The sequence below is a fragment of the Chanos chanos genome, chromosome 1 (genome assembly GCF_902362185.1).
Source record: "Chanos chanos chromosome 1, fChaCha1.1, whole genome shotgun sequence".
NCBI lineage: Eukaryota > Metazoa > Chordata > Actinopteri > Gonorynchiformes > Chanidae > Chanos > Chanos chanos.
In genome coordinates this window covers 16,343,193-16,487,371 of record NC_044495.1, presented here as the reverse complement: position 1 = coordinate 16,487,371, position 144,179 = coordinate 16,343,193, and the positions used below count along the sequence as shown (strand labels likewise).

The following is a 144,179-nucleotide window of genomic DNA, read 5'->3' as shown; positions in this document are numbered from 1 at the left end:
GAGTAGAAAACCTTCCTTGGTACAATGGACTGTTTAATCTGTGTGTCTGTCTGTTCATACCAAATCACTCTCTTCATGATGTTTCATGATAATAAGGTTTAGTTTGAGAACTGTTTCTAATGCAGTCATACCTGATTGACTTTTTTTGTTTTGGGTTTGAATACCCTTGCCACCCCCCCCCCCCCCCCCCCCCCCCTTGTTACTTGGGTTACCTTAGCAAATATTCTTATTTATAACCTGTGCGTTATTTCCTCTGGTAAGCCTATCCAACGATCAATAGAGCCAAGGAGCAGGCTGACCAACCACCCACCCACCCACCCACCGCTGGCTCAGTCAGACCACCAGTCCCTGGGCAGCACACAGAATCTAATCTCAGCAATGCCGCTCCCCTTATTATAGGATTATACTAATGACAGCACCCCCGTGCATCTTAATTTACCCTACCCCCTCCCCCAACCACCACATCAAACTGTGCAAGGGCCTTCACTGCAGTCTAATCACCTGGCAGAGAATAAGGTGAATATACCTGCAAAACTGTAGAGGAATTCAAGCCAGAAGCTGAAATATGATATTCACCATAGCATGCTGAGTGGCGTCAAAGCACCAGAACTGACTGGATTATTCAAGAAGTCTCCCTACTGGAGGTCCAGCTCAACAGCAACCAGTTGGTCTGATTCTGAAAAAGATGAATTGCCTGAGCTTCAACAGAACTTTAATAGAATTTCAACTGCCAAATCACAAAGCAATATCAGATAGGGGGTGCAGTGGTACTAGGTGATGGTATGTGTCCCATAACTTTGTTAGAACTTTAGTTAAATTTGAATGTGTATGTGAAAAAAAAAATAACACACTTTTGACTCTGCAGATCAACAAGAGCATTTGCCTGATAAGCAGTTTAATCACACAGTGCTGGTTGAACATGACATTACTGTGGTAATGTCCACAACAAAAGCTCTTAAATAAAAAGAATGCCATTAAAACACTCCAATTACATCTTCTGTTCACGTGTCCCACTTACAGATTACTTCAGCAGCATCACGCCTGCGGTGGTTAATTGTTTGAAGGTTAATGAAGAGCTATCTGCTATCACGGATGCATGAAGTCAAACAATCAAATCTGACTCTTTTCTTCATTCATTGAGATTCACATGGATATTATATGAAACACAATAAACAACGGATTCACCAACCTGACAGAGAGGGGAGGACCTGTTTAATAACATCTCTAGTAGAGGAAATGTTTTATTCAGTCCCATTAATTTTCATTAGTGAAGGCAAACAAATATATGTTACTCTCCTGGACCATTAAGCAACTACTGAGAAGAATCTCTTTTGTAATGTGCATTTTAAAAATTATTGGTATCACATGTGGTGTGGTATAAGCATCAGAAAGTCTGTCTTGTGTACAGTGCGCATAATTATAATATCGCTATTCTTAGACCTGTCTCTTAAGAGATGGTTGGTTTAAATGGCTGCAGTGCATTTTAATATCACTCTTTTCAGTCAGTGGAAAATTCCCAATGGAGTGAAACTCTCACTCTTCCGCTGCCGCTATGCATGTCATATGGATCCTGTTAGGGACTAATATGCCTGTTTTAGGGGCGGTAACGAAGGTATGTTTATTCAGATACAAGTACATTAAAAATGTGGATTTCTCTTCCTAGCCTAGTTTGTACAACGTCTTCATGGTGTCCTCAATATGTCAAGACTGTAACCTGCTTGTTGCATCTGTGTGGGTTTCAGTGTCTTTCAAAATGAGATCACATCCCGTGTTCAAATAAATCCTATTCAAATGTGGAAGCTCTAATAAGACACCCTGTTAATGTTTACTCACTACTTCAAGTAATTACATCTAGTATTTCCTGAACTAAGAAGACAGGCATCATCACAGCCACATATGACACTGATAATCAGGACATGGCTATGTTTACTCAAAGATCAGATTCCTATCCATAGTGTGTGTACAAAACCACTCCAGTAAAACACAACCCGATGGCTCTGAAAGCCCAAGTCACACACACACACACACACACACACACACACACACGCACGCACACACACACACACATGCACGCACACATGCGCACACAAACGCATACATGCACACACATGCACACACATGCACATGCACGCACACACACACACACACACATGCGCACACACGCACGCACACACACACACGCGCGCGCGCACACACACACGCTCGCACACACACACACACACACGCATGCACACACACACATGCACACACGCACACACACACACAGGTTGATTGATGGGTATTGTGATTCGGTGAGGCCTACTTTAGCCTCTAAGTTTTCACAAGGTTATGGGCTCAAATCCTACTTCAAGGAAAAAAAGACAAAAAGAGAGAGAGACGTCTTTCTGCTCAGCCTGACTCTTGGTTCAGACCGTTGACTTGTAAGCTGTGCATTAACAGTGGAGGTGGATTATCAGTGGGAAAGGCTAATGCTCTGACAGGGCAGTTTAATTAGCGCTGTCATGAGATGGAGATTTAACCAGAATGAGTTTCCTGGCCTTGCCTGCCTGCATTTGAAGTGTCACCCTGTGCATGTGAAGAGCCCACTTCTCCCATCAAACCCATAAAAGAATAATAACCATTTGATTAAGTCTGAGGTGGGCAGAGCCAGGGTAACCCCACTTGCTGGCAGAGGGACATCCACCACTGTATACAACCTTGGAGCGACCCTCCAACCGCACCCCCAACCCCATCAAGCCATCACAGTAAATTCGAAAGGAGGGGTAAAGCAGCTCACATCTCATGAATAAAATATACAGCAACATGAGCAGTAAAGTCATGCTGACAACATATTAACAGACCATTTACATTCATCCCTGACTTTTGCTTCCCACATGCTTGTCCAGCAATTAAAGCTCAAATAAATTCTTTTGAAGAATAAGCACAACTCTCCATCTGTGCGATGAAAATCCAGTTGAGCTGAGTAGGAATATTCCTCTGATCAATATTTATAATACTGTGCATTATGTGAGAGCTATCAGGTCAAAAGGCTTGGGAATTGACCAGAACTGAGTTTAATAGTGCAAGTCATATGGTAGACTGAGACAGGATATTGTGCTTAACTCATTCAACCTGTTAATGACACAAAAACGTTACATTTCTTTTTTTCTTTTTTCTTTTTTTCTTTTTTTTATCAGTCTGCAAGGGTGCCTCTGAAAGGATCTTAATGAGTTTGGTTGGTTTTAGAAATTTCTGAATCCTCCCAACATATTTGAGGGTACAGTCAGAGGGCCTGGAGGGATGCTGAAGCAGGATATATGGCAGAGTAGTGTTATCCACCACCAGAAATCTTCATCCCCCTATTTATTTCACAGGGGTTAAATTTTCTGCAAGAATTAGCTTCATCTAGCCACAACCCTATTTGACTCGAATAATCAGCTCATGTGGGCTAGAGCAATGAGGGTAGTCAATTTGCACAATTTAGTGTTGATGAGATTCGACTGGAGTAAATATCTGTATAACATTCCACAATTAAGGAATACTGACAGACTAAAGTTTTAGACTAAAGCTTTATGCTGAGGGAAATTCAGCCCTACTGCACATGAGACACCCTTCATCTAATTGCGTTTTGTGCCTATACATTCTCCCTGTATCATCTCACACAAACCCTGTAAGAATGACATGTTGATTAATACAGTCATTAAGTTACTGTTAAACCCATAACTAATGCAATTACACACCATAGTTATCTCTTGTTCAATCTGATATACTCTACAAGTCTGCCCACAGACCAAAGAATAAGCCTTAATGTGATTACAGGCTGTGTAGCCACCTGTTCTTACAATAGGGGACAGCTATTTAAGAGGCATATATGGTTATGCAGTTTGTATGTAGTCTGATGAATAATAATTTTGGCTATGAATATTTCAGCAGAGTGCACATCAATATTGCATTTTCCTCTCTGAAGTGAGTAAATAGATGAAATAGCTCAGATATGATTGAGTATTAACGATTCACAACCTAATATTCTTCATTCATGCTATGATTAGCTTAAAACACATGCATAAACGCACGCAAGTGGTATAGGCAGGCTTATCATTATTTCACATCCTTACTTTAATTATTATTAATGTGGGAATACTAGTGTTAATTCAGGGGCTATTCCATATTAAAGATGGTAGCTGTATTTATTAAATATGAAGTATTAGAGAGGGGTTTTTTGAGACATGATTTTTTTCTCAGCCACTGCATGTCATGTTAAATATATTATAGTCCTACAGTTTTTTCTTCATTTGAAAAAGGCCCATAAATGAGCCTCTCACAGGGACACAGGGGCCGACACGTGAAGCCTAAATCCACAGAAGGAAGCAGGCAGCTGACAAACATGGAGCTCATGTTTCATTAGAGCTGGCCAACAGCTACCACACCACTCCAGAGCGATGGTTAGAAAGCCTCCCGAGTGGCTCCAGTCCCTCCTGCTCTCTCTTACAGCTCTCCACCGAGAGAACACAGATCACACTGAGGAAGGAGTCATCACCTGGTAACTCACATCACACGCACACATACAAACACACACACACACACACACACACACACACATGCACACATACATTCACATGCACGCGCACACTCACACTCACACTCACACTCACACGCACACGCACACGCACACGCACACACACATACATACATACGCACACACACACACACACACACACACACACACACACACACACACACACACACACACACAGCTGTCCAAAACACACACCTCTGCAACCAAGAGATTGCAAGCTCAAGGTGTGCAAAGCATCCTATGCGCTCAGAGGTTTTTTCTCTTCCATTTCGCTCTATCCCTCTGAACAGGAGAGCTCTTGGTTTTAGCTGTTTTTCACACTGTGTGGGAGGGGGAGCATTGGGAGACAGACAGAGAGAGAGAGAGAGAGAGAGAGAGAGAGGGAGAGAGAGGAAGAAAAGAGGAAGAAAAAGAAAAAGAAAAGAGGTGCTGGGGTTTAGAAGTCACAAGCCTTCTATAATGGAGAGACTCATTACTTCTCCACCACACTCACACTGTATTTGCATTGAAAAAATGGACTTAAATGAAAGAATAGGTACTTTCATATTTTGCCAGGTTCATTCTTAACCAACATAATGGGCACTGGTTTGTGAAAATATTTTGTTTGGAGTGTTACATTCTAATACAGGCCAGAGAGAAATATGACTTTCATTTCAGAGAAAAATGACATAATAGAAAGGCAGCAGCAGAAATGAGGGAAGCAATAAGACAGGAAAATATGTGTGTAAACATCCAGCAAGCACCATGACTCTGAATAGCAGTGCATATCTGCGTCAAATATGTACCTGTCAGAAAATGTTACGATAGACTGAAAGTATAAGTGTGTGTGTGTGTGTGCGCGCGCACGCGCGTGTGTACATGTAACAAGTCACAGAACTGGGCATTTCCCATCAAAGCCCTATCTGAAAATGAAGGATATATTGAGTAAAAAAGATATTACTCAATGGAATAAAATGTTCCCTTGAACTGTTTGCTTTCAAAAATGAATATCAATTAAGTGAGGGAATTAGACACAGCAGCCCAAGACAAACATCTCATTTAAAATTGAAATGCCAGATAAGATTCAGCAAGACCGCAAAAGAGGAGAAACAAGGTTCTTGTTTCACAGAAATCCCCCTGTGTTCCAAACCTGTCAATACACATAAATCTCACATAACGCTATAGGAACTAGATACAAGTTCCATATACAGTCACAGACCTTCACAAACAGAGAGCAGTATCTTCCCATTTACACCAACACTGCTGTACACAACACACTGTGGTGTGACATCTATTGACTGCTCTCTGGAGAGGTCAGAATACAAGAGAAAAGCATTGGTGAGGAGCTGACAGAGGGCTGGAGCTGACAGATTCTCATGCAAAATGAAGCGAGAAATCTCTCGCAGACATTGCAACGTTAATCATTAATTGCCCCTGAAATGTAACTGCATATGGAATGTGATGTGTGATGAGTTGTGCTAACACACATGAATGTGTGAATGTATGTGTGAGTGTATTTGACTTGCCAGTGATGCAGAAAAGAGTGTGGGAGAGAAAAGGGGACGTAGGAAGATGGGAGAGAGAGAGAGAGAGAGAGAGAGAGGGAGAGAGAGAGAAATACCAGCGTGGTGTCTGGCTCTGGTTTGCCTGAACCAGGGCAGTGTGAGTTTGTGTATTTGGGGAGACAGAGCACAGGCCAGGTCAGCTGAATTAGTATTCTCTTATAGCGCTGGCTGCACTTTGTCAGGAATGACTCTCTAATGGAGGATAAATGTGCTGGTTTCATGACCCACTCTGCCTATAGCTTACAGGGACACACTGCCACCCTTGGGCTACAGCAGAGAGAGTGAGAGAGAGAAGATTCCTGCTGCTTTTACACACATTCTGAGAGAGAGAGAGAGAGAGAGAGAGAGAGAGAGAGAGAGAGAATGCACTACTGCAAAAAGAAGCCAGATCATACAAACATATGACCAGTTTGATATGTGTCCATAATGGGCACAAGGTCACATGACAAATTTCAAATGAATGTCATGTATCATGTCATACACAAATATATACAACGTAAGAGCGTATATATAACTTACAGTTTATATTTTGATTTACAGAATGAACAGAAATATTACCAGAATCCTATGGCTCAGAACGCAGAGACATATTTCACTCTGCCCTTCTCAAGTCAAGCAAGGAAAGCCACTCTGCTAATCCACACACCACTAATAGCCTTAAGCCTTCAAATCATTTAACCACAAACTCTGCTCCCCACATAACTGTGCTCTCCTGACGGAACTGTCTGTCCCATTCAAAGTCGTAATGTTTTTCTTTTGCCTGACACATTGGATTTGCTGGAAAGACTATAAAGTATCTCATTATAACCAATGTTACTTACAGAGGCAAAAGAATGGATAGAACAGCAAGTCTATTCCAGAGGTAGGTAAGCTGTCAATATCTGAGTCAATGATGAGCATTATTTGATTTTAAAGGGGACAAAAATGGTCTCAGTAAACTTATACAAAGCATGTAATGAATTCGTTCCTGTAATAAATTTTCAGTGGAAATGTGCATGCACCACTTCAGAAGATCAGATCATTTAGATAGTAAAAAGAATACAATATCAGATTTTGTAAATAATCATCATTTTAAAAGTAATTCTAAAACAACACCACTACAATGAACATTTTGTAGTTGTTTAATGGCTGCACATCCCTCTCTCTCTCTTTCTCTCTCTCTCTCTCCCTCTCACACACACGCACACACACACACATAGACGAAAGCTTAATGAACTCTGTTTCATCTACAGAAAGCCCTAGAACAGGTGAGCCAATCAACCTCACTGCCATCCAATTAACCAATCATACACTTCACCACTAATTACTCCAAGAGGCTACAGTTTCATTCTGCTGACATAACAAATGTGTTTATTCTCAATTTCTGTAAAATCCAAATTAAACAGAGAAAATGCAATTATACAAACCATATACATGATATTTCCTGTCTTTTTTTTCTTTTTTTTTGAGAACCGTAACTGGAGCTTTGATGTTAGACATAGAGTCCTCTGTGTTATATGAGTGTCTTTGAGAAACAGGAGTGAGGCTTATGAGAGCTTTTTAACACTATATCTCTGACAAGCTTTATGCCATCCTCATCATCACCATCAACCCAATAAACATCAGCTGTATTTCATTGGAGGAAATCATCAATGTAATGTGGAACAATAATAAAAGAAAATTATGAATATGTGAAATATATCAGAGAGTTGTAATGTCACATCTGTGACATATTTATATGTCGAGGGGAGGGGTGTAATCGATCCACCTATTTTTTTTCCACCCCTTTGTTTGTGAATCTGACAGGCAGCAAGATGAAAACAATTCCTTTCATCACACTGAGATCAGACACCATTAAAGACAACATCTCTCTGCTATACTGGTATGGGTGTGTCATTTCATGTCTGCACGTATGTTTGAATGAAGGTTACACTGTGCTGTATATGGTTATATTTGCCATATGTCTAGGCTCATGCTTTTAAGTTCGTTTTTGTTGCTGTTGTTGTTGTTTGATAATTATTACACAGATGCTAAAATTTTAACAGTCTCAGGTTACCTAACAGATACTTCAAAAACATTCAGCTTTTCAGTATACTGCAGTCAAACTCTGCTGCCTCTTTCAGATACATTTTTAGCTAAGCTAACATAAGGAATTGATAATATCAGGAAGATTCTGGTTTTAACCAAAAACCTTTACTCAAAGCTTAATAATACAATGTTCAAAAGAGCTTTTATAATGGTACTTTTGGCAGGTTTTACCTGTTTGACATTCTCATTAGATTTATAACACGTCTATGAGTGTATATGTTAGTGTCCATTTGTAAGACTGATTTACTGACTGTATTTTGCTCCAACTGATTGAAAAGTGAACTGTACCCTAAATAAGTCAATGCCCCCAACCTCATGTAGGCCAATCAAAAGATACAAAATGGTGGGACGAGCAACAAGGAGATCTAAAGGAAATTGGCTAGTAATGGGCAGCAGACAAAAAAAGAGCCCAGTAATGTATTTTAATGTGTAAAACAAAATAGTCCTACAGAATAAAATAACAGATAGAGACAGTTCAGTAGATGTTCCTGATATCCCTCGTATAATTTACAGCCGTGTAACAGAGTGACTGTCCGGGCGGGGGGGGGGGGGGGGGGGGGGGGGGGGGGGGGGGGGGGGTTATGAAAAAGAAGAAGGGCAGAATATGAAAAAGAAGAAAAGGTGAAACACTGAGTATGGTAAAAAAAAAAACAAAAAAAAACAGTGTAACAGGAAAGGTGAGACGCCACTCAAAGGGATAGGGAACTAATAGATTTATTTATTTATTTTTTTATTTTTTTTATTTTTTTTTAACTGCGCTTGAACATGCCATGCCAACCTGTCAGACGCTGATGTTGTGGTGTGATGTTAATGTACTGGTTCAGTAGATTCATTTGCATTGCATACATAAACATTATGTTCATTCTTCTATACAGGTTTTCAGTAGAAGGCATCTCTTCAACTGAAATATATTACGGTCGCATGTGTGTGTGTGTGTGTGCGTCAGCAGACACAGCTGATTTCCCAGTGATGCTGTGCATGACCCTAGGAAACAGAGTGAGATAGGTAGTGACAGTGTAACTGTCATTTCTCATTTCTTTCCCCCTCAATGGTCAGCCATCACACCATTCAAATATCTCTCCTCTCTTCAACATAACATCCCCAGGACATAGCACAACCTTCACAAATCTGTAGAGAAACACACACATACACACAGAGAAAAGCATCCTCTGCTATAAAACTCTATGATCTCATATTTCACATATTTATTAAGTCTGATCTCAGTCTCAAACAAAGGCATCTAACAAACACACCAGTAACCTGTCAAAAATCCTCCGGGTCAAATTCAGCTGCTTCTAATGGACGTAATGGAAGGACAGATTCATAATCACACTCCTCTTTACACTTTAAAAGAATCCTCTGTATAATCTACCTCACATGCTCTTGCCCTGGTTTAAATTCCATTTTAGCATTATGGAGAGAAACACAATGGTTCTGTTTCTACCATTTATCCACTGTAGCCCTCTGGGATAGTGGAAGACAAATCACCTGCATCTCAGCGGGTGAAACAAGCCAATCAAACAGCCCTACACACACCACTGCACTGTGTGCGCCCAAAGGTCAGGACCCTGTTATTTTTAAATAGGCTGTTCATCTGAAAGCAGTCAAAGTGGTTTTCGCTTTGTAGGCGGCAAACACTTTTCCCATGAGGGCAGAGAGAATGGTCTACCTCTCTCTCCAAGGACTCTAAAAAAACAGTGGAAGATGAAGGCTGGACTGTTTTAGCCACTTTTTCTTTCTTTTCTTCTTCTTCCTTATTTTTAAGCAACCTACTCTCTTCACAACTTTTTAAAACTTTTTTTTTTTTATCAGACTTCACAGAGTAGAAGAGTGTCTGTTGGGGAAGGGCATGAATTTGAATGTAAGAAACTTTTCAGGGTATCACTTCTGTTGATGTGTAAACAGAACGTGAGGCAAACCAATGAATATGAGACATTGATTAAAAAGTGTGTGGAAATGTTTGTAGAACCATCACTGTGCTTTTCAAAAAACAACAACAACAAAAAATGTATTCCAGCACACACAAATACAAAGTTAATCTCATCATGTGGCCCACATTCAACATTGAATAACTCAGAGAGAGAGAGCAAATGAGAGAAAAGATGAGTCTCTCTTCCCTTTTTTCACAACTATCCTCTCTCTGTCTGTCTCTCTCTGAGGATTGACAGAAGCACTGGATTTGACTGTTGTCTGTTCTTTTCCTGTGGATGCACCAGGAGTGTGAGAATTGATCTAAGATGAGAACTATGACAGTTGGTGTATTTTTTGCCTGACTTGCTTTACCCTTTAAATTGAAACACTCTAAACAGGCTGAGTGACACTGACCTGAAGCATAGATTAACTCAGACTTGTGCCTCAGCACGTCACAACAGAGACTGAAAAATAGGAACTTTAAAGAGTAAAAAATCAGACAGAAACTACTCGAGGAACACCCAGAATGTTCAAAGAATTGCTTGAAATAAATCAAATCAATACAAAATGTAAAAATATGACATCTTTAGTGCCCACTGAGGGAAAAAAGTACATTACATGTCTATACACGTTATATGTTTCCAGCATTAGTGAGAGTTTCAATTCAGGTAAAATGACCAATCGCTATTTTTGCATGTTGTGAGAAGAAGAGGAGTAAATGAGCTCATTTCAGGATGTGCTGAAAAGATTTATGTGCTTATTAATCAATATTTTAAGCATATAACTCAAAATGTTACTCTTCAGCAAAAAGTCTGCCCAAATCATTTCTTAAGAAGGAAATCATGTAGGCCAGTTTGTCACTGAAACACACACACACACACACACAGAACGATGCTCACTGCACTCTTAGGATTGGATTATTCAGAAGATTTCTACGTGCCATTGCTCTGCTACAGTCTATAATAGTCTATAATCACTTAATCACTGCTCGCACGAGATCACATCAACATACTCTGTTTTACACATGATTAGAGAAAACCTAAACTTTCCCTCTACAGTGCTGAAAGCTATCTCTCACTCTTCACCGTCTCTCTTACTTTCATTTTTCTCTGGTCATAAACATTCTGAGGCATCCTGCAGCAGGTACGATTTCACCTCCTCCAGATGTCACCGTTCACACTTCACTGATCAGACTTGAAGGGGATTTGCTTCTGTTTTCACATGAAACAGTAGTCTTGATTAAACAGACTGGCAAACCTCGCCATAATAAATAAAGAAAAAAATATTTAGGTGAAGTTTTATATCACAGATGTTAGTGTTCTTTGAGCTAGGACACAGCAGTGAACCTGTTGTTCAAACTGTCATTGTTTTGCAGCATTGTAATTAGTTTCAGACACACCTATGGTCCTCGAAGAACTACACCTGTACTACAACTGGAGCATGCTAAAGTGAAGTGAAATGGTGTCAAAGTTGAAAATATGAGTGAGAAGTTGTAACTTCCCAGCCAACCCTGGTGTCGATGCTAACAGTTGAAGTCGAGCGTGACATGGAGTTTAATGAGCTAAGACTGATTGGTAAGCATATCTCTGTTTTAACAGGGAAAGGAAAAACGCCTCCTCAATAGGGGCAGGAAGAAAGATCCGAAGAGGTGAAATTATGTACTGACACATGAAGAAAAAAAAATCACACCTCAGCGGCGTTGTGCCGAGGGAACAGGAACATTTCAGGTGTGTCTGTTCTTTCACTTGTTGCTTGACACTGGAATGTGGAATGCATACTTTTTAAAGACAGTGCTATTACAAAGGTTGACTCAGTCACTGTTAGTTTGTTAGCTTGAGAAGTAATCTGCCAGATTGTGATGATGGTGTTAATTGGAGAACTCACTTTTGAAAGTGAGGAAAGGCAAATGTTAACTCTGGATGAGAACTATGTAATCTGAATGTCTAATCATTCATCAAGATATATAAAAGCGTCAGATGAATTCTGCTATGGTGTGGTATTTCAATGTGAAATAACTCAACGAATACATGTATCTTTAACAGTGGTACTGTCAAGATTTTCTTATGGTGCATCTTCGACACCATCATCATCATCATCATCATTGTCAGCCACTTATCCAGGACTGGGTCATGGTGGTACCAGGCTGAGGAGGGCAGCCCAGACATTCCTTTCCCCTTCCATATCCACCAGCTCCTCCTGGGGGATCCTACTGCATTCCCAAATAGCAGAGACGCAATCCTGAAGTCACCAGACTGGACACCCTGCATCCCCCCGACTGCGCCTTAAAATCCTATACATGTAAATCATGAGCAGAATTGGAGACAAGGTACAGCCCTGGCAGAGCCCACCACAAACTGGGAATAAGCTTGACTTAGTGCCATGAATACGAACACAGCTCTCACTGTGGTTATACAGGGACCTAATGGCTCATAGCAGTGAACCTGGCGCCCCATGCTCCCACAGCACCCCCCACAGGACACCCAGGGGAACACGATCATAAACCTTCTCTAGATCCACGAAACACATGTAGACTGGATTGGCAAACTCCCATGATCCCTCCAGTATCTGTGCAAGGGTGAAGAACTGGTCCACTGTTTCACGGCCAGGACAGAATCCATATTGTTCCTCCTGGATCCGAGGTTCGACAATCAGCCAGAGTCTCCTTTACAACGCCTTGGAACAAGCTTTCCCAGGGAGGCTGAGTAGTGTGATACGACAATATTTGGAACACCCTCTGCAGTCCCCCTTTTTAAAAATGGGAACCACCACCCCGTGTGCCACTCCACAGGCACTGTCCCTGACCTCCACGCAACATTGAAGAGATGTGTCAGCCATGACAGCCCAACAATGTCCAGAGCTTTCAGCATTTCAGGGCGGATCTCATCCACTCCTGGCGCCTTGCCACCGCAGAGTTTCCTAACTGCCTCACTGACCTCTGCTTGGGAGATGTGTTTCTACCCCCCTGAATCCTCTGGGCCTGCATCTTCCGTGGAGGGAGTGTCAGTCAAGTTTAGGAGCTCCTCAAAGTGTTCCTTCCACTGTCTGACCAGTTGAGGTCAGAGCCTCCCCACCCCTGATGACAACAGCCTGCATGAGGCTCTGCCTGCCCCTCCTGAGTCGTCTGACAGTTTGCCAGAACCTCTTTGAGGCCAACTCAAAGTCCTTCTCCATGGCCTCCCCGAACTCCTCCCATACCCAGGTTTTTGCTTCCACAACCACCATTGCTGCAGCCCTTTTGGCCTGCTGGTACCTCTCTGCCAATTCTGGAGTCCCTAAGCTAGCCAAACCCAGAAGGCCTCCTTTTTCAGCCTGATCACCTCCCTCACTGATGGCATCCACGAACAGGTCCTTGGGTTGCCACCACAACAGGCACCGACGTCTGTCCATTTGGACTCCATGTCCCCAACTTCCCTCAGGATCAGGGAGAAGCTCATCCGAAGATGCGACCCTTCAGGACAGGGTCCTCAGCCAGACGTTCACAGTTCACCCTCACTACGTGCCTGGGTTTACCAGGTCTGTCTGGCAGCCTCCCCTACCATCTGATCCAACTCACCACCAGGTTGTGATCAGCTGACAGCTCTGCCCCTCTCTTCACCCAAGTGTCCAGAACATATGGCCGCATGTCTGATGAGACGAATACGATCGATCACCAACCGTTTGGAGATCTGGTACGAGGTACACTGTGAGCTACCTTATGCTCGAACATGCTATTAAATATGGACAATCTATGACTCACACAGAAGTCCAACAACAAAGTATCACTCAGATAACGTAGGCCTTTCTTACCAGTCACCCCCCTCCAAGTGCCAACATGAGCGTTGAAGTCTCCCAGAAGGATTACAGAGTCCCAAGATGGTACCTTCACTAGGACACTCTCCAGTGCATCTACGAAGGCTGGGTACTCTGAGCTGCCATTCGGCACGTAAGCCGTCACAACAGTCAGAGATTTCCCCCCGCAACCCGAAGTCGCAGTGAGGAGATCTTCTCGTTCACTGGGACAAAGTCTCACACAGTGGCGCTCGGTTGGGGGCTAACCAGTAACCCCACACCTGCCTGCCGCCTCTCACCCAAGACAACTTCGGAGAAGGATTCCAGCGCCCCCCCCCCCCCCCCCCCCCCCCCCCCCCCCCCCGGAGTTCCAGAGCCAAGGCTGTGCATAGAAGTGAGCCCGACTTTATCTAGTCGGTATCGCTTGACCTCCCGCTCAACCCCCAGCCCCTTCCCCCCAAGAGAAGTGACATTCCACGTACCAAAAGTCAGTTTCTGTACCGTAAGTCCAGTCTGCTTGGGCCTTTGCCCCAACCCACCACCCACGTAGCATTACACCCGGCCCCTATTTCTCCCCTTGCAAGTGGTGGGCCCACGAGAGGGCGGCTCCACGTGGCTCATTCTGGCTGAGCCCGGCTGGACCCCATAGCAGGTCCAGCCACCAGGCGCTCGCCTTCGAGCTCTCCTCCCAAACCTGGCTCCAGGAGGGGGCCCTGGTTTCCCTATTCCGGGCAAGGTGCCTGTTTTACTGTGGTCACCTTTCAAAAGGGCTTTACAAATCGCTTTTGGTCTGGCCCTTACCTGAGACCTCTCTGCCTTGGGTGACATGGGGCTACATGCTCCATACAGCACAGCTCCCAGGGTCACAAAAACAGCTCCATCATGATAAAGTTCTGATTCCAAGAGGGGTCTTTACAACCAGTAAACCAAAAATAACAGTTATCACCTAACGACTTTTGCATCAGGTTGAATTAAATCTATCTTTACAATCCAGCGACATTGCCGTTAAAGCATAGAACATAAATTCTGTGTTGGTCTAGTGCATCTAACTCACAATCTGTTTGTCTCTACAAAAAGGGAGAAAGAGGACGGTAGCATGACAGATTTTATCCTCCCTCTTTTTGAATCATTCTTTCTCTCTGTCCCTCTCCCTTTTAATCAAACGCAATTAAAATAAACACGAAGCCTGTGAAATGAGGTCATAGTTTTCTCGTGGTGAGACAGGGATACAGTAAGTAAGACTTAGTCACCAAGCCCCCCATTAGGAAATGAGTACATGCCGTCTGCTCCTGTCTGCCTCTTTCAGTCACACGGTTATTCTGCTATAACACTTAATGAAATCTTACAAAATTGAGAATGATAAAAATGAAACACACCACCGGAAAGTGAAGTAACAGATACTGGACAACATATTTATTATGTCAATGAACCAAATACACAAATGTTACTCTTTTTCTGCCTTTTTGTTTTCAGTTGGCACCTTTGCAATGGGTGGATAGCTTTGGCACAGAGCATGAGGGTGTTAAATGCATAAAAACATATATGAATCAGGATGCAGTAGCACAATGAATAGCTCACATTTCAGCAGCGGTAAAATTAGGAGCAATTATCTCTTTCTAATCCTGACGCAACTCTAAATGATCACTTTCATTCAAGGAGATTTCTTGCACAGTTGCAACACAGCTGGAAAAAGAAAGAAAGAAAAAGTGGAAAGAAATTAACATTGGGATTCATTGCTTGAGCACAGGAAGTGTTTTGTGAGAAATGTTCCGGGAGCTCCATTTCACTGATGTATTCACTGAGTTTATGCAGCAGTTTGATGACACTCAGTGGGTGTGAAACAGAAGAAAGAAACTCCAGGCGATATCACCCAAGTATGGCCAAGGCTATTTTACTCTCTCTCTCTTTCTCTCTCTCTTTTTTCCCTCTCTCTCTGTTGGTATTAAAAAAAACACACACACATTACGGCTCAGTTCTCTTCCTCGGTGGGAAGGGTTGACCCTGGAGTGTTTTAAGACTGAAAACAGTGAGTGACTGTGAGGGAACTCTGGAGCACATGTTGGCAAGATGCATACCTGCTCTCCAAAAAGCCAAAGCAGATGCCTGCACAGACAGCAATGCATCTGCCACAGGCAACACAACCCTCTGGACCCTCTACTAACACACTAGGGCACCTATTTGTTTGGGCAAAAATTGCCAGAAACAGAGAGAGAGAGAGAGACCCAGACAAACACACACACGATATCTCTACTAATAGTATACAGCAGTTTCCAGCAATAAAATGTGTCTCTCACATTCTCTTAGTCATATTCTATAACAGTATGCATGAGCACATACACGCTTGCTAGATGATATTCAGTTCTGCATATTGTCGTGAGAACTTGTCATCGAAGAACACAACATGTATCAGGAAAATAAGTTAAATTAATGTATTATATTTCATAAAAACATATGGAAATGTCCTACTTGAAGCAGCAGTGACTTTGGCACTCCATTTTGCCTGTTCATTTGTCTGTTCAATTGCTGTGCAATTCTGTGGACTATGATTGTAAAATTTCTCATTACATACTGACTTCATATTGCTGGTCATAGTTTTCACATGACTTTGATATCGCTTTGAGAGTCATTAATGAAAGGCCTAGAACTCCTGGAGCCTTGCTGTTTCTCATTCATTCTCTGATTGGATCCACTTATGAGACACATTGAATGAAAGCTTTAATATAGACAGGAAGTAAAATGCGTGCTGGGACTGTCCAACAATTAGCCTTGGATGCATAGGACTGACTGAAAAATAGTTGTTAGATAGCAGTCAAACACACATATGCACACACGCACACGCACACACACGCACACACACACACACGTGCGCACGCACACATGCAGATACACACATGCGCACACCACACACACACACACACAACAGAAGCAGAATTCATGAAGCCTCCTGTCTGAAATGGATATGAGAAGCCAAAGTGCTTGTAGGTGTCTGAAGGCAGTCAGGACAGATATTCAAAGGGCACCACTGTCCCTACAGAGTTTACATCCACTTATCTTCAGCAACAGTATTGCAGGCACACACATACACACAGAACATAGTTTTTTTTAAAAAAAAAAACACTACACAGAAAGCTGTGTGTATGTGCGACTGTGAAAGATCTTATGGATTTTGTTTGGTGTGGTGTATATTCTCCTCTAAGGTTACTTCATATGCTTTCCTCCCTGCTGTCTCTCACAGCATGTCTCTGAAGGTTCCAACTACCCCAGAGCAACCCAAGAGGCTGACAGTAGAGCTGTGAAAAACACATGCACACACACACACACTCTCTATCTCTCCTTTACTGAGTGGATGACAGACAAGCATTGCACATACACAAAAACACACACATAAACACTTCTCTCTCATTCACTGACTGGGAGACAGACAGCCCTAACTACATAAGATTGGATCAGATATCATCAAAAAAGAGAACAAACACATACACAATTTTTACTGAGTCAAATAGACACTGGTGCTTTTACAACACAAAACAGGCCCTGCATCCCCACGCTGTGGGACAAGAGGCAGTCTGCCATCACTACGTCCACAGCCTCTTCTTTTATTAGTGTGCCAGCCCATGTCTCCACATCATCAGTATCTATTGTGTGCTGAGCATCGTATTGTGGAGTTGTTTATTGCTGTGTGACAGCACCACTTGAATGTATTATATTCCCTCTCCACAGATGGACAGAGATGATTGAATATATCATTCCCTAACACTATGTCCTTCTGCATGGCAGTATGCAAGGACATGCAGTCGACATCTTCATTACATTTTTCACATTCAGCACCATAATATATATTGGGCTACCATTTCATAAAATGGATATTTTCCTTTACTATATGAAAGGTGCCAAACAAGGCAGTTTTACTGTCATAAATGGCTTTAAATTTGAATATGACATCCTATGATGTGATTTCCTGTAATGCGTTATAAATATTAATATTCACACAATGGACAGGAAATGAGTACAATTATATGGATTTCAAAGGTCCCCTTTTTAACAAGAAAAATAGATTACTTGGTTGCTATACTGTCCTCATATGCTTCATTTGCTGTGTTGAGATGTGGTATGTTTGTGGAAACCTCTAAGAATGAAATCAATGCAGTGCTTGTCTAATTAACATTTGACAGAGCTGATTTTAATGGAAACCCCTCTGTCCTACATCCCGAATCATTCGACAACCTGTGACCTCAGCCAATAGACACTAAAGGGCAGAGGATTGAGTGGTGGAGTTAATCAGTTGCATGGATATCCATGCTGAAGAGAGGGGGGGAGAACTCTCAGATCAATCCTGTCATTCTGTCTGGTCTCCGATGGCGAGTGCAAATAGACTTTTCTGGAAGGGAGTTTCCTTGTTTTTACATGATACTGTTCCTCCTAGATAGCTAGACAGATAGATAGCTAAACAGACATACAGATGGACATATGAACACATTGACAGACAGATAGATAGATAGATAGATAGATAGATAGATAGATAGATAGATAGATAGATAGATAGATAGATAGATAGATAGATAGAGCAATCTGCAACCGAAAGTAAAAGTCACAAACAGTCCAATATTTGACAAACCACCTCAGCCCCATTTACAAACTCATCAAAGCCTAAAAGGGAAACAGAGAGACTAAGGACAGATGCTATGGCAACCCTCAAAATGGACTCGCAATGACCCACTGAAAGGCTCTGAAAAGAGCTGAGAGCAAAGAGCCAAAAGTACCTTTTGGTCAGGTTGACCGAGGACATGTTTATTCAGGCTCTTAGATAACTAAGAAATTCTGGAATAATCTAAAACCTTTCCATACCACTACAACAAAAAAGGAAAAACAGGTACAATCTCTGAAAAAAGCACTAAAAAGCTTTTAGACGTATTTTTATTTGTAGAGAATATCAGTTGGAGGTAACAGCCTTCCTCTCTAAACACGGGAGAGTCCTGAGAGAGTGAGGAGGGAAGGGAGGTAGTACTCAACCACAGTGGCGACACTCATTTTAACGCACACCCCCAGTAAATATTTCAGAGACCACAGTTGGTGGCAATCAGTGGGAGAGAGGGCAAGCAGCTGGTGCTGGGCAGAACCCTGCTGGCCCAGACACATCCACACACACACTCACACAAACACACACACAAAGACAGATGCAGAGGGTACATGAACCTGTACAAAGCATTGAGAGTCAGGCAATCTGACTGCAGTATAGCCCTGCTTCTACAAAAACCTTAACACACTCATATAGCCCTGCTTCTACAAAACCTTAACACATACATTCATTAGATTAGATTCAACTTTATTGTCATAAAGCAGAGTACAGGTACATAGCCAATGAAATGCAGTTAACATCTAACCAGAAGCACAAAAGAATAATATTATTTACAGATAAGTGCAGGTATAAGTGAGTACTACAGCATACTGATGCTCTATCTTACAGTATGCACAGTGTTACTGACAGTGGAGAGCAATATATATATTGATTAATATATATGTTTAATATATTAAATATGCTGCACATACAGGTGTATAGAATTGGGACTGTCCAGGTGGGTCAGGGCAGAGCGGAGTGCCGTGAAGATGGCATCTTCTGTTGACCTGTTAGTATTGTAGGCTGATGGGGGTCCAGGGTAGTGGACAGACAGGATTTAAGATGAGATGGAACCAGTCTCTCAAAGCACTTTGCAATGATGGGGGTGAATGCAGTTGGGTTCAAGGCTGTAGCAGTGGAGTGCTTCGGCACTGGCATGATGGTGGCGGTCTTGAGGCTTGTGGGGACAACCGCCTGGGCCAGGGACAGACTGAAAATGTCCGTAAGGACCCCAGCCAGCTGTCCCATGCAGACTCTGAGCACATGGCCAAGTACTCCATCTGGGCCAGCTGTCTTCCCTACATTCACCCTGCTCAGGTAGGGGTGTAAGAAAATATCAATAATATCGAGTATTGCGATATTATGTTCTGTGATACTGTATCAATTCTCAAAAACACAGTTTCGATTTTTAATTTATAGTGTACAAATATCATACCGTACGTATCGTATCACCAGATGCTTGCCAATACGATATGCTCATTGTGGCACAAACATCTGAGGTGGAGAGTGAGAGAGGCAGTTTATCAGGTGGGAGGTCCACTTTTAGGGTGACCTCGTTTCCCTGGTCAAAGCGAGTGTAGAAGTTGTTGAGCTCGTCAGGGAGGGAAGCAGAGCTGGATGGGGGCACAGTACTGGGTGGTTTGAAGTCGGTGATGATCTGTATGCCTTGCCACATGCGCCAGGGGTCCGAGGAGTCGAAGTGCTCTTTGATCCTTTGTTTGTATGTGTTTAGCCAGGGAGACGCCCCTCCTCAGCTTGGTCCTGGCTGACCTGTAAGCATCCTGGTCTCCAGACCTGAAGGCTGCATCTCTGACTTTGAGCAGGAGGCGAACCTCGCTGTTCATCCAGAGTTTCTGATCGGGGAAAGCTTTTATCTGTTTGTGTGTTTTCACGCTGTCCACACACTTGTTGATGTGATCCAGGACAGAGTTGGTATATGAGTCAATGTTAATCTTAGAATCTTTGGTGGCATGGCAGCAAACACACTCCAGTCTGTGCACTGGAAGTGGTGCTGAAGAGCAGAGTCAGCACCCTCCAACCAGATCTTGATGGTCCTCATTGTGGGTTTCACACATTTAATGACCAGGCTGTACTTAGGAAGCAGGGACAATGAAAAATGGTCAGACTGTCCCATTTGGGGGAGGGGACAGTTTGTAGGCATCAGCCGCATTTGTATAGACGTGATCGAAGGTTTTATGTCCCATTTTGGTAAAATCTTGGAAGCACGGTGCGTAGTTTGCAATGGTTGAAGTCCCCAGCAACAACAGAGGCCCCGTTTGTATGCAATGTCTGCAGCTGACTAATAGCGGCACTGAGGTCATTCATAGCTACTTTAGTTACTTTGCATCCGGTGGTACATAAACTGCAGCAGCAATAGTGCATGTAAACTCTTGTGGTAGATAAAAGGGTTGGCACTTAAAAATCAGATATTCCAGATCAGCAGAGCAATAACTGTCAGAAATGGTAGAGTCAGTGCACCATGATTTATTCACATAGATGCACAAACCACCGCTCCTGCTTTTACCTGTTGCTGCTTCAGCCCTGAAAACCGTGCACCCCTCCAGTTCCATAACGTTGTTTGGGACGTCATTGTTTAGCTATGTTTCCGTAAAAAACATGAAGTTGCAGTCTATAAACCTTCTCTGTGCGACGGTCCAAGTTCGTGGTTCGTCCAGCTTGTTCGCCAGAGACTGCACATTATAGGAAGATGCTACGTAGCGCTGGCCGGTGTGGATTTAGCCATAGCTTAGCACGCAGACCTCCACGCTTCCCCCGTCTTTGATTATGGTCACGATGCCAGCACTGGACACTTCCGGTTGGTATGCGGTGTACTTTCTAACGGTGTACTTTCTAACTCCAGTGCTAGTTCGTTGAAGTTGAATGGATAGTCCAAAACTATGTTGGTGCACCAATAGCCAGTGTCCAAAAGTGTCTGTTTGCTGTATGTGAAGTTCACATGGCTGAACTGGGCGAACACTCAGGAAACAACCAGATAAATTAACACTATTTTGCAAAATCTGAGACACTGATAGCTCTGCTTCTACAAAACCTTAACACATACATTCATACAGCCCTACTTATACAACCCCTTACCACAAACATTCGTATAGCCCTGCTTCCACAAAACCTTAACACATACATTCATAGAGCCCTGCTTCTACAAAACCTTCACACATACATTTATATGGCCCTCCTTCCAGGAACTGTCAACACATACATTCATACAGCCATACTTCTACAAAGCATACAAATATAATCTCAGTTCATGCAAAACCCCACTGTCCATCCACACTGTCCTCACACATATTCAGTTACTGAGCAACTGCAGCTGTTTTCTCCAAGAAACACCAACTTTCATTTTTAATATTGTTTCACAGGTCATGCAGCATTTGTAATATATTCTGGGGGAAAATTTTCTACAGCTTGTTAATTACAATCAATAACAGCATTTCCTGGGCATCAGGTCAAGACTCACTATTTTCCACAGGACTATAGTGAAGATCATGTACATGTGTGAACAGCCCTCCAGGTAATACCCAACTGCATATGGTTAAGACCTATAAATGACAGGACAAAGGCCAGCTGAGCAGAAGTAAGGTTAGTATTAAAAAGAAAAAAAAAGCTAGCAGACACTTTTGGTCAGAAACTGTATATGAGTATTGTAAACAGGTCCTCCTCAGAAAGCACTGGTCTAAAATAACAATCATCTCAGAGCCTAGTTAAGGACATGTTTTTAAGGCCCATCTCAATGACAAGAACACTGCCTGGTTTCCTCTTGAGGTACTCAAGGTAAATTACCACTACAGCGATCATCCTCTTTCTCTCTGTCCATTTGCTGGTGTGAAAAGAGGTGCCACAGTACGGGAAAAACATCCAATATGATAAGAGTCGGGGAAAGAGCACTCTTATGTCTGCCGAGACAACGCGGTTTATCTCTGGAGCATGGTTTCCCAATTGGCTGAGAATCAAAGCCATTAAAAAAGATACACCTTTACACACAGAAGAATTCTGTGAAATGGTGACACAAGGTCAAACATGGAGGAGGTAAAGACGACCCCACTAAAAATATAATTCCTCTGTGAGAAAGGACAGATCAAGAGAAATTGAGAAATGTAACAAGAAAAGGAAAACTTCCTTGGAGGTGTCTCTTCCTCCGCGCCCTTGGGTGTATGACCTCATATATAAGGCAGACACGGAGTCAAGAGCCTGATTCTGCCTTCCCGATGACCATTTCCCAATCAATCCCTCTTCCCTGTCCACCATTTAAGTGAGCACATAAAGGCCGGATTCTCTCTTGATCCTCATGATTGGCTGTTCACTGAGGCATTTAAAATAGCTCAGTCAGCCAGAGAAGCAGGCATGTCTGTTCGCTTCTTTTTCTCTCTCTGAGAGAGAGAGAGAAAGAGAGAGAGACAACATGCTCAACATAGCATAGAATTGCCAAAGCGTGTGTTCATCAAAGGCAATCAGCAACTGATGCAACTCAATTTTGACTCAAGTCAGGAAATGAAATTCACCACATGAATTTTAAAATATTTCATGCATAACAGTACCAAAATAGGGAATAAATGAATTGGATTGGTGTCTGTCCCTCTGAAACTAACAGAGCTGAAAGTGATAAGGCTTTGAAAGGAGTTGCTGTTTTTTTTTTTTCAGTTTTCATAGGCCATTCTTCTTGATATTGATCTTTACTTGGCACAACGTTGGATTGTTTAAGGACGGTAGATGGATATCCAGCTTTAGCTACTTTAGCATTTAAACCTTGCACAGGGAAGAGAATTCTTTTGAAGTTTCAGCAGAATTCCCAAACAATACCTGCACATGTCCTCTGTCAAGGTCAACACATAGACTGACATTACATTTCATCCATTCTGACGAGGAAAAAAAAAAAAGAGAGATGGAGAAAAACAGACCAAAAAAAAAAACAACAAAAAACGCACCCAAGTGAGGTTGAGCCGCTGACAGGCAAATCCCCTCTAAGCCTGAAGCACAACAGCCTTGATAGAGAAAATAAGAAAAGGATGAAAAGGTAGATCAATTATCCCCAGGTTTTCTTTGAAATTTTGTTCTCTGCTGCGGACTGGCCATCCCTGTGGAACTCCACAATCTAAGGCCGCACCTCAGGGATTTACACCGTCAGAAAGAACAACTTCAGCACGGGGGATCTAAGGCCGCACCTCAGGGATTTACACCACCAGAAAGAACACCTTCAGCACGGGGGATGCAGCAGCAACCTCCACACAGGGTCAGACAAGGCAGATTTGGGCTTTACCTGACACCCAATCAGCATCCGTAGATCACACTCAAGCTTATCTAGAGTAAAGCAGGTGATTATGTTTTATATCTAAAGCTGACTTGTGTTGTGCAAACATGACAATGCTTTAAAGGTCCAATCTTTAGGTCTGGTATTGTGTTAGGATTTTGAGATGACATGATCAAAAAAAAAAAAAAGTATGTTTGGAACAACACTTGGTTCAGTTTCTTTTTTCTTTGTTTCCTTCTTTTTTTTTTTTTTTTTTTTGGAGGAAAGTTCAAGTAAAAAAGCAAGTCATAAAAGTGCAAATGTAATTTGGTTAATTTGTTTCAGCAGAAGTGTAATAGCTTGGTTTCTGCAATGAGTTTGTGTGTCGTGACATGTTTTGTCACACAGCAGCATGGAGCCACTCTGAGTAAAAATGCTGGATTAGCTGGAATTTTCCCAACGTGATTAGTGCTGTCACATTATTGCAACATGCATAATTATGCATTTATCTGCAAAGCACTCGCTCAAAAAAAAAAAAAAATCCACCTACTTCTAGAATTCACAATAAACAACAAACTTGCCATCCCAGTGTAGCAGCTTCAGAAGTCGGAGAAGGCAAGAAATGAAGAGACATAACCTGCAAAAATCCAGGTTTTACTTTAAATAATGCAACCACGTGCTCTGCGAACTAAGACTGAATGAATTCCATACTCTCCCTGTACCTGTGATCTCTCTTTACCTATCATCATTTTATTTCAAGAACTGTCCTTAGATACAAACAGGAGACACCATCTATTACAGATTTCAATTCCATAATGTCATTTTTACTGAATTCTTCTGCATTACAGGCTAATCATCTGATATAAAACTGTTTGGCACGAAAACAGATGTATCACCAAAGATTCATCATTATGCCTGCCACAGGGTATCATCCCATCAGTTATACATAAGACAGAGAAAGTATTCCACATTAATATCATATCAGTGGGAAAAACCTACAAGCACATGCAATAACATGTTTAATATCTACTGTCATGTTTAACGTCAACATTCAATGTCTTGGTCACGCAATGAGTTTCTGTGACAAGGAGAGCTTGTTCAAAACATTTTATTACACAGGGAATCATTAAAATGTAAATTTGTTAGATGTTCTTCTGATTTCTCTACACTCACAAAAAACATAAATATTTGACATTTATAATCATAATATGCCATTTCAACATTCAAAGCAATAAATTTGTTATAGCTACATTTTGTTAAAAACACAGTATTTACAACAATGGCAATAGACAAGGTATTGTATTTGGCATACTTACAACAATATCATTATATAATTTACATTTTCTCAAGTACTGATTCATGTGAACATATTAAATCAAAAGTCCAAGCCTGGAAAAAAGTAATCATACAAAAGAAACACAGAGACAACACTGAATTTAATTTCCTCTTTAAAAAAAAGAAAAGAAAAAAATGAAATCAGAATGTAGCACTGCATTAGTTAGGATCAATATCTTGCTCTGAATGTTTAGAGAAAACCAACAGGTCATTAATTCTTACTGCTGAATAAGTGGAAGTGGGAGGGGCTAAAGGGATCATAAAAATGCACAGCTGTGTATCGCCTGGGGAAAAAAAAAAGTATATATATATATATATATATATATATATATATATATATATATCATATGCAGAGTGGAGAGATTTTGTGGCAGACCTCTTTCAGTAAGGGCCCTGGCAATCTGGCAGTTTCGGAACATTTAAATATTTCTCTCTTATTTCCCTCCCCCCCCCTCTCTCTCTCTCTCTCTCTCACACACACACACACATACACACGCACACACACATGCACACACACATGCACACACACACAGTACACACACACAATACATTTCATATAGGCCCTGCAGTTCACATTGGCTGAGTGTGAGAGAGGAGAAATGCTTTCACAGGAGACCCTCATAGCCTAGCACTGTTTTCTACATATCATTTAGACTTTTTACATCTGCTGCTCATATTAAAACCAAAAACCTCCCTCCCGAGCTTGAGTTTTAATAAAACATACAGGCCCACCGGCTAAAATACAACAACTCGCTCTCTCTGTCATTCTTAGCCCGACAGATCTACAACACTGTGAATATTAAACGTTCAGAATAAAAACCTCCTTGTAAACTGCCTTTGTATTGAGAAGTTTAAACTCCGTACAGTACATGTATATTCCTTTGGCACGATACTTGACAAACTCCTACAGGATTCATCGATGTGAGCATGTAGTATACACGGCGCGAGAGGCTTAATGTGCACGTGACCAACCCAATGACTGTCCTGCTCTGTTTTCAAGGCTTAGGGGACAGAAATGTATGGTTAAGGAGAGGCAGTTAGGATCCTGGTCTTTAAGCAATCTGAGAAACTGAAGAAACATCTGTGAGAGCTGCTGTTTGCTTTTTGTTTATTTTTAACTTCCACATACAGAAGGCTTGGAGGGAACGCTCAGAAACAATAGTATTAGAGGGTAGATTTTTGTTGACGTGTGAAACAGGCAAACAGACGAGCAGGTAGCCCACCCTTCTTTCAAGGCATGAGTGCTTATGACAGCTGTAAGGAACTTAAATAATTAATCGTGAGTATCTCCTTCTCTGCTGAGTGATTTGGCAGGAATGCGTCAGGATCGCTGGCTTTCCTGCACATGAACAATTTTATCACAAGCAGCTACCTTCAATCCTTCGGCATCTCCACAGAGTAATACCTGTGTGTGTGCGTGTGTGTGTGTGTTTGTGGAACACAGCTCTACAGACTGTCCTGTGTTATTAGAGAGCTCTAGCACCTTTTGTCACTAAATATAAATGTTCAGTATACTTTAAAAACGTGCATTTCACGCAGATAAAAAGACTGTGTCGAATTACTTAAGGCAAAAACATCTGTTGTATTTTAACCAATATATACAACTGGAATTATTACAGCCATCAAAAAAAGTCCATATTTTCTTCTCTGCTCTGTCACAGAGTTGGCAAAAGGAATATCATTTTTTGACATGAGGACCAACAGTGCTAACTCTAAAAGTGCGGAATGATACAGGCATTTTTGACACAACTCCTTCACATACCAACACTGCAACCTCTTATCTTTTTCTTGTGGTTGTCAAAGTGCAAAAATAGCATTGCTCCTGTTAGCAGCAGGACTAGAGCTGGGACACTTTACGGGGAAGGGGCCTGGGTCGAGGCACCTGGTCCGGCCTGCGGAGCTGGTGTGGTTTGGGAGGCAGAGCAGGTGGGTCCACGTTAACTGGAATAGACAGGGTCGGCGGTTGCGGTATGGGGCGCCGCAGATGGTTGCGCTCGTGCATGCTGTAAGGGGGCGGGGTTTTGTTCTCCCGGCGAGTGAGCTCGTCTGAGCCGCTGGAGGTGGAGTTGGGCAGGGCGTGTTCGGCGAGCTGGGCTTCGGTGACCGAGGCCTCTGACACGCTGCAGCGGCTTAAAGAGGAGATGCCACTGCTGTAGCTGCCAGACAGGGCAGGAGAGTTCGACACCAGCCCAGCAGAATTGCACTCAGTGGGTGATGGCGTGAAGGGCAAATTGGTAGTCTGTACAGACACACAGAACACAAAGAGTGGACAATAAGTTGTACAGCTACAGATAACAACCCACTCACAAACCGGATATTTTTTCCTATTTATCTTACGTACTCATGTAAAGCAATTAAAACTATATGGTGTCTTACATCACCCTAGGAAAAGATTACATTTTTGTAACATAAAAAGAAATACTGAAATACTTATGAAAACGTATATTTCATAAGTATTTAATGTTTTTTAAATGTCAAAGACATAGAAGCCAAAGACACAGAGGTATAGACATACATTTGAGCTGATGTAGTGTATATATTCACTTAAGTCGTGGATATGGTTTACACATAAAACAGAGGCAGACACATGAACTTGAGCCACAGTCAGTTTGATTTACTATAAATGTAAGCAACAGCAAAACATGTAGACTGTGGTCCATGGTTACCACATTCACCCAGTGAGATAAATATAAACACACCAATACTCAAACGAGTTATAGCCACAATTATCATTACAAGCCACTGACAGAGATATTTAGAGGAGACTGAGTCATACACATTCAGTAGCAGCAGTACTAATGCCTACAAGCCTAACACACAGGTATATAAAAGACTGGAATGACAATAGTTCTGTATTCACAAAACTAAATTCATTCTCAACATGTTTAAGTAAAACTTTTACAGATATGGTTGTTTGAAGAGATGTGCAATGTTTCTCTCTCTCTCTCTTACACTGAGACACTGAGTGTTTCTTTTATTTTTCAGTCTAGAAGTGGCATCTCAGCAGGACCTGTCAATCAACATCACTGCATGGGTTCCTCGAGTGTATATGTGTAGATATGCTTGTGAGTGTACTCAGGTATGTGTATGTGACCTGTCTATGTGTGTGTGAGATGGACATGTCTTGCTTCAGCTGGTAAGAGCACAGGTCGGCCAACGGTGAATCAGAAAGTTGCCAATCAAAGCTACCTCTGTATGGGAGGACAGGACGTGGGCATGATGTACATTGCACTTTAACGCTGCTGTCAGAACTGTCTCTCATTCTGTTTGATCTTGGCTTCACTATTAACTGCACATCCTGTGCTTGGATCCATTTGTACTTTTTGTGGGTGAAGAGAATGTGTGATAATTTGGTGTTTTCAGACAGTTTAGACACAGATCAATGAAATGGCTGGATCGGAACATGAGAGACCAGCAGAGACCATAATTATCACATCTTAATGAAAGAGATGGATTCTGACATGAAGAGGACAAACATTCTGGAATGTGTTTGAGGTAGGGTTTTTTTTTTGTTTTTTTTTTTCTTAAATCCCTCACAAATCTCTCTCAAATTTTGAATCTCTAATTATTCATGAACTTTGGTATTCATGGACTTTCTCATCATATGGCAGTCTAGCACAGTGTTCAAAATATCACACCTGGGGAAGTTTCACCACATTGTTTGATGCTGCGTTGTGATTGGCTGCTCTATGTTGGGAGATGCTCATGGGATTTAAGTGAAACAGAGCGACAAACACAGACAGACCTATTGGATTTTGGCTCACTAAAGTAAAGCCCAGTTCTCCTTTTTTAGTCTGACCTTGCAGGCATTTCAAACAACCAGAAACCATGAGACGCACACAACGCACAAAATAAATGTTATTACTAAAATCACATGATAACGTGAAAAATACTCCACCAAGAATAAAACAATAACATAAAATACATACACTAACACTAAAGGAACCAACAAGGCCAAGCCTAAGAAAACACAGCACAAAACACCAGTATGAGAGGACCCGAACCTTCTGTGGAGATCGGGATGCCGGCACAGGGGACTGAGACCTCATATTCTTGGCAGGAGAACCTGTGGAGAAAGACATTACACACCAAAATGTCACACACACCACCTTCTTTACACAATAATGTAGTCAGAAACTGTAAAAGTAGCAAGCGACTACACTAGCAGAGGCCTCTATGAAGGCCAGGAACACCGTGACTGTAGTCAATAACATTTTGTAGCTCCAAATAAAGTATCCACTTGACTGGCAGCAGAAGCTGCTATTGACTCCAATGAACCAGAATGTTCTACTGTCTAAAACATTACAGTTCCACTGCTTCCACTATGACATCACGGTCCTCTCCTTAACTCTCCTAATATAACTGCAAAAAATGCCAAAGGACTGAGGACAGTGTTAAAACAGCCTTGTTATCACTAAGTCAAGTCTTTAAATAAGCAGCAACAACAGATATTGACATGAAACACCCCCTCTCTCTGCTTGGACCAGAGTGCAGAGAAAGAGAGAGACAGACAGAGAGAGAGGGAGACAGAGATGGACAGCAAGAGCTAAGCTGAGCCAAGAAGCTAAGAGCTTAAGAGCAGTTGGCTGTTTCGAGGGAAAGGAAATGTAGTTGATGTGTTACAGGTTAGAGAGGAGAAGTGCTTTGAGAGTGTTTAGAAAACTTAAAAATAAGGTTTAGAAGACGAGAAAGAAGAAAGATTAAAACATCTCCATAAGCCCAGTGGAGTTTCTTTTTGTTGATTAGGTCTAGTTCAGTTCAACAGTATGGTTAAGACATCCTCTCTGAGCATGAGGAGAGTAACCAGAGTGGTTAACCTAAGAGGTAAACGTGGTAATAAAAGATCTCGAGATCTACGTCCTCGAGTTGACGTCTTAATAAAAGGAGCTATGACTCCAATGGACAGTAGCAATCTGAAGCCAGAAGTTGAGAAGCGCCACACCACAGAGCAGAGAGAAATCCAGGCAGTTAGTAGGTGACATTAACTTCAGTTTGATAGAGACGTAGTCACTCAGTTTCTTTTTTTTTTTTCCATCTTTTACCTGGATACTGTGGCCTGGGAGGGACAGGGGGGCATAACCACTTTCCAACAGTCTCGGACAGCTGTGTGTTGACCTCTTTCACACAGTCAAGACTCCAGCTACTCGCCGCAGCCTTGACCACTTTACATAAAAACACGCATCAGAGCTCAGGTCAGTTTATTTCTTTTGTGTGGTGGATGCGTGGGCATAGGCTGCACGTTAAGCGCCTCTTATTACGACGAGTCCAACCTCTACTGGACTAAATTAGTCCCACGTTCAAATGTTCAAACCATACCTTCCTCCTCGTTTTTTCTTCCCTTTTTTTTAAAATTCAAATTAAGTATTTTCATCCCCTTAGCTCAATTTTACAAACCCTCTCCAACCTTCGTCATATGTTCAAAAGAAGCAATCAGAGTCTTGGGCTTTTTTTAATTACATAAGGGGGATTTTTTAACTAGATTTGGGATGTCTCAGTGGAGTATGCAAAACTGCAAAAAAAGAACACCCTCTTCAAAACTGCAGAAATATAACACATGCACTGATAAATAAATATTTGACTGAAGTTATTCCCTCTGTAGAATCAAGGAGCAAAAATCCTTTGCTCTCGGGAAACTTATGCAGGCCTTTTGTAACTCCAAAGCAATAATGCAACTTTAAAAAGTAAGAACAGATGATTGGAAAAAAAATAGAACAGACTGAAAAAAAAAAAAAATGTTTCCCCATATATTTTAATTCTAATGAGAGGGAGTGAAAACCGCAAAATAGTTCACTGCAATTTTACAGCAGCAAACAAACAAGTTACTCGCTCCAAAGAAAGAAAAACACCGTCTTTTATAATAACTGTGATCAAATCCATCCATAATATTTAAATCTTTTCTGAAAACAAGCAGGACCACAACACCAGAGCACTCACCTTTGTCTGGAGTGGAGATGTTCGGTTCACTCCGGGGCAGGGTGGCATCTCCTGGGGCATTTGGAACAGTCCGCTGGAGAATGAAGCATTAAGAAGACACATCAGCACTCACATTATGCAGTTTTCATTACAGTTCAGCAGGTGAATGAGTTTAAAATTGTCATGTTTTAGGTTAAACTAACAGGGACTAGAGTATATACACTTAAACTCGTGTAAATTGTAATGTGTTGCTGATGAGATGGCCTGGTCCTGGGGATGATGTTGTAGAGTTGTGGTTGTGCTGTGCTACCTGCAAGATGCTGTGACTGCAGCTATTCCCCAATCCTCTGTGAATAGTACATGTGGCCATTGTAATAAATGGTCACGGCAATCTGCAAATGAAACCGATTGCTGGTTTCCTTGTTATGTAAATGAGCTGGCTTTTGTCGTTCTGCAGCTGTGCTGTTTATAAGGTTGGGGGTACTCTCAGTTAGCTGAGACTGATGAGTGATGAAACATTTCTCCCACTAAATGCTGTGTCCAGATGAACAGATTCAACTCTCTGAGATTTCCTTACCTGGATTATTGTGCATGCATCAGGGCGCTCTGGGTTGTGTTGTGTTATGTGTTTGTTAGAGCAGTGGTCTGGGTTGTGTTGTGTTATGTGTTTGTTAGAGCGGTGGTCTGGGTTGTGTTGTGTTATGTGTTTGTTAGAGCGGTGGTCTGGGTTGTGTTGTGTTATGTGCAGGTTAGAGCAGTGGTCTGGGTTGTGCTGTGTTACCTGAGTGTGGTCCAGTGGACTTGGGTAGACGGCACTGCAGGGCCGGTCTCGTGGTGACAGGCAGGTGTTCTCCCTGGAATGTCTGTGCTTGTCTGTCATTTGTGGAGAACCTGAAACAGACACAAGTGTGGATAAGATTTGTGTTCTGTTTTCAAAGCACACAAACACACACAGACACAGACCCTTTCTCTCTCTCTCCCCCTATCTTTCTCTCATCCATAAGCTCTTTCCATGCATCTTCTCCTGCTTCACTAGCCTGTCTACACATGAAAGATGCCCCTCCCCTCCCCAGATCTTCCCTCCACTTCCCTTCCTCCCCCATTCTTTCCCATTCCCCCTGCTGGGGTGAGAATTGTGTTACTGAAGTGACAGACGGCTATTTCACGGAGAGAAGAATTTCCATACAGAGGAACAAGCCCAGATCTGTTTACTACTTCTCTCCTCTGGACATCCATCCATTCCCACACAAGGCACCAGCCCCTGGGCCTGATATCAGTCTAGGAGGGTGTGATAGCCATCACTACACCCATTCAGGTAGTAGGGAGCTGCCTCTGGATTTCAACTCGTCGCAGCACGACAGGGTTTGATACAGGGTCTCCATGGTAACACAGGTAGCAGACTACAGTCCTCGATAAATGTCTGCACCCCTTCCTCCTTATTAGAAAGTAGTCTCACTAGAGAGAGACTACAGATAAAGTCTCTGGAGAGTGCTCCGATACCCAGAGGTAAGGGGAGAAGTCCTAAAGCACATTACTGGCCGACACACCTGGTGGTGCTCTTTTAAAAGGCCAGTAAAGAGCAGTCTATGGAGTGTAAACAGGAAGCGCAGTCTGAGCAGGGGCTGCACGCTGCTCTTACCTCTGGTACTGGAGGGAGCTGAGCTGGTCACGTTAGGAGAGGCAGAATGGTTGGAGCTGAGGCTTGAGGTAGATGGACTTGGCTGGAGAGAGAGAGAGAGAGAGACAGAGAGAGAGAGAGAGAGAATGAAAACAGCTCATTAACAAATGAGGGACAGAAACAGAGAGGGGAGGGGGGGGTTGCAGAAAGAGATGGAACCAAAGGAGATGGAGTAAGAGAGACTGTATGGAGCCATACAGAATAGAAGGATATGTGTATGCTGTGTTTGTCATCGGGTGTGAACATAAAAGACTAAAAGGCCCTGAAGAGCAGGGGTGATACAGGCAACGGTACTGCTTTGGATTCACACCCAGACATGAAAACACACATACACACACGTACACGTACACACACACACACAAACACACGAAAATATACCAGAATGTTGAAGACTTCGTCTGAACTCTCTGACTGGCCTGTGATGTCATTGGACGCTTGGGATGACAGCGAAGAAGATGAGGATCGGTTGGCCACTGGGTAACTGAGGGGACTGATCACAAACACACGCACACACACAAATATAATCAAACACCCTCGGCATGTCAAAAACAGAGCTCATCAGAATATTTATTTATCTGACATATGGTGTTTCTTTTTTTTTCTCTTTTTTTTTGCAAGCAAAGCTGTGAAGATGCAAAATATTTGCCCAAGAGCAGAAAATTATATCTAAGTGATTGCTAAAAAAAAAAAAAACCCCACACACAGACATGTTACTGTTCACACTTTCACAGCTTCCGAAGTGTTAAAAATTTGTGGCAGAAAATGTTTTGCTCATATCAACACCTGCCCTAACAGTGTCTCTCTACAGCGCCGGGCACTGATGGGCTGGTAGTGGCAGTGTAGAGGGATTGCCCAGGGTGACCTGTTTTGTCTCCTCACACTGTGCCAGTCTACCTTCCCAGCCATGGCCTCACCTGCGTCTGGCCACAACGCGCACACCCTCCGCATTAATAAAGGGGGCGGAGTTTCCTCTGGTCCGTGGACTCCCATTGGTGAAAGGAATTGGACTCGCTCGCACGTAGGCTGGAATCTCCTGTGGCACAAAAGACAGGGAAAAGAAAGAAAGAGAATTACCTCCTTCCTTTCTCACCATCCACATGATCATGTATAATCTTTTTGTCCATGTACATCTGGATGTTGTTGTTCTATGAAGATCTAGTTCTATGTGTAACCTGCTGAAAGAGGTGAAAGGCTGTCTTAGGGCACAGTGTTTAAAGAGAAAGCGCTGGTAGAAAAGCTTTGTGAAGAAAACTATGTGAGAGCCTTTGCTTTTGAGCTGATCTTTTGAACTGAATCATGTTGCGACGACCTACCTGAATACCCAGACTAGACTTCATTAGATGAAACTGTTCCACTAGTTTCTTGTGCAGTGGTCGCATGTCCTGTGGGACAAACTTATCATGCACTTCAAGGCCAAAGCCTAGAATATGAGCCTGAGAGAGAGAGAGAGAGAGAGAGAGAGGGAGAGAATGAGTGAGAGAGAATCTTACCCTAAATAACAGAGATTATAGTCTACTTGACATGCAACCAAGAACTAAACATTGACGTAAATCTTGCATAATAGCCCAAAATGCTTCATTAACACCACAGAGAGGTAGAATCGTACGGCATTTCTTACAATTGTGCCTCATCTACTCGAAAGACCTTCACTTTTATCTGCTGTATGAATAGTTAACATATTGACAGAGCATGCTGAAGACAAAATGATATGGTAGTGGAGTGGAGTGGAGTGGCAAATGCAGCTTGTTCTTTGTTTTGTGGTTTTTGATAAGGTTTGTTAAGTTTATCTATTTCCAAGCTGTGACTGCACTAAAGGTGTGTTTCCTGTGGAAGTGAAACGAAACAGTAATGAAATAAGCCAATTAAGTTCTGAATTGAGTATATTTGTGGTTGGGTGAAGAATCAGACGTCAGTTAAGAGTGAACTACGTTCAAGCACATCTTTAATATGTATCTACATACGCGCATGTGTGTGTGTGTGTGCGCGCGTGTGTGTGTGTGCACGTGTTGAACTCACCTGTTCAAACATAAGTTCTCTCAGCCGCCCAATCTTATCGCTGTCCTCTGGGTGGTTAACTGTGTACTCCTTCACAAAGAATGCCTGCAGGAACAGTCAGAACATTACAATCTCACATGCTAACTACAGCAGGTCAAATGAACTGGCAAATTAACTAAGAGGCTAAGTAACAGCCTGACAGTTAGGCAGTCTTAATCCTTAAACCTTCATACAAAAAGTCTTAAGGTTATGTCAGAGAAAGTTGAAAACTACAGCACAGTCATTACTAATATGTCTTTAGTGCCATAAAAATCAAATAAATAAGCAGTACATATATTTATGACGTAGTCAGGTGAGGGAGTTTCAAACTGTTTTGTAAGGTCTTGGAGGAAGATGGACAGAGTTACCAAAAGAAATATAAAATAAAAAAGATGATACTCTCTGGACATTTAAAGAATATTGAAGGGTAAAAGTTACTTAAGGTGAAGGATAAAACTCCTGAGACAGAAAAAAAAAATATGACAAAGACTGGTATAACTTACAAGTAAATAAGAAGGTTTCTGTCATTCGAAGACTATTTTTGTGTTTTACTATTATTTTGCAAATCATTGTACAACCCATCTGCAACACAAATTAACAGTGTTGCGAGAGATAAGCAGTAGTAAACAAGAACTAGCTGTGAAATGTGATTTGAGCTCTCGATTATACAATTTATCTCCCATTCCCTGATGTCACTCTGCCATCAAAGCCTTTTAGTACAGTTTAAAAGAAGTGCAAAAAGGCATTCGCTTTGGGAACACACTGTCATTCATGGAAATGCCATCGAGGACGGGGGCTCAAAAACATCTTTTCAAATTTTCCAAACAGAGATAGGGGGAAAGGGAGCGGAGAAGGGACGAGGGGAGGGGAGGGGGGGTGTGCAGGCAAAGGCAAAAGAACAGAGAGTAGATCAGTCTGGAATCTATGCCAAGGACGCCGGCGCGTGTATCTCTAAAGAGCCAGTGAAAAGGAGCCGCTACAGGAGGGAACTCTTCTCTCTTGCTTCAAAGAACTGAACGCTCAGTGTGTCTGTGCCCTGTATCTGATACAGCACACAGTCTGCTATAACACCACAACATGCCTGCCAACTTCACTCTGCATCTCCACCCTTCAACGCCGTGACTTCACATGCCTCATCGCCAGTTCAAAGGCAAAAAAAAAGGCAAAAAAAAATTAGTAAACTGAGACTTGGCGTGTGTGTGGAAAATACGGAAAAGATTTGGTTTGTTTCAGAAATCTCATTATAAAGAAATGTTTCTTTTTTTCTTTTCTTTCTTTCTTTTTTTTTTAATATACCGTGTTTGTTTTTGAAAGGCTTTGATGGATATAGGAGGAATGTATCTTGTTAGGATGGCATTTTGTATTCCTCGCTGAACTTGGGGAGAAAGCCTGGCTGACAGGCAAGGCTGAAAATCATTAGAAAGAGCCAATTAAAAATGAGAGGCTTGCAAATGAGAGAGAAATCAGCCAGGATTTTTTTCTTTAAGGCCAAACCAAAATGGAGGCAATAAATCTAAATATTAATGTCAATAGCTGGCTCATTCAATAAAGTACAAATTGGCAAAATTTACGTTCCAAATATATTAACTGATTTACATTTGAGATCCTAGAATCAGACAATCAACATGTCACATCCTAAAAGAACTGCACTGCAAATGTACAAAGCATTATACACACAAGCATGCACACACACACATGCACACACATACACGCACACACACACACACGTACACATGAACATATGAACACACATGCACGCACAGACATACACACACACAAACACACGCACACTCACACACACACACACACACACACATAAAATACAGGAACAAAGGCAGAGTCTCAGGAGAGAGTCCTGCAAAATGTGTTGCTCTTGGCGACGCGTTTCCTAAGATTCTCTAAAGGTAAGTATAGAGTCTGCATTTAACGGAGGTTGCTATGCAACAGTTTAATACTTCAGCTCACATGGCTTTGAGCTCTTGGGGTCTTAGAGACCTTCTAGATTTTTTCTCAGCAGGGACAGACTCGCTGGCTTTAATGTCACACTTGGTATTATTTCACCAGCAGGCAGGACTAAGTCACCTAAGAGCAGCCACTCTGCAGATGTCCTGCTGTTTCCTTGGTGACGTTGTTAATAATAATATAGGGTGGATTGGTAGGTACAGATACATTCCAAACTCTTGTTTTTGATTAGCAACCAGTCTCAACTACATTAAAACAGCACTGACGGAGTACAGACAAAAGAGGATAAAAATGTCGTTTTTGCCCTTCACAGCAACGCTGCCGTGAAATAACTTGTTCGGCGGACATCTGGTGGAAAGTACTAGAGCTTTCTGTCTGTAACTACACTGTAACAGCATGTTTCAATAAACACACGTATCAGACTCTTGTACGTAGAGACACATGCCTTGGACTGTGAACATGTTAATTGTTATATCAATGCTGGTAGTAATGGCACACAGCCCGGTCTAATCATAATGCCATAGACGTTAACAAAACAGGAACTGTTACTGTGTGCTAGTGTGAAACCTTTGAGATTATTTTACACCATAAGATGTTTTCACTCATCAAATGGTTCATCAAAGGCTTTGAACTGTTGCGGTCATAAAAATGCCGACCTGACCTTTTGTGTTCTGTCCCGTGGCCTATGATATGAAGGAATGAGACAATCACCTCTTGGTAGCGTGCGAGTCCTCCATTAACGGCAGCGTCGATGACTCCATTCAGGCACATGGTTAGTGGGTTAATGTTCTGCATCTGTTTAGTCTGGCACTGTGTGATCAGTGTTCTCAACTGCAGGTTCTTATTCTCTATCACTTCAATGGCGTTCTCCAGTGGACTCACCTCCACCTGACACACACGCGCGCACACACACACACACACCACACCACAAACACAAACGTGAGATATAGAGGGACAGAAACAAACATCTTGTCAGTCACTGTTACCATAACAATCATCATCACTAACATCAGCAGCATAAGGAAACCTGCTTAATTTATTCAAAATACCATCACTATTCACATCATCAAAACTATTACAATCATCCATCATTTTTAAAAACACCATCAGTATTCAAATACTCATCACAATTAATTATCAACTATACTAAAACCTTTCTTCTTCACTATATAAAACCCTCGCCATTAAAAGTGCCCTCAATGTTAACTAACAGCAGCGCTAACTGAAATCACTGTTAAAATCATCATCAGAATCAGGGAGACTACCACTATTTAAGTCACTATCATACCCACTATCCAAATCTCTTCACATCATAATATCAAGCAATATTAGAATCACCAATACAATCATTAAAACCTTGAACTAGGCAATGATTAGTAGAATGACACAAGCATCAAAAGGCTAATTTCAATCACAATCACAGGTCTGCTGCTCTAGGAGCTTTGTGGATAGCTTAGCCTCTTAATTACTTACCTGAACATTTTAATAAATAAATGACTACATTTCTTTTATCAACTTTCTTTCTACTCAGAATATTCATTTCCAGAACATTCCTTAAGGCATTTCAGCTGTAAAAGAAAAAGTGCCCTGTTGCTAAGAATCTCCATGCCAACACATTTATGTTACATCAGACTGACACTTTTATAAAACATGGCTCTTCAGACCACTGCTGGCAGAAAACCTGAGGACTGCCTCCATCTTCATAACTACAGAAAAAGAACAGGTCTGTGTGTGTATGTGTGTGTGTGTGTGTGTGAGAGAGAGAGAGAGAGGGAGAGGGAGAGAGACAGAGAGAGAGAGAGAGAGACCGAAAGAGAGAGAAGGAGAGAGCACTCTCAGGTAGAATAAAAGTCTCACCAGTTCTCTTTTCTCCACTTCAAACCAGCGGGAGATGCCTGGCAGACTCTGCACCAGGGTCAGTGTAGTCCTCTCCACCCAAAGACTCTATTTACAGACACACACACACACACACACAGACACACAGGAGAAGGTAAAGAGTGAAAGAGTGCACTTGAATAACCTCCACAAATCACTTCTCAGCTGAGTTCAAACTAGTCATGCGTAACCCAAATCACCATTAAAGGCACAGCTGCCGTGAAATAAAAAACCTTTTTTTTGGGATCTCTCTCACTGAGGCTAGGACGTACATAAATATAAGTTTTTGGCTTTAATCTTTTAAGTAAAGCACAGGCATGCCACACATCTAGTCTGAATGCCAAGTGTTACTGGATATTGTACCGCATGTCGTATTGAAATTAATTTCTCTGAGCACTTCAACAACATCCCTTAGCACTGCTATGACAGGCAGTTTCAATAGAGAGAGATAGAGAAGAGCCGTCTTCAGAGACAGTGAAGACGAGATGCAAAAAGCCCTCCATCTAGATATAATCTCATCTTCTAAATAGCATCTGAGATGAAGTTAGCCTGGAAAATGAGATTTTTGGACATTATTAGAGAGTGATAAGTGAGCCAAGGTGAGGCAGTGTTTCTCTATCTGTAATATCTGTCAGGCTAAACAGTTTACTACAGACACACTCGCTTCCCAAACCCTCAGGGGATTCCAGCCCTGTGCTAGATATGATCCCCATTCTGGATATTATTTTCAGCGCTGGATATTGAGTGAGCGTAGTGAGAAATGATTTTTGGAATGAGGTGGTCTCCTGGCCCCCTAAAACTTTAATTAGCCATCACTGGGCATAGTGTGAATAATGTAATACATACGGGCACACCTCCACGTGCACACGCACATGCATATACACATTTAGGGTCAAGGAGTAAAAGATGTAGCTATGGTAGAAGGGCTGTAGCGATGGTAAGGAAAAAGAATAAAGGAAAGAGAAAGACATCCGGAGAAGAAAGAGATAAAGAGAGACTGTATTGTTGAGAAACAGAGAGAAAGGAGGATGATGGGTATTTGTGTGTGTAGGTGGGCACTGCTGAACCTTAAACTCATTCTCCTTGTCCTTGGTGCCTTTGTGGAATGGCCGATCGTAGCGGAAGCGTGAGATGTGGTTGACTTTGTAGAAACTCTTAATGTTGTCGGGGACACCGTCCCTCTGTAGGACATCCTGACTGTCTGGAATAGGGCTCACTGCATAAATCTGCAGGTCTGAAACACTGCCAGTCAAGGAGCATAGAGAGCAACACACACACACACACACACACACACACAAAAGTAACAACCTGAAATACATACACTCACAGAGAAATAAAGTGGTGCACATAACTAAATTAATAATGATGCAGTGAAAAGGGTTCCTTTTTCCACTCCAATCTTTGAAAATGCCATTAACTCTTCAGTTGTCTTAAACTGATGTCTCACAGTGTGATAAATTTGTATTTAAAGCTTAAATGCCAAATTTTAGCATTTAATGTCAAAAAGCAAAAATGTTGCCCCCACATGACTTTTCCTAAGCAGGTGTGTTTTAGATGCCTACCTATTTTGTAATTCAAAAAACTGTACTGCAAGAATTGATTTTCACACCAACTACACACTGTTACCACAGACAATAGCAACACTGGTACCCGAATATGAATGGCTGCCTCCCTCTCATCCAGACCAGCTGGAACCTTCCACTCATGCTCGAATTCTCTCTTTTCTTGTTCCACATATTCTGTGCATCATTAATGTTATTTACGTGAATAAAACATTTGTGGGCATGAGTACAAATTTATCAGGTAGAGATGGAAATGATATATAGCTCACCATAATGAACATGCGTTTCCTAATCTCTTTATAATGTGATGCCGTATAATTCCCAGCAAGACACACCAAGACTCAAGACATGCATAGATGAATCTGGCATACGAGCTACATGCAAAAAACCCTAGGATTGCCAGGGGGACCACATTCATCCATCACATCTCAATAGAAGATGCAGTGCCACATGGGCTGATGGAGACAGAATATAGCCTGTGAAAACTGTGGCCTATGCTACGCATTTGTTTGTGGATCTTGCACACACATGAACCTCTGAAGATGTCTGCTGACTATGCAACTATATCTAGGGCATGAGAAAAAGAGGAGACTCACAAGATACTGATGCGTAAAAGTTAACAGTAAATGTACTGTTTGTACGCCTTAGCGTGCCCAGGCGGTTATATAACATGGTTTTACATGCTGTAAGTCTAAAAATAAAACAGCTACAATGCACTCAAATGTAGTGTTTTTTACTCCAAGAGCGTGCGTTTACTGCTGTAAACAAGACCCGAGTCCAGCCGACGACTCTTCACATCTACAGGTATGGTGAAAGGCTGGGCAAATCTAGAGCTAAATAGTAACAAACACACACACACACACACACGTACATACACACACCATGCAGTCCCCTACACAGTTTGAATGAACTCTTAACCCTGTAATATGATAAAGCAGTCTCTTCTCTGTTTTCATATTAACTGTATGTATAAATATCAAGATGGTTGTGTATTATAAACTATGAGGGGTCATCAGTGCAGAAATATGAATTGACCGGGGCAGCGGTCCAGGAGAAACATTGATTCACAATGTGAGAGGACAACAAAGTGAAACAGTAATGCAGTATGACTGGAGCCTGTCTGCTGTAATTGCACTCAAGGAAAACTCTTCAATTCTCCCCCGAGCTTAAGCTATTCCAAACAGATGTCTTATCAGCCACTCAGACCTGCCGCAATTCTGAGAAGAGATGATTTTCCACATGCATGCAGCTTAGGTACTTCCTACAGGTTTCTGGCTCTATGCTATCTTAAACACACTATTCCATTGTCTGTGCAGGGGCAGGGACCTAGCTAAGCAAACGACATTTTCTCTCTCTCTGTGACACACACACACACAGATCTGACAAAGACTTGAGAGAGTACAGAACTAGACATTACTGTTGAAATGAGCAAGCTAAACATGGACACAGGATATTCCTGTATGAATCAATATTAAAATACATTCTAAAAACACGAGTTTGTGTGCATATGCGTGTGTGTGTGTGTGTGCGCGGGTATGTGTGCGTACAGGCAGGTGTTTAGTGTATGTGTATGAGTGAGTGGTAGATCTGTGTTGTGTAAGGGTGTACTGTGTACTTGAGTAAGGGCATGTGTATGTAAGGATACACTGTGCATCAGCCTGGTAGATGGTCTGATCAGGCTGGTTAACATGTTGCATGGCGATGGCGTGAGGGAACTCATTCAGCATGCGCTGCTGGAATGCCTCCAAACGCTCGTAGTCATGACCACGGCACACAAATTCCTTATTCTGAAACACAAGCACACACACACACACACACAATCTGTGGATTAGACTGACACCTAGTGGCCAATGGAGGAACTAACATGCACCAAGTGACCAAAACTCTTATAAAAAGAATGTTATAAGTATACATTTACATCAGTAAGCATAGTAAAGATAAGAAAAAAGGGAAGAGCACTCACTCTTAAAAAGAAGGGAAATTTCTTTCCATAAAATCCCACTCTGAAGAACTCTGGTTCTAATCTTTGCTGATCCATGATTTTGTCATACAAAGAAGCCTCCATCATCTACAAATACAACAACAAAAAACAAAATTCTTAAGTACGTCTGTCTCATGTAAATATGAGCATTACTACATAACACACATGATCACCAAAGAGCTAAAAGGAGGTTAAAGTTATCACATCATTTATAAACAGAAAGAGAAAACATTTCTACACAAACTGGAGACAAAATGATCTTACCCTCATTTTGCTCAAGTTTCTGTAGTCGTAGTAGGCCTCGTATTGATCAGCGAGTTCTCTACAAAGATGGATCCCGTTCTCCCAACACTAAGGAAAACAAATCACAAAATCACTTCACAGCATGGCTCAATGCAGTTCCATTTCTGTCAGCCGGGGGGCAGCAAAACATCATTAGTTTAAGCATAAACTGACAGGGCTCCACATCATGCGCACATTTTTACATTTTCAATCATTTTCTAGCCAGTCACCGATTAAGCACGTATTTCTTTATAATATTTTTAGCTATCGGCGTCTTAACGCTGAGCATTTTTCATATACATTTCATGCATCCCAACTGGGCTGTCAGCTTTAATCACACAGAGTACAACTCGTTTTCTTATTGCTACCTGTGGCCCTGAATCCCTAAATATCACAGCAGGGTCAACTGTGCAGAAAGCATCAGTCAGCACAAAGCTGGCCGGACTTACCGCATCTGCTGCCAGTGGCTTGTGGTGCTAAACTGCTGGGGGTATGGCAAAATCAACGGTATTATGAAGCTTTCTGTGTTTACTGCAGCTAGCATGACCTGACTTATAAACAGCCCTGGTAGCGAGTAGTTTATGGCTTTTAAAATGCTCTGGTGTCCTGAGTGAGAGTATTATAAGTCTCATAGAAGATGGAAAATGATTTGCTTATCATTTCAAACTGCTGAGTAATCGTAACGTTGAGACACTTAATTACCCAATATTGAAGCAGTGTGCTGAAGTCGTGAAAACATAATACCATGTTGCAGCACTGAACGAAGTCAGTTCATTATCTGGAGAAAGTATAGTAATTTCACAGCATAATGAAATGTTATTTTTAAGATATCATGGCCTCTAGCACTTTTTAGTTTTATTTTGGTGCCACTCCATATTGTTAGACTTCACAAAGTTATACTCTTTGTCCTAAAGGGAGAAAAAGTGGCGCCGGTGGTACCACTTGAACAGGTTGGTATGGAGTGGGGAGCCCGATAAGGTCCATTTGACTCTGAGCATACTTCTTTGCCATGTTGCTAATTAAATGGGAGCTTGGCTGCCCGCTGTTTCATAGAGCCCCAACTGCTAAACTCACAGATGGCTCTAGTCATCAATTCACTGGCAAATTGGGCACCAAACACTTATTTTTATTCTTCCTATCGCAAAGCCGAAGCACTGATTACTTAAGTGAAGGTCCTGATTTCTTAAATATCATTTGTTTTGGACAATAACTACTTTAAGGTCTACCTTTGTCTGATTGTTCAATCAAGTTCAAGAAATGACATAAAGACATACTGTAAAAGCACGATACTGAAAAGACAGAGGAAGAGAGGGAAAGGAAGAAAGAAAGAGAGTCAAGAGGAGGTTCACAGACAGAGGATGACAAAGACAGCTCATGTGTGATTTAACGTTTGATTTTATCTTTAATTACCTAAATGACTACATGCATAAGACTAAAATATAGCTAAGTCATATAAAGCTGACGGTGAGTGTATGGGTCACAAATTTAAGAAAAAAAAAAACAAACTGAGGATCAGACCTTGCCACGGTCGAAGTTTTGGATAATGGTGAGATGGAGGTATTCTTTTCTCTGCCACTCCGTCTGCATAGGATAACTCAGGAATTCCCCTAGGGGGCGCTCTGACCACTCCAACAGCTCGTCATACAACAGCAGGGTGTATGCAGCCTCTAAGGAAGTCAGGGAGGGCGGGTGAGTATACAAAAGAGACACACATCGTCCTGACAACATGCCCAAAGCAATCACGTAACACCTCTCCTTTCCCAGAGTGAAGCGGTGTTTTGGCTATAACATGCTTTACCTGTGTAGTTCTGTGCTTTCAAGTGGAGGTCATACAGCTTATGAATGTAACGGATGTACATCTCCTCCTTATTCAACTCTGTTTTATAGAAGTTCTACAGAGAGACATAAAACAGAGACAGTCGGTGAAAGAGAAGGAGAAGTAGAGATAGGGAGAGAGGGAAAGAGAGAGAGAGAGAGAGAGAGAGAAACGCACTTTTCAGCTTGGTTAAATCAGTGAGTTTGTAATGATGCAGTCAACTCATGGGCAGATGCTTTAGTACAAACTGGTTTTGTTGCATAAGGTTAACCTAGGAGATGCTTCTAGGTGGCACAGAATGCAGAAAAACACTTCAACGCTGGCACATCAACAAAAGACCCATTTCAGAGGAAACACTTTCAGTACCAGTGGTTAGAGCCAACTGCTAAATAAAGACATTCAAACATTTACCCTCCATCTGAAAGTGGGTCTGAGAACCAAACTGGACTTCTGGAAACCTTCTCTCTAATTTAGAATGTGCTGAGTCAAAGTGACCTGCCTGCTAATCAGAGCTTAGGACAAAAACAGACTTCAGACTTCAGTCTTGTTAAAACTAAATTTAAAATGTTGGGAGGTTTTTTGCTTTTTATTTATTTTTTTTAGACATCAGCGATCGTTCTCCAGACTGTTCTAGGGCAGGAATGACTGAATGGGGACATAGTTGCATTAGTTATGCTCAAAAAATGAACATATTGCCTATGACTATAACATTAAAAACAGAAGGAACTGTGCATTGTTTCACTTTGATTTAGTCTTTGATAGAGTCTGAGACAGGTAGTCCTCCTGCAGTTTATACAGTTTTTTTTTTTGCTCCAGCCCACACAATTATACTTCATTTAGCCAATACAAGTCCCACAGCAGTCTCAGGATGGAGGGCACTGTGGACTTACAATCAGTACATTAGATCTGAAGTGGAATAAAATCCTACAGGAGTGTGGTACCTCAGGAGGAGAAGTGCCCAGTCAGGTTCTAGAGAGATGGCAGTATTTTCTGTCCATTCCACCTCAGTCACAGGATATCAGCTGAATCTAATGCTATAAAGATGAGTCTGTGTGTGTGTGTGTGTGTGTGTGTGTGTGTAGAATTGTAAGAGTAGAGAGAGACTGACCAGGAGACTAACAGTGCATCCAATCTTCTTCCCATCCACCTCCCCCTGCTTCATACAGTCCCTGTGAGAGGCAGTGAACCACCAATCAGGTTACAGCATGGTAATGACATGGACAGTTTCTGTGTGTGTGAGGAGGGGGGTGAGTGGGTTCGTGTCTCTGTCAATCTGTGTCAATGTGTCATGTGTTGTTACCTAGGGCAAGTACACTGACAATTCTGGGGATCCACTTTACAACACATGTTCGTTCTACTCAAGTCCAATTGACCCAAGGACTTGACAAACAGCCATTCCTCTGTGAGTTATCAGTGCTGTGCTTTTACCCTACACTACATGTTGGTGATGAATTTGAACACTACACTGTAATATGAGACAAAGGTTTGAGGTATAGGGCCATTAGTCGATAGTGTGTGTGTGTGTGTGTGTGTGTGTGTGTGCATGCGTGCGTGCAAAAGTATGCCAACATACAGTGGATGATGTGTGTGATTGTGTGTGCATGTGTTTGTGTAATACCTGTAATCCAGCAGTCTCTCCATCAGCCGTGTTACTGTGGCAATGAGTGAGACACCACTTTCTCTCCAAGTTTCTCTCTCAATCTTCTTCAGCAGACTGAATGAATACACACACACACACACACACACACACACACACACATACAGAAACATTCATGTACGTACACACAAACACACACACATATGTTAGTCTTGCAGTTGCCTCTGACATTCTACAGGTGCCTTGGTCAGGTCAGCACTGTCAATCACTCCTGTCCACACAACTACCCAATAGCAGAGAAGAACTGAGCCTTACCTAGGGTATGGCCCAAACAGGGGAATACTAATCCAGGCAGCATTGACAGAACAAATTCAGATTAATAGATTAATGTTGGCACACAATCACACATGTTAGTACAGAGTTAGTACTGTTAGTACAACAAAAAAACGAGGTACAGAGTAATCAAAACATCTTTTACAAATATATATATAATTATCTAATTATATTATTTCCAGTTATATCTAATCATACAAAATAAAACTAAAACCAGCACCCATATTAAAAGCCATTATATATATTTCCTGAATCAACTTTCGAAACAAACATATTGAAACATTTCACGTAAAAAAAAAAAGTTATGGCAATAGCTTTTTGGGACTGAAGACAGTTTTACCAAACTATGGATGGAGAACATAATGTTGAAGGTATGACCTATGAATGCGGTTGATCAAACATACACACAATGCCTGTTTCAAACACTAAAAGACACACATGCACATACACTCATACTCGCACACACACACAAGAAAAAAAAACAGACAACAGCCAGCATGCACAGGGGGAGCTCAAAAGACAAAGAGGAGCAATGACTCCACGTACCCTTACCTTATTCCTACACCTCTGAAGTCCCAGTGCTATCCATGTACCTACCCCGCACTCTATCCCTCCCCCCTCCCTTCATTCATTCATTCATTCATTCACCCTTTCCATTGTCCCAAAACTTTCAGCGCAGCAAATACATTCAAAAGCTCGACAAAGTGTCGACATATGAACTGAAGAGCAGATCTGAAGGCATAATATCAAGGTACCTCTACCAACAGAATGAATCAAACAGACTTTTAAAGAGACTGCATCAAAGTACAACCTGCAACATCACCTCCTACAGGCACTAACCACAAATAGTTCTCTTTTTCTTGCCCCTTTAAACTGAGGAGTCTAGCAAAATAAATAAGAGACACGATTAAGACGTGTTAAAGGAACACCCACCCTCAACGCTACACAAAGGCTTTAGCGCAAAATCTGTAGCCAACGAGTAAGGGACTACGATACAGTACTGGAAATAAGTGCCTTTAAAAAAGTTTACAGCGGATAAAGATGTACTCTTACACCAGCATACACTTAACAGACCCAACATGCACACTGAAAAGCTAAGATGAAGCTTATGGCATTATTGACACAAGCTCACTTGTGTATGTCTTACATGTGGGGAAAAAAACCCGACCATAGTAAGAGTGGGAGCGTTGATGATGGGAGGGTTTGTGTGTGTTTGTGCACTCACACGCTGTTGAAGCGGTGATGATGGGAGGGTTTGTGTGTGTTTGTGCACTCACACGCTGTTGAAGCGGTGATGATGGGAGGGTTTGTGTGTGTTTGTGCACTCACACGCTGTTGAAGCGTTGATGATGGGAGGGTTTGTGTGTGTTTGTGCACTCACACGCTGTTGAAGCGGTGATGATGGGAGGGTTTGTGTGTGTTTGTGCACTCACATGCTGTTGAAGAGTTCTCTGTATGTTTCATCCCCTTTTCCCTCTGACATAAGACTGTCCAGCTTGTCTATGAGTTTGGCCTCCACCTAAAACGCATCATCATGATCATCATCATCGTCATCATCACATCTACTGACACCTCAGGACACCTTCATCCTGTATGAGAGTGAATACTGTGCTGTGTGACATTCAGGAGGGATAATGAGGTATAATGAAGTTAAATGAGGTTAAATGAGGCTTTGCAGTAGTGTGTGTTAGGTAAGTATTACAGTGATCAGTGCTGGGCTTTACCTGTTTAAAATTTCCACTCCTACGTTGTTCCCAATCCATCATGTCATGGAAAATGGGAATCATCACGCTCCGTAGGTCTGGCTGGGGCACAAGCGTTACCTCCAGGAACGGACCAATCAGAGCAGGGATGAAGTTTAGCTTGTGCTCCCCTATGTAGAAGAGGACACACAGACAGAAATTAGGTCATTCTTACACATAGACAAAAGAAAGAAAGACAGAAAAGATACAGAGCGTTACTGCACCTACCCAAATTTTGCCACATGCTGAAAATCTCACAGCCCATCATCACCCTCATGTCTCCATACCTACACACAGAGAGAGAGAGAGAGAAAGAGAGAGAGAGAGAAAGAGAGAGAGGTGTGTGTGAATTACAGCTGTGTGTGTGAGACAGAGAGAGACTGTTCTATAGTAATTGTTCTATGTTGAGACATAGCTCTACAGCAAATAAATCATCAATGAAAAGATCCACAGTAAAATTTGAAGGATATTAAAGACATAATTTCACACTCGAGTTTGACTGACAAGCATCTCCATCTGCCACATGTCTGTTCTCTGTACCCTCTCATTTTTAAAATCACCAGCTGCCAATCAAACAGCTGTCAGTCATCACAGTCTTGAAAAAAAAAACTGTTTATATCTGTATGAAAAGTGAATCTTATCAAATTGTTTGATACATTTTAACACTGTGTAGATGTGTGTGTGTGCGTGTGTGTATAGTGTGTGTGTTTGCAGAGAGCAGATTCTCACTTTTCCAGAACTTTCTTCCTCTTTGATGGTGAGAAAGTCTCTAGTTGCAGACAGGGCTGGTTGATGAAGATGACAGACAGGTAGAAGTACGACTCCCACACCTACAAAAGAACAAACACACATGTGCATGCATACGGAATAAATAAACAGGCAATGTTAGCAGCACATTTCGCTAACTTTTCACTGTGTGTGTTTCCACAGCATCATAACATACACATATGCAACTGCCTACTGTATGCAGAATACACTACATGACATCAAAGACAGGAGGACAGGCTGACTCTAAGAATTAGCTTGCATACAGACACACATACAGACATATATAAACACAGTCAGGTATGTACATACTCACACACACTGACACACACATGTGCAGACAGTGAGTCTTACCATGAAGTCAAACTTGTCATTGAGGAAGTTTTTCCTCAAAGCGTCTGATAAATACAGAACTGTGGTGATGATCACACTGAAATGGAAACCACATCCAAGTGTCAATCAAGGCACTACTATGTACATGGAGACCAAATCACATTGTCAGTCACAGCACTCCTGCATCCATGGAAACCAAATCACACTGTCAATCACAGTTCTCCTGTGTCCATGGAGACCAATTCACACTGTCAATCACAGAATTCTCGTGTCTATGGAGACAACATCACACTGTGAATCGCAGGGAATGGAAAGGAGTCTTTGAATTTAATGCTCGCATCATCATGAGGTTCACAGTCATCTTTTATATTTAACTGTTAATGAAGTGCTTTAAAAAAGAAAAAGTACAGAAGAGCTGATCAGCTGTTCTTATGCAAAGGAAACTCTTACTTGTTGGTGACCAGTCTCATAACAGTCCAGTCTTTCGGGAACATCTCTGGTCGTATTAGGATACGAAACACATTAAAGATCTGCAGCAGAAACTCCTGAAAGAGACAGAGGGAGAAGTCACCTCTCTTTTTCCTATAGCCATACTGTTCAGTAGAGAAATGATTCAGTTACTCCAATGAACAATTCAATTAGTCCATTACGCAATGACTCACAAGCCTTCAGCTATTCTGAAAACTTTGTGATATCATTAAGAGTAACTTTATGATTGGAAGTTAAATGATGTTGATGAGTTTGATGACACTGATTGGTGGGATAATGGTGATGGGTTAAATGAAGTTGATGAGTTTGATGACACTGATTGGTGGGATAATGGTGAAGGGTTAAATGATGTTGATGAGTTTGATGACACTGATTGGTGGGATAATGGTGAAGGGTTAAATGATGTTGATGAGTTTGATGACACTGATTGGTGGGATAATGGCGATGGGTTAAATGATGTTGATGAGTTTGATGACACTGATTGGTGGGATAATGGTGATGGGTTAAATGATGTTGATGAGTTTGATGACACTGATTGGTGGGATAATGGTGAAGGGTTAAATGATATTGAGTTAGACTGTGATAATGGACTGAGATGGATGAATTTAGCTGACACAGAAATGTATTAGTGCATTAGGTTCTCTCACTCTCAGATCATCTTTGCTGGAGAAGCGACGCAGCAGCTGCTGGTAGTGCCGATCCTTCATCTGCTTCAATAAAGCCAAGAGACACGCCACAAACTCCCCCTGAAAAAAAACCCCAACATAATACACACCCTCTCAGCACAGCCAACGCACCACCAACATGACAAAAACAACACCCCTCCTTTCACCTGGGAGACTCAGATTCACATTTTAATACGCTAGAAGCTAGAACTGATGGAACAGTTATACATTTTGAACCGTAAATGATTGTAAGCAATACATAGGCAAAAAAGGGGGGGGGGGATCTGAGGGGGGGAAGCTTAGAGAGAATTTCCCTGCTGCTTCTGGCGGAGAGCTTTGAAGTGTAAAAGGCATTGACTTGTGAGCAGTAATTACAGCGCCCTCAGGGGCCATACCTCTCTCTGTATCTCTCTCTCCCCCTTTACATCCTTCCCTTTAGCTTTCTCTCTCAGGAAGCACACTTCCCATGCAATTACTCTCTCCACCTCTCAACTGTCACTCCATCCCTCCCTACCATCACAGACAACTGTCGCCATTCCTTTGTCTACTTAATCCTCCTATTGCTCTTTCCCCTGCGCTGCCACTCCCTGCCACCTAGTTCTCTCTCTCTCTCTCTCTCTCTCATTCTCTCTCTCTTTCTCTCTCTCTCTCTCTCTCTCTCTCTCTCTCTCACTCTCTCTCTCTCTCTCTCTCTCACCATGACCTCCTGAAACTGCAGGTTAAGTGTGGGTGCAGCAGGCTGGGGTCGGTTGGCGAGCTCCCGAATGATCTTCAGTAAAACGCCCAACAGACTCTCCACGATCAGATCCACCTCCTCTGATGTGCCCTGCAAATACAGACATACACACGTGCATTGACATACACAAACACAAACACACACCACACACACACACACACACACACACACACACGTATGTGTGTGTATATATATATATATAGAGAGAGAGAGAGAGAGAGAGAGAGAGAGAGAGAGAGAGAGAGAGAGACAGCTGAAATGAAGGAGTGAAGGCTCAGATTGATTCTGACAGAGCGATAATGAGAGAAACTGTGAGATGGACAGCGTGGCCTTTCCCCCTGTCAGCTCCTCTTAGTGGAGTCTGTTGTGGGCTGTCATAGTGTACCTGTCTCCGCCTGTGTGAGGCCTACTGAATGTGTGACAGCCATTTCAAGCTCCTCTCATGCACACTCTCCCTTCCCTGTCTGACACTCCCAAACTCAGGGGGCTCTCCCCTCACTACATTACAGACCTACACATGTACAGAGTTTAGGTCCTGTCTGAGTAAACTGTTTAGATTAAGGATCTGAAAAGACAGAAGAATTGAATAATTAAGCAAATTTTTGTAAATTACTTTAACTCAGTCAAGAATGAATCTAACATTTCTTTTATTTATTTATTTAATTGATGGTAAGGCTTATTTTACGTTTCATTGGTAACATTATGCATACCATAATGCTCCACTGGCTAAAGACATTAGTCAATGTAGTGAGCGTCTAAAAACAGAGCAATTACTGTCTGTTCCTCATTAGATATCATTTTTCATAGCATCCGACTCACACTCTCTCACTCTTTCCCAAACAATTTCAGATCAATCTCCCTTTGATGAATGTCTCGTTGTTTTCTCCATGTGTCTCACCTTGTCGTCTTTCTTCATTAGAGACAACACGCTGGTGAGGATGCGAGCACACATCATCTGCTCCTTCTGCTCCAGCATGTGAGCCTGCAGCAAACGTAACACCACTGGGAGCAGGATACACCTCGACTCTGAGAGACAAACACGCCGAGAGTTACACACATTAACATACACACGCGCGCGCGTGCGCACGCACACATACACACACACACACACATTTTTATCTGGTGTAAACCGAACTGAACTGAAGCTGTTTACGACAGCCTGTTCTAGTGAGTGAACACATACCAGGGTTGGTGTACAGCTGACTCTCTACAGTCTTAGCGAGGCACTGCAGTTTGATGGCCTCCAGGGGGCAGTCTGGGTGAACAGTCACAGGGAGACTGCCCAGCGTGTCCCGTACAAACGTAGCCACTTCCTTCACCGAGAACAGTTTCAGCAGCTCCCCATACATGGCCGGGAACGTTCGCAAGAACACGGCCTGTGCGTCCACAAGCGTCCAAAAAAATCACAAATAAACAATGTCAGCAACACCTCCACGACTGACAACGTGCACATATGAAAAAGACAACCGGTTTTAGATACTTAAAACAGATGTGGCCACAAACATTTTACTACAACTAGATCAATATCATAGTTCCACATTGAGCCATCAAAATCAAACCCCAAAAAGAACCCTTCTCTGTGCTTCAGAACCTTTTTTTTTCATAACATTCACACCACTTTCTGTAGGACCTCAAAGTTACCCCCAAACTCTGCTTTAACACACAGCGGCCTCATCATAGATAAGTAACCATATGAATTCTACGCTGAGGACAAGTCAGGAGACCTCAATGGGTTTTTCCTATATTTTGTTGTTTGACCGTCTGTACTAATTTATGTGGATTTTGGAGAGTAAATTTAGTGAAATAATGTAAAGACATGGACATAGTGTAGACACATCAGTGGTGACGAACAAAAGGATCTAACTACATCCCCTCATGTCAGTTCAGTTCAAACCACAGAGAGGAGAGTATATACACAGAGCCACGTGGCCAGTCCAATCTAATCCAGCGGTGCAAACAGCAGTCTGGTTCCCAGCAGGGCGGACGGAGGGGGATGAGGGATTATCTGGGATTAGGACTAGCCTGACCTGCATTCTCTCACAGCTATTGTTCTGCTGTCTATGAAGATTAAACGCAAACAGGGATCAGACCCTTCAGACAGAGAGACAGAAACATGAAGTGTAGAGTCAGTCAAATGCAGCTCCACTCTGTTTATGCATAAGGCCAGGATGTTAAATGGATTTACATGTTTCATTTACTCCATCCCCTTTTACAGTCACTTTTACTTTCAACTTATGTGGTTGTTTCCCAACTATTTTACCCTGTGATCTGTCAGTCGCTTTACGTCCACCTTGACTGATCTTTCCCGTCCTTCTGTCTTTCTCTGTTTCCTTCGTTCATTCTTTCCTTTCCTTCTCTTTCTCTCTTGCTATCTCTCCTACCTTCTTTTTTCTTTCTTTCTTCTTTTGCTTTTTCTTTCTTTAAAAAGGTTAAATCTGACAATTTCGGACACTTTTGGGACTCATTCTGGAAAACAGAAGCATCTTAACACACCCACAGTAAAGAAATCAAATCAAAGATGCAGTGACAGGCAGGAGAGAAAGGAGTTAAGGATTATTCTCATATTGAGAAATACAATCTCTACTTGCTCCAAGCATATTCTAGACTGCTGTTACATTTTGCAGAAATGCCACGAAATATACATGATCCCGCTCATACTTCTCTCATATCTGGAGAGGTTAAATTAGGAGTGTTATTCTAAAAAATAAATGATAAAAGAGGAGATTTTCTCACACACATGAAACAAACGGTTCAGACATGGACCTCCTGCACCTCACTAAATTAATTTTTTTATAATAGAACAGACATCTGTCATCTCTAATAGGCAGATGATAGACCTTTGTGATTCTCCTCTAAGGGCAGGTTAATATTAGAACATCTGATGTCATTTACTTGTGAAGTTTCACTATATGATACAGGGAAGTCTCCTGCTCTTGGGAATTCTAGAGAGGAGGTGGATGTGGGGGTGAGGTGTATAGGTTTCATTCTAAAGGAGAACTAGAACCCACAACTATTACTAAGATCTAGCAGCATTAGAAACTGAAAGAAAAGACATTCTCAGATTACTAAAATAGCATTCGTCATATCAATGGTCACAGCTTATTCCTGGCAGAAAAAAGGACTGCACTGCTTCCCTTATGACATCATTGTTCTTTCCTTAAGATCAGTTATGAGAGAGCAGCGTTTTGAATATGTTTATGAGCATATGTGGAATCTGTTTGCCATTTACAGAATGTTGTTAATTCAGTGATATCTTTGCTCTGCTTTCTCTTGTATGTACCAGGTTCTCTCTGACCTGTGTTTGTGCCACAGGGCTCGAACCCTTGCTCTCCTGAGACAGAAAGAAGCGTATTGACATGAAGAGCTCATTCACACAGCAACGAAACTCCTCTTCATTCTGTCCTCCAGTGGCCAGTGAGAACAACCGACGTGATTGGACTATGTACTTAAAGATGTATTCCGTTGCCTAGGCGATAAACACATTTATTCAGTGATTACTATTTGTGACAATGACCCAATTTACATACTACATTCCCTATTAAATATGCACAAAGCATCAAATATAGCGTGTTATGATAAATTAGAAAAGTTATTAAAAATAATATATTTATGGAAATCCCTAAGGCCTAAGGCAAATGTTTCTCCTTATAAATCATATGGAAGGCAGTGAAAACAGAAACAAGCATACATCATGCAGAAAATGTGTGATAGTTGGGCACTGGTACACTTTAAATGAAATACCAGTTTGTGAACTCTTGAGAGCTACACAACTTACTCCTAAAAGTGTGTGTGTGAGTGTGTGTGTGTGTGTGTGTGTGTTTATACCTTAAGGACCTGTTGGATATGATCCTGATGCTCTGCCTCTATGATGCGATCCATGTACCATTTTAACACCTTAATCAGATCCCTGAAAAACAAAGTCATCAAAATAAGCACATATTCATAAGCACTCTGCTAATCACACAGAATCATCTTAAAATAAGACCAGAATAACCTCTGTGATTAGTAAATCATTTCAAAATAAGCCTAAATTCATATGCACTCCATTAGCTGAAGTCATATCTGACACATAGATCACACAATGTACATTTGAATCGTCATTTTAGTCACCCATGCAACTCCTCATGACCAACCCCCCCCCCCCACCAAATGAATAGTTTCACTTCAGTTTAGTTCTCCCACAATGCCTGTGCAAATGAAAACAGCTCTCTGGAGGTATACATTAGCATTTAAACTATAATCTAATGACACATTTAGAGATAACTGAATACAAACAAAAGAAACAAATAACAACATCTAACAAGCACCAACAAAGCCAAAGTGTTTTCCTTGTATTGTGTACAGAGGAAATGGAGGCACTATCAGCCAAATGAATATGGAAAATGCCTTTTTTTTTTTTCTCGCAAAGAGTGTTTGCTGCATGTCTGGGTTTATTTGCTTTCTAATGGATGCAGAGACGGACATTGTAGGCGGATGTCAACAGCGATAACAAAACCTGAATATATTTTCTAAGAGTTTACCGAGGTTACAATGAACCTCTTATTCCTAATACGATTTTTTTCTAACCCACATTGTTTCTCTCTCCTCTGAGCCTGGCGGTATTTCAGACAGTTACACGGGGGAAAATGTGGAAGGTGTGGAAGGCAAGAAGGTGTTCAAAGGGAAATACTAGCAAGCAGTGAATGTAACTGCAGAGAGGTCTGTATGTGTGCGAGTGAGTGTGTCTGTGTGAGAAAGAGAGATAAAGAGAGAGAGAGAGAGAGAGAGAGAGAGAGAGGGAGAGAGAAGTGAGAGGTAGGCTGCAGCATTTGTTTTGTGTGTGTGTGTGTGTGTGTGTGTGTGTGTGTGTGTGCATGTGTACACATGCTGATGAGCTTGGGAACAAACTGTCAGAGCACACAGTCCTCCTATAAGCAGGGGGCACTGTGAAGCAGGTGACAAATTCACACTTCATTTAACTCCACCCTATTTAAATGCCAGGACACCTGTTACTGCCCACCCGTCAAGACCACATCGCTCACCTCTCAGGCCCTGTTCCACAGTTTTAAACTAGCTTCATCTCTTTGCCTATTCTCCTCTGTAAGATGTTACAAAGATTACAGTTAATGCAGGAAAGGAGACACGGAGAGGAAGCATCTTCAGATGACTGGGAGCAGAATCACTGGTACCAAACTGTGAGTCAGGTTTAAAAACCAGCAGGGATTTAGACAGCTTCTCTAGATTGAGCACTAGAGAAAAATAATAGTCAAATGATTGTACCTGTACGACAGGGCCCCGGCAAAGTGGCTCTCTATATAAGTGTCCATGACTGGTTTAAAGTGCTCAAACTTGCTGTCTTGAAGCAAATTTATTATGTGCACCTGAGGAGAGAAGAAAAGATTTCAATGAAACTAAATAAGAGGTGGCAGGAGCATTAACGCACTCATGGGTGATTTGGCCTGAAGGTAACATTCTGTCAGCCTTTCAGCACAGTTCATTACGAGTCAATGACACAGAAGCTGTAATGACCTAAAGGCATTTCACATCTAAAAGCAAAACCTCTCAGGTTTGTTTTAACTTTAACTCCTTTCCTGAAACAATGCACACTTCTCTCCATATAGGTCCACTATCAGACTATGGATGTGATGAAGACCAAAATATAACAGGGTTTGTTCTGTAGCTTTGGTATGAATGATTGAAGAAACTGTTTACTGTACATCTGAGTATGCTTCCGGTGCTTATGTATATACAATTTATTTATTTAAGCAAATGCCCTGCATATATTTTTACACAACCACACATTCCAATTTCAATTATAGAGTTAATATGTTAGATACCTCCTTACAAAGTAAAGAGCCGTACAGTTAAAAAAATTACACAGTGAAAATGTATAGAATGTCTGTGACATGTTTACAGCAGATAAACGGTCCTGGAATAAACAACAGTGTGTACACCGCACTTACACATATATGTAGCATTTTCTTTGAGTATAAAATGCATTTGGATATTATATTTTAGAACTTACCAGACAATCAAACACCTTCAGGCTATATCTCTGAGAATTTTCATCCAGGATCCCAAAGAGTGTATCCAACGTATCCTGTAGAAACTGAAACAACAGAACACTTGACTGTCACTGATCAACAAGTCTGAGTCAGAATGACCTACACTCTGAGTGGCATGCTCATCAGCCAATGAGAGGGTATGTATGCTTACCTTGACTATTTCAGAGCCATCTATCTCCTTCAGTTTGGACAGGCTGTCACTGATTCTTTCTGGGTGAGCTCTCCACTTCAGCAGGTCCAGCATGTCACCTAGAGAGAAAATCCCGAACAATATCACATATGCAAACAAGGTCATATTTATACAAAAAAACTTATGCAATACAGTTTTTTCAAACATTCCCACATACAGTAGCTATTCTGAAAACCCCAGGTGGTTCTGAAGAGCACAACAGAAGTTCTCAGATAGTAGGTTTCAGATTTAGTCCTCCTGTTCAATCCAACAGTGTCAGTGATAAACATGAGTAGACTATTGCCTTAATGGTCTTATTGGCATAAAAAAGAACTGGCATATGTTTGGCCATTAATTATGACATTTGACCCTTGTGAGTATTTTAGTCTTGTATTGAATTCTGTTTAACTCAGTGCTTAGGTTAAACTACAGCATACGGTGGTGCGCGCACACACACACACACACACACACACTCTCACAGACGGACAAAGAGGGACACAACAGTACCATTCTGGGTGAGTTTGGTGGAACAGAGGAAGGAAGTGATCCAGAGAGACTCTTTGCTGGTTTTCACACTGTGGTTGTTCCCTGACAGGTAGGCTTTAGAGAAGGGCAGTTTCAGGTAACGAGAACAGTCCTGGAGATAAGAACTGTCTTCACACTATAAGAGAGTAAGAGTCAGAAAAGAGGGATAGAAAAGAGAGATATCTGAAATGTTCCAGATGTTTTTGAGATGCGTTTACAGCAGATATGAAAAGCAGTTTTGTCATGTATGAGAGTACTGCTTTATTTTTAGTCCTTATCAACGTACAGCAGTCTGACAAGGTACTGGTCAGCAGTTTTTAACAAACTGAACCATCTGTACCCGCACTTCACTTTCTTCACTGACAGCTAAAACAATTCTACACGTAAGCAGAGAGTGTGGTGCATCAGAGGCATTGTCTACTCTGTATTTAGCTACACTTTGTGGTGTTTCAGAATGAATCTGTTACTGTGCATAACTTCACAAGCACTGGGGTTCACAAGTGGTTAGACTGAACAAACCATCCTATTTTAAGCATTTTAAGTAGGCTGTTGAATTTCAGTAAGTTCTCTTCTGTTAAAAGCCAAAAATCATTGAAGTGAGGATTTTCAAATGACAATATTTGCAAAATATAGAGGTATACAGACAGGCTTATGATTCACTAGAATATCCTCACTAGTAGGAGTTAAATGCTCAGACCGAAAAAGAAAAAAAAAACGCAGTTTTCTTGCTGAGCCCTGAGGATTCAAGACTTTTTTTCATTTTTAGAAGGCAGTTCTCTTTTAATCCATTTGTCTGCTGCTGGGCATCTGTCTCTGAGGCAAACATATTACTGTTTTATTATGCAAAGTGGCACTGTCAGCTTTGCATTATCAAAGCTGTGTTGACTATAAATTCATACAAATTTGAATGACTGGCACAATTCACATATTCTTACATGGTTCCTTTCCTGGTTCTCATTTTCTCACTTAAGTAAAACATAGTAAAACAAGAAAAACACAAATGCAAATGATTCCTTTTTATGCAGACAATCTAGACTTACAGTCAAAGGAGCGGAAACACAAGGAAAAAGAGCATTTACGAGAAGCAGGAACTGGGCCCATTAGTGATACACCCATAAGGCTGTAATCTGGTGATTAATTATATGTGCTATATCTGTGCAGGTGAGTGTCTTTCATAGGGACCTGTGACGGTGTAAACTGCAGGTACTTCTAATGAGGACAGCGTGGCAGCTATCTTTGGGATACAGTGGGAAAAGGCTTTAGCGGCAGCCTAGTGACAACAGCTAGCGTGTTAGAGTGTGTGTAACGCTTAAGCCTTTCAAAGAAACGTCCCACATTTTGGACATACTGGCTGCTCAGCCCAGGCAAGCGCTACGTATCTGTCTAATTGGACTTGCCTCAGGGACTGTAGAGTCAAGTATATTCTCCTTTTTGTGCCCTAACAAGAGCAGAGGAGGTTACAACCACTGACCATTAACACTGCATGGTTCTCAGGGCAAATTTACAAAAAGACTCAGGGCAACAAAAAGACTACATACAACAAGACTACTACACCACATCTGTACATGAAAATGGATCATTTATATGGAAATGTACTTAACACACTTCAGACTACCATTCATAGCATGTCAGATTACTGTGAGGGTAAATGCACTGGGGTAAATGCGCCAAAGTTTACACAGGCAGTTGCATTTCCAAACCAAAGGCAACATCCTCAAGGCTAAGTACGTTTGTTTCCACTGAAGACAGTGTTTTTCTTCCAAAAGTGCCCAAAGTTTATTCAAAACGAGGCTTTAAAAAAACTGGCCAACAAAATTGTCACATGGGTTAAACACACTTCTCAACAGAGCCCAGCTTCCCACATGCTTTTCTATAACCTGAGCAAATCTCTTCACATCTGAAAAGTAGCCATATTTGAACAATGCTAAGCCTGCTAAGACACACAGTGTTAATCAGAACAGTGTTTGTGTTGCTCTAATACCACTACAGAATGTTAATGGTGAGTTTCATCCAACACAAAGTCTTAATGTAGCTTAATCTGGCTGACTGGTGGTACCTTGTGGACAATGAGCTCGTGTGTGCCGTCGGGCAGGGTCCTCCCATCCTCCTGCATTAGAGGGACGAAGGAAAAGCCAAACAACTTCTTCTCCCCTTTGTCTTTAGCTGAGGGGAATAAAAAATCACAGCAGACAAATCACAAAATACACTCAGTGTCTCCACATACTTACAATTTACAAATACGAAAATGTATAGCGACAGCACTTACATATCTAATACTTTAATGCTAGTTCTTGAAATCCATCATATTTTTAATTTAAAATAAACGCTACAGAACTTATATTCAATTTCTTAAAACATTGCAAAAAAAAAATGAAGCAGAAGGGATGCAATGTTCTGAGGGCACTGAGTTGTGAGCCGTGTTTCATAGGTCTGAGTTGAGAGACAGAGAGAATGTCAGACATGCCTCTCTTTGCTTTGAGGCAACACTATTAAATACAAAAAGGTTTTCCTATACTTGAGGCTCAAAACAATGAGTCAGGCAAAGATCACGGCCCTTTTAATCTCTACTGTTCACCCTTTAACCCTAAATCCAATCTGTAGCTATATAACCTAAAAACAATGTTGCATTACCACTGAGCCCCTGGTCATCATATACAGTGACTGGCTGCCTCTGTTTTTGGATGCTGATATAGTCAGATTAAGGCTCCATTAGTGGAGTACTCCCCTTGGGATATAGGGGAACTTTCCCTCTGTCATCAGTGATAAAACAACGCATAAAATCTGCAACCCAGCTTTTTAATACCACACCATAGGGGAGGGATGTGAAGTCAAAAGAAATGAGACATAACAGTTTTACAGCAAAGGATCCCAAAAATGTCAGATCAAAAAAGAGATGTGTAACAAATCAAAATCTTTTTTTTTTTTTTAATTCTTCCCTCAGTAAGAGTGTTTGAACACTCTAAAACCTTAAGTGCAGGACTACCCTATGCAAATGCAAATCAAGTGTAACCAATAGAGACAGGAGTGGGGTCTTACTGGAGCAGTGTCTGAATTCGAAACGGACGTGTGAACCTCTGAACATGTCCACGGGGATGGGCAGTTTGATCTGTTCTGCCCACCGTGGGCTGTTGTTGTGGTAAAGAACAAAAGAGCGGTACTCATCTGCCCCTGGCTCTCCAGAGCCCACTGCCACATAGCCCTGTATGTCCACAGGAGAGAGACACAAACAGAGTCAGTTTCTCTTTTTCCTCTCAAAGTCTATTACTAAGGTTAATCACTTTACGACAACAGGTGTAGAGTTAGTTCAGTTTTATGACATATGGAGTTGTTTACATTGTTTAAACATTTTTTCTAGTTTTCAGGTTATATTCAGACAGACCAATAAGGGCACTTAAAAGGACATGCTAATTTTAAGTAGGGTTGGTTACCTAAACCCGGTTCCTATACGATCGGTATCTATCGAACCAAATCACAACAGAGATTTTGCCTGAGCTGTCAATTGAAATATTTGCCTTCTGGTGCTCCGAAATGGATGTTACAGGCAACAGAAACATCATTGCATGTCACATGCCATCGCTAGTAAACGCTACACTTGTTCTGATGGCAGCAGATGCCTACCATTAGCTAGTAGCTACCTTAAACACGGTTAAAATGTCTAAAGCTAAATGGTCTAAAGTATTTGCATGCAAAGGGGGGAACACTTCAAATTTAATGAAGCATTTGGCAATTAGTCAGGAGAGGTGTCGTATTTTGCCGGAGAAAGCATATGTGATAATATGTCTGCAAAAGAATTTCTGAAGTTTGAAGCTGGAGTTTGTAGAATATGAATAATTCCAACACAAAATTCATTTTGTTGTTATTATTACTGTAACTGTTATTTAGTGTTTAATTACTGTAGTTGGGTTAGGTTTTATTTATTATGTGAATTTGTAACGTACATTTGTTAAGTGCTTTGCATTTATTTATATTTATATATTTAAGGTGTTAAGTTGATATATTGTTCAATTTGAAGTTCAAATTTGCCTTAGAGATAAAAAAAAAAAGCCGTTATTTAAAGTTGTCGACTTTCATTTTGTTCTTTTTTTTTTAAGTACCGGTTCAGCCACCGGCACTGTTTTAAAAGTATCGTTTCAGCACCAGTATCAGAAAAAACCCAAACGATTCCCACCCTAATTTTAAGGTAGCAGGAAAAAAGAACAGAGAGCTTCTCTATCGCTGAGTGCCTATGGCAAAGAGAACGGATGTATTTAGTGCAGGCTATTCTGAGTGACAGGTTAATGTTGGTGGTATCTGTGGACATGCATGCTCAAGTCTTTTCTGTGCATAAAAACCACAAACCAGACAGCAACATCATCTCAATAGCAGTATATTACTGAGTCACAAACCAAACACATATGTATGTGTGTACACATACATGCACACACAAACACAAACACATACACAGACAAACTGACTGCTGTTACGCTGACACAATGCAACTCTAGACACAGAGGGCGGAAAAAGAGGCGTCAGTTAGGTTAAACATACTGTGGTTTACCAGAACTCTTTCACAGATAACAAACCTTTAAAATCTGCCCATCCACACCCAGAGCATACACCGTGATCTCCACATTCCTGGCCACACTCTTCCCTCCTTTCTCAAATTCTCCTCTCTCAAGCGTCATGTACAGATCATTCCGCATCTCTCCTAGGAAACATTAGGCAAAATGGCTTAAAAACATCCTAATCCACAGTGGAACTCTTTTTTCTCAAAATAAAGTCTAGCCAGAACTAAGTAAGAAATGTAAAGGTTTACAGCAAGCCTCAGATTTCTCACCATTCATTTTGAATACAGAGTGAGTTAATTCTGGGTCAGACAGCGTAAGGAGAGCGTAAGCGTAAGGAGAGAACTGTCCAATAGAGAATAAGTGTAAGGAGTTTTGACACTAATGAATGAACTGACTAGTGCGTGGGCCCTATAAGCGCCATGGTGAGGATGTATGAGTGTGAGTGTGAACTCTGTAATCAGTCATCTACGGCCATAACATAAACTTCACAGGTATAAGCCATACAGAAGTAAGGCTTATCTAACGCTACAGCCACCAGCATCCCAGACACTACAGTGCACAAGCGGAGGAAGTGAAGAACGGACCTTACACACACACATGCATAGCTCAGCTCCCTTCAAATGTGCCAGCAGGTGCATCCTGTGACTCAATGCACAGACTGCTGACACACACGCACACACACACACAAACTCACACACAAGAGTAGTGCCTCAGTTCTCACACATTTTAAGATGTCATCACTCATTCCCACCTTTGTGCTTTGCACGCCTGTTCTCTGCACATATTTAGATCCAGAGAGCGGAATGCGGTCAGACAGAGACCGTCTCACTTTAACACCCTGTCGCTTAGACGGCCTTAAGAAATATACCCTGTCAGCTTCACGTGCAAAGGCTGTCGCACAATCAGTCGTTAGTCAGTATGTTTCCTCTGTTCTAATCTTTGTTTGCTCACCACATTAAGAAAAAACAGAAAGTAAGTAAGTAAGGTCCAATCAATTTTCCACAGCAGAGATGGCAACCATAAGAGCCAATACTGCAACAGTGAGAGGGACACTGCAAATAAAGCAAATGAACAAGAACATACCGTAAAAGTCTCAGGAAAACATCCACTATTTATTTCAATGAAACTGCAAATTGCAATGGAACCCACAATGTGGTTCCATTATTGCACATATATCATCTTTATCCTCTCTTTGATTTTATGCTCTCTCCTGTGGTAATCACAGGCTTTGCTAATTTGAAAGCACAGTTAAGTAACACATCTCATTTGAGTGTAAAAAAAAAGCAGGAGGTGGTGGTTCAAACTACACTGAGGGTCAAAGAGGCACGTGGCTGGCTGCATTAGCAGGGTTATATAAATAGTTTTTTTTTGCAGAAACAGAAGACAGACAGAGTGTCTGTGCTGCAGAGGAGGAGGAGCAGGAGAGGTTGGAGGTTGGGTGAGTGAGTTCCTAACATAGTTGTGGACTGGTTATCCACTCAGGAGAGGAAGTGACCCTTAGCAGCTCTCGTGTGGGCTAATTCAGGTCAGCCTGTGGTTACAGGCCTCTCAGAATTACAGCAGTATAAACAGGGCTGTTATTGAAACAGAGGTAAACACACAAAAAATTCATTTGTTTTATCAAGTTTTCTTTATAAAGAAACAGGATGGAGATGCACACATATACAGAGACTCAAACTCCCACAAAGACATGTGCTCGCGTGCGCACACGCACACACACATACAAACAAACACGCACGCACACACACACATACAAACACACACACACACACACACAGATAAAGGAGAAACAGAGAAACAATGAAAGAGAAAGACCAGCACAATCTGACAACATCCCCTGTAGCAATACACAATAAAAATATATGCACTAGCCAGAGGGCACACTTAATACTAAATGAAAAACAAGACAGAGAGAAAGAAAGCTCACTTCACACAAACACACAAGCACAACAAAATATATAATACAGCAGCATACCGAGAGAGAGAGAGAGAGAGAGAGAGAGAGAGAGAGAGTGGAAGAGAGTTTTATCACTATTCTAACCTTCTAATTCATCTATCCAGAAGCATGGAATATCCAATTACACTTCTACACAACCACACAAAGAAATCCTTTCTCATTAAAGATTAGTACAAGACTGGAAATGTCATCAAGACAATGAGTAGCACAGATTTGTGTGTGTGTGTGTGTGTGTGTGTGTGTATTTTTACCTGGCATGATGACATCAGAGAAGCCCAGTTTCTTGGTGATGGATACTCCTCTGGAGAACAATACCATATGCTCTCTCCTCAACTGCTCTATGTCCCCATGTAACAGCTGCATCCCCACTGCCAAGCCTGCAGAAACACACAGTCTCTCCCATTTCAAAAAAACCCTTCACAATTCACTCAACCAAGCATGGCAAACGCATTCATACTGTTCAAAGTAAGAGGACTTCTCAGTCATTTCTGTTTTATGGTTTATTTATTTTTATGTTAAGTACATTATCATTGGTCTGTAAAACAATTATATGTGATTTTCATGTCAGGAATTTCAGAATGAAACATATTAATAGGAAGGGAATGTACTGATACATTAGAGCGTTCAATACCATCACACATAATCTCTAACATTATGGTTAAGCATTAAAAAACAAGGATTTCCTCAAGCAAATGTAAACTCTCACGAATAATAATGAGTGGCTCACATATGTCTGCATACGCATGCACAAACACACATCCACACAGCAGACTGTATGTTTACGAAGAAGTTATGAACATCTTTATGTGCGAAATAGACGTTCTGTTATTTCTGAATGTTTTACAGCTCTGCTTAGCAGATTTAATCAGTTCGACTGTACTAATGAATTATTAATACAAGGATTAGTCACTGTAGATTTGATATCAACAATATGCAGCAACCACATATTAGACAACTATATATTAAAAATATGTATCAAACATTACACAAACAGGCCTGTTTTATTTCACAGACGACAGGTGAACAGAGACGTCATGGGTGATGCTCTGAGAGATCAACGGTACAGCCTGACAGGTACTCAATGCCTAATGCTAATACTGTCTGATAAAGCCTATTTATCAGCTCTAAATGGAAAGGCCTGTTTTAGAGTAATTCAATTACAATGCTGGCAAAACCTCACCATTAATCACACAGACAGATTCAGAGCAGACACAAAGTCTCAGCGCAGCCATACTCGACTCAGAACACAGCATGGCGGTTTTACAACACACTCGTGCACACAGGTGCACACACACATGCGCCACACATAGAGATACACACACACACTCAGATATACACACCTGAACCACCAACACAGACATACGTTGATATGTACAAAAACAGATATACACACACAAACATACACACATCGGCAGACAAACACGGACACACACGCGCACACACATCACTTAACTGTAACCTTTTACAATGACTGTAATAATAATCCTCCACTTTAATCAGTACATATTATGCTTTTGACCACGTTATCCATTCTTATTAACCCATGACAGGTTTAATAAACTCAATAAATCCATTTAAACTTCTCACAACAAAGCCATTCTGTAAAGCTTTGTTTAGGGATTAATGCAACGGCAGTGAACAGCAGACAAATGTTCTCACGAGATCTCATTGAGGGGAAAAAAAGATTTTCCCACATTGGGCTCTACAGTGTGCCTTTAATGAGCTCTCCGTGTGTAAGACCTTGGCCCTCACTTCAGTCTGATCCCATCATGTCTGGCTTTAACTCAGAGGGATTTTCAAGGGAAAATTACACGTGCGAGTGTTTACTGTCCTGGACTAGGAACGAGCCAGTGCAAGAAACGACTTTGTGTCAGTCATTGTAATTAATGTGTTCCTTACTCAATATCTGCCGAATGAAACACAGGTGCATACAATTACAGAGAGGGAGAGAGAGCAAGTGCGAGACAGAGAAAGAGGGAACGAGAGAGAGAGAGAGTAAGAGTGGGAGAGAGAGAGAGGGAGAGAGGGAGATAGCAGAACCCATCTGTATCCTGCTATCTTTATTTTATTGATACACTGAATATAACCTTTCCATTTTTCTGTTTTTTTTTCCTTGATTGGTAAACATCTAGAACTGTATTAAAACTGAAGGGATGGCCGGGAGCGGCTGTCATGCGGTTTCATCAGATGTGCAGTTTCAGATAGCATGAAATAATATGTCCAGCCATGGGAGGCTCTTCAGTGATGCTTTAACAATTATTTCTCCTTCTTCACTGTGAGCCAACAGCCCACTATATGAGCTTTTAGATTACCTTTTCTCTGCTGAGTTTTTAGGCTACTTTTCTCTGTCAAGCTTTTTTATATATATGTATATATATATATATATATATATATATATATATACACACATACACATACACACATATATATACACATACACACACACACACACATATATATATATATACACACACACACACATATATATATATAAATGTATGTATGTATATGCATACGTATGTGTGTGTGCATATGTGTGTGTATACATATATATATCAGGCCTTACCTGTGTTTGACCCTGATAGATTGTATCTGGAGTTGACTTTTTTGATGATGTTGTCATGAATTTGATACCAGTCACTCTCCGTATTACACCTGCAACATAAAAAAGAAAACAAATAAATCGCATAGCCGCATTAACAAATAATTCTTTAGTAAAAGAAGAGCAGCATTCGGGTGGCTAACGCAGTATGACTGGGTCCAGATCATTACAGTGTACAAACACTGAGGGTCAGGGAGGAAAAACATTGAGTGTGGTGAATGAGTTTGTCTGCTCATTACGGCAGTGATCTAGGTCAAACAATTTACGCCTCAATGGCAATTTTATGCCTGGAGGCAATGACTCTGTATGGTGTGTTTCCACATCTACAGCTCCATGTGGGACCACATACCAGAACAAAAAAATCATGAAGAGACACAGATACCTTTAATATCTGCACAATAACACTTTGGTTTCTGTTCACTGTGGTAGAGTGGAACAATAAAGAAAATTGCCTGGGCACTGGCCTTACGAATGGAAGATTGTATGGGAAGGTGGTTCTGATGAGAGAGTGTGTGTGTGTGTGTGTGTGTGTGTGTGTGTGTGTGTGTGTGTGAGAGACACAGAAAGATGGCATCAGCACAGACATATACAGGAGTTGCTCCTAATATGATCAGAAAATTTGATATTTGCAGAGGCTCACAACATCATAAACACTCTTTTTATTGTTTCATTGAAGAATAAGCAATATCAGTGGTCTTTGTGCAGTCCGCCTACGGCAAAATCCTGGATTATGACAGCATTATAGAATTCTACGCATCTCAGTTGTCTTTGCGTGTAGATAATAACAACTGGGGATACCATTGACAAATGACAGTGCTTAAAGTGTTCTGTAACTCAGTGTCAGTCATTCTAGAATGAGCTGTATGTGATTGACAGGTGTCACTCACGCGTAGACCTTGAGTAGATGGTCGTCTTTAGAGTCAGCAGTGAGAAGATCAGCGATACTGACGACAGCACAGCCAAACGGCCTTCTGTACTGGACACTGCACGTGTTCTTCTTTTCTCCTGCACCCATCCGGCCTACACACACACACACACACACACACACACACATCTTAATATCATCTGATGAGATATAACTTTATAGCTGCACAAATATATAACTTTATATATAATTTTATTTAAGGTTAGATATTGATTGTGATGACCAGGTAACAATTAATACTAAAAGCACAGTCAGTCCAACACGCATACAGACACAAACAGACTTTGGCTAAGAAAGAGGCAGTATGATTCTTACCTATTCTTATAATGTGAACAACTACATACACATCCTTCCTCAAGTCACTACTCCCCAAGTCCTGCAAAAAAAACACCCACACACAAATTTGATGAGCAGCACAGACGGAAGGAGACATCAGATAGAGAATACAATCATTTCTCCCAAAACCTAATTGTTATCACAGCATCTCTGAAGCACAGTAGAGCATGATATTCACCACAAAAAGGGTGCATTGTCTTTCCGTTTTCTCTGGACACTTGGGCACTCCATTTTTATTCAGCTTCACAAAGAACCTTTCACTGTAAAGAGAGAAAAAAAAGCAATGGTTAAGGAAAGGACAAAGAAACTGTAGAACACGAGAGAGACAAAGAGAAACACTGAAAAAGAGAGCGAGAGAGACATCAATCCATTCAGAGGTCTTCAATTATTTATGACACAGCATTTAAATGAAAGTTTACACAATGTCTGACAGGGCAGAAAATTACAGTTTCATTTGCAGATTGTGATAATGTTCGGGTATAAAATGTGGAGAAAGGCTTTTCATCATGTTACTGAAATTCCAACTTGCTCCACAGAGCGTGTGAGAAAAAAGGAAGAAGAGAAAAAACAAGCACACACGCACACGGACGCACACTGACACGCATGCACGCACACAGATACAGACACAGACAGTGTGCTGCTTTCCCCCAGTGTCCAGTTACCCAGAGGGTGCCTAATCCACTTACATGACTTTCACAGCACTCTGATAAGCAGGACAGACAGGCCTGTAATATATCAGACCAGGAACAGTGACTGCCTGTTTGCAACCACAGCAGTCTTCATTGCACTAAGGTCTAATGCAGCCAGCCAAACAGTCCTGAGCCCTGATACAAAAGCCCCACAGTACTGTTACAGCACTGTTATGTCCCAATTAGTCAAGGCAGTGGTGCAGGGAACTTAGCCTCTGGTAACATTATCATCCACTCTGTTCTTCCCTCCCACACAACACCCTCAGAAAACACGGATCAACCTTGGGCACAAATATACAGATATTTTAGCTGTTATTTCAGAAGTACAGGTGTCTTCCCATTAGTCTAAATCCCCAATATCATCTCCTTAACAGAATCCAGGCTCACTGCTGAACATTCCTAAAGGTGTGTGATATTACCTCAGCTAATGCCATTGTCTGTAAGGTGGCATGGCCAACAGCAGCCAGAAGAGCCCCCAGTAAACAAGATCTGTACAAACGAACCGTGCCACAAAGTGACTCCTCTGCACACGGCCAGATATATTAACCAAACCACAAAATGCTCCCGCGGGAGGAGACATGGGAAACTGTTACCCAGAAGGCTGTCAGTCAGCAGTCTTAACTCGTAAACACACACACACACATACACACGTGCGCGCGCGCACACACACACGTGCTTACACACACACACACACACACACACACACACACACAAGCTCTTTATTCTTTCTCCACCTGTGACAGAGCCAGGGCACAAGCTGTCTGGAGACCGGGGGGAGGCAAATGAATTCCTACTCTGTCTGTGCCAGTTATTACTGAGTGTGCTAGTTTACAGGCTAGATAAGAAGGAACAGGAGTGGTCTGGCACTCTAGCCAAAGCATTGGAGATTTTCACTTCAGCTATTCAAAATGCTGAAAGATGCTGATCATTTTTCAGGCCGCTCGGACACTTCACGTTGAAATCCGAGAGAGGCCAGCGAGACGCGAACATCTAGTTGGTTTTCCACTGGTTTGCACTGAGATTTTGTGTAATTCTTACCAGTTTTCCCCTGGTCTGCTCTAGGATTTGAGTTTGTTTGGCTGAGTCTCTACTAATTTGGACTGGGCTAAGGAGCCGGTTGGTGATTGAACCGAATGTGCAGTAGCTGCTGGGTTTGAACCCTGCTGGCCTATTCTGAAAAAGACTGGAAGAGACTACCCATCTGGTCTGGGTCAGAACTGGAGTGTTAATGTTATGCTAAGCTAATAATGAGTTGGAGGTTAGCCAGAGAGTAAGAATCAGTGCTGGAAAGCTGCCATTTAAAGCATCCTCTTCCTACCAACAGAAATAAAGAGAGAGAAAAAAAATCCAGTACTCTCACAGAGGCAAACACACAGACAATGGACGGGGAGCTGTGCATCACTGCAAAGCCAGCTGGAACTGGTAATTAACCAGAGAGATGAGATAACATACAAGTACACACAGGCACATGGCGGCATGCTCAAACACACACACACACACACACACACACACACACACACACACACACACACGTACGCACGCATATGCACACACACACTCACACGATTGGACGCTGAAGCCTGATTACATGCAGTGCTATCAGCAATCTCACTGTTAGGGGGTACAAAGCAACAACACTCGATACAGGCGATAATAAAATTTTAAAAATAAAAATCTTTCTCTGTACCAGCTGTTACCCCGAGTTTAATCAATCCAGTAAAAGCATGAGAGAGACATGGATTCTCATTTACTCCAGAAAAATCATAAATACACTCTCATCATTTCATGTGGTTACAGGCCATCTCTGAGAGCGCAGCTTCATGAATAGGAGGCCAATTATATGGAAAACCAATGAATGCCATTCTTCAGAAGAAGGGCAGCAAAGTAAATGTGGAAACAAATAGCCCATGGTTTTTTGGCTAAAAAAAAAAAAAAAAAAAAACTAGTGAAGACTCCAATTAGCCACTTTAAATACAGGTAGCCACAGATGGGAGAGCTGCAGTAGGCATCATTAAAACTGTTCTTTGAGGCATAAAGCAGAGGAAAGCCAAGGCGTCTCTTATGTTCTAATTATAACAGCATACAATAATATACATCCTTTTCACCAACATCAAACAACCAATGGTCACTGTACTCTTGTCCTTTAAGATGTCTCTATGTGTATAATCATCACAATATTCAGCCCATCTCACATATCTATACTGAGGAGCAAGACACACTGGTTAAATACAGCAGCACAGAGTCACTGCTGTGCACTGCACAGAACAGAACTGACAGAGATGACAAGAATGAGTCTGACATGAAGTCGATCCAATTTTAAAAAGTTAAAGACACCCATTGTTCATCTATTTAACCGGTTATTGACACGCTAAATAGATTTTACCTCACTCTTGACTCAAGACGTGACTTTTATCAGTGAAGAACCAACGGTTCGAAAGTGACAATCACAAAACTGCTGGACCCGCAGCTCATGATCCGTCATCGTGAAATAGTTACAAAAGAAGTTAACCAACGTGCACTGATGCATTAGTCCATCAGAACTCACTGATGCTGTGTTAAAGGAGTACATCTCAATGCTCTATTGACAGCTTTACATATGGGCTGGCATTTAAACACTTCTCTACACCACACTTTTATCTCCTTGGTACTGCATCAGTCATTGGACTGAGTGAAGCTAAATCTAATCAAACGTACTGACCTCAGGAGGCATTAATCAGAACATTCACACTTAGTTGTTGCTGCAGAAATTTCTACTTTGTTGATGTACAGGAACCCTATCAGAATATTTTTAGAGTGCTTGTGCGTTGAAAACTTCACACGGATGCAGATGACAAAAGCTATGATTAAAGAGTGGAGAAAAGGAAACTTCACTTCTCCTATTCTCTGTCTGTTTTCCAGATGATGAAGTTCTTTTCTCCACTGAAGAGGGAAATGAGAGCAGCCTGTCTTACACCACTGCCAGGCTGCATGTCTAGCCTCACTCTTCTGGAACAAGACAAAAACGACACCCTGAACAAGAACACTCTCCTCTAAATGTCTCTGAGAGGCTGCGCTAGGGCGCAAAGGGTATGGAGGGGAAATGTACAAGATAACCAATGAAAACAATTAAATGAAAGAAAAACATGGATTCGAACTCTGTGTGTGTGTGTGTGTGTGTGTGTGTGTGTGTGTGTGTGTGTGTGTGTGTGTGTAAAAGCAGCAGTGGCTGGCAAAGAAAACATCCATCCAAGAACACAGTGCCCTCCTCCTCCATCTGCTGTCAGAGATCAGTGAAGTGGACCTCATTTGAAAAACAAGGAGAAATTGAAACAAGGTAAAAAAAACACCCTGTACAGAAAGGGCTAAGAAGCAAAAGTATTACGGTATGTCTCATGACATTAATCTATAATCTCGTACACACAAGCCAGGAACAAAGCTCTTGTATCTAAGTTTTGATTGTTCAATTTATCTTAGCTGAATGTAAATTAATAGCTTCATCCAGTGTAGCTGTAATGGCCAAGTGGCCCACCTGTCTTAATTCTGACCAGTTGGCGATTAAACAGACTAAACAGTGATTGGCTTACAAATCGCCTGTCTTGATTGTGACCAGTTGGTGATTAAACAGACTAAACAGTGATTGGTTTGCAAATCGGCTGTCTTGATTCTGAATGGTTGGTAATGAAACAGACTAAACCGTGATTGGTATGTAACTCACCTCAGGGGTCGACCCTCTCGTCCGTCGTAGATGGAAAAGAAAACTTCCAGTTCTTCTCCCAGGTTGGAACTCATGAGACTTTTAACATGCACAAAGAGGTGATGTGTGCTGGCCGGAACAGGGGTGTCTTTTTTACGATGCCGATGCTCCATCTGTACATACACACACACACACACACGCACACAAGATTTAACTAAAGGCTCCAAGCTTTTCATTTTCTTTTGCCCTGTTGGTGGCCAAATAACCACAGCCTGTCTCTAATTTCAGCCTAGTGCCAGCAGGCAATCCAAGGAATAGGCCATAGAGGTAAAAAATGAAAAATATGCTAACACATTCAGACTTTTTTTTCTCTGCAATAAGCAGACACCAAAGAGCGAAAGAGTGCATATTTTATCAGAATATTCCTTTTCATTTCAGCAACACCAAGTTGAAAGCAATGTTTTAATTATTGCTAGGCGAATGGAATTCGTTTCACTTAATGTGCTATTGTGTTTGTATCAACACATGAGGATTACAAGTCAAATGTGTAAAAGGACACAGACACACACACACAAACAAAGACAAAAGCTGCGTACACACATGCTCAATTGTACACATGTATCTCCAGAAGCACACACACACACACACACACACACACACTGCCCACACACACAACATGAACCATATGTTAAACTGTTCCTTGTGTGAACAACTGAAGTTAGACATGGAACATTTAAAAAACCCTTCCCCCTTCTCTCCCTCCTTCTCTCTCCTTCCTTCTCTTCCTCTCTCCCTCCCTCCTCCCTTTCTCCCTCTCCCTCTCTCTCTCTCTCTTCTCTGTTTGTTTGTGTGTGTGTGCGTGTAGATGCAGCAGTGACTAGCAATAGAAAAATCCTTCCACAAACACAGTGTCTTCTTCCTCCAACTGTCAGTGGAGAGCCAGGATTCAGCTGTGTATCCCTCTCTTCAGGGAGAGAGACAGGGATGAGCCTGGTCAAGAGGAGGAGAGGTGTATCAAACAGGAAAGATGTGTTTTCTGTGACAGGTATGACAGGGTTAAGTTCTCAGTCCCATCTGGAACGAAAAGACTTAGGCCTGATAAGTGATGGAATTTTATTAGCAGATTTTCTTTCCTTTAATAACAAGAGCCAGGCACCACAGAACTAGAGCACCTTCAAACTAGAACACCATAAAAGTAGAACCAGTGTCTGAAGTCTGGCTGTGCTTTATTTTACAATCCTACCAACAGAGTGACACTACTCTACAATTACTGTTTAGACAAATATTTCTTTTCATGCTTGATACTCTACATACTAATTAATTTCTCAATAAATAGCAATATTTTTAAAAGCTACATTTTACAAGAAATGTAATGAGATGTGTCATTTTCTTAAAGACATTTTCAAAGTATGTGTCAACCATGCCTAATGCCTAATCCCTACTGCACTAAGCAACTCACTTTTCTTCTCCAACCAAGGGCAAAGTGCATCTTTTTCTCTGTAATGTAGCTCAGTAAAGGAGAATTTGAGAGGACAGACAGAGAGGAGCAGATCAGGGGGGGAGCTGTTCTGACGCTGAGTAGTAAGACGTTACCAGCAGAGGAGAAACCATGCGCTGATATTTAATAGGATTATTATGAGTGATTTCATCTACATTTCATATACTCCCACACACACCCACACACACACAGAGTAACACCTCTGAGTTTTCTGCGGCTAATTAAAGGGTATTTGCTGAGACTGTGTGACCTGTTTTAGCTGTGTGTTTGTCATCTTATGACATGCCATGTGTGAGACAGAGTTAATGAACACACTGCAGCACTTAGACTGAGCCGTCAATAGCGCACACACAAATACACGAGCCCACACACACGCACACACACGCACACACACAGAGGCAGCCACGTTCAAACTGACAACCATACACCATCAATACAACACAGAGCAATGAACAAGTGTAATTATCCATTGCCAAATCATCCCGAGTTGTTTTATTAGCAGATAAATTGATTAATTAGGACCATTAGCTTGCTTAGCTGGTAAATCATATTCAGTCTTCCGTGTCTATCACTTAAGATTTGATTGAAGAGTGTTTTCTGATAACTATTCAATAAGGTATTTTAAATGCCAAATACCTGATGAGTCTGCTTCAAATGTAGCACTTACTGGCAGCTTACCTACAGTCAAGTTAACACACAACTACAGTAGAAATATTAGAAATGAAGCTTTGGCATCTCATACTCTGTGTGTCAGTGAGTGAAGAATGCTACAGTGAGTGTTTGTAGAGGACCGTTTGTAGAAGACCGAGAACACCTCAGGTCAGATTGGGCACAGATAAAGTCAGACTACAACAAGCTTCTATCAACACAATTCAGCAGAGGCTCTGTGCATGGTGACACATGTGACCCCCCCCCCCTCCCCCATCTCTGCTGTCAACACACATCCCGCTGTTACCGTGCTTGCATCCATGACAACGGTAATTGTCTTGGGTTTAGCTTGTCAGAAAGTCCCTGAATTACTGTCATTTTCCCAGATCTGCTCCATAATGGAGGTAAATTAGGCTTTCATCCCCCTTCCGCTTTTGTTTAGTAAAAACAGGATTAAGTGCTTCAATTACGCTGGAGAGAGAGATGCCCTCAGATGCTGCTCCCCATAAGGATGCAGTTGCCAAGGCAACACTAAAGATGCTCCAGTACCTACCAGTCTGTATAGCTCTGTAACACTGATTTCATCAGGATCCACCATGCTGAACTCCTTTCTAGGCACCAGGTCCAACCCCAGCTGCCTGTTAGAGCACAAGCGTACACACACACACACACACACACACACACACACACACACACACAAACAATTTTGGCTGTGTTAACATGTGTAGAAATGGTATAAGGTATAAGATTCATGCATATGTAAATTCATGCATATGTGACTCTATAAGACTATAAATATGTTAACTCACTCGTTGCCCCAGTCTAGACGAGCTGTGATGTGTTGTTTGACATCCCGCATTCGGTCGTGGGTCAGGTGACCCACCAGAACCTGCCTCCGCAGATCCAAAATCTCATTCATTACATGCCACAGCCTGTGGAACAAGTCCCCCTCATTCTTCTGAGGAGCGAAGGGGAACACATGGAAATACAAGTACACACTCACTACACCGTCAAACCATGGTCAGTCCAGCCAAACAATACACATTTTCATCTCTCTGAAACCACACTACCTTTGACTTTCTCTCAAGTAGAATAATAAGATGTTTAACTGAAGCAGTTTAGCAGCAGGTGAGAATGGTCTTGTATCAGATGTAACTGTGACTGTGCTGTGAGTGCTGGGCGTTTGAGGGGTAGACACACTGCTGTGTTTGGACACTGAGGGTCTTGTATCAGATGTGACTGTGACTGTGCTATGAGTGTTGGGTGTTTGAGGAGCAGAGACACTGTGCTGTGTTTGACCAGCGATATGTACCACATAAAGCTGCTTCCACAGAGCACCCCAGTCTCTCAGGGTGGAGGTCATCTCTGTGATCACCGAGTCCTCCGTTGGCACCACTGTTTCAAACTGCCTGCAAAGGCAACACACACACACACACCCCCCGATACAAGTCATATACAGAACTTACAGATTCCTCCACAGAAACAGTGTTTGAAAGGGTCCCTCACACACTCAGAGGCTGCCTTCACAACACAGACTCATGTGTTTTTTCCACAGCTGTTTGTCCTGGACTATCATTAACCAGAGTACACCTTAAGGCCATGGTCCTGTTTTACATGCTCTGTTCTGGGCTTATGTCCAAAATGTGGCTAAAGTAATGTATGTAGTATGATACAGTTACAGTTACACATACAGTTATACCTACACTTCCAACCCCGTTCATTCTGGATTAATAAGACAGTTGTGTTTAAGATCTACATCTCTGAGTTCTACAAGTGCAAATAACACATCGTTTACTCTGTGCTCATTTTTAGATATTTTTTTTAACTCTCAGTGTATCACTTGTTCGTTAGGCAGCAGAGAGAATAGGAACATTACAGGAGATAAAGCAGAATGTCAGTGTTTCTCTGTCCTACTTTCTCTCTTACATTCAACTAATGTTTATCTAACATTTATCTGTTGTTTTTCACACAGAAAGATTCATCTGAGCCTCTCATATGTGCATTGTCAGTAGAAAGTCAGTAATGGCAGATTTAATAGAGTAACTTCCTTCCTGTGTGAAGTGTTGTGCTTTACTGCTCACCCTTTGTTCTTGATTTGTGCGTTTTTCAGATGAATGTAACTGCATGGGAAGATCCCCTGAAGTAAAGACAGAGCAGACAGAAATGTCAAATTTAGATCGAGCGGAATACTACATCAATATATTATGAAGTAAAAGGCATATTGTTATTATTCAGAACATAAAAATCAACTATACAATCAACAGTGCGTATGTGATAAATGCGGTGGGCTTGTCATGTGTGTGTGTGGGTTTTGCTTTTTTTTTTTTTTTGGTGTACGCTCTACATAAACATACAGCACATGATGAAAGGATTAAAAAAAACATGATTACAGTGTAGGTTAGCAATGTTTGAGAGGAGGGTATGAGAGATTTATTGAGAATGTGAGTGAATGTGGTGTGAGTGTGACAGTGTGTCTATGTGTGTGTGAGACACACACACACACACACAAAACCCTGTGGTTGCTCACTTAAATCTGAGAAAATGTCTCTATTCCTTGATATTTCAGATTCTGAAAATAGCACAAACACAGATACAGACAGACTAGATGAAAGACAAAAGACTCTTCCCCACCTTGGCATTTGGGTTCTTAAGGACAAATCCTCTGTACCAACCTGCAGAGACAAAAAACATATTTTCAACTCAGAAAAAGTTTCATTCGAACTAGCATCCAAATGAACACGTTTCGCTGTATTTTCAGCCATAAACTATTCATACACAGTGTGATACCTCATAATTTGGGAATATGGATAGTGTGTATGTGTGTGTGTGTGTGTGTTACAGAGAGAGCGTGTGTGTGTGTGTGTGTGTGTGTGTGTCCTGGTTGGGGATTTAGTGGTTTTTGTGAGAACATATCTGAAACAGGTGTGTACAACAATGTTGGTTTGTGCAAGGGTGTGTATGAGTACATGACAGAAGGTGTGGACAGGATGTGTGGAGGTAATAGCATGTGACCTTATTTTCGATTAAATTGTTCATGTATGAGTCTACTGGTAAGTGTCAATGGTAAATGGAAAAAGGCATTAAGGTCCAGGCTGTGTAAATGAACAGTTTTTCTCAGTACGAGCTCTGTAACCCACAAAGTATTAATCTGTGTGTGTGTGTGTGTGAGTGTGTGTGTGTGTGTGTTTATCTGCATGTGTCTGAATGAATATACAGTGACAAATAAGTCCTACAATCAGGGGTTGGGACTGGTTGACACACTCACTGTAGCTTACAGCAACGTTTCAATGACATATTATTAATGAAATTGTACCTTGGTCTGCAACTGCACAAACACAAGAGTTATGGTAATAGAATCATACACTCTCTTTTAGCTAAAGGGTAAACATTTTGGTGCAACACACATGTGTTGCCCATACCATGTTTTTTTTCCCTCTGGATCTAAGAAATCGCTTCTCTTCCACTGACAAACAGGTTTTTTGGGTTTTTTTTGCTTGAAAACAGGAAGCAAGATGATGCGTGCCCAGAGAATGAAGGAGTGTGTTCTCAGTTATGCAGAATGGAAACAGGAAACACATATTGAACTAAAACCAAGGACAAAAACATCACCCACACAACTCTCAGTCCTCAACCTCACATAGTACTCACCCTAAAACTGTGTGTGTGTGTGTGTGTGTGTGTGTGTGTGTGTGTGTGTGTGTGTGTGTGTGCACCTCAGAAGAATGTGTCATCAGAAACCATTTCTATCATACTACCAAACCCTGCATGCCTCACACACAAATAGCCTCCTGAGAGCATGAAGTAGCTGAACTATTCTGTGATTACCGCCAACTGTAAACAGCACACACTTTCTGTTTCCTACTCCCCCCATTCATGCCTTTCATATGAAAACAAGAGGAAACATGAGTTAAGCAAAGGGAGCCGGTACGTTTCAGTGACAATTAACTGAAGAAGAGGACAGCGATGTCACTGAGGGAGTTTGGAAATCCGCTGTTGAGTTTCCATTTATTTCAGTGGATGCAGCAGATGCATCAGCTCTCTGTCGACAGAGCATTTCTTTAAGACTCTCAGTAGGTTGTTGTAAAAGAGTTTGCATTACCTTCACATTTCTCCAAGATCTGCACCGTATCTCCAATCTCCAGTGGCAAGCCATGCTGCACTGTTCCCCGGAAACTGGCCAGCACTGCAACACAAACACACACACATAGGTCTTTTACATTAGGTGCTATTAGTGCATCAGTCTAATTTTTTTTTACTCAGCAGTGAACAAGGTTTCCAATCACATTTCTCTTAAGTTATACGAAGCCTTTCTGCCATGTCAAGGCACCAGTGAAAGCATCAGTACACTGACACACTGTGACACTTGGCATCTGTCAATCAAAAAGCAAAAAGCACATTCTTATGGCCTTTCTCCAAAAGGCTGTGCACAGCCACGGACATCCTGGGGGAGCTTAATTTATTGTACTGATCAGTAGTTTCATGACATAACAGAGTAATTGGCTGTGATGGTGTGCGTTTCTTTGACGGTAAGTAGTGACTGTCTACGTTAGAGTGGATTAGAGTTATTAGAGTTAGAGATATTAGAGTTATTGGCTCTGTTGGTGGGTATGTAGACAACAGCTGAGCGCTATTGGCTGTGTTTCTGCTGTGGGGCAGGGCTGCTTTATGGAGAAGCCTGAGGGATGTATGTTTAAGTGAAAGAAGGATAAAAGCTAGGGATCTGTCCTGAGCTTTCGTAAAAAAAAAAAACACCAAATAAGTTTAACAAGGCTCTCTGGCACGCTGAAATGTGTTTGCACACACACACACACGTGTGCACACATGCACGCCCGCACACACACACACACACAATCTGAAGAGGAAGCAGCGGAGAGCAGGGAAAACCTCGCTATATTAAAGCCCTGCACTCTAAGCTCAATTACGAGAGAACTTATCTGCAACTTAACTCTAGAGCTTAACTCCATGGATGTCTTAGCCCTCCTTTTCGCACCCTTAAAAAGTTCTGCAGGGGAATGATGGCTAACTGGCACTGTTGACCTGCACCTCATGGATTTATGTGTTCCCTGCACGACTGGGTTTAAACAAGGTATGGCACACAGTATATCTGAGCACTTGATTTGACCTCTTGATTTGAGAATCCCATCTCTGGGCTGTTGTTAAAAGGACTATGGGTGTGTTAAGCTGGGCTGAGCTGGCTGGTGAATTCACAAGAGACAAAGACCTTGCTCATCATTCTAACTGCAGACTCAATCATATTGTCTCATTCATCCGTCATTCTCTGGTCACTGAAACTGTCCCTGCCCTCTTAAGCTTTCATTTCTATCTTTCTCTTTCTTTCTCTGATTCTCTCCTTTTGTTCTGTATCTCTTGTTCCCTCTCTCCCTTTCACATCATTCATGAATTTGAAATTGAAATTTGAAACCAAAATAACAAAGTAGGTCCAAGTTATGAATAATAAAAGTCAGTTTACAGCTGCAATATGCTGAATTATTCAAGTTGAAGTTCATTTTTTACAGTGCTTGAATCCTGCACAGCAATCCATAGGCCAGCTGTTGTTTGGCTGCTAGCTGAGTGGCACTCAGCCAAAGACATTGGGACATGAAAGGTGTTCGCTCAACAGGGAACTGCGTCTTTTTTTTAAACCTCCCAAGGGAGGGAAGTAGGAGTATGACTGACAAAAAAGGACAAACGCAGACACATAAAAAAAGAGGGAGTGAGAGAGAGAGAGAGAGAGAGAGACAGACAGACAGACATCGACCTTACTCTCGACAGATTGGGACCACTAAAAACAAGCTCAGTTGCACAGACACACACACACACACACACACACACACACACAAAACAGAGAGAGAGAAAGAGAGAGAGAGAGAGACGTCTGTCAGGTCCAGTGTGGACTCATTTGCTCATTGCTGAACCTGTCACACATGGCTGAGACCCCAGTTAGAACGTCATTTCCCCTCAACAGTACCCCTTCACTGGCCAGAACTGACACAGTGTGACACTTGTCTACTGGTGGGCACTTGCCAATAAATCCTGACCAGGTCATTCAGACAGAGAGAGACAGATAGAGAAGAGAGAGGGGAGAGGGAGAGAGAGAGAGAGAGAGAGGGAGAGAGAGAGACAGAGAGAGAGCGAGAGAGAGGGGGGGGGGACAATGAGGACAGAAGAGAGGCATAGCAGTGTGTTCTGAAAAACAGAGACACTGAGACAACAGTAACCTGAGTGTAACTGCTGTCTCTATTCACAGGCATCAGACTGGAGAGAGGACCACACATAGACGCAGACACATACAAACACACAGAGAATTAGCACAGTCGACCATACTTACTGCGCAACCTAAAATTACTCTGATAAAGCACCTTTGAATGCTCAAAAATTGTCAAGATTGGGTGCCTACTAAGACATAAAATACATCATTTGCATCATCCTCATTTCCATGATCCAACTAATCAGAGGGTTAGAACCAACTGAAAATTTATCAGTGGCCTGTTTCAAACACACAGCATGCTGGTTACTTAAAATTTGACAGAATCTCCGAATCAACATTCTCTGAGGTTCAGAGGGGGTTTAACCAGCTTCTTAATCCCAGTCAGCTTTTAATCAGTAATCAATAAACAAACCTTTATTCCTGCTTAAGAAGCAAGATGCAGAGCAGAACATCAGCAGGTGACGGCAGGGTTTACTGCACACTGGAGCAATACATTCTCACACTCTCACCTTCAGATAATCCCTCACAGACACACGCACACGCACACGCACACACGCACACACACACGCACACACGCACACGCACACACACACGCACACACACACGCACACACGCACACACGCACGCACACACACATGCACACGCACAGAAAAAGAGAAAGTATGTATGGATTAGCTCCAGATTTGGTTTAGGCTGCCACTTGGACTGCAGACTCTGTCAAGTGAGGCTACTTGGTTTGTGTAAGCGGCTTAGGGAGAAGCACAGAGTGTTTTTTGATGGGCCCATAGGTGCTGGGCTTTGAGGCTCAGTCTCACTGACATGTATATCACACTACGCCTCTCCACGTTTGTGCAAGTCATCCAAAAAGAAACCTCCAAGAATGCTCACAAAGCACAACACGCCACAATGAGTAAAAGAATGAGTCTCTCAACTGGCTGAAAAAAAAAAAAAACAATAATAATGAGTGCTATTTTCTACACCGTTAAAGCACTGAAATCCCAGTCTTTAAAATCTGACACTGTGAAATTAAGACAATGGGTTCCACAGAACTGCTTAAGGAACTGCCTTCATTGCGTCTAAAAAAAGAAATGCTAAAAATGAAAGAGAAAAGTTGCTTGGACTCTCTCTGCAGACTGCTCTCTCTGTCTGTCGACTCACATTTAAAAACTGTATGTACAGACACGCGCGCCTGCAAATAGAGTTCATAAGGGCACTTAAACGTGCTTTTAACCTCATTAAAGGCACTAGTCAACCCTTCATGCTGATGTGTGATCTGACAACAAGATACACAAGTAATCCACCCGCAAATACATTAATTATTCATCAACACATTAATGCGTAAATGTGTAGTGGGTAATGCTTGGTCTACTGGTCTCTCCACTAAAAAAAAAAAAAAAAAAAAGAGTCATGAATTATTAATGCCTGTTTGAAGTTCCACTCAACACATTCTAGGATATACAGAATCTCATAAATGATGTAGCAGGAAGGGGAATACGTAGTGGTTGGGACACAAAAGCTGCTATGTAGTCAATCAGTGGTAAGTGATACTGAGCGTGCAGTTTGTTGGCCCCGCCTCCTCTTTGCATACTGGAGCCCGGGGAATTATCCTCATTCTTCTCTCATTGAATTTAAACCCTCATATTTTCCTCAACAGCTCATGGAATTTAGAATCCAACCCACAAAAATTTCTACATTCACTTTCCGTCTTGACCACAGTGACGTCATAATGCAAACTTTGTCATGTCACAATTGTATCCATCGCTCCTTTCACAGACCATTGACTCTTGTGTGGCTTCATGGTTGGAGCTTGTGGTTCTGTACCAGGGCTCTTGGTACGAATGTGTCAATGGTGCACTCACTGAAGACACCATTCATTAGGCCTACACAAAGACAGAGTATGTCCTCAGCTATGTATACAAATTAACCAAAGCTTTTGTTTACTTACACACACACACAGATGTGTTTAGCAGTGGCTTAAAATATGATTAGACTTTGTCCTGTGACATTCTTTAGTTTAAAACATTGCTACCCGCAAGCAAGGTCATAAGAATGTTCACATTCCACCGTGTTTACACTGCAATTCACTGAATCCAATAAGCAGGGAAGCTGGGCACCACCTCAAACATTGGAAACGGATGCATAATTCTACCGCTTGAAGAATTTTTTTTTTCTCTGAAATGTTACAGATCCAGAGACTTGACTCAGCAATTTCACTAAAGTGCTGGGCACATCATATGTGTCCACAGTACTCATAAGAACTGACAGGACATGGCACAAGACAGCATGCCCTTTCAGTCTCGTACAAATCAGAGGTTTGAGAAGCCTCAGCATGCTTCAGCGAGCTTCGCCTTAACAATGCTGATACCAAGGGATGAACAGCCTCCTTTAATGCTACAGTCACGCATTTCAAATCACAAGAGCCTTTTTTTCTTTTTTTTATCAGGTAGAGGCTTTCTCGACTGTCAACGCCCCTCCACCCGTCCACATGATAGAGCAGACAATGAAGACCTCCGTGGTGTCTCCACACACTCTCAGCTGGACAAAAACAGGGAAAAGTCAGTTTCTCCCCAGAGAGCCAGAGAACGCTTTCATTGTACCTTTTCCCATCTCCTGGCCTTTCAGGGCTTTTGTATGTGGACTGAACAACCTCACGGCCTTATTTTCAATGCCAAAAAATAAACTGAAAACCTCTAGATACGCCACATATAACGTTTTTTGTGTGATGCGGGGACTGTCGGGATTCAGCAGAGATGAGCAAAGACAAATTTAGCGACTGCTCCAAACGCAGCCTTATCATTAACCAACTCAGAGATCTGGGGCCTCAGAGAAAGAGAAGAAAGAGCAAGATTCATCATTTCTCAGTCAGGTCTCCAGAGGAGAAGTGTGTGTGCGTGTGTCCTTCTATTGAACACTGGAGGACCTCTTGTGAGAGGGCTCAATACTTAACCACTTGTTTTCTTCTCTCCCTCCATAACTTCTGCATTATTTTCTCTCCCTCACCATCTATCTCCCTCTCCCCACCCCCATCTCTGTTATGGATCAGAGCACCCTGTAGCAGCATAACATATACATATATATATATATATATATATATATATATATATACGTTCAGGGCATCTCTCTCACTCTCTCTCTCTCTCTCTGTTCATTTCACAAAGGGAAAGGAAAACCGATTCATATTAAAACATGAGCATCAACTACAATGGTAACGATGGTGACGTAACCCTTTAAATCTTTGAAGAAGAACCAAACACTGAGAACTGAAAGGCTTATAACAGACGTCGTCTTAGTCAGAAGCACACACGAAAGAAAACACACAGAAAACAGAGAGATGGCAATACACTACTGGTCAAAGAAGAGGAGAGCATACAAGACTCATATTATATGTGAATATAGGTCAGATTTGCCAATCTACCCACTTCCCTTCATTCTGTGGCATAATCTCTCTCTCCCTGATCTGATTGTGTGTGTGTGTGTGTGTGTTCGAGTGTGTGAGAGTCCAGATGTGTGACTGTGTGAGTATGCATGCATGTCCCTGGAACAAAGGAAATTTTCCATGATAATAATGTCATTTTACATCAGTCACAAATCTGTCCTTGAATAATCTGAACAAATATAAATAATTTCTGACAGCTTCTGGGAGATCTAACCTGACTCACACCTACAGACTCATACATACTTTCCCGATTCCTGAGCTTCACATAAGGCTCTAAGGCAGATGGGCCAGATCATTCATGGCCATGTGACAGATCTGCGTACAGTGGACGTGAAGATTCAGTCTGGCAGGCTGTTGGCTCTTTGGATGACACCCTTTGTGTAGCCACAAGTACTGCAGCAACAGAGTAGTATTAAATAATCTTCAAAACTGTTTACAGAATACACACTTGTAAGTTTAGTTCATATAAATATAATCAGAATTAATATAAACCAATACTTGAAGACAGCTTGTTCACCCAAGTAAATTTAACAATTAAACTGACATGTTATCATTCTGTAATTAACTCTGTGCAACTCAATACTTTTCAGCTTTGAGGTCCATAAGGAACTAATTTGTGTAATACACATATCAGCTTGTACTGCTACACTGGTATACAGGCACATGCATGCATGCGCATGTGCGCGCACACGCACACACACACACACACACACACACACACACACATATATATGTCTGTGTGTGTGTATTAATTGCTCGTCAGCATGAATGGATGGTTGGATGTTTAGTTTCACTTTTCAACACTTCAGACGGACAACATGTGAGATCAATTCTGGTTTCATTTTTGCCCCTCATGCACCTGCCCATTTCACTGGCTTTTTGTCTGTTTACTACTGGAGAGACTAAACACTAGAGAACACAAACACCACTACTAGTTCTACAGCAGTTAGTCTGGTATTTCTAACCTGGAGTTACTATACCAACCTCGAAAAGAGTTAAGTCATGGAAGATAGAGAAAGAATGAAAGAGAGAGAGAGAGAGAGAGAGAGAGAGAGAGACTACTCTGCACCCTCCAGTATGGAACAAGATAGCAAGTATCAGTTTATTACAAGGACAGACAGCAGTAGCTGACTTCACATTGGAAGCACTCCCATCTGACAGCAATGCCACCTCACAGAAAAGAGGACAACCAGGTGAACAATGTCTCTCTCATCACTTTGTCTCCTTCTGCCTTGAGTGATGGTGAAACACAGAAACAAGGTCTCCCTTCAGAGCAAATTCATATCAGTGTTGAATGCTGACAATCTGCGGGGGAGACAGAAATTCTGTTTTCTGAGGCATTATTTACTGACTGCTACAGACAACCGAGGCACTTTTTATCTGTGGGGTTTTTTTCCCTTTTCTTTAAAATGAAGTTAATCTAATGTCAACAATAATTATAGAATATTATCTAACTACTGATGCAATAAACTGTGTATAAGATGAAATTAAGCAATCAGAAATTCAACTGATGAAAATTTATATGTTATATCTTCACATTTCTTTTTGAACACCAAGTCCCCATCACAGCTCTGGCAAATCAATATTTCAGAACAATAAAAAAAAGGAACAGCATCAATAATGTCAACAGCAAAAACTGAGAGGGTTCACTACAGTTCCGTGTCTTTTAATATGGAGCACACAACAGTGATCACTGCTAAATCACTGTCGCTATTAACTAACCATCATTCACTGAAATTACATTTATGTATAATCCCAGTGTATGCTGAGATTGGGATTAAAGACCAAATATATTCAAAACACAAAGTAATACCCTATATGGTCACTATGAGCGGTGCACTGGAATTTGCAGTAATGTTAAATTGGCATCCTTAATGTTCAGGCAGTGTGTGTTCAGAAGCACTAAACTCCTGCCAGCCCAGACACACAAGCCATTGTCCCCCAGGGCATTGTCAAAGCATCACCGCGTAATATGATTAGTGCCATTGCTTCCAGGCCCAAAGACACAGAAAAGACTGAGACAGCCAAAAACAGACCAGGGACAGTGACAGACAATATGTATTCTACCAAAAAAAAAATGGTGTGAAAATAAAACTTTATTGAGAAGATTTACTGTCAAATGTTTTATAGACAGCGATGATAAATGTGGTACAATTTAAAATAAGTACCAAACTGGTGTTGAAATACACTGCTGCTTACAAAGCCACAAAATGATTTGCAGTTCTACACTATTGTTTATAGATATGTTCCGCCTTGGCTTGTGAGTTACATATGATGGACTTTATTTCTACGGTAAGTGGTTTTAATCTATCTTTTCTGAAATCAGTGTCATGTCTGCTGATAGCTAGTAACACACCCACATTTCACATTCTGTGGCAGAAACCAGTCCCTTTGTGCTAACATCATGAGTAGTTCCATATTTTGACCTTGTGTAAATTGCCATGTATCAGTCTTTGGGGAAGTGCTAACAGCGAGACCAAATAGTGATGTAATGGTTGAGACAGCCAATGTCAGTGTAAGAGGAACTGACCAGTCAGAACTCTGTGCCCTGTCTCATGACACCCCCATGCCCTTCCTCTGTCATCACCCAGGGCTACGGGAGGAGAGCAGGATATATATCACCACAATCATCCTCATGATCCTTACGATCCTAGATGTGAAAAAGTATTTTTTCCATGTATAAATCCCCATATACAAAGCAGAAACAGAGTCTGTGATTTTTTTTAATATATTCTGAGTACCAGATAGTCAATAATGTTGCTATTCATTTTTTTTTAATATTGGATGCTGACCACGCTGCTCTCTCATGCAGTCAGTAAGGGGAGGGTCTCGGTTTCTCTTTAGGATTCATGTCAGTACAGGTTCGGTGCACAAGACAGACAGTCTCGCTCACACCCACACACTCACACGCACACACACACACACACCCACACCCATACACACAAAAATGCAGCATGAGTCCAGTGAGTCCAACTTGCCTCGCTTCATTGAACCGCAAAAAAGAATAGGTAAAATGTTGTAACACAGACAGGCACAACAACTAAGCAGAGCACACACACAGACGCACACACAGACACAGACGCGTGCACACACACACACACACATACACGCACACACACACGCACACACATCCCAATACACATACACACACACACACACACACACACACACACCTATTGTATAAAGCCCCAGATGGCTGAATACTACACTAACCCTACACTGTAGCAGCCTTGAGATTCACTGGAGCATACTTTATGTTACAATTTCAGTCAAACCTCACAATTTACAATGTGTAAAATTATAATTCACAAGTGCTACCTCCAAGACACACATGAACACACGTGCATGCACACACACACGCACACACACACACACACACACACACAGGAGAGATACAACAAACAGCAAACCAGAAAAACATCTAAGAGAGTTCTTTCAGGCTGGCTGTGTCATACAATATCTCATCCATACAAATGAAGCCTGAGGCCAACTTGAGCTAGACAAATAAACCACATCAAGACTCACTCTGTGGGGGACTGCACAAAATGGAGGCCACTGATGTGGAACTGGACTGTAACAGGTGAATGAATTAGTCATGTGAACTGGTCAGTCAGCCATATGGTACACAACAGACTGGGAAGGCACTGGTGATCTGGAAGATGTCAGCAGCATGTGCTGGGGTGAATGTAAAACAGTATGGCTGGTTGAGTGAATGGGTCTCCTTTACTGGTCACAAATCGCTTGTCAAACCATAGAACTAGCTACACTTGAGGAAATCTGACACTGGGAACTTACATGAAATTAAGAACCTACATGAAATTTCCACCAAATTATTTCTGGACTCTGATATGCCATGACTAGAACGGCAGAAAATTTCAGAGGAGCACACAGACAGCCTTATTTAGGTTTGGTAGCAATCCATAAATTAGTGACATATTGGCTCTGTGATTTGAAATGAGAGGTGAACCGTGCAGGTCAAGCTTGGCAGAGAGACAACTTTAAGGTGCATTAGCTGTGCAGTGGGGCTCTAGAAAGTTCCAGAATCACAGTGTGCCAGACCCCTGCTGCTATTTACCCATCAATGCATCAGTGAGCAGCAAGTAAGTGAGAGAAAGAGAGGGAGGGGAGAGGGAAAGAGAGAGAGAGAGAGAGAGAAATCATCTGCCACGCTCCAGCTAACCCTGCTAGCTTAATCCGATAGCCTTGCTTATGAAGCTGCCAGCAGCAGTATTTGTTTGTTTTGGCATTAGGTATTCATTCTACCGAGAAGACGAGAACAGCGACGGCACACAAAAGTGGCACTAATGGAACTCACTCTTGCCACAATCCACAGGCCAATTTAATCTCACAGAGAAAACAGAGCTAAGCTTAGCTATCAATAACACAACAAAATTAACTAATGATGATGAACTTTTGGTGGTGTCAACCAAGATGACTCTAGCTGATATACCTGGATGACAGTTGGTAACGTAGACTCTGAAACAGTGCTGCAACAATGTAAGCGTGGTATAAAATTTCATCAAACTGAAAATAAATACCACAGCAATCCGTTCAGACAGTCCAAGAGCAGCTCGTGCTGAAAAAATATTCATTTTTCAGGCAGCCAAAACAAAAAAAAAGTGCAGAAAAAAAAAAGAGTAGGGACCACAGCAGTATGTCTGCTATTTCTCTTATATTTTCCTTGTGGGGAATGTGTTAGCCTTTGCCATGCTGGGGTAAGGCCACTGGCATGTCAAATCTCCACATCTGCTTTGGTTTAGAAGAATCAATACACTACACACCCCCTCTCTAACTTCCATTCATCTGCTAGACAACTTTCTGATATCAAATAGCACTCACAGGTGTAGAAACACAATGACAGATAATATAGAAAAATATAAGTCTGGGCAGTCACACTAAACACAGCCTGTCAATGCAAGCCCAACAGATGAAAAGGCGTTCGTGTTTGTTTGATATTTATTATTTGCTTGATGCTCATTAAATATTGTTTTCAAGCGATTTTGAGAAGAAATAAGTTGAATGTGAGATCAGTTCAGCCCTGTGAAACTCTGTTGGGTTTTATTGGAATGGAGTTGGAGTGTTAGAGTCTGGGATCCCACTCATGGTTTAACATTCCGCACAGGCTGAGGGATTCAGATGCCTGTGCTGTTGATCTGCACTCCACATGCCATGCAAGGATCATGACGGATTATTCCCAGGGTCGAGGAACGGCTTCACCCACACACCCACACACCCACACACACACACACACACACACACACACACACACAAGTACAAAAGCTCAAGGAGTTCAAAAACTCTGTTATAATGAGGATGAGTGGGAAAAACATCTGCTTTATCGGGGGCTAGCTCAACCTGATGAGGCTGTTAGTGATATGAGTCCATCTCTATCTACCAACAACTCCCTCAGAATAGCAAACTGACCTGTAGTGGCAGTGTACCCAACTCCCAAGGCGCCTTCAGTTGATGAGCTAGAACAATAGCACTTTCACATAATATGTTCCTAAGAGGGGCTTTTCCATTAACACTGTGTAATGAAAGTGTTATCTGTATTCCTTCACAAGACTTGAGTGACTTGGGTATTTCAGTTGGTTGAATGAACACAGCTCTCTCTTGGATAATTTGGAGACTGCTACTGAAGCTACTAAAGCCAAACTGGCTAATCTGAGCTAATTTATTCATGCTGGGTTCCATACGTGCAAAATCGATTGAGTGGAGCAAGTGAGGTCGGAAAGAAAAAAAAAAGAAAAAGAAAAAGAAAAAGAAAAAACACGTCCCAGTTTCCACCCTGAATTAGGTCAACAGCGACCATTTACACCCTCTAAAAGTGTCTGTAATTAAATAAAGTCTAGAATAACATGTTCAGCATCAGAGCGAGGTAGGAAGGGAGAGAGAGAGTGACAGAGAGAGAGACAGAAAGACGAGAGATGAGAGACAGAGACAGAGAGAGCAAGAGAGAGAAGAGAAAGCAGGAGAGGAGAAGAGATGAGGAGAGGAAAGAGGAGAAGAGAAGAGAAAAATAAAAATCCCTGTTTTCACACACTCTTTGTCTTGAGTGAGCAGAGAGTACAAAATGCTGAAGCGGTGTCATTTGTGGAAATGGTGTTCCATTCTTAGAGGAGCCCGCTGAGATATTTGGGGGATGGGGCAGATTCAAACATACTAATGGGCTTCAGTGTTTCAGAGAATGTTACTGTGAACTAAACTCTCTCTTCTTCATCCTTAACAAATAAATAAATAAATACCATAGCACTCACGGTCAGAGTGAATGTTGTGCTGTTCAACAAAATCTCTCATTGGCCATCATCCTTTCTTTCTGAGATGGAAGTGCCTCCATATATCTGAAATCCAACTCTGTTCTCCAGAGGATGATAAAACCCTCTTTCCTTTTGTGTAAGTCTGTTCTTTAACGGTGGGGGGGGTGGGGTATAGGTAGAGAGGAGGGACTGTCTATGCATTGGCAGGGTCTATTAAAGCTGTGCATTATTGAAGATGTTCCTTAGTGGCAAATATGATGAAAGCCCTGTGCTGAATTTGACCAACATGTTCAAAGAGGATTATGGCCAAAATCCAAAACAGAGTTTTCACTGCTATCTGCAAACAGTCCTGTACCACTAAGAAAAACGAGTGCTGATTTCAATATCATTTGCTTCACATTCATCATTAATAATCCTGATAAATGAAAGGAATGCCCCAGTCTGTGTTTAAGGGTGGATATAGCGTGTAATAGCATTTGTTATAATTTTTTACACTGTCACCCTGGAAACAACAAAACCTATAAGGCTATTAGTAGACTGTGCTTTATGGTACACGTGTGCATTGCAAAGTACGCCCCAACAGAGTCTCAGTATTTTTAGCATCTGCGTTCATTTTGTGAACCTCTCTGGGCAAGAAACTACGGTGACAAAAGGGTTCAAACCACTGAGGCATGAACACAAAACGTGGCTGGCTTGTTGTCTTTTCCTTAGTCAGATTTTTCTCTCTGACTCCCTCACTCTCTCTCTCATTTAAACACGATCATCCCTCGAAACAGTGATGACGAGTAGGTCAAGGGCTATAACTGTGGATTGACTTCTATTACATAGCTGGGAATCGATTGACAGTTCGGTAAGGATTTCATTTAAACGTCACTGACTTCCCATTAATGGAACAGGATTTTATCAAATCACAGCTAACTTCACCATCTTTGTCTTTGAAAAATGACAACCTTTATCCTGCCACCTGACATGTACATGCTATCAGTCTGATACACACTGTACTTCACACTTCACCAAAGCAGTGGGTAAGTCAGACTTAAGTCACTCTCTGTGTATATATATATATATATATATATATATGTATGTATATATATATATATGTATGTATATATATATGAAGATTATCTGTGTGTGTGTGTGTGTGTGTGTGTGTGTGTGTGAGTGTGTGGTGGGGGTTGCATGCATGCACACATCATGCTTCCTGTTGCTGTAAGAGTAGCATTAGTTTACAGTGCTGAAGGCTGACCTCGGTGCATTCAAACCACTCAGCCAGACAAAGGAGATATATTTCAGTCTTTTCTGCTGAAGCATTTGCCACTTCGAATTGAATGTAGACCCTAGGGGGGGAAGCCATATAAAGAGCCCAGGCAGAAATTGGCAGAGGGAGTTGAATACATGCACACAAGCAATATACACTCACAAACAAACACACACACACACACACACACACACACACACACAAATACCAAAGGGTGGCAGCAGTTTCAGACTGTCCTGCCACTAACACAGTGAGCTCCCTCAGTACAAATATGTGTATGACCTAAGAATAGTGTTTAACACCAATTTCCAACCTGTTTAACTAATGGTTAATTTGATATTGTATTACTGACGCATAACTACAAATATGTTCCCATGATAAAGAGAAAACTGCTAACATTAAAGAAAGAACTTAAGATGGGGTCAGAGTCGGCCGCAAGAGCCAGAAGATGGTTCCTCTTAAACAGAAGAGAGTGGAGCTTTTATGAGAATGCTAAGCATGCGTCATTCACAATCTAATGTAAGCGTGAGAACTCTTCTCCATTCACAAAATCACCTGAAGTCAAGAAATCCTATAAAAAATGCATCTGCAGTTCAGCTTTTCAGTGGCTTACTTTCACCTGAATCAAAATCATCCCTCGTGTGCATTAGATCAAAGTTACATTCAGGAAACAGTGTACGTGATCTGACACATGACAATCTAGAATTTCGAAAAATTCTCTCATGCAAGGAAGCCGCAACATAAAGTTTTAGGACTGAGGAAATGACCCCCATCCCGTTCGAGGGAGGGCTGCGCTTGTCCTTAACGACGCAGAGCTGCGGTAACTGACAGCGCAACTGTCAGGGTTCTGTAGTTCGTGTTGCTGCTTCTGTGGACTTTTAACAAGCCGTTGGACGAAGGAAGTTTCTGCCAGTGTGAATTAGAACAAACAAGGCAGATAAATGTGTTGCTAGGAAACCAACCACTTCTCCAATTAATCCAGCTACATCGGCAAGTAAGTGGCAGACAGAAATGTACATAAAATCCTAGTGGGGAAACGGTCACATGGAACAGATGCTCTGAGCGTACAGAAAGATCAGGTACGAGAGTAAGCAGCCTCATGGGATCCTCCAACTGGGTCCTGTCCAGTGGCAGCGCATACAAACAGATAAGATACACTGTCATGAGAGCAATTTAAGACAGACAGTAACATTCAGGCTGGAGACCTGCCTGTTCCCTTCTCCTGACTGTCAAAATTTTCTCTTGGACCAATTTTGGGTAGAATCAATTTGGCTTTACTTTTGACATTGACTTGCTGTCTGATAGACCAGAATTCACAGCACTGATCATTTCTAACCAGCCTTCACCCTTGTGCTGTGATTTCCTCATTTTTTTTACTGCCTTGCTTTGAAGGGAAATTCAGGGCACCAGCTAACGCTCACGCTTACACTTGCAATTACGATCCCCAGCCATGCACATTAAGTATAAAAACATTTTTAAAACCTTTTTTGATCAGTAGACTCGAATGGACACGTACACTCTAAGGTGCCTCACAACATGTCAGAAATCCTGCATCAGTTTTTAAAAATGAAAAAAAAAAAGGCTTAAAAATTGACATCATACATATGCATAAATTCTGGGACTATTCCTCAAAGACAAACGCTCCCCGTCAGACGAAGGGTAAGGAGAGACCCTGACGAGCTAAGCATACACTCAGACTGAGAGAACACTTACACGGGATTAAACATGGAATGTTGAGCAGTAGAGACAACATCAGTCCACAGTGTCGAGGGACCTGTCACTCACCCGACGGCTACGGTGTCAGCACTGGTTGACGTGCGTGCGTAAACAGATAAAGATGGAGAGATCTCTAGTCTGTTCTACCGTCTCCTCGATGCTGGGGCAATGGCTGTTTCCACTGCTGCTGAGTTAGTGAGTATATCTGAGAGAGTGGGACACAAGGTTGATATCCAATGCAGTGTTGTCACTCCTGGGAGGCCAGTTTTGTATGCAGATTTTCGAGTACAGTTAACTTTGACTTTTCAATCACTTACTAATTAAGGCCATGAAAACCAGATGAGAGAATTCAGTACCATTCTAACTCCAGCAAGGTGATTCTTTTCATGATTCAAGTTATGATGGAGGCTGATGTAGACACTGGCATCCCCTGAACAACTCTGGACTGCCCTGTTTTATTTACTTTTGTATTCATTAAACAGTCAACAAAGCTAGCAAAATCATCACTACTCAACACAGAAGTCCATGACCAACACAGAACAGCCATTAAAATGATAATGTAATAACATCACTCTGTTTCTCTAAAAGCCAGCTCTTACACAGCATGCTTGATAACTTGAGATCCAACACCAAAAATATAGATGTCATCTAGGTGACAACAGTGTACTTTGGCAAACCAAACGGAACCAATATGAAGATGGTTATGGCTCATCCACTGCAAAGAAACCATGCTTATATGGCACCTGGAGCCAAATAGAAAGGCGTAAAGACACTGCTGGATTGGCTAGGAATCTGGCAAGTGTGTGTGTGTGTGTGTGTGTGTGTGTGTGTGTGTGTGTGTGTGCCTTTTCTTATGATGGGTTTGTATGAATAAGCCTCAGTTCTGAGGTGGTAACCCTGTGTCTGTGTCTGTGTGCGTGTCTGTGTCTGTATCTGTGTCTGTATCTGTGTCTGTCTGTCTGTCTGTCTGTCTGTGAGAGAGAACTGAAAGAGAGAGACGGAGATCGAGACAGAGAGAGAGAAAGAGAGGTGGGCATGAAGGTGGGTGAGATAGTAAGGAAAGATAAGTAAAAAAAAAAAAAGACAGACAGACAGAGAGAGGGCCAGAGGAAAAGGGGAGAGAGAGACAGAGAGAGAGACAGAGAGAGAGAGAGAAATTCAGATTACTACCAGTCAGGCTGAGGAGAACAACAGTAAAGAGGGGTAGGCAATCTGTGATGTGTAGGAGCTGGTTCTTTGGCTGTCTGTGGTTCTCTCTCCAAACACACATCATCACCCATACCTATACACACACCTACATACACATAAACACACTCCCACAAATACACAAAGCTCAAACATACATACCTTGCATTGATATGCACAAACATATGCTAGATTTCAATATTTAACTTGCACAATTCAAATCACACATGTGCACAAACACACATAATATACCTATAGATCACACATGTAGATGAAAACAGAATAGCTACCACACATGCATGCACAAGAACGCATACATACACTGACTCCCCTCACAGCATGTGTAGTGGCATATTCCCCAACATCAATTATGCACTATTACAGCATCACGCTGCGTTTCATTACAGCGGGACTCAACTTACAGCGCAATGAAAATGAAATGTCATTACAGGCAGATTGACGAGCCTGGTGGCAAAGGTCATGCAGGCAGAGGGTCACCCTCCGGGTCAGGGTGTGGACTGACTGTGATCAATAAAGAAAGATCCCGACTGCAGCTGGCTGTGGAATTTTCACTCCACAGAAATGATGACTTCCATCTAAGGCAAGTCATACACTCTGAACGAGTACAGGCTATAGGTCCTTATCTATACACTTTTGCATGTGTGTGTGTGTGTGTGTGTGTGTGTGTGTGTGTGCGCGCGCGCATGTGTGATAAAAGCATAGAGATAAATAATTGTATATTTGTATGTATAATATAAAAATGACATAATATACAAAAATTGCCCAAAGTTCATCTGTATCTAATTCATAAGACTGAAGCACTTTCGATTCTTCATTATGTCTCAGTTCATGTCCTTAAGTCTTTAAATACAGCAGTATGGTTATATCACTATAGTTACAGTAACATGTGGCGACAACTGACCAATGACTCTCCCCTCCCTGTCTGCTAGTCGACATCACGCCTCAGATGTTACTTTGTCTTTGGATAAAAAATGTTTCAGCGCAATTAAGCTGTGCAAGCGTGAACTCCAATCACAGTTACACTTTAACTCAAACCAATAAACCCCAAATTCAGTCACGTTGGAGATGCACAATGTCCTCAATTGCCAGAAAACACAAAAGATCTCTTATTTTCCCTGCAAGGATGTGAGCTCTTCTGAACCGGATCCCTCCAACTCAAAAGCTACATTCAAGAATAAAATGAATAAGAATAATTCATTTCAAAACAACAACACAACATGTTTAATTATTAACATATCTATTTGTGCGTAAATTAAACTATTTGAAGATTTTGTGTCTGTGAGCCAAAAAATATGTCACTATAACAATTTGACATGTCTAGACTACATAAAAACATAAAGTCAGACATGGAGAATGACACTGTCCTATTTGTGCTCCTCTTCAGGATTTGTATGTTTTGTGCTACAGTGTACTTTCAGTGGGGATAGAGATTGATTGTGTGTCTGTGTCTTGCTTGTATTATGTACAGAGATGCAGAGATATGCGAGAATTGCCAGGGATGTCAATATGGGATAGGTGTGTGTGTGTGTGTGTGTGTGTGTGTGCGCGCGTCTGTTCCTTTTTCTCCCTGAGCAGTAATCTCTCACCCAGGGGGATCGGGGCTATTGACTCTTTATCTTCCATCCACACACAATCATCTCCAAATAATTCCATCAGATGTACTGAGGGAGGAGGGGCTATCTGATAATCCACCAATTACCCACAAGTAGGTGTTTTCAGCTCCGCCTCCATGGGCTCTTGGGATACAGTCATCGTAGAGGAACGGTCTGAAATACAGCCAAACAACCTGCTTATCCCACATGACACTAAACAGGGGTGGCCAGTCACTTATTTATTCAGTATTCAGTGCTGCCTGCCCTTCCTCCACACAATGAGACCTCTGAAGCCTAGTCCACAGCCCAAAGCAGACAGGGGAGCATACACAGACCTCTGCACACAACAGAGCAGACGCTATCTCCATCACCTGTCAGCACACCACTATTGCATTGTACTATGTGATGGCATTGTGGGAAATGGGCATATGCACTAAAGTTTATGATGAAATACAGCCCAACTCTAAATATCAACAGCAGTCGAAAGAGGGGGTTTCACTTTTAATGACCATATGGAAACCCTCGCAATCCATGTCTCCATTCAAAGAAATTACATTTTATCAATTCTCATTTCAGCTGTGCATTTTTGGACTTGCTACAGCATCTTGTGGACGTGAAGAGTCTGAATGACTGAGTGAGTGAGTGAGTGAGTGAGCGAGCGAGCCAGAGAATATCTGTCTCAATATCTGCCGATTGAGATGCAGCTGCATACAATTACAGACAAGGGGAGAGGGTAAGTGCAGGACAGAGAGAGAGGGAGAGAGCCAGAGAGAAAGAGAGAGAGAGAGAGAGAGAGAGAGACAGAGAGAGAGAGGGAGAGAGAGAGACAACCCTCCCACAAGGATGTGGGTATTTTCACACCTTCATTGATAAGTGTTTCCACAGCTCACTGTTTCCCTCTACACTACTCCTCCTGTGACATAAGGTAGTTCCTTCTACATAGGAGAGTAATCCACTGACTGCACTGCATAGCTCAAATATCAATTGCAAGTCCAGTATCTGCTTCAAAAGCATTAATTAATTCAATTGCGCTGTAATGGCTAAGTTAATGCTCTCTCTGCTGGAGTCAATTCATATTTCATCAGTGCCAAAGGTTTCTCCTTCTGACTCTAGTATTCCATAGACAGTACTAACATCAAATGAAAATACCTCCAATTAAACAGCAAAGAGCAAATCTTTGGCAATGAGATCAAATGCAGCATATGGACCCAAAAGATCTGATCCTTTTCAGGTGCCCATCCCATTTAAAAGAGATTAAAATACTGTGAGAGAGAGGTTTAGGGAAACTGCACAGAGGGGAATTGTTTTTACACCAAGCTCTACTCTCTAGCAAAGGCACTGCACGGTTAAACACCTCAGTGTTTTTACCCAAAGACTTCTAGACCCAGAGGCTCAAACCAGAGTCTATCTGTTATTTTACAAGTGAATAGGCATTATCCCATTAAAATATGAAGAGTTCCCCCGAATAACGGTTTCATCATCTAAAATAAAGCGGAGAAATTACCCTAACCAAAATTACGCTGGGCTGGTCATTTGGACTCTGTGATACAGATGGTGAATCAGAGATAGGTATTTTCAATGTTGTAAAATATTCCCTGCCCTTAGGTACCACACACAAGTACACAAACTGTTTTTGCACAAACAGGGATGTTGGCAGCTGGCGAAAAATATAACAAGATCATGTCAACAGGTCAGCGCTGACAAGAAAACCGAGCTCTTCGGTGATGATACGCTATGACACAAGGTATGAGGAAAGAGCGTCAAAAGAGTTTTTATCTGCTCTAAAGAAGTGAAACTGTTCCACCAAATTGTACGCTGAACTTCAACTTCTAATTTTGGAAAATGCCTTTACCAACCAAAACAGGAAAATAAATAAGTGAAATTTACTCAGGGAAGAGCAGAGTATGTCTTAATACGCTACATAAGTGTGCATTACACAACAACTATCAAGTGAAAATACAACTCCATTTTTCAGACATTGGCCACACACCTCCTTTCACCTGACTCAAACCTGTCAGCCTTGTCCTCAGTCCCTTTTCTCTTACAGAGAAAAAAGGACAAATGGGTCTAAAACCCATGTAAACGTTTACTGCATATTGTAACAACGAAAGCCTTACGCAAACTGACCAATATAAATTCTCCACTCAATAAACACAAACAAAACAAACAAAAAAATCTAATTGAATCAAACACGTGTGCATAGGGAGACATCTTTATTCGCTATATGAACAATAAAAACAAAAGTGAAGCATAACTGAAAACAGTTGACCGAATAACTGATTTTTTAATGAAACTGATACTGAAACCTTTTGAACTACACCGCTATCCCATTTTTCAGTTCTTTACAGCACGCAGTCATCTCAACCTCTGCATTGTCAACAATACCCTAATATCGTCTGAAACAATGTCCAGAGCATGACCCCTAATATGATCAACCAACGAGTGCTGAGTGTTAATCGGGGTCGAAACACTAACACATTGGGACTCAGTACCTGTTTTCATTATTTGAGCGCATATGTTAAACTCATTAACGGAAAAGAATCGTAATTGTTAAATGTAAATGCCAGACATTTGCAGTTTGTGACATGGTTTGCTTGTTTGTGCTGAAGGTTCATTTAAAAGAAAGACGTCTCGAGCAATGCAATCGTAAGACTGTACTACAAAACAACGACACAAGCATCCATACGAATAAAGCGGCGTCGGGATATTTAACTGTAGCAAAAAAATATGAGGGGAAACTTCATAAAGAGAAAAATACTATAAATATGACCGATATATTTCCGATACGTATACTGGGAGATTGAATGAAATAGCTGTGCATATTACTATAGCTTGCTACTGTAATCAAAGTCGTCCCCCAAGTCTAGGTGCTCTTAGAGCTGAGGGGATAGACCAGCAAAATCACTTATATTGAATGAACCAAGAAGCTTACCGACGCCGTATTTTTCGTGTTCAGTAGGTATCCACATGTTTAAAGTATATGCATTGGAAAAACACGCAGGAAGAGCAGTACGGCGTTAAAATTTCGTGCCGTCTAACGCTTTCTACTGGATTCTTGCCCTCCGCTGAGCAGTCATTGTTCAGATTGAGAGAGCGACGCGCTACCGTGCATGAGAGCAATCACACCAGTGCCTGCGCTACAACCGCGCTGCACTGTGGGGAGTGTAGTGCAAAGAAATGACGTAAGCAAAAAGGGAACATGCTCCAAGTATTTGCAGAACTTCCAAGGAAAAAAGCACAGTTCGTCGTATGTGAAAAGTCCTAATGTCTCTGTTTCTATCGCTGTTAGAGAAAAACACATGCTTGAACTTTTATTATCATAGTAATGGTAATCTGTAAGCAATGGGACCATATTCAGAGTATTCTTGCCATGATAACTGATGAAAAGCAATCACAAAGAGAGCATCAATGTACCGTTAAATCTGCTGTCTAATTACTGGGCATGCATCACCCTGCAGCTTGTGTAATACACACCTATTTAAAATTTGGTCTGAATCTGGTACACCTGTGCAGCTGTGCTATTCATCAGAAAAAGTATACTAATAAGTGATTCTTTCCCCAAGTCGGTTAAGGCGATTTAGTAATAGGGTGAGTCCAGGTGATGATGTATGTGGTCTGAACGGAAGTTACACAGTTACAGAGTAATACTGTCCCAGCCAAACAAAAGGACAAAAGGAATGAAAACCCTTCCATACTTGGCATTTATAAGGATCAATGCTTAAAGAACCTTGGAGGTTGAAAATTTCATACCCCAATCACAAACATATCACATGTACTTCACACACACTCACATTCCCTGCATGCTGACAGGAAGAAAGATGGAGCTTTGAATGACTTTGATCGCTTTGTTTGAATGATGTCATTTCTCAGTGGAACATTAAATGGAATTCTTAGCTGCTATTCTACATACCGCTTAAAATCCACAAAACCGTGCATCTCCAAGTGTTTATGTGCATCTGTGTATGTGGGCCTGTGGCTGCCTAAAGATGATGAATATGAGATAGCACAGAGTTGACTCTCTAGTGCATCTCCCATCTCATCTTATCTATCTCTGGAGACGGATGTGGGGCAGTCATGTGGGTGCAAAGTATGCCTCTATCAATTAATCATAAATTGAGTGCTGAAGTAGACCTCCAGTAAAGAAATCAGATTTAGCATGAACCACAGCATTCAACCTTAGTCGCCTACTCTAGATCATCATTACATTATCTTTTATGGTAAATAAAACTGAACACTGGCCTCAATATTCATGATCCATACTAAACTATAGTGTGCCAGCTGCTGAATCCTCACTGCAGGCATTAGTATTTAGGTCATGGGTGAATTAAGACTCTGTATTGATTAATGCTTACTGGATTTCTCTTATTGGTTTTATGAGGCTATTGTGGGTAAAAAAAAAAAAAAAAAGGTTTCAATCAGTATGTCATGGATGTGAACTGACATGATTCTACATTATGTCCTCTTTGCAGAGTTCTGTTTACTGACCCCATAGAGAGAGAAGGAGAGGAAAAGAGAGAGTGAGAGAGACAGAGAGAAAGAAACAGAGAGATGAAAGGAGGGGTCAATGTGCTCACGGTGTGTGTCTTAATAACCTCCACCAGATGCCCTCTATGCATGAGTGGACACATACTCTCTGTGCCTAGGGAGCTATAACCTTAAACAGCACCAAGGAAGGAGAAGGAGAGAGTTTGACAGAATAGAGCAGAGTGGAGGGATGGTTGACATCTCACACACACACACACACACACACACACTTTTTTTTTTTGGCTCTGACAAGAGAGGGTGTGTGTAGTCTCTGTATCTCAGTTCAGACTACAGAGTAAGAGCATTACACTGAGCTGTGTGTATTCAAAGAGACGGAGAAGGACCAGCCATGCATACTAAACACACACAGGGCTTTCAGTTCTGCTCCACATCTCAGCGGGACCTCACCGGTCACAAATATTCACTTGATTAAGTTTTGAAATTGTCATCCTTAGCACCTTCTCCTTCAGCTGAAACAGAGAAATAGCAATATCTGCCGCGTTAAAGAAATTTTGTTCTCCTCTCCGGATTGAACAAAGATATGAAATAGTGAAATGGAAAAGTACATGAGAAATAATGAAAAGATATGTTGTAGGTGACTTGTACGCCGACTCGTCTGAACTGGCTGTTGCTTGAAGAAAAACACGAAAGCTTGAGAAAAACTGAACACAGTTGTTGGACTGATGGATAAGGATTTGGGATTGTAACGGTGCAGAAGTAAAGCCCTCTTAAATCTTAATCCTTTCAGAAAAAAAACAGGCATTGCATATTTTAAAGTAAATGTGGTGGTCACATGATGAGAGGATAAAGCGATCATGGTGGACTGATGGTGACCCTCTGTTAAAATGGCCAGAATGATCCTGGAGACAACAAACATGGGACATCATGGCAACCCATGATATTCCAAATGTAGATTTTTTTGTGCTCTTTTAAGTGCAACAACTTCAGTTACTAAAATGGAAGAAGGTATTTCTAGCACATTTAAACTTGATAAATATACATTGAGTTTACTCTCTTTTTGGGTGTGTATATGGGTGGGTGAATTGATGACCTTTCTACATGTGGTAAACAGGCCCACATGCCTGAACGCATCAAAGAAGAGTCTCTTTGAGGGACAGAAATGTGTCAACCATACATCTCTCTCCTTAGAAGACAGACGGAAAGGAATTTTACACAGAAGTAAAAATAACCCTTTTATATTGCCCTGTCTGTGAAAAAAAACTCATGTTCAAAAAGCTTTGGAATTTCAATCACTGTTTTTTGTGTTTGTTGTGCCAAACAAAAAAAGACAGAAAAAAGAGGAGATGGGTTTTGTAGACAGGAGATGAATCATGAGAACGCATTTAGCGGGTATGAAATGACATGCCACATACACAAAAGGGTCTCTCTTTACGGGTTCACAATTTTTTTTTTTTTTAAAGTGAACATTTACTATCAAAGCATCTCTGTAGTCAGCTTGGGAGATCCAGCTCTTTGTTTTGTACTCTGTGGTATGTTCGTAGATGATATGGCTGCCAGAGGAGAAAGGCTTTCTCAGATGAAAACTAATACGGCTATGGGCTACTATGTACACACAGAGGGAGGTCCTTTCCCATTACACAGCAGTGAAGACTCACTGAGATGAGGTTAGACTTGAGCCCACTGCTAAAAACAAACCCAAACAGAGGTGGGCAGCCCTGCCATAGGAGGGCTTTAGTTTTGAGGAAAAGGAAAGTCTTTGAAATGTCTTTGGAGCACTAAAAAGACAAGCCAAGAAACACTGATCAGAGAAGATGCAAAAGAGATAGTATCTAAATTTCAAAATTTGCAATATTAGAAAAAGGAAAAGAAAAAATACCCCCCCACCCCAACAATACACTTTGTTTGAATATTCCTAAATGTAGTCATTGGCGTTGTGAAAGGCTATTTTGAACACATCTGCATACACAGGGACTGTTTGGCATCACTAAAGCTGTGAAGCTGAGGGTAGATAGAGTGAACAACATGTCTCCTCCCACTTGTCTGTCGGAGTGACATTAGCTCTCAAAGAGCAAACCCACACGGCATGTTGTGCCCACCTGCAGTCTTAACCCCCAACCCCCAGAGCAGATGACGCTCATGAAACCACATAGTCTTTTCACACTGTAGAAAACCATTTTAATCTCTCATTTCACATGTGCATGTGTCTGTGTGCATGCGCGGGCACCAGACTTTACCAAAATCCTGGTTTCTGAGAAACACGGCCCTCCTGTGACCAGCACATGCACCGAAAGCTTACAGCCGGAATGGCACAGTCGTGGTTTTGGCCCCATGTAGGGTATATTTAGCGTTTCAGTGACTTAATACCCTGAATACATATCCCATTTTAACCACACTCTCTGACCCTGTATGGTCATGTGCTATTCAGAGGTGCTGTGTTTTAGCAAGATTACCACTATATGGCATGAAACTTCCCTCAGGCCTCATCTCTGACAATGCTGTGTTTTGAAGAGTCAGACAAGCGGAAACATTTCACCAGCAGCTGAAATGAATGCTCACATCATTCATCTGCTGAGTAAACAGAAGTAAGCTGAATGCAGATCAATGCAGCAAGTTGAATGCACAACACATGAGATACATGAAACAATGACAACAGGACAGAATCAGCCATAATAAATAACAGGTATGATAATCCCTCAGTCTGCAAAGCAAGGCTTTGTAATGCCAAGCTGAATGCATAATGCATAATGCAGGTGCATAAGATGTAATTAATTATATTGAGATTTGTTATCTATAGTTACCCAATAGCAATGGCTGGATAAATCTATCCATACTGAGTGTGTGTACCGAAGCACTGGGATAAACGACAGTGTTATGTTCATATAATAAATGCAACCCTCAGCAAAATGTCAGAAATAGTATGTGTATATTAAAGAAGTGCCAGTGGAATGAAGCTGGCAGTAAAGCACAGATCAAAGTCAGAGCAGTCTATGTGTGTCTTATCTACTGAGCTCCTTTACATTATGCGAAAAGCAAGTAGCCTATGTTCTGATCAGTAGAGTGGAAGAGATCTGTCCTCCCCTTCCAGTCTCTGTGCAGCCTCACTCCCATAGCTCCTCACTGTATACCCCATGCTCTTCAAATGTCAGCCATCAAATACACTCTGTGACCTAACCAGCTGTCATAAAACATGACCTGAAAATTGCTCTCCTGACAGGCTGGATTTTCTTAATGTACTCTTACAAAAGAAGTTCCTTGCTCTTTATATTTGTGTGTGTGTGTGTGATGATGAATTACAGCTGTTTAGGACATTTAAGCAAGAACCACGCTTTAAGGCTAAATTATGATACATGTCACACTTCATGCATCACCAACCTGGAGCGTTCTGTTACGGTTTAAGAGAGGGCATTGTACACTTCATCTGTGAAAGATGAAAATGTTGTGCTCAACAGCCTTAAAAAGACAGAACTAAGTGAGTGAGTGATCCAAGCTTAATTTGTTTTCTCCTCCTTACATAATAACAGTTGCATGTTTATGAGAGCGATGCTCCATCTGCTTTCTCAACTGGAAAACTGCAGGTCTTGTCAGCATAAAGAGACGTGACAAAGAATTCAGGTTTTAAATAAGGTGGCTTTTCAAGCCATGCTGCTATAGACCATCAGACAAATCTCGGAGCGTAATAAGTGAAGGGAAGGATGACTGAAAGTTCTCCAACAGTGACCAGAGTCTTCCACAGGCTCTCGGTGAAGCAGAACATTCTGTTGGCTCCCATGAACATTGTCATTTCTGTTTCTATGACATCACTCTCCTCTCTGTTACAGAGCTACTGTGTCATGCTATCAGATAAGATGTGCTAGCAGTCAAGTAGAATTTATTGCTCCTACATGAATGTTCCTAACCATGTCACAGCAATTATTTAACCTTAAAAAGCCACATTGGAACACTATAACGGACACTACGTTTATTTTTGCTAATTATTTGGGCATGACTGTTAGATATTCAATAAGTTTTGCCAGAGGCTGAATTAGTGCCTGATTTCATCATAGCTTTGATTGTTTTATTCATATGGTAAAAAGTTTTGCTTTTCAGAGGTGAGTTAGAGTTATGAATGTGCAGTGCCTAGTATTATACTTCAAAAGTCTGTCCAAACAAGGTCACTTACCAGTGGTTCACTATTTTACTTTGTGCTGTTGTGTTATTCTTGGTCTTCCTGATGTTTTTGTTGTATGAAACACTTTTTCTCCATCCTGAAATTTCTTTCTCTGATTTCTGTTTGTGTGTATTGTAAGAACATTCATAGTGCACCTTAAGAACACACTGACTACTCCATTCACATAAGTCAAATGTTCACATACATCCCAGAATTCATAAGTGCGCATGTATGATCAGATATTTGGTAGATTTGAAGGCAAGTTCTTACAGGCTCTGATAGTATGTCATCTGTTATGACCACAGCCGATATTCGGCGTCTCGGCATTACGATTTTATCATACATCACTCTGCGCTTTGAAGTTAGCCGACTGCTGCTTCAACTGTGTAGACAAGATACACACAACAGGGACACACAAAAGGTCTGCTTTAGCACTGTGCGTATGTCAAAGGGAAAATTATTGTGAACAGGAAGAAAAATATCCTTTTGAGTGTTTACAGGGAAACCCTGCAGACATTGTGCCAATTCTGCCGAAAAAACAGGAGCGGTCATGGTACGGAAGACGGCTCACATCGAAACACAAGACTGCTGCATAACAGCAGCAATAGAGGTGCAGGTGCGTTGCTTAAAACACACAATCAGTTCTGTTTTCACTCTATTTATAGACCATTTCTTTTCTTCCACACAAATCAGCTGAACTGACTGTATTTCCTAAACCTGAATTCCAGATCCAGTCTTTGTATGGAAGTTTCATTGTTAATGTTGTGTTTTTCTGGAGGGGGGTATTTTGTCTTTTGTATTTGCAATGGTGGCTTCCTTTTGGGTATACAGGTAAACACAAACTACATACCTAAGTAAAAGCATATATGGCACTACATAATAATCAGAGAACACTAGTGTAATCTGGTTTGCACTGTTGGACGCCAGTTACATTCTACTTCTAAATAAATACACTGAACAAGAAAATGTCAAACTTAATGATAGACATCCCTATTCATTCACAAGTTTTGGAACAAGGCACAATAACTTACATGCCTTATTCAGCCCACTGGAGGGAAAAACCTTATTGTCAATATTTAATGAACAGACATTAGAGGAATTGAGATGGACATATCTCTGTTATAAGCTGCCTGCATTTGCTAGGATAATGGAATCACCTAATCTCTGGCCATATATCATAGGGCCATGGTAGGAGGTATAAGAGAGAGAGAGAGAGAGAGAGAGAGAGCACAGAAGTGCAACGCAGAGACCTGTATGCATGTACACACACATACACAAACAAATATTTTAATGAGCACAAATACACACACAGACACACACATGCACACATGCACGCACACACGCACGCACGCTCACACACACACACACACACACACACACACACACACACACACACACACACATACGCGCGCACACACTAGCCCTGCTGTCCTGATGTGCTACCAGGATAAGGAGCCAGGTATAGTGCTGCAGAGGCCCTCAACCCAAACATAAATGTGCTGAAGCTCTATCTCCCTCTATCTCCCTCTGTCTCAGTGAGTCAGGATAAGAAGCAAAGAGAGACACAGAGACGGACAAAGATTTGAAGCGCTATCCTCATCGTGGCTATTTCATGAACGTCTCTTCCAGTGTCTTTTGGACTGAAACAGAGACCAGTGTACAGCCTGAGATCAGAGGGCAGTGTCAAACACTGCTTTTCACTCTGTGTGAGTGCACTCCCAATTTCAGAGAAAAGGAAGGAAGGAAAGGGGAAGGGAGGAGAGAGGTTAGGTAATGGAGACACGAGGAGTAGTGTAGGGCGTGAGGTAGCTGAGGGCATTATGTACATGCCTATTGCACTAACATGACCGACTGAATTGATTTGTATGTTTGCCCAGCTCTATTATAAAACTCTGGCCAACAGAGATGTGTCTCATAGCATTACCAAGGGGGAATGAGAAATATCATATTTGATAAAACTCTTATTCTGTTTGCATTTGCGTCTGTTTATAAATCATGTGTCTGTAGTCTCGAATTTTTGGGGAAGTTTAAGTATTTCACAATTTTCCTGTTTAATCAAATGGTCATTTGGCTGCAAAAGACATCAGCACACGCATCAAAAACCTAGTCTCTCACACACTGAAGGCAAACAGAGGTTGGTTGCCAGGCAACTCACTAAGCCCCCTACCCCCTTCCCTGTTATTGCCTGAGGGGTTAACATAACTAAATCAGTAAAAACTCATGGACTAACATTGCTAAATCCCTCTGAATCTCTTCATAATACAATAACCAGCAAGTCCATTGAAAAGTTGGTGGTTTATTCCTCGTATTTTCTCTAAATCCATAAAAAAGGAGAAAGAGAAGTCTTCTCAGAAACTTCTCAGAAGACCATATTAAGATGTGGACTTCCCCTCACTTCAAAAAAGCAGTGGTCAAAGTCCCACTTTCAGTGTAAATCTACACATATGAATTGTGCTATGGTCAAAATGAGTCAGAGAACAGCAAGAATATAATCTTGTTCAAATAGGAACTGAGAATGTTCCTCCCCCAATAAGCAGCAGATTGTCATTTTTGAGTAAATCTGGACAGCAACAGAATTAGCACAAATAAAGAGTGTATTTTTGCTTTTTGTCAGGGCGTAGTACAAACAGTGAAAAATATTCAGTAACATTAAAATCAGATGTAAACTGATTTAAAACTATTTGTTCTCTGCCTTTATTTTACCTGTGTGACAAACAACATCTTCATTCCAGGCTGTTCAGAATGGAAGTGTGTGTGTGCGGTGGTAGGTCTGACAGAGGTCACATCTCAGACTGTAGATGAGTTAGTGAGATGACTAAAAAGTTAAAGTGTTAGGACTTAAAGAGAGCAGACAAGGGCACTGATGGTGGTTTGTTTTCTGGCAAAGTCTCTGATTTTTATCTCACCCCACCAACTCCTTCACAGTGACAGATATGCCAGTTATGATTTCCTGCAACTATTCATAGACTGAGACAAGTGAAAAATAGTTTAAGGTGCTAAAGCAGTGCAGAGGTCACGTTGGACGCAGTACGCAGTGATACTTTAATACAACTCTTCGTCTGTAAAAAATGACTGTATATGACACTTGTGTAAATCTACCGGTGTGTCTCAGCTATATTACATACACAGTGTGTAATATGACTTCTGTTTGTCCATGGGAGCCTTTTCTGTGATTATTAGATTGGGTGTCCCAGAATTTCACAATGTTACAAGGAGCAAAAAAATGCCATCCCAAATCCATTATAATCAAATATTTAAAGATGTCTTTGTAAGCTCTTGTGAAATAGATAGTGAGTACTCGGTCATGCAGCGCAGAAAGGTAAATACATTAATATGACTATAATATACAGAGACAGTGCTGCGGGAGGTCATAACACAAAGTGTGTTACAAGACATTGGATGCATTCTCAAAGCCAAGTAAAACGCATGAGATAGAAGTTAAAAAAGGCAAAAAAAAAAAAAAAAAAAGGGAAATTCAGCAGGACTGGGGAGCGTCTCATTTATTACCACTAGTTCCTAAAAAGAAACCTAGATTTATGTGTGTGTACGTGTGAGTGCAGTAATTTTAGTCATGTGGCACAGTTCATACAGCTTTCCCAGGCAGGTGAAGGTCTACAGGCCTTATCATGTGTGAAAATGTCAACATTATGGATTCGTGAGTGGACAAATAAAGCCCTTAAGACCAATAAACCTAATTCTCTCTGCTCACCTACTGTGCAGTGGGATCTATAAGTCAAATGTTGTACTACAGTGACAGGGGAGAGAGAGAGAGGGAGAGAAGCAGAGAGAGAAAGACAAACAGAGAGAGAGAGTGGGAGAGGGAGAACGAGAGAGACAGACAGACTGAGAGAGGAAGTACATCATGAAATGACAGTACATGATGTACAGCCTCAGATCCAGTCACGCAATCCAAACAGATCAATGCTGAAAAAAAGGGGAAAAAAAGTCCTTGTTTGCAAGCCAAGGGCAAAGTTAAAGTCTATCGCCTGAGATACTGCTCCTGTCATGAATGAGGACAACATTTACAAAGACAATCAACAGCTGCAAAGTTACTTTATTTGGAATAACCCTGTGGCACATCATTTTAAACTGACAGATTTTGTTCACATAATGAGCATATACTGTGTATTTAAAGAAATAGTATTAAAAATGAAATCCAATAAATTTGAAATCCCAGAAACATCCTTGAAAAAAACTGACTTGACCAGTCCTGTTCTGATTCAGGCATTTTTTGGATGTCGCAGTCCATGACAGGTGATTGTGATCTGAGTTAAAAGATTTCCACATAAAACCACACCATTTGCTGCCAGTTTTCACAAAGACTGCGCATCAAAAAACAACAAAAAATCAATCCATTTCATAAGCCAAGACTCTTGGCTGAACTGTATTAGCTAAGCTTCAAACCTGGCTCTTAGATACATCCTTTCATCCAAAAAAAGAAAAGAAAAGAAAAAAAGAGTCTCTCGATCAGTCATATTTCAGACATTTTTTTAAGTGTAAAGAATCAACTTGGCACAACAGATGTTTCAGATTTGACTTTACTGTCTAAAGGAACTGTTTAGCAGACGTCTGAACTCACTTCAGAGTGCGAGCTTGCCAACATTTTCCATCTTCCTCCCCGACTAAAATGAGAAAAAGAAGAAGACATTCCAGCGGAAGGAGGTCTTTAATAGGAAATGGAATCCAATTCAGCTGTTTGTCCTCAGGAGCCTCTGCCCACTGATTCAGGGCCCAGGAAAAATAGCGTGTGGCAACCTGGAAAACGGCTATAAGTGCGCGGCTGAAATCCCCACTGCCAAATGGAGACTTGGTGTTTTGACTAACAAACTGAACCAAGGCAACAACAGAGCTGTGTCACACAGAGACAAGCTTCTCTCTTATTTGACAAATGACCTTGGGCTTATTTTATGTGAGGGTACTTGTCCAGGAAAATGTGTTATTGTATGTACCTGTGTATGCCAAAGTACTACTGCAGCTGTACCAACATTAGTAGCCTGAGGTGAAAACCTCCAAAATGCCGTAGACATAAAGGTTAATGAGACACCTGCCAAACATGTTCTAAAACATCAGATGTGTCCCATCTGACCCTTAATGAGCTGCTAAACCTGTTTTTAATCTCCACAGCCAGGCAGCCAGATTTGAGACTGACACGGGACATACCCAGGGACTGAACATGTGGTTGACTTGGTCCCTGGGTCAAGCAGAGAGATGGACAGATAATGGAACTCTTGCCGGTATTGTTGCGAGGAGAAAAACAACAAGATTTGAAGGATCACATATGAGGAGCTGCACAAAACTTATTCAGTCCTTGAATCATGAATGAAACACAAACTCAGTCGACAGGCATATATTCACCATATAGATGACACCAACTTCAGAGGTCAAAGACTGATATGAAAGTTTGATTTGTTTTCAACTATTGTAGGTTCCAGTGTTTGACCACAAATGACATCATCCTCTAACACAGCACACTAACAGTCACCAGCCAAAAACTTTAGCAATATGTTAGTCATTTTCATACGACAAATATGACCCCTAATTTTAGGAATTTGTGGGTTTCTGGCTCATGAGTAGACCTGTATTGAATGGCTAACCAGATTAAACATTAGAATCCAGGTCTGTTCAGTGTAGATTATAGGCTATAGAGAACTTGTCTGGATGAAAACTGATTGGGGAATGGACAAAACACGACAGTATTGTCATCCACAGCACATATCAAAAGATAAAAACATTGTTACAGTACCAACATCACAATAAGGGGGATATCTCGTAATATATAAACAGTAAAGCCAACCTCTGAGTACAGCAAAAGTTTTGTTGTGCGACTAGAGATAAAGATATTGTATATACCACAAAGAAAGGATTCTATTGTAGAATACTGAGATTTTAGAAATTATGTATAGATTCAATTGCAGAAATTACATTCATAAAATTAAATGAAAACATTCACAAAACTCTCTCAGGAGGCATTATACAATTTATGGATTTACTGTCTTCAATTATTGTCTTCCAGTGAATAGCAATTAAGGCTTGACATATGAATGGGTACATCCAGACACATACAAATATGAAATAAGAAATGAATATTCTTTGGATGCTTTAGATTCTTGATTAGGTTAGAATACAAGGGCTAGACTGGAACATACATGTACCCAACCACTGCTCTGCTGCCCCAGGCCAACTTACATGAATTATTGAACACAGAAGCAGTTTGCATATGGAATGAATATTCAGACTCTATGTGCCATCACAACGAGTGTTTCTCTTTTTTTTATCATCTGTATTCATGTGGCATGAGACTGGGGAGAGCGGCTCACTGCTACAGAAACGTGCCTGGCACACAGAAAGATGGCCACACAGAGGAACTCTTCACTTTACTCAGGCGGATCCTGTAGCACAGTTTTACACACACACACACACACACACGCACACGCACATGCACACGCACACGCACACACACACACACACACACACACACACACACACACACACACACACACAACCACTTCATAACTTTGGCTGGGCAGACAGGAAGCCTAATTCTTTAAATTTTTTTAGCGTGGGTAAGCACCGGGAAGTGTATCTGGGTAAATGTTTCCAGTTTGGGTAAATATTATAATAAATGATTGACAGGAAAATTATATTGCTAACTGATCTTTTTTGCATACTCTGTAAAAATCCTGATTGTGCAAAAGATTTTCTTTATTTTCTACAAGCTGTGCAAACATTGGGTTATAAATAATACTGAGTCTATGCCGCTGCTTTACAACTCAGTTGATTTAACTTATTAACTCAAACCTGACTTGAATGACCTCAAATGATCACAAATCTGTTAAATGTGTAAAGAGCAATAACACCGAGCACAGTTCACCATCTTCATAAATTAAACATCAGGCACATCGCTATGAGTATCAGAAGCAGGTGTCAAGGTCTGTGAGCTTGGTTTTTAAAGAAACACTCCCTCTAGTGGTCACTGTTCCTTGAAGCTCCCTTTGTGAGTACATTATCACTCTCTCAGTATCCAAGCGTGACTGAAAGCTGAAAAGGTCATTTTGGTGAAAAAAAACATATTCTAAACTGATGTCTGCCTATGAAATAATTTAAGCCAGTTTCTGGAGCAGTCACAATAGCAATCAGGGATTTCAAAGGAAGCTGCCCTACCGATTTCCACAGACCCCTCTCCTGCTGACTTTCAAGGAAAAGTGAACCCACTGATTTCAAGAGAAGGTGTTCTCAATGGTTTCATAAGAACATGTTGAAGTCAAATTAATCATATCTCAGACCAGTGTTTGGATGACAATAAACCACTTATGGTCTACACAATTGAAATAACAAGTAATAATAACAGGGCTGTTTCAGATTGAACTATAAAAAAGTGAAAGAGGCTGAATTATACATCACTTATTTGGTCATTAAATATAAATTCCCCAAATACTCATAAAAATGTTATCAGTTACATGTCAAGTTTTGTCCATCAACTGAGCTGCCTCTGGAACAGTAATTACTTTTCATTTGAACCCTTGTGATCCCATACGTAACCATATTTTTTTAATTGATTGCATGTTCCACTGATACACAGGGACAGTTTCCCAGAAATTCAGTACAATCTCAGACTAGATGATATTGTTTTATGTAGCAGCCAATAATGTAATAACTACCGTTAAAATAATAACTGCTAATAACATAATAATCTTCCCGTTCTCAACGTGATAAAAGTCAATAACGTAATAACTTACCGATTATGTAATAACATTTCTGAACCAATAACGAAATAACTTTTTGTGCATAATGTAATAAGTTATATCATTAGCGGATTATTACATTATTAGCTGGGTTAAAAAAAATCATAAAAACATAATAATAATGTAATAATATACTTATATCACTATGTTTAAGTTTTCTTTATTATCAAGTGTCAGACTTCCATAACACTTACCCTTACTATTGCTTCTTTTAAACAGCTGCTCAAAAACCTGACCACACACACAAACACACACACACACACCCCTACTCTATCTCTCTCTAGGAATTATGATTATTTATTTGTTTGTGCAACTTGATGCTCAGACTTATCTCCTGCCTTCTACTGCCCAGCCTTGCCTTCCACTCCTTAGCCATTTGAGTACCAAATGAAGTGTGAGCAAACACATTTGCAAACACAGACAATCACTCTTATGTTGTATATTATGAAATCTATACCTCTTTGAAGATGCTGTAAAAAATCTTAACTGTAAAATATAGTGTATAACATGAACTACAAAGATTACTTTGGTAACACATCTTACAGTTTTATAATGATAATAAAGGATGGATCACGGTCCCTTTTTTTAAAGAACTAAACATTTTCTTTAAACCGTACTGTACATTTGACAAAATGGAGGTAATGTGCTGGAGGTAAAGTTCATTCTCAAATGAAAAGTAACTTCCACTCATTTACAAATATAGAAAAGAACTTGAGAGAATCAAAATGAAATTATCTACTGACTGAAACCAAAAACAAAACACCAACAAAAAAACGGTCGCTAATTCTTCCAGCAGATGTCCTTAACTTTGTACTGTCTGAAGGCTATGTGACTGAGCAGAATCCAGGCTTTCATCCATTGTTTGTCCTTACTAAATAACTCCTTTATATGTGTGCTCAGACCACTGCTGCATCCAACAGCCTTGTATAGCTTCATAACTCTAATGGAACAGCCATTCTCTTTGAGTGAAACGAACAACAATATTTCTAACACTTGGCTCTTACACAATGGTTTACAAAACACATAATTGTGTTAATTGGGATTTTCATTAATCGATGGTGAGAACTAAGTCTTCCACACAAGCTCCGAAGGACCAGGGTTGAGGTCTGCACTGTACATGACGTCACTGGTATTATCAAATTATCATCCTGGATAGCAGATAATTAACCTACAGTTAGCTATAGTCAGTTAACTTTAATTAGAATGATCTCACCAATTTGTATGTCCTCTTGCACTAAATGTACGAGAAATGTTAATCTACGTGCATGAATCTTAACTAAATAAACTGTATTTAGTAAATTAAATTAAATCACTAATTACCTTTCAACACGTGATAAGGAAGACAGAAGTTTGCAGACGAAGGAAGAAAGCATAATGTCAGAGTCACATGACTGGATAACTTGTCAGTCAACGGCAATCTAGTGGTTAATTGTCAGGACTGCCAAAGAAAGTACACTTCTTCAAGAATGATATATAGATATCTTTTGCTTCGGTTTTAGACTCTTTGGCGAGCATGTCATGACTATTCAAATAGACAAGGATGTAAACAGGGTAAGGATTCTGATTTGGTAATACATTTTCATGTAACCTTTCAGGAGTCAGATCTGGTACATATACATACAGAGAGAGTGCTGAGTAGCTATAATAGTGTGGTTGAGACAGTTTGCTTGGAAAAATTATTTAAATACATTTAATTAAAGATGACATTTTTCATGAAAAGAAATGGTGGTCTTTGTATTCGAGGACAAAGCATCTTCAAAGAGGTACAGATTTCATGTTATATGACATAAGAGTGACTGTCCCTGTTTGCAAACATGTCTGCTCGCACTTCATTTGGTATTCAAATAGTTAAGGAGTAGAAGGCAGGGGTGGAGATAAGTCTGACTATCAAGCACCACAAGCAAATAAATGATCATAATTCTTAGAGAGAGAGTAGGGGTGTGTGTGTGTGTGTGTGTGTGTGTGTGTGTTTGTGTGTGGCTTTGTGGTCAGGTTTTTGAGCAGCTATTTGAAAGAGGGAACAGTAAGTGTCATGTCAAGGGTAAGTGTCATGGAAGTGTGACACTTTACAGCCAATGATTTTTTTAACCCAGCTAATAATGTAATAACATTCTGCAAAAAAAAAAGTTACAATGGTATTGGTTCTGAAATTTCATTACATAACTGGTAAGTTATAACATTATTGACTTTTATTACATTAAGAACAGAAAAACTATTATGCTATTGGCAGTTATTACATTAACGGCAGTTATTACATTATTGGCTGCTACATTTCAATTAAGTCCAAGAGTGCTCCTGAAACTTGAGAGGCGAACAGGTCTATAATAAAAGTTCAGGAAGGGATTTAGCCTTCCCATATCAATGAAAGGGAAAGCATTTCATTTTGTGGATCAGTCATTTTTTCTCTTATAATGGGATCTGAAACAGCATTTTATGATGCAGAACTTGGCTATCTTATAAGCGATGAAGAGTGCTAGTGCCCCAGTGGCCAGCAGGAAAGCAAACACGTCCAGGCTGTGGTACTGGTACCAGGTCAGGTTATAGGCCACTGCCCTAAGATGTCTGGCTCCCTTATGGCGCATCACAAATTCTATCCAGAACACTGCTTCATCCCGTGGGCTTACAGGCCTGTCATGGTAGATTCTGGACAACCTCATTGCATTTTCTTTATACCTACAAAACATAAATACACACAGATCCAGTCTAAATGCAGCAAGATGTAATTGAAATGTCCATAATATTTATCATTTTGCTTTCGATGCCACAGAACACTTGGTGAACACAAAAACCTAAGAAATCAACATATAATTATATCAAAAGTATGTCAAAATTAAAATCGTTATCAAAGTTACTCAACTAAAACTTTACGGTGCAGACCTTTCCTAAATTTCATCCCTAACTTAATTTCAAACTAACCATTTATGATATAAACTTCAAAGACAAAACTTTTGTAATGTTGTTGCTATATGTTGCTCAGTAGGAGATAATCACACAGAATCACTCACGACGGATCATTGATCACTGCTTTGAGTCCTTCTACCAGGTCTTCAGTCTGCATACTGTTAAAGTCCATTATTACGGCAGCTCCCTTAGCCTTCATATGAACCATATTGTCTGACTGGTCACCAAACAGGGGGATTCCCACCATAGGAACTCCATGGTATATCGCCTCATAGATTCCATTGGTCCCACCATGAGTGATGAAGGCTTTAGTCTTTGCGTGGCCTAAATGTGTAAAAAATTAATATAAAATTAAAATACATTATACAAAATTAGAACAAAAGCTAGCAGTTTCCTAGTTTTCTCAAGAACATTAATAACACGGTTATTCTAAACTGTTACAAAAAGTTATTTGAGGAAAGAAGGACCAGGAAAGTTATCTCAATGTAAACGGACAACAAATGTGCTTGTCGTGCTTATGTACACATTTCATGCAGCAAAGTATAACAGTTTAACCTGAGTGCATATCACCACATTAATACAACAGGAAGTAATGCATCTGGTGACACTCTGAAATCTGAAAACCAAATGCTGTTGTTTCCCATTGAAGTAAAACATGATGAAACTTCCTCTGACACTAACCCAATAGGTCATTCTGGGGAAGCCAGTCACACAGTCTGGTGTTTGGAGCCAGAGTGTCTGGTCTCTCACCACTGTATCTCCACAGCACCTATCAGTTAAAATGAACACACATAAACATGCACAGCCTCACACACAGCCACACACACACACACACACACACACACACACATACACACACACAGTGTTTTCAAGTCAGCATCGCACTTTACAACGTCATGATAACAGTGAATTACGGTAGGAAAAAATGAATTGCTGAATCATTAGGCAATGACTGACTAAGTAAAATGTGACAGGTCACACAAATGTACTGAGGTTAAATGATATCTCTATACCATTTATTTTTAATCATTGATTTCTCAGCAGGAACACTGCACAAAGTGTACAAGGTGGTACATTCACAAAAAGCGATATATTTAGCAAAACAACTGGATCACACAGCACAAATGTTCAAGCTTTGTGTTTGCATATTTATATCAATATTTATATCAAGTGTTTATATCAAGTCTATAAAAAGTGTTTATAGTTCAAAGTACACAACTATGAAAACCCACATCAAATACAAATGCAGAGATTACTGGGCAACTTTAACAGTGTGAACATCTGATAAGAGAGTCAGCTATAAAAATTGACAATAATCTGCTACTAGCATCAAGCTTTTACAGCAGACCTCTGTTCTACTGTACAGTGCCTCTATCACAGTACTAAATGACTTACCTTTAAGCCATTCCAGAACTATATGAAGCAAAATGTATACAGATTCAAAACTAATGCAATCTCATTTAGTGGATAAATAAGCAGACTGGATGTAGTATGATAGATGAATGGATGTGCAGGTGTTGCAGGAAGGATACATATATAGAGCTTGGATGTTGTAGAATGGGTGAAAGAATAGACTAGTGTGGGAAAAATCTCGCTTTGCTTCATGGCTGTAACTCTTAGAAGGAAAATATGCCTCATGACTATTGTCAGGATGAAGTATTAATAATATAGAGACCTGTGCTTACTTAATTGCTATATGCTGCAAAAATGTATTTGTGTGTTGGAACAATGAGCATTTATTATGTAGACGACAAGGCCTCTATGTGTCTGCAACACCTGGGAGCGAACACCAAGTATCCTGTGCTCCATGAGAAAAATGATCTTGTATACACCCACACATGTCCTTGGACGTTTGCCTAACTGTATGAAAAGCTCTGCACTCCTTTATTTCAGTGAGAACTGTACTTCATCACTGAGGTGTACTTCTCCCAAGATCATGTGATAAAGGTAAATGATTCATCACATCTGAATTTTGCTGTCTCTGAGACTTAGCAACTCGCCATACAGGAGACTCCAAATTTCTCTAACACTAGATGCTCTAAGATGACTAAATGGATTAACTGGATGTTGACGGTACCTTTTGTGGTATCTGTCCCAAAGCAGCAGCAATGATATTGCTTTTCTCTTTGGTGATTTTGTCAACCATGGAGCCCAGAGTGAACACCACAACACCATCATCGCCTGAGCTCTGAACAAAATCCTCCAGATCCTGTAGAGAGAGATGCACATACAAACATTAACAGATTCTACATTTCATTAAATTCATCTTGGAAACAGTCAACACCACCAAAACACCCTCTCTAATCATAATTTTCCTTCATATCAGAAAAAAAGCAGTTTGGATGGATACAATAGCCAGCCACTGCAAACTCCACCACACATTGGCCATATTAAGAGACCATATAGTTTGAGCAAAAACATCTTATTCTTTCATCCATTTTCTAAGCTGCTATTCCAGCGCTCACTGGGCAAAAGGTGGGGAAACATCCTGGACAGCTCACCAGTCTCTAATTCTTTCATATAAGTCTAAAACATTGATGACCTTATCTATGGCCAGGTAACCATACCTTCGGTAATTGTTTGGCAGGACTACAGTGAATACCCCCAACATATTTAAAGTTAGGCAAGAGTGGGCGGGGATACTCAAAGTCCCAGTATGTTCGGATCAACCAGAGATCAGCTTTTCCCATCATCTCACAATATGTTGTGGACCTTCCTGCAAAAAAATCATTAAAATACAGTCAGAAATGAATCAGTAGTTGGTTGAAACTATCTTAAAGAGGATGTTCAGAGCTTGGATGAATACTGCAGAAGATAGACCTAGACCTTACCTAAGTAATCACTGTAATATTTATCATATTTTGTCCACAGAGTCACTGTCGAAACGTCCATGACTGCGTAGAACAAAAAATTCTGAACTCTTTCTGAAAAGGTCATCTTGTCTGTAAATTTACTCAAAGCTCCAGGCACGTAAGAAGGTGGAACCGGCACCTTCCCACAAAGTCCCTCTAAAATGTGGGCCGCAGAGTACCGGAGGGTATACACAAGGGGAACATCCAGGGTCTCAGCAACTAAGTCGCTGCACAGATGAATAGGATCTGCGAAAATCATATCGTACTTTCCCTTCAGCAGTCTATCCATGACTAGTTCTGATTGAAGTATTCCGTCACAATATGCGAGACGAAATACCATATCTCTCGACAAGAGTTGGTAAAACTTAATGTAAATTTGTAATAAATTCATCTGATCCATCTCGTAGAACGAAAAATTGAAATAGTCTTCAAGCCACTCGTTTCTATCAGTCAGTGAGAGCGAAACGTTGAACATCTCATAGTGATAGCGGGAAGGTTCGTCGGTGTCCATGAAAAAACTCATATTTGGAGCCAAAACCGTGACGCTGTGGCCTCGGTCTACTAACGTGTCCAAGACTGGTTTCAGATTTATCCAGTGACTTCCTTCTGTGTGCCAAACTAAGATATTGCCACAGCTGATTTTCCTAAACACACAGAATCCCAAAAACACACAAGAGAAGATATGCAACTGTAGTTTCATTGTTACTTTCAGGTGGAAATGACAATGAAATCTCACGAGTCAAACACCACCGCAAATGTAATCATTAACTTATCTCAGAATTAGACTCGCCCACATGTACGTTTATATTAACTTCCCGTACAGTGGCTGACGACGAATCGAACGTCTGCAGCGTATTCTCACGTGTCTCACTGAGAATCGCCGTTCATTTTAATTATAGTGCACGTATTGTTAAAACAGTTCTTACACATGGAAGTGTTATCGATGTGAGGCATTTTGATGAAAAAAATATTGCATGTGATCTTCGTGAGGTAATGTAGTACTGCAGTTAAAGGTTGTCACTGTGGAACTGCCCACTCAGATGCTCCATACACGCATGACCTCATATTTTATAACTCAGCGGGGCAGTATTCACCATATCGAATACTAGGGAACTTAAATTCTGCCACTTTGCGCGTTAACCAACCACTATTGTTACTGACAGGCTGGATGTACTAATCAGAATCCCAAATCTCTCACAGTTAAAAATTACACAAGACCAAGCCCTGCAGTACACTATCGCTGTCACTTCGTTTTATGCCCCATCCCCCGGTTTGACTTAAGCAACAGGGCAAAGTTTCCTCATTTGAACTTCTTCAAAACAGTCTTTGAACGACAATTTGGAAATGCATGCATGTAGAAGTAAGAAACAAATAAATAAGACTGGTTCCTGGTCAGATTATTTTGTTTGTAAAACTGAGTTTTGGAATGATCAAAAGTATGGTTATTTATCCGAGAGGATAGCGATTAATGTTTGGTTTATAGTGACTAAAGGAAGGATTTCTAATTCCCTGAAATTGAGATGTTCAATTCACCCTTTTCTTAATTTCACCTTGGAATTCTGGAACATAATCAGTTACACACATTATATGTTGCAAAGACTTGGTACTACTATTTTCAGTTTTAACTGACACTAACCTCTATAAAGAAGACATTACATTTTAATCAGAAAAACATATGACACCAAAAGAAAAGAACCTGCTCTGTCATGCTCTATGTTGATACATTGACATGAATGAGTGAAATTTGTGCTGGTATTGCTTGTTATAGATGGTGAGACCAACAATGTTTCCATAAACATCACACTGTTGACGTGTACCGTCACACTGATCAAGAAAAGGAAACAGTAGACTCAGTACAGGTGGTATGAATAATGGTACAATTGGGCCCACTGTCATAAATAACCGTGAGAAGAAAACATAGCTTCTAAGAAATTCGAACTTAAAGAGTGGGTTCCTTGGTCCGGACTTGGATTTTTTTCACATAATAATTTTGGTTTTAAGAACTCTACCAAGGTCTAACTGCAGAGTGTGCCTATGTAGAGGTTCTGTGGTCTAGCACTTCAGTATCACAGTGATCTACTGCAATGCCTCGCAGTGTCAATGGGACATTATTTGTCTGCTTGTAATAGTTATTTAAAGATTGTTCATAACTGATCCATAGTGCGTTTTCTCTCTGTTTCTCAAATTTATGTCATTCTTTGCCATTTTGTGGACAAGACGCTGCTCGATCCTGAATTCATAAATCGTTCGAAATCAAGTTAACGCGTGTGGTACACTGGAAAAATTCAAAGTATAAACTAGATTACTGCCTGCAAGAGGACGTGACTCTAACCTCGGCATGCGGATAAACGCATTCCTGTCACATTGGATGAGACACGAACACGGATGCGTCACAACATTTGTATAACCGGATTGGTCAGACAGTATCCAAAGCCGTTGCGTCGCCACCCATGTGCACATGTGACATGTCTGCCGTATAAAAGCTTTTCGCGGCTCACAGTACACGAAGCCCTAGTTTTAGAGGGAAAATGTATCGCTTTCGTCTGCAGTCTTTCACCGGAATCGCTTACAATTCTTTTCTGTCCTCTACGCCATTGGAAGAAATTCATCTTAAGAGACATCACAGTAAAAACTGGCCGTGTATTGGCTGATTTTGGGTATATTTTTCCTACATTTATACGAAAATGCCAAGGTCCAAGAGGAAGGGCGGCAGAGGTAAGCCAATTCGCAGTTCTAGATCATGAGCGGTTATTTAGGCCTCATGTGATGCGTTCTTGGAATTGTAGTTCATTGTGTGACCAATTCGACATCGCAGAACGCGACCAGGATTATTTTAAAGGACTACAATGCCCATGCACTGATGGCTTGTTTTTTTTTTGTGAACAGATGTTAACCTCTTTGCTAACCGCCCAGTCGCAAACAATAGAAATATTTTAACACTATAATTTTTGAATGCACACGTGTCATTTCGTTGAATCCGCTTTGGAGTTGTCATTAGCATGCGATTTCAGCGATAACTACACTAACTTTATTACTTCATTTCTACCGATCTAACAACGTTTACGTTTAACTGTCACGTTGGCTTTCAGTCCTCTCGATCACAGATATTTGTGTATATGAGTATATCTTCATACATGTGTGACGGCAGTTTCTGCTTTTAAGAATAACGATGCTATGTTGAAAGTTTCTTACCAAATGGCACAGTGTAACATCGTTAATTCCGAGACCATGGGTTGTCCGTGTAATAACCTGCGAACGATTCGTTATTAAAATAAACATCTTAACGTAATCATGATGTGTTTAATACATTACTAATTCGGCAGAAAGTATTAAACCTGGAAGGTTATTTGAGGGCATGACTAAGCTCATTGGAGGTAACGTGGGGATAAATGATGCCAAACAATGGTTATATAAGCTAGGCCTGCGCTGCATGTGAAAGGGCGCAGCTTTCGCCAAATACGGTAAACAGTTCGGACCAGGAAACATAAAATGACGGATTACGGAGGGACAGCAAAACCTTAGCGTCCGTTTTCGGTCGTCATGCCAACCATGAACCTATGTCATGCTTTCTATAATATTCACGTATACTGTAGACTGCCACGTGTACGCTGTCATGTTTACTGCATGCTGTCTGCAGGAAAGCTCGGGCAGGCACAGAACCATGTAAAAACAAACTGGGTGCTCGACTGAATTGCCTTGTTTACGTTTTATCATGAGCATGCTTTAAAAAGGTGACCGGGTTTGTTTGCATAATATGAAAATAACAGTGTCTAAGCCCTAAGCTTGTGGTGAGAGGCAGAACGCCAAGTACATTTCCCAAACGATAATTTTCGATAATTATAATCTCGGTGGGAAAGCGACACAACAACGCTGGTCATGTAACAGCGTTAACTTTCCTTTCTGTCATTATCGTGCCCGTTGCGGAACATAACTTGTTCATGCCGCACATATGGGCTTTTAGTCACCTGCCACGGCGACAGAGTCAGAGTCCTCTTCAGAAGTAGAAATGTTCAAACTGTTCTCTGTGAACGTCTTGCAGGGGGGCAGCACAGTGTTGTGCAACCATTCAGTGATGAGGATGCCTCCATAGAGACTCTCAGCCACTGCAGTAGCCTCAGCGACTCAACCAGCACAGCAGAAGAAGGTTTGTCTGGTCACATTAATATCTCTGTGTGTCAGTGATGCTTGAGTTTTTCCGCGTGGATTTTAAAGGCTAAACCAAAACATACATGCCTGCAAAAGACAATTTCCCAAAAATGAGTCACACAAGAAATATGCCAAAAAACCCAAATATTGCCTAATGTGCATAATAATGTGCCAATATGACCTCTGTGACCTGTGCCAGGTGAGACAGAGGATGTGGCTCAAGAGGATTTTCAGTACAGGCTGAAGGCTTTCATTGACAGCACTGTGGATAAAAGGCAAGTCTGACCTACTTATGTTTGATTGTTGACAATTTGTTGAAATGTCTTAAACTATTGTTACCATGAATGTTTGGCCTTTTGTCATTGTCCAGAAATCAAACATTTTGTAGTTTCCTTGAATCTGAGCTTATATCAAGTTTCCTGTAACAAAGCTCCACACAACAACTGCCTGCAATGTTAGAATGGCTTCTGTATTTGTTGTTTTCCTGCATTACCTCAGATGAACTGTGAATCTGTTTTCATCGCTCTTACAGCACGCTGTGTTCTGCTCGTTTTTTTTTATCCAGTGCTAAAACCAGACAGGGTGCCCTAGATGGACTGAAAACTGCCATGGCAACCAAGATCTTACATGAGTTTATCCTTGAGAGAAGGATGACCATTTCAGATAGCATTGAACGCTGCTTGAAAAAAGGTTTGGAATTTCAGTTCCTGAAGTTTCCACTGGTGTAAAGGCAAAGTTGTTCATTTTCTGTTTTTTTGTTTTGTTTTGTTTTTGTTTCTGGTGTGTGTGTGTCTGATTAAGGTAAAGGGGAAGAGCAGTGTGCAGCAGCCTCTCTGGCTTGTCTCCTGTGTATTCAACTGGGCTCTGGGATTGAGAGTGAAGAAGTGTTCAAGACATTAAAACCCATTTTCAAAACCATTCTGGCTGACGGGGCAGCAAACATCCAAGCCAGACAGGCTGTGGGTACCCACTAATTTTCACTACTCTCTCTGCTTGTATTCTGCTTTTAGAATTACCTGCTCTAAAGTCAACATTCTTGCATGTCTGAACTGTTTTTTTCATGGTGCTCACAAAGAACTCCTTATCTCACCTTCATTTCAGTGTGCAACAAGTCTGGGCCTCTGCACACTGGTGGCAGAAGATGATATCCTGGTAAGCGGTGTAATTTGATTCCTCAGTGTTTTTACTTTAGGATTTTTCCACTCAAGTGGAATCCTTGCCTTGGAAGTTTTCCTCTGAAGATCCGTCTGTCTGACTTTAAGTTTTAGCCTCACGTAAGCAGGAACCCTAATCAGTAATGTTAGCGGCATAGTCAGTCAGTGCAGCCATTTACGTCCTGTATAGACCTTTAAAAGCCGGCATCTGGTTTGCAGCAGTCAGATCCATCAGCGATGCTCTTGCATTGACAAAAAGAGCTTTAATTGTTGATCAGTAAAATGTCTATAAGGTGTAAGATCATGTCAGAGTAATTTACAGAATAAAATTATTTCAGGGAAAACAGTTACTCGGTGAATTACCCAAGAGAACTTGCTTTTTTTGAGAGTGTACATCTATGTTCCAGGATGTCTATGCTACCATGGAGTGCTTTGAGAGCCTCTTCACCAGGTCCTACATTAGAGATGATGGAAGTCGGCCAACTGTCAACCCTCAGACTACTCAGCTCCATACCAATGCCTTGCTTTCCTGGGCTCTTCTCCTCACCATCTGCTCAGCAAGTCAGATCAAAACCATCCTCCATAAGTACGCTATTTAAAAACACCTCAGCCACGCTACATTCTGGAAAATTCCTATAGTCAGACGCTATATTGTCGAATACCGAAGTTTAATGTAGATCATTTTAAATACATTTAGAATAGCGAGTGCTTTGATGGCAGCCATTACAACAACATTAACTCTATGAAATTAGAGCCATATTCCACAAGTTACAAGCCCTTTTTGTTGTGGTACAAGTCATAAACACACTCCCGTCTGCGGCTCTTCTCAGGCATCTTCCCAGACTGCCACGGCTGCTTGAGAGCGATGACGTTAATTTGAGGATCGCCGCCGGCGAGACCATCGCCTTGCTTTTTGAGCTGGCCAGAGACATCGATCCAGTAAGCGCTACCAATTTCAGTTCTATCAGTTCATCTGCTCAGGTTTTGCCTTGGGCAGTTTCATAAAGTAGAAATAGAAATAGCTTGATATCCTCATCAGCAAAGCTAAAGTAACAATGATTGAGTGGAGAGCTCCTTGAATAGATGAGAGTAGAAATGAGTTCTGTGATTTTTCTCTCTCTTGTTTTTTTTTTTTTTTGTATCAGGAGTTTGACTTTGATAACTGGGAGCCACTGTGTGACAAGCTGAATGCTTTGGCCACTGACTGCAACAAACACCGCGCCAAGACCGACAAGAGGAAGCAGCGCTCTGTCTTCAGAGATGTCCTTAAGGCTGTCGAGGTGAGGACAGCAGTCAGTTGTCATGGAAATGAAAAAAAAAAAAAAAGTGAGCCGAGGTCTGACAAACAGACATGGGAATTTTGCCATATGGGTATATAATGATGTGCTCATAACAGTGTTGGAAGGTGCTGATGACTCACTGATTTTTAATTATTAGAATGATTAATATTAGTATTATGAGTGTGTGGGCTGCACCATTTGTTTAACCATCTTAAAGGCAAAAAGTGTTAAAATAAATAATATGGTAAGATGATATCTGTTGTGAAACAGTACTGAAAGAATTCACATGTTTTTTTGTTTTTTTTCTTTTTGGGTAAATCGTGTTACTAAATACGCTGCATCATAGTGTATCACTTTGATCTAAATTTACTGAAATCAACAAGCTGTTATATCACAACCTATATATCACATAGGACATTGTATCATTGACATTGACACCTTAGTTACGTAGCTGAAAAATTGACATTAAACTTGGCTGTGCAGCTGTAGTTCTAATGCTTGACTTTCCTCTTTGCCTTGTCAGGAGGGAGAGTTCCAAAACGAGACGATTCGGTTTGGTACTGAGCGCATGGTGATTGACAGCTGGGTGAGGAAGAGGACGTACGACGCGTTCAGAGAGTTTGTAGGTGCTGGAATGAACTACCATCTCCAGGTACATGATGCAGACCTGACAGAAGCCATGAGACAAAGTAGAAAGATGATTTCATCTGGTTCTGATTCAGTACTAAGCCATTGCATGTGCTCATATGGTTTTAGGCAAACGAGTTCATCCGAGATGTTTTTGAACTGGGGCCACCGATCCTGATCGATTCCACTGCCCTCAAGGCTATGAAAAGCTCTAGACTGGAGAGGGTAAGCTACCTTGGATTTATATCTAAGAATATGGATTGTACATTGTGGAAAATACGAAAAGCATTACAACAAGCTTTGTCACGCTTATTTATATAAATATATTTGAAATTTGTTTTTTAGCATCTGTACAACGCTGCTGCATTCAAGGCTCGCACCAAGGCCAGGAGCAAGTTTCGGGACAAGAGGGTGGACGTCGGGGAGTTTTAGCTGTCTTTGATGCTTTGCTATACTTTTTCACCAACCTCGGATTGTTTGGGGTCCAACCAGCTTTTTTTTAAACCTGTTTATAAAATGTGTAGTTGCTAATTGTAGTAGAATTATTTATCAAAATATTTAAGTGTTTGAATTTGTCTGTATAAAGTAATGGTGTTTCCTGTTTGTTTTTCTATCTTAAAAGTACTTGAGCAACCATATATCCTTGATACCGTCATAATTATATTAAGATGCACTAAGTTGCTGGCTTAGGATCTGAACCTGTGTATAACTAGACATTCTGTTGTGCTGTAATAGTTGATTAGTGTTAGTGAAGAGAAATGAATAAAACTGGTCCTGAAGGAATTTGTGTGTTGGAGTTATATGCATCCATGTGAAAATCAGCCGTGCTTTGTTTACCTTAATGAGAAGCAGTGAAACTGAACCAAAATAATGACTGTTGGTGCAACTACCATTTCAGTTTCTTCTTTTTTGTGTGTGTGTGTTTCCTGGTATATGAGCCTTTTTTCAGCACAACGAGACAGTTTCCTTGGAGATGAGTTTTACTTAACATGGTCACATTTTCTCTAAAGGGTTTCATTTTTCAATGGGTGTTTTCAAAGTGGTATTCAGTGAAATTAGAAAGGATGTGGATGGTGACTGCTGTACAGACATGTGAATGCACAGGCAAAACTAACTTCCAAAGTCCTGGTAGGTGTTCCAGAAAGTGGGTTTAGTGAAAACTAGTGTTAGAAGGTTTACTACCTGTAATTGGTTACAGAAGAGTCCTGTGGCTTCATTCTCCTAGCAAAACAAAGCCATAGGGCTCTTCTGTTAGGAGGTTTACTGGTTTCTGATTACCTGCTTTCTGGAATACCTCCCCTGTAGGATTAAGTAGGTACTGGATACTTCCACTTGTATATCCTCTGTGCTTTCCCACGGGTGTGATGTAATTCATGCCTTTTAATAGATAAGTAAAAATAGTTTACAGCTATCATACCACATGATCAATGTAAATTTCCAAAACCAAAATCCAAAATAGCACGTACATACGATATTACAGTATTACAGTATGAAAAAGAAGTTAAAGACAAATTCTGCAACTGAGTTCAAACTAAAATTTCAGGGGAAATGTGTGTGCATCTTGTATTCAGGAATACAATTACAGTTTGAATAAGTGTTTTAAGAGCACACAGCTCAGATTGTTGTCACCTAACATTTTGTGTGTCAGGATTTGGAAAGACATCTGATACTCTGCAGTCTTGGGACAAATTTAGGAGTATCAGATAGATCACCATCCAAGCAACAACACTCAGTGGCATACAATGCAGTAACAGACTTGATACTAACAGCATTTTAACTTTCGCCTGCCGTAAACCTGAGGGATTATCTGCCTGTTTGCAGAATATTATACTGGAAGTACAAAACTGGAATTAGGATTTGCATGTCAATTCAGGTAAGGACAGCTATAAACACAGTTTAATTAAAACATGCAAATGGATGTCATTTGTGCACCTGAAGATATATGCACCCTTTTTTTTTTTTTTAAATCTGTGGATTTCTCCCCCACATTATGTCCTTTACTGTCCTTTCTATGAACCATTTAATGTGGTAAAAGTGCTGTGAGAGTTTGCTAATGGACAAAGCATTTAAGCTGTGAAATCCAACACCATTCCTTTCCAATCTGGTAAAAGTAACTGTGAAAAGCTCAAGGCTGCTATTAAAGATATGAGAAAAATGTGTGTGTGTGTGTGTGTGTGTGTGTGAACACAATAACATTTGAGAGCAAGTACACTGTCCATGTGTATATGAGGCACAGTGAGTTCCAGGTCTGTATATGTGTACATGTCTGTTTCTGTGGGTGTCTGTTGGACAGACAAACAAAGAAAGAGAGAGAGAGAGAGAGAGAGAGAGAGAGAGAGCAGAGTCAGAAGGGCACAGCTGCCTGTCAGAGAAATGGAGAGAGACAGACCCAGCTACCGCCTTCCTCTCAGCACACACAGGGCCAGCTGAGGGCTCAGAGTGCTACTAAACCAACAGGGCTAGACAACACACACACACACACACACACACACACACACACCTCTTCACAGTGAGGCCAGGTATTTTTCATGTTTCAGTAAAAGAGTACTCATGAGAATAACTATGTCTGCTCTGGATGCTCCACTGAAATATAAGGAAGTAGAGTGAAACAGTATGGGTAAAAGAGCAGGCCTCCACACAGCATCAATGCCAAACACCTGATCTCAGACATAACAACATGAACACTGACCAGGAAAACTAAAGATGATATTTTCCACCTCTCAAGATGGCTTTAATGGCAAGAAGAATCCGGGATTTCTCCGTAGACTTGGACCTCTTTATTGAGGAGCGGAAGTTATACGCTGCAGACTCACTGAACAATCTTCACAGGATGAACGTGTGCACTGACCCCGATGCCCTCCCAGGTCAGACTATTCACTCACTTCAACGCGAGTGAACAGTCAGGGCAAAATATAAAAGATAACAAAAAAAGTAGTTAAAATATAGAGCGTGTTGTGTGATAGCCAGGAATACTATCAGACTGAGCTTTACTTTCACTCAGATTGGAGTCCATACATACATCTTCACTTTACATTACACTATAAAGTTACTTAATAGAAGGTCATGTGTGCATATAATTATATGACATTACAGATATTAAGGACCCTTTGCTGCATGCAGTATTTTACTTTTTTTTAATGCTGAAGCATTTCTGCATATGTTAAATCCGTGGTCTATCTGTTTCAGAGATGTATTTTTCCACTTTGTAATTTACAATGTAAAGGTCATAGTTATATATGCAATGCTTAAAAGAGTAAAAAGAATTATATATTCAATTATTACATCATCTCTGTGGACTGCATACATTTGCCTTTGGCCTGATGACAGAGGCCATGACAGCTGTTACCATTGTGATAAAAGTAATTTAGAAAATGAGTCATGAATATAAAATTATAAGTCATGAATATAAAGATCAACATGTTTGAAACTGCAGACAACTGTAGGTTTTAACAATGTTGGCCTGGGATCTAGTGAAATTTGTGACTGGGGAAGGACCCCATAGTTTGGGGGAGGAAAGCTGGTTGATTTAATTTGCGCTCTGTTTCTCTGGTCACACTTAATTTTTGCCCCCGGTTTCCTCTCCATGTGCCCTGAGTCTAAGGCATATCAGTTTGAGACCTGTTTGAAGTGGAGATCAGCAGATATTTGTCTTTATCTCCACTCGCTTATTCATGGTTACAAGTGCAAACAAACCAAAGGCATAATGTACATGGAGGGGGTGTTCTTCTGCTTAGCCTTTTCTCAGTAACAGTGTCCATGCTCCAGGCCATCAGTGGCTGTCTTAATCAGAGCTGTGATCCAGCGCTTCACCCAATCAGCTTCTGTATGTAAAGCAGATGCAATGAAACCTAAAACTGCACTAACACATGTTTCACTGTCTGTTAGTCATTATGTTCCCCTGAGGGTTTGCCTATGATTGACCACCTGTTTGTGTGTCACACTGGCTGTCATATAATGAACTGCCTTTGGCTTTAACACTGTGTGTGTGTATGTGTGTGTGTGTGTGTGTGTGTGTGTGAGAGAGAATTGACTTAGGTCTAAGAACAGTGTCAGCTCTCTGATTCCTAATGCAGAGCATTTCCTGAATGGCTTTATTGATCTGACAGACCTCTGAAATGGATGACTTCAACCTTTTGCCTCTTTCTGACCGGGCTACTGATTGAGTTGCTCTGTTGCTATACTCTTAAATGCTCTGTTTCCTTGTGTCCTGGCTCTATTGTCCATGGCCAAATCTGAATTCTCTCTCAGAGAAATATCACGTTTAACGGTGTAATGCATTGGCTAAATGCGTAAATATACATGGGATATAAATTCCAAAATATTCAAATAAATTTAAAAAGACATTTCTGCATTACTTTGGATGGTCTGAGTTCCAAACTAATCCAACTGAGTCAAATACAAGGTATTACAATAGGGGGACTTATAATATTATACTTGTGCACTGAATAGTTTAGTCTAATGCAGACTCCATGATTTGAAACAGTATCCCAAGAACAGAGCCCAGAGAGCACTCCCAAATCCCATCCAGAAGTAGTGATGAGTGAGAAACAGGACAGCCAAAACACAGGTAAGCCCCGCCTACACCTAACACATGACCATTACTCCACAACATGCATAAACCTAACACATGACCATTAATCAGCAACATGCCAAAGCAGCACAAAACCACACTTTACCTGCTGTCAATCTAACTCCAGATTGATAACCATCACCAGCACTAGATTCAGCACTGATACTACATGTACACTCAAATAGCAGAAGTTCCTTTTGTGTAAGAAAAGTCTACAGAATGAGACCATGTCCTCTTATCACAGAGCTCTTGTCTACAGGTGTTGATTCAGTGAAACGCTACGAAGGCGAGAATGGGATCCAGCGGCACAGGAAAGTGAACTCTCCTATCCTGATGGCACTGTTCTTTATGGTGGCACTGATCCTGCTTGCCAGCCTGGCACTGACGGTCTATGCTCTCTATCTGATTGGTAAACCACCTTCATCTTCCTCATTCACCTGTCTCACCTGTCATTCACCTGTCTCATGTATTTAGTGATCCCACTGCTTTCCCAGAGGTGTTTACTGATGTTATTATGATTCTATACTACATGAGGCATTGTGTAGAGATTTCTTGGATGTTATTTTAAGTTGATTGCAAGCTAATTCTTGTTCCTTAAAGTTATTTTTTTCCGCAAGCTTTGGTTAATTATTTCAACTCTACTGTCTAACTTTTTTTTGTAGAACAATAGCAATCCATGATATGTTTATACCACTGATTGTAAACGTCTAATGATGAGTAATTCTCTTCGTATTAAGATTACACAGCTTTCCCTCATGTTCTTTCTGTGACTTGGCAACATCTATTACATGCCCAGTGTCTTCTCTTGTAGTAGCTGCTGCTCTAGACTGTTAGGCAGTGGTATAATCAAAATCTGACTTAACTGTACTAAATCAGTGCTAACTGCAGTGTACATGCAATCTGATGGCTCATTTGTGCTGGCACTTCATATCCCTGTATGATTCCGTCCAATCACCAGTGCAGACCAAGGAGCAAATGGGCAGAGTCTCCGTAAATGAGCTGGACAGGAACTATCTGGAAGAGATCAGACAATGGAGGGAAATCATTCAACAGTATCTGCAGCATTCTGCGGGTCAAACGTCAGATTGAGAACACAGCGATCCTCAAGGTGTATTTAAAGATGTGTGCATTTAAGCTAGGCGGAGGTGGACTATCAAAAGGAAGGTGGACGGCAATGATCTTTCTTGCAGTATTCTGGTCTGAATGTTCTTCGTGGACTGTGGGGAAAATTGCTGCTTGTGCTTTGTCAGGTGTGCCTTAAATGGAAAGGCAACATCACTCAGTGGTTTTCTACCTGTCCACAAACTGTGGCAGTGAGGCACACATACTCAGACAAAGACACACATATTTGCACAAATCCACTTATCTTAGCCTATCAGTAAGAGTGTTTACTTCTCAGAGGGTTTATCCATCCCTCTTACTCACACACCTCCAAACAGAGGAAAATCAGCAAAAGCTGATCCAGTGAGAAGTTCTTAAATTATGCAGTCAGTATTTCATTTTCTCTGTTTGTAAAAACTAATGACTCAAGTATCATAAATCCTGTGTAAAATGAATCATTGTCACGATGGAGATCAGAAATAAAACTCATTTTCATATGAGTATTTCCTCCAAAAGGGATTTGAGTTTGGGAACATTGGTTTTTAAAATCTGTTCCATATTAAAACACTCTCCTCAAATAAAAAATAAAGTTAAGTCCACGTTTTAGTTCAAAATAAGAAGATAAGATGTTTCAGTTTGTTTTCATGATCCAAATGGGATGGACAGGACTGCTTTATCTAAGGCCAGTCATACACAGACGGTGAACAAAATAGTGGAAATAACAAACAATAACATGGATAAGAAGGAATTAATGAGGAGTTGGAGCACCCATTGTCTTCAGAACAGTTCAGTTCTTCCTGGACTGCTGTTCTATAAGATCTGTACTGTGTCCAGCAGGGTAGTGGATCACACTTCTAGAGAGAAATCTTTGAGTTATTTGAGAAAAGAAGGAGATGGAGAAACCTACTCTGTACTCCAGGCTCCATACATAACCATGAAATCTTAGTCATGTTCAGATTTACTGATTCAAGAGGCCACATGAGGTGTAATGACTTCATCTTGGTGTTCAGGAAACCTTGCTTGAATCTGGTTCATCTGTTTAATAAATATCTGTCTATCCTTGCCAGTAAGCTTTGGTTTGCAACCACTATTTCACTTTTCTGGTGTAGTTTGTGTGACTGATGCAATTCAGTAACAGTATAACTGGCCTCTTTTGAACTTTGCTGCATATTTCATGCTGTTTTAAACACTCACACAATAAAGCGTTGATTGTCGGACTTTTTATAGCTAACTGGTATTTAGTATTAAGTCCTCATTTAGTATGAGGGCTTAATATGACCCACCTGTGTAGCTTGATTTTGTCACTCGCAGTTGTGGTGATTCCATTTTTGGTCACCAAAATATCACAGTCAGATTTCAGTCAATCACAAATACACACACACAAAAATATTCACAGTGTATTACAGTCTAGTAAGAGTTTACTGTTGATGGCTGTTTGATGATATGAGGTGGCATGGTATTTTTGAGGAAGTGGTCTTGTAACATTAAACATTTAGTGATGGTAAGGCACATGAGCTATATGGATAGTCCAAAAATCAACACGGTCCAACTGAAGCTGAACCAAAGAAAGACAGAAGTCAACGTTTTATTTGTAAAATGAGCCACCTCGGAACCCTCATATGGTCCACTGGTTCAACATGAAATAAAGTAAAGGATTTTCAATTTCCAAGCCTGGGATTTCAGTGTAAATTGACATTTTATGTTTAGTGTCAGGTGAGAAGTGTTATGTAGACTGTAGTACTACTTACTTCCAGCAGATGGCAGTTTTCCACCATTAAAATAAGTCCTCACCATGGTTAATGTGCCTGCATCACTAATTACTTGAACGGAATTTAAAAAAAAAAAAAAGTTATACTTTACAAACAGGTCTGTGTGAATAAGAAGCATCACCAGTTATTTTCCCCAAAAGTTTAAAAACCAATGATGAAACTAGCACAGGTAGACACAGCAGTCAACGACATTAATTAACCTGCCACAGTACATAGGAGTCCATTTCTGGTTTACACCATTCTACTTGCTTTGACTCATTTTGCTGTGGTGTCTGCTTCTTTTTGCAAAACTCTAGGCCAGTGACATGCGGTGAGGTCAGTGGCTGGGTAGGCAGTGGTCATTCACAAATCCAAATTACATCCTTTTGTGCTCCTTTTGAGTTTCATTTAACACTGCCACAAGCATAAAAGCAAATGGAAATAAACAAATCGGATGAAATAAAGGGAACCAGGAACTCACTAAATTTTGCGGGTAATCCAGTTTATTAAAACTCTGAAGACGTACAATGGTTGACTTTATTGATTTCGCTCTGAAGTGTAGTTAAGCTGCTCAAATTCAAATGAGTTCAGTGTTACCAGCTAATTCTCAGGGGAAGTTTCTACAGGCAGGTCGATTTGTTGCTAGAACTTACTAAATGACGTTATAATGTCATTTCGTGATGACATCATCACGTACAACAGCGATTCTCAACTCCAGTCCTGGGGGCCCACTGTCCTGCACGTTTTTGTTTTAACTCCTCATTATCACAGTTAATTGAGCTAATCATGGGCTTGATGATTAACTGATCAGTGGAATCAGGTGTGCCAGTCCTGAGTTAAAACAAAGATGTGCAGGACAGTGGGCTCATCCTCACTGATGTAGAGGACATAGTGATGTTACTCAAATTGCCTGGCCATCTTGGTTAAAAATATGATTTGAAATTTGTTAGGTTAGATTTGTTTGTTTATTATCACATATTTTTATTTGTAAAAGTAATATAAACACAACACATTTTTTACGATCAGATATTTTTAGAATTTCAATGCTGATAATGATGTCCATTGTTATATAGTAAATGACAATAAAACTTGAAACTTTTGTTTTTAAACAAAACACATTGAATTATCGAACAATTACACATTACACATTTTGTTTTTAAACTGTGACTGCCTAACTCAACAATTGTACTCTGAACTGAATGTGCTAAAATGATTTCACCAGAAAAATGAGGATCGAAACTTATTGTCTCATCGAACGCATGCTACTGCTGCTGCAGTCAGCCAACAATGATTGCTGCTGCTGCCTGTACACTACTGCTAACGTCACTCACAATGCACTTTTGTAGCCAGGCAGAGAGACCGTGTGTTGTGACAGAGAAAATCATTTTTGTGTGATTTAGAGGGACAATGCATACATTTTAGTGCTTGAGTCACTTTTCAAAAGTTGCCATTATTTCCAAATAAATTTTAAAAGTATTTGTTGATAGGTGCTTTTTGAAAAAAGAAAAAGTTGCCAGGGTAGTCTGAAAAGTTGCTGAATCTAGCAACAAAATTGCTAAGTTGGCATAACTTAATAAGCTAGCTTGCTTTAGTGATAGCACAAATATCTATGACACTGTAGCAATTTAGCACCTTGATGGCTCTGATTGGCTCGCACTGCCACCATAAGCAGTGCCTTTCCTCGTCCATTGATTTCGCCTTAAGCTACGCAATACGCATGCGCAAACTCCAAAATTCACAACATTAAAGGCAATCCTGAAAAAAGCAGAGCCTGTCTTTCCCATTGACAAATTAGGTGAGCTTGTGCGCTATACAGCGTTTCTCTCTTAGAAGTTTACGGACTTAAAAAGGACAAGGACATAAAAAAGCATACTTGTAACTAGAGTGAGATTTTGATATGCTGTTATGAATTAGTTGAATGATTATTTTGATTACATCATCACTGACTGCACATGCGTGCTCTAGGCTACATCAGTTCTCATTTGACTCACCGCAACAAATTCATGAGGCCAGATGACCAAAATCAGGTTCCATGTTCTTAAACCCAGAATACTTTTTATGTAATTGTTTCATATTATGACTGAAAAGTCTAAACACAACTCAGAAATTGTAGAGAGCAACAAAGCTACACCAAACAAAGAAAGTAAGAAGAATACATTGAGAAATAGGAGAATCAAACCAGTAAGGCCATGGAGTGACTAAAGAAACCCAACTCGAATTGGTCAGCTGGTACTGACTCGGTGATTTGCTCACTGAGCGGGTGCTGTGGGACGGTAAGTTCCCATTCAAACACACTGGTAGGAGAATATGTGGGTACAGGCGGTTTATGCAAAGGCAGAAAGAAAGCTTGAGCGACTTTAGCCAACTCCTGAGCCTCATTTCTGCTCATACTTTAGTGTAATATTCTCTTGGTAGGTGTGCATGCTTATTGCTATGTGTGTAGGAAAATATGCCATGTAATAAATGTTTTGAACATGAATATTTGGAAACTCTAAGGATAACATGCCAAATACAAGCCGACCAAATGATTGCCAATTAGCCGTCTTAGGTTCAGCCAAAGCGGGTTTAGCTACTTTACATTTTAGCATGCGTTTCCTAAGGGGATTATTTTAAATGGTTTAAGCTAAATGCCAAACACATTTTGTCAGAAAGTGTATGTTGAGCAAATAAAACAGTACATTAAAGCAATATGTCACTGTAAATGGCATTGTGGTACTTTGTAATTTAAGTGGCAGTGGAAGTGAGTTTACTACTGCAAGTCATATTACATAAATATTACATTACATTTTATTCTAAGAACTGCAAATAACTCCAGTAACAGTGATATTCAGATGGTTTATTCAGAGGTGGAGAGAAAGTTTGAGTGAGCGACTTTTTAGTCACTGCCTAAGCCTCATTAACGTCTGTAACTGAGTAAAATGTCCTTTTGCTAGCTGGATGAAACCAGGCTGACGATTGCATGTGTTCCTTGGTTACCAGAGAGGAGATGACGATCCCTACTGTCCGCTGTGCCTGGACAACGTAAGCCTTAAATTCCATCTAGAGAACTGCATACACATTTTCTCTTATGCATTGCCCTCTTCTCTTCAAACCAAAGAGTGGAAAGAGACATTCACGGTCCCTTAAGGGACCCTTCTCCCTCTTTACTACCTGTATAGAGTTTTAAACCTATGCCGTTTTCTCATATGAACTCCGGACAATGTCCGGAGAATCAGGTCCAGACATTGTCCGGAGTCGCCCTTTCACTCATGCAGCACACAACAGGAGATTGTCCGTGTCAGACGTTCTCACCTACTGGAAATACTCTGTTTCATTTAGGCGAGGGGTGGCACCCGGGAAGAGCATGCAGGAGGCAGGACATGATGCAAAAAGTATAAAGTCCATATTCTCTTTTATTTGAACCAAAGCAACAGAGGGGAAACAGAGGGTTGCAACTTCAGGAGGTAACCCTGGTTTCTGGGGGAAAATACTGTTTATTTTTGCTGTGAATGTCCTTATACACAAACTGAACAAGCTAGACATTCTAGGCAAAGACACGTTCCAGTCCAATACCGTTTTTATTGGATGCAGGTACAACTGCAATCGTTTTATTGGATGCAGATACGACTACCAGACCCTAAATAAATTCTCCTACAGAACAATTTGTGCCATGATACTCTGGCCACAGTCTAGAGATTTGTTCATAAACCATTTAATAGAAGTTCAAGCCGAGGTTCAAGTCCTTAAGTTATCGTATCATTTATAGTGGATGTACTGGGTTGATGGTCTTTCAGATATAGATTGAATGTCAGTTAATGCAACGTTAGTGTACTCTCATCTCGGAGCAGATCATGGCCAGAAGCTGCAAGTGATTTGTGTTCATGACCAGTGTCTAAACAGCTTTCAAAATGTCTGAAGCAATTATCCAAAGCAGTGCCTTCCCATTGTAAGACTAAGGTCAGATAAACATTAATTAGCTTAAATGGGAGCCATGAAAAGAATGCTCACTTCACCTATAATATAATAGGTTAGCCACCATACTAAAAACCCAAACCCAAAACCCCCCAAAATACCCTGCTTCTGTGTGGACGTGCATAATATTAAGTGCCGGTCACGAATCAGCGTGGAGTATGATCTCCGGCATCAAACCCAGGATGGATTTGTCCTTCAAAATGATGAGGACCTGTTCAAACTAGTAGGTCGTTCAGGATTCATTACTCATTAACTTGAGGTGCGAGAGAACGATAGATGGATGATTTTTTCCCCTGTTGTCATTACCAGAGTACACTGTAAGAATGTGTGCATGCACGTAGGATTGTTGAAAGCATCTCGAGGAAGAGAGGAGGTTGTGAGTCTCCACAAGCATGACTTTGGGGGCTGCGGATTAACAGGTCTTTGCAACACGGTATTGCCAAAAACACTCTGCCTATGTGTGTGTGTGTGTGTGTGTGTGTGTGTACATTTTGGGGGGGGGGGTTCCTGAAAAGGTTAGATGTGGTTGAGACAGCATGCTTCATTTGAAACTGCAATTTTTGCATAGAAATGTTAACCTTTACATGGTTCCACCTGACTACAAGTTCTTGCAAGTGGTAATCATCACGAAAAGCCACTGCCATGTTGCCTCCACAACAACACATTTCACAACTGCAAGATGAGCTCTGCAGCAAAGCCAAGTACACATTGAAATAAATGACCTTGTGAGGCAGTCCTTTTCAATCACTGTGTCAGTTAAAAAAACACACATTCCTTGGAAATAGAAGTAAAATATTTAGTCACAGAAACAGTGTTATTCTCACAAAATTATTTGATGTTTGCTCTATTTGAGAAACCCAGTTGATCCTTATGCTATGTAACTGAGTTGCCACCTCTGTTCTTAGCGGTCAGGGGTTGAGAAGTGAGCATGCCCTGTTTGGTTATTTGATGACATGAAAGCAGTAGGTACATTTTTAAAGTCGATCATGTAAAAGGAGGAACAAAAGTTCATAAATGCTTTAAACTTAAACTACGTGTCTATTTATTTTGCCCATTCTCTGTGTATCTAATAAATAAAACATGTTCAACCGGTTCAAAAACATGTGCAAATGAATTCAAAACCGCAGCTCTCACAGACAAGCATGAAACTGCAGTCATTTAGATGGTAAAGGCCACGGGATTACAACATAGCCTATTGATCTACTGTTGATTCATCAAACATTAAATGACAGCAGCTTGTTTACCAAAACACAAACAGCATCAAAATTGACTTTTCATTGTGTCCCAAATTAGAGTAAAATTAACATAGGAAAATCTGCCCCGTTTTGGAGCAAACTTCGCATCAAGGAAATGTATTTTCTGTGTGATTCTTATTCACTTATTTCCTTGATTTGAAACATTTTGGAATTTGTTTAGACTGGTCTTATCATATTCACTCATAATTTGCATATGAAAATATCTCCTACAAATATGTATAATCAAAACAAATGACAGGGTAGAATGATCTCATTGTTCTGTGCATTCTGTTAATTGTTTGAATGTGACAGCTCAGAAAATTACTTCTCTGTTATAGCAAGAACTTAAGTAATGATTATTTAAATAATAAAACTGAAATAATAAATAAATTCTTTGAATGACTAAATGCAATACATGCTGTGAGTCATGATTTAAAAAATCTGTCATTCTAGGGAGGTTCATTTCTGGATTTGGAGTCCAGTCAAGTCATGTGCACATTTCTCATGCTGAGATCAGTTGAGCTTCAACTCCTACACCGAGTAACACATAAAAACACATGTACACATATACCACCAGTTAACACATGTGAACACTTGCAATGAAAGCCAGCCATAAAAATGCACATGTCTTTATATTTAATGGAAGAAAATCACTCACCAATGCAAGATTCTCTCTCTCTCTCTCTCTCTCTCTCTCTCTCTCTCTCTCACACACACACACACACACACACACACACACACACACTCTCTCTCTCTCTCTCTCTCTCTCCCTCTCTCACACATGCACACGCTTGATGAAGCCCAGTACACAGGCACCAGCTGAGGCAGACAACTGTTTGTTAAGCAGTGCCAAATGCAGTGTGGCTTGGCTTTAGTAGAGGCACCTGTGCCCAGGCTGTATGAGCCAGCGTTTTGGCAGAGGAATGCCAGGCTCAGCACGCACACAGGTGTGTCTCCTTACCATAAACACTGCCAGCCAGTTAAAAGCAGGAGTAGCCACCCAGCCAAAAACATGAGTACTCAGGCTGACCAAAGAAGCAGCACAGAGCCAGGGCAAAAGGTTTATTACCCTTTGCCACACACACATACACACAGACACACACACACACACAGAAGAGGTCAAACCAAGTTTTAAAATAATGACTTCCAAAGCAGCATGGGGCAGACATGCATAAGTGCCCAGCAGTAGCTGGAGCGTGTAGCTATTAATCCAGTGCAGATACAGTATGTGGAATTGTCTCCTGGACTAGACATTTCAGTGCCCAGAATGTAACACTACAGCATAAAATCCAAGCCTTAATGGTCCTATCCCAGACTAGGGGGAGAGAGCTAGCAACTCAAGATCTTCTGAGACAAAACCACATCATTTCAACGTGGAGCTCTGCGAATGTGTTAAATTAAATAAGGTCAAAGATCCTTATACTGGCCCTGCATAACGGTTTTGACCAAACAAAACTGCAACCAGTCATCCTTTAATCATCAGTCTATCAGATCATTCCATCTTTATCACATATAAGATGTTATTGCAACAAGCAACCTATTAGAGTCAGTCATAGTAATCATATGTCCCTCCCTCATTTTATTATGCACACGGTTTCAAATGGATTCCACCATCAATGTTTTACTGTAGTAGTAAACAGCCTGGTGTTATTTATTGGATGGTTGAGTTTTTCCATCAGCGGGGACGATGCAGTGTGGCCGGCGGTGTTTTTAAGACTCTTTATTTTTCCAGTTGAAGCATGAGGACTCATTCTGAAAGGCTGTAGGCATGTCCTTAACAACCCACAGACCTGTCTCACTCAGACCTGTCTCTCCGTACATCTCCTTTTGATTCACTTCTGCCCTCCCTCTCTTCAGGATCTCATTCAGCACCAGTTTCATAGTGTTTTTTTTCTCTCTCCTTCTCTCCCCCCATCTTATACACACATACAAAAAACTCATATTCACATTCTCTTCCTCTCTCTCTCTCTCTCTCTCGTGGTCATCCAGTGCAGTTTCATCCCCTGCCCACACTAAACCTTTTCATCTTGATTATTCTAAAGAGAGAAAATGCCATCTGAGTTCTGTTCTCTGTAACTTATATCAGAAAGCAGGGGAATCAACTTGCTATACCTGCAAAAGGAAGAGGATAAAAAAATCCCCAAAAAACAACAACAACAAAAAAAAACAACGCTGCCCTTCTTCCAGCTGATAGACATGGAACAAATAGAATGGATAATCCACTGGACTGTGATGGAAGGATATAAAAATGGTAATCACATGTGAGACAAATGCAGTTAGCTCATGCATACAAAATCAACTCAATCAGAGTGGAACCTAGGATTGCTGGGTCCAGAGTAATACATCAGTCATCTCTGGCTGTGTATGTGTGTGTGTGCAATCGAGCTTATGTGAGTGACTGTGTGAGTGTGTTATAATCTGATTGTGTTGTTTTACTAAACGACCCTCCCAGAGTTAATAAGAAAGACAAGAAGCTCATTACAGTCTAATAGCCTGTGGGAGAGGCATCAGAATACCTAATTTAAGATCTCTCACATTTAGACACCAAAGCGCTCTCATCCATTCTGAGATAGCCCTTAGATCATATGATAGTAAGGCTCTAAAAGTCTCTGGAAAAAAAAAAAACAACATTTTGTCTAATGGGGAAAGCAAATAGCTTCTGGCTAAACGTCCCATGACTCTATTCTTTTCAGATTCGTCCCTGTACAGGGTGAGTGAAGTGACATAACTGGTTAAAAAGTTTATGTTTAAAAGTTTAATCTGTATATAGTCAAACTGATCTGTATTGTCTGTCAGTCACATCTCTTTACAGGTCACTTCTCTGGTTTCAGGCCAAAATGAGTTGAGATAATCGTATTATGGAAATATTTTTGTTGATAAATATCTACAGAGGTGCTAGATGCAAAAACTACTCAGGAGTTCAATGAAAGCAAATAACTGAAATAATTAAAATGCATACCATCATTTTGATTAAGTCCATACATACTCACAATCACTCAATACTTCTGCTCACTTGCTCTCCCTCCCTCCTTCTCTCTGTCTCTGTCTCTCTCTCTCTCCCTCTTTCTCTCACCGCCCTTATAAAATCTGCCAAAATTTGTTTTTGCTGATGAATTCAACATTTCTCTAATCTGCCCCGAAACAGGTCAGTTTGTGTGAATAGATAGCACCACTTAAATGTTAAAAACACATTAGCTGAGTTAGTGTGAAGAGGGAGAGAAGCCGCTCTGAATATGCATTCACATTAGATTCTCTCTTGTCCTCTTGTGTGAGATCTCAGTCCCTTTACCTATTAACCTCCGTTCTGTGGTTCACGGGCAGCTCGGTCTGCAACCTCTTCTTATTGATGTCCCTCTAATTAGCCTTTTAGTTCAGTTAGATCCTGCAGTGTGTAACTCATCACTCCAGCTTTCTGGCTGTTTTGGAAATTGCAAAATCATTTCTTCATTGGACAGTTTACAGTTATTATAAGGTTATGTAAGGATGAGCAGTGTTCAAATATGTAAGTCATCCCTCTTGCAATGAAAAATTCATTCCGTGTGTGTGTGTGTGTGTTGTTTAGAGATGGGGAGTCAACACTTGTCCATTAGAGGTGTGCCCTCTTGGGGGAAAAAGTCAGCCCTTAATACTTTTCTTCAGTGCAGTGATAAAACAATATATGGGGGGGGGCGAGGGGGGAGCAGACAAAAGGGCAAATCAATATTCCCAATCATCCATAAACTGTGAAGTAATATGTCATAGCAGAATGGCAATAATTCTGTGTGTTACAGGGGAGATAGTGGGAGAGTCATTATCTGAGAGTTCTGCAGGGTTAATGTGTGTTCAGTCTTAGGTCATTTCCTCTGTGTGCGTGTTTGTGATCGTGTGTGTATGTGTGTGTGCGTCGTCATCATCAGTGGTTTCAATGCTCTAATGCTCTCCCTCATTTCCAGTTGAACAAGACACTAAATCAATCTAGTCCCATTGCTGAAACCTTGCCATGTTCACACACACACACACATGTGCACACACACACACACACACACACATACACTTCCCACTGACTTCCATTATTCTGTAACTAAAGAATACTAACCTATCCCCAACCCTAACCCTAACCTTAACCTTAACCAAATAAATGTTTTGACACTTTTTGTTTTATCAGTTACAACAATACAGCTTAGAAAAACATTGTTCTCCTAGTGGGGACCAGCATTTTGGTCCCTACCAGGCACTTTTTCAGATTATGCTATTTTACTGGGGATTTACCGGTCCCCAGAAAGATAGCAATACATGGTGCACACACACACACACACACACACCTCAGTTACTCACAAAAACATAACTGATGTATGCTACACAAAGCCACAAAACATACTCACGTACATGCACACCCTTTAGATTTGAGAGAATGATGGAGTGTAGGAGTTGGTGAATACAATGCAGAGTGGGAGACGTTAGAGTTTTGAGAGGTGGAGTGAATGGAGTGAATCAGCAGAGTGAATATCTGATTACTCATGCTGCTGAGACACACACAAACACAGGGCCAGTCTGTCACAACCCTGATTGAGTTTAGAATTAAAAGGCATTCAGTCACTGCTACTGTTCATTACTATATGACTACACATTCTAGATGTCAGTTTACACCTCCATGTGAAAATCCCTGTGATAGGAACTGTTTGAAAAAGCTACTGCTATGCTATAGCTAGTACGTCACCAACATTTCTGTTTCCTTTCAAAACGAAAAAAAAAAAATATTGGGTGAGTTTGCGTAGACATGAATAGCGTAGCTGGAGGTGTACAATGCAGTCAATCGTTATGCTGTTTTAAATAAAATATTGCTGTAGTCACCTTTAAATGTATTTGATAAGACAATATATTTACTGTTAATCTTCACGGTACCCTGACCCTATTTTTGCATGCTGGCAAGAGCACTACCCATCAATATTCTCTCATCAAATAAACATAAGAGCATGCAAAATATAATTCAGTTCGGTTCTTGACCTGCAAAGGGCTATACTGAGACCTATTGATTGCCTTTGCTTGCGTATCTCTCTTTGTAGCCCTGCTAGTCTTGGCAGGGACAAACAGGCATGTCCCCTGAAATTCTACTCACATGCACATGTAAGGAAGACCCAACATGCAGTGTACCCTCACGTTGCACTAGTCCTAGAGAACAAACTCAGTCAGGTCAATGGGGGAAGGGAAGGACAGAGGCTGCAGTAAAGTTGGGGGTCACCGGGAAAAGTAATGAGGTTATTTCTGTGAGTGTGGCTCTCTCTTAAAGGCTTAGGTATCTCTGGTTCCAATTCAGAGCAGCACAGGCCATCACTTATACAGTCCAGTTCTTCACAGTGGTTAAAATCCTCAGATTCTCACAGTGCATTGTTAAGGTAAGAGATGTGCATGGTGTAAACAAGGTATCAAGTCAATAGCCTAACCTGGTGTGCATCCTATTTAATCTGACAGAGTCATTCCGATTGCAGGCCCTGTGTAATGCACACACTCCAATACCACTGCCGTGATTACAAACGCAGTGGTGCAGAAAGCCATGACAGAAGAAAAACATAGTGGAGAGTAAGAATGGACATTTCTTAAGGTGCTGTGCTATAGAACCATTTAAGGAGATCAGTGAGGTTTAGGATTTCAACCTCTGCTTTAAGGCCTGTATGTGTCCTCTGTGTGGCGTTAGGAACACAGTATGAGTAACAAATTCAGGACAAAGATGTGCATTTCAGAGAAAGCCACTCTAATTTAGGGTGACAACATTCTGAGACTTATTCATGACTGCAGCAGAACATGAGTACATGAGTTATGAAAGAAGTAAATTGGACTGAAATTAGCTCAAATGTCAGCTCCCAGTACAGTCATAATTTTCTTGGAGAATATTCCTTTCCATCACTGAGCTTTTAGGCAGAGGCCTTTTTTCATTCTTGCTTTTGGCTCCAGAGTAAAGTTCTTGTGTCTCACTCTTGTGTCTTCAGCAGCTGAGAAAAAAAAACATGCAGGTCTATTCTGGCTCATGAGAAACACTGATCACACAAGGAAGATTTTAGTCATCTGCTCTGGCAGCAATGGTGGTAAAATTCCATTAGGTTCACAGTAGAAAATGGTATGGACAGGCAGTATCATTGGCCTTGCTGTACATCAGTGTATTTTAGCCACAAACCATAGT

At 41.1% G+C, this 144,179-nt stretch overlaps 3 protein-coding genes across 8 annotated transcripts; 1 reads left to right on the top strand and 2 right to left on the bottom strand.

The window, feature by feature from the left end:
- Positions 1-26,872: 26,872 nt before the first annotated feature.
- dock4b (dedicator of cytokinesis 4b) lies at positions 26,873-99,138 on the bottom strand. Its single transcript, XM_030777304.1, has 53 exons — positions 99,019-99,138; positions 78,513-78,596; positions 77,045-77,085; positions 76,495-76,550; positions 75,726-75,822; positions 75,223-75,371; positions 74,967-75,051; positions 72,289-72,440; positions 68,084-68,165; positions 67,885-67,945; positions 67,532-67,664; positions 66,609-66,697; positions 64,294-64,419; positions 62,101-62,225; positions 60,575-60,737; positions 59,595-59,701; positions 57,521-57,674; positions 56,996-57,093; positions 56,805-56,888; positions 56,060-56,160; positions 54,626-54,707; positions 54,096-54,266; positions 51,984-52,176; positions 51,699-51,826; positions 50,762-50,890; positions 50,047-50,145; positions 49,361-49,455; positions 48,932-49,007; positions 48,542-48,642; positions 48,041-48,099; positions 47,795-47,943; positions 47,504-47,589; positions 46,053-46,079; positions 45,759-45,854; positions 45,249-45,309; positions 44,123-44,216; positions 43,843-43,991; positions 42,307-42,393; positions 42,025-42,129; positions 41,707-41,848; positions 39,567-39,733; positions 38,482-38,568; positions 37,336-37,512; positions 34,645-34,728; positions 33,942-34,061; positions 33,543-33,661; positions 33,007-33,118; positions 32,590-32,671; positions 31,732-31,841; positions 30,972-31,044; positions 30,080-30,199; positions 29,042-29,103; positions 26,873-27,276 (listed from the first exon to the last, which is right to left on the bottom strand). Exons 1-53 carry the CDS (start codon positions 99,053-99,055, stop codon positions 26,875-26,877), a joined length of 5,868 nt encoding a protein of 1,955 aa, XP_030633164.1. The 5' UTR covers positions 99,056-99,138; the 3' UTR covers positions 26,873-26,874.
- A 14,968-nt stretch (positions 99,139-114,106) lies between these two features.
- Positions 114,107-118,930, bottom strand: LOC115808445 (UDP-glucuronosyltransferase 2A2). Of its 4 annotated transcripts, none has more exons than XM_030769823.1 (6): positions 118,193-118,930; positions 117,929-118,077; positions 117,439-117,570; positions 116,043-116,130; positions 115,466-115,685; positions 114,107-115,133 (listed from the first exon to the last, which is right to left on the bottom strand). In XM_030769823.1, exons 1-6 carry the CDS (start codon positions 118,911-118,913, stop codon positions 114,851-114,853), a joined length of 1,593 nt encoding a protein of 530 aa, XP_030625683.1. In that variant the 5' UTR covers positions 118,914-118,930; the 3' UTR covers positions 114,107-114,850. The 4 variants fall into 4 exon arrangements, with proteins under 4 accessions (XP_030625683.1, XP_030625691.1, XP_030625701.1 ...); XM_030769831.1 differs by having other exon boundaries at positions 118,205-118,930; XM_030769841.1 differs by having other exon boundaries at positions 118,274-118,930.
- Positions 118,931-120,740: 1,810 nt separating this feature from the next.
- ifrd1 (interferon-related developmental regulator 1) lies at positions 120,741-126,203 on the top strand. 3 transcript variants are annotated; one of them, XM_030770341.1, is made up of 12 exons: positions 120,741-120,928; positions 122,253-122,357; positions 122,559-122,634; positions 122,925-123,049; positions 123,161-123,318; positions 123,461-123,511; positions 123,921-124,099; positions 124,344-124,452; positions 124,659-124,793; positions 125,317-125,445; positions 125,550-125,645; positions 125,766-126,203. In XM_030770341.1, the coding sequence occupies exons 1-12, from the start codon at positions 120,898-120,900 to the stop codon at positions 125,850-125,852; spliced, it is 1,281 nt and encodes a 426-aa protein (XP_030626201.1). In that variant the 5' UTR covers positions 120,741-120,897; the 3' UTR covers positions 125,853-126,203. The 3 variants fall into 3 exon arrangements, with proteins under 3 accessions (XP_030626201.1, XP_030626210.1, XP_030626219.1); XM_030770350.1 differs by having other exon boundaries at positions 122,253-122,366; XM_030770359.1 differs by having other exon boundaries at positions 120,741-120,934; positions 122,250-122,366.
- Positions 126,204-144,179: the final 17,976 nt, after the last annotated feature.

Coding starts and splice junctions, on each gene's coding strand:
- dock4b (XM_030777304.1), bottom strand. CDS start 99,055: ATGTGGATACCTACTGAACACGAAAAATACGGCGTCG. Junction 52,177..54,095: donor GCCCTGTGGCACAAACACAG/GTCAGAGAGAAC, acceptor GTGGACGCACAG/GCCGTGTTCTTGCGAACGTT. Junction 37,513..38,481: donor AAGTGGAGAAAAGAGAACTG/GTGAGACTTTTA, acceptor CGTGTGTGTCAG/GTGGAGGTGAGTCCACTGGA.
- LOC115808445 (XM_030769823.1), bottom strand. CDS start 118,913: ATGAAACTACAGTTGCATATCTTCTCTTGTGTGTTTTTGGGATTCTGT. Junction 118,078..118,192: donor ATATTACAGTGATTACTTAG/GTAAGGTCTAGG, acceptor ATTTTTTTGCAG/GAAGGTCCACAACATATTGT. Junction 115,686..116,042: donor TCCCCAGAATGACCTATTGG/GTTAGTGTCAGA, acceptor TTACACATTTAG/GCCACGCAAAGACTAAAGCC.
- ifrd1 (XM_030770359.1), top strand. CDS start 120,898: ATGCCAAGGTCCAAGAGGAAGGGCGGCAGAGGTAAGC. Junction 120,935..122,249: donor GAAGGGCGGCAGAGGTAAGC/CAATTCGCAGTT, acceptor GTGAACGTCTTG/CAGGGGGGCAGCACAGTGTT. Junction 122,367..122,558: donor AGCAGAAGAAGGTTTGTCTG/GTCACATTAATA, acceptor GACCTGTGCCAG/GTGAGACAGAGGATGTGGCT.